The sequence below is a fragment of the Ranitomeya imitator genome, chromosome 1 (assembly GCF_032444005.1).
Source record: "Ranitomeya imitator isolate aRanImi1 chromosome 1, aRanImi1.pri, whole genome shotgun sequence".
NCBI classification, from domain to species: Eukaryota; Metazoa; Chordata; class Amphibia; order Anura; family Dendrobatidae; genus Ranitomeya; species Ranitomeya imitator.
Genome location: NC_091282.1, coordinates 1,177,383,604 through 1,177,527,782, shown reverse-complemented (window position 1 = coordinate 1,177,527,782; position 144,179 = coordinate 1,177,383,604). Strand labels below are relative to the sequence as shown.

Here is a 144,179-nt window from a genome sequence, read left to right as displayed (position 1 = left end):
AACCCTTTAAAGCCTACTGCAGACATGCAAATAACATACGCTCTTCTTCTGTTTCATTTTTGAGGAGCACTAGTTATTTGTCACAACTCTACATTGTTACAAGCGATTGTCGTCACGTTGCGAGTGCGGCCCACAAACCACCACAACACACAAGTTGCCAAAGATGCCAAAAAAATTTGCCGTATCCTAAGGGCTCATTCAGACGTCCGTTATTCTCGTACGAGAGCCATCTGCGTCTTTCATGGATAGCGTTTGTACCTATGATCGTGAATGGGGTCATTCACATGTCCATGATTTTTCACAGACCGGGTGATCTGGGCAAAATTTCTGAGACGTGTCGGATTAAAATAATCATTTCAAGTCTATGGATCCGTGAAAAAATCTTCACACGCTGTTAAAGAGAAGACAGTAGGGAAACTTTTTTTCAGCTACGAGAAAAAAAAAGAAACTTGATGAACTTCTGACTGTAGTTGGTGTTGAAGCTCGGTCAGTTTTTGTCGTGCATGAAAAAAAAACCTGATGTACAAATGAGGCCTAATGCTAAGTTCCCACACAGCGTTTTTGCTGCATAATTTCTGCGGCCAAAATATGGCAGTAAGAACATCCCTTTTTTAAAATATTTTTGCAGCTTTTTTATGCAAATTAAAGCTGCTTTTTAAGGCAACAGCAAAAGCTATGAGATTTCAACGATCTCATGCACACAGTTGTTTTTATTTTCCTGACTGATTCGGTAAACGGTAGCATTTTTTAAAAATCTACAGCATGTTAATACTTTCAGTATTTTTGCAGCGGGACTCCAACATATTTTTCGAGCACGCCAAAGACACTTAGTTAGCACTCGAGCATGTTCAGATAACACCGTATCCAAGCACGTTCACTCATCACTAATACTAGTCCATGTGTACTAGATTCTTCCCAACTACTATGTCACCAGAAATCTCTGACAAGTGAACCCAGCAGACTTTTGTCATTTTGGAAACTTTGGCCCCAAATCATCATTGCCATTGCACCTATTTTTTATGTCTAGTTTTGTGTCCTCTTTTTGTTTACACCCAATTCATTATTCTATATGTGCCTTTTTTAAGTCTATTTTATAAGTGTTGGTGTGATTTTTTTTTTTGTTTGCTGTAAAAAGATGCAAAAATTAGTTCAACACAGAAAATAGACAATTTTTTTATTTGTGCCAAATTCAATGATTAATTTCGCCACTTGGAAAATTTTGGCACAAAAAAAGGCAACTAATACCACAAGGCAAAAAAGGAAAGTAACTAAAAAATGTGCAAATGATAAATCGGGGCCCATGAGATCATTGGAGGGATGAAGGCAAAACCTTCCCTTTCTTGGCTATAGAGTAGATGGAGAGTATAGGCCGGTGTCACACTTGCGAGTTCACCACCACTCCTTATGGGTCATTTGCATCAAAGCTGTTCCATCCAGCATGTCCACATGGATATCCCCACTCTGAACCCTGCTTATACAGGTACTATACAGATGATCAGGTTTTTAAATACATCAGATAGGGATTATATACATCAGTTAGGACTGCTCTATATGGGCATACCTTATGGTTGAGCAGCTTAGTATACATTTTTTTGCAAAAAACGTATCAACTAAATACCCTGTTTTTTTCCATCTTTTGACTAGCACTTGCTTATTACTGTGATTTTTTTTTTACAACAGAGTATTTTTGACCTCACTGTGCTCTTTTGTCTCTTCAGGTTTCTTGGTGGTGTGTGAACAGGTTCCTACAGACTTGTTCAATGTGCAAGTAGCCCATGTGTTTCTGGTTCTACATTTGATGACATTGTGGCACATCTGATCCCATAAGTGGGAAGTGTGGTTAACTATCAAGACTTGTTCAGAGGAGCGTGTTATACATGTGTGCTATACTTGATAAAATCTGATTGCATACCTACAACACACTGCACTGACCAATGTTATTGAATAGATCTGTCCAGATGACAATTTTACTCCCACAGACCGAGAGAGAAAGAACATCCTTAGCACATCTGATTTTCCTGGATACATTGCCATTACAGATGAGCAAACCCAAACTTAAAAGGACTTATCCCGGAATTTCGGAGTTCCAGGGAAAGAGAGAGAGATCGGGTCCTCATTGTTTTCAATGGGGTTCTGGTTTAAATTCGGGTACAGTTCTGCTACCAGAACCGAACTTTGGAGTAAAGTTTGGGTAGGGTACCAGAACCCAAAGTTCCACAGGTCCACTCATCCCTAATTGCAATTATTACGGTAATAGAGAACTGTAATTGGTTTTGTAAATTTGATCCACTGCTGATGTATAAATTCAGATATCATACAGATTTAAAAATGGACGTACAGATGACGCACGGATGGAATAAGGATGAAACTCATCCTTTTTGACTAGATGAAAATCAGATGATTTTTCATAGATTCATCTGAGCCTTATACCCAGCATATGACATTTGTAAAAAAAATGGTTGCTTATTCGGCACACACATCGGATAATAGATCAGAGGGGATGTTAAGAAAATGGGTTCTTGTTCAAAAAACAAGAATAGAAGATGGTCTGAAATAACCTGCTAGGGGTCTGCAACCTCTTTATTGCCCATTCTCCATTCCGAAGACTTTCGACAAAGCACAACAGTTTGTTTTTCTAGGTGTCGATTACAACTTCTGACTCATTTCTATGACTTGTCAGATAAGGCCAAGGTCCCTAGTGATGGGAAAAGATTATCATTCTATGTATGTATAGAACTCAGGATTATATAATTGTGTGTATTTATACCTTTGTATACAAGGGTTATCACTTATCTTACTGACCTTACTTAAGTTTGACCTTTAAGTTTGACTTAAAATTAATAGGCACTGTTTTTTGGCCTTTTAAACCCATTTTCCACCTGTGACATATGTCTGGTGCGTCTAGCCCGGATACTCAATGACATACATCTATCATTCTGCAATTATGGCAGCCCAATTTCCTACATGAAAGAAGGAGTAAATCTTATTGACACTAGGGTTGAGTAGACCCTTGGAAGTTCGGGTTCTGGTACCTAACCCAAACTTTATTCCAAAGTTTGGTTTGAGTAACAGAACTGTACTCAACTTGAACCAGATCCTGAACTCCATTCAAAAGAATAGGGACCGAGATGTTTGCGCTGGAAAATTCTCTCTCTCTGCAACAGACTTCTCCCGATACTCCGATCTTTGCAACAGACTTCAGGGGAAAGCACTTTTTCAGCGTTTAGCACCAGACACTAACTGTCCAGTACGAACCCTGAACATAAGGTTCGGGTTCCCTCAACTCTAATTGACAGTCACAACACTACAATGACACTCTCAGAAGCACCCTGGACCAAGTAGCATCCCTCACCCTCAGAACCTCCAAGGACAGAGTAAAACAGCCCTGCATTTTCCCTGGCTCACTCTCCACATTTGATCTCATCACAGAAGAAGAAGTCTCCAGGCTCCTCTCTTCTTCTCGTCCGACTACATGCACAACCAACCCTATTCCCTCACATCTCCTCCAGTCGCTTTCTCCAGTTATCTCAACTCACCTAACTACAATCTCCAATCTCTCCCTCTCCTCAGGTATCTTCCCATCCTCCTTCAAGCACTCTATCATTACTCCATTATTAAAGAAATCCTCTCTCAAACCATCCTGCACAAATAATTAAAGACCAGTCTCCAACCTCCCCCTCATCTCTAAACTCTTGGAGCGCCTGGTCTACTCTTGCCTTACCCATTACCTCTCCACTCACTCGCTCCTAGACCCTTCACTGTTCGGCTTCCGCCCCGTACATTCAACAGAAGCTGCACTCATCAAGGTGACCAATGACCTTCTAACAGCAAAGTGTAATGGTGACCACTCTCTGCTCATTCTTCTCAACCTCTCTGCAGCTTTTGACACTGTTGACCACCCTCTCCTACTCTCTAGGCTCCAGTCACTAGGCATTAAGGACACTGCCCTCTCCTGGTTCTCTTCCTATCTTTCTGACCGCTCCTTCAGTGTTTTGTTTGTTGGCTCCACTTCGTTCCCTCTTCCTCTCACTGTCGGAGTACCTCAGGGCTCAGTCCTTGGCCCACTTCTCTTCTCTCTCTACACGGCCCCAATTGGACAGACCATCAGCAGATTTGGCTTTCAGTACCATCTTTATGCCAATGACACACAACTATACATGTCGTCCCCTGACCTTACCCCCACTGAACTACAGAACGCCAGTGACTGTCTGTCCGCAGTCTCCACCACCCTCTATCTGAAACTCAACCTCTCCAAAACTGAACTTTCTTTTGCTCCCACCGTATACTACCCTCCCTAAATCTGACATTTCCCTCTCCATGGGTGGCACCATAATAACACCCTGGCAGTAGGTGCGCTGTCTGGGTGTTACGTTTGACACCGATCTCTCCTTCACCTCCCATATACAATCTCTTTCCCACTCGTGCCGCTTACACCTAAAGAACATCTCTGGAATCCACTCTTTTCTCACCATGGAAACAACAAAAATCCTCACTGTCGCCCTGATCCACTCCCACCTGGACTACTATAACGCTCTATTAATTGGCCTCCCCCGCAAATGACTTTCCCCTCCCCAGTCCATCCTTAATGCAGCAGCCAGGGTCCTCCATCTAGCTAATCGGTATTCAGACGTGTCCGCTCTTCGCCAGTCATTACACTGGCTGCCCATTCATTACAGGATACAATTCAAAGTACTTTTTCTCACCCACAAAACTCTCCACAGTGCGGCCCCCCATATATCTCCTCACTCATTTCTGTCTATCGGCCTAACCAACCACTGCGCTCTGCAATGACTTTCAACTAACCTCTGCACTAATCCGTACCTCCCACTCCCGACTCCAAGACTTCTTCCGCATTGTGCCAATCCTCTGGAATTTCACAAGAAATTATGACCATCCACAATTTGCATTGTTTTAGGTGCACACTCAAAACATATTTGTTCAGAGCGGCCTATGACATTCCCTAATAAAAGTCATTTTATGTGTAAGGGTGCGTGTGTAGCCCAATTCACTAACTCCATCTACTCCCCACCTCCTGAAGATGGCTGGACCATCATTGTAAATACATCATTGTAAATACAAAGTACAGGTGTGTATCTCCCCCACCTCATTGTAGATTGTAAGCTCTCACGAGCAGGGTCGTCTTATTTTGCTTTATTACTGTATTGTTAACATTGTTACTTATGACTTGCGTTTGAAACTGTTAAACTGTAAAGCGCTGCGGAATATGTTGGCGCTATATAAATAAAGATTATTATTATTATTATTATTACAACTCTATGGGCAAGACCAGAGAAAAGTATCATCCTAAACAAACATAGGAGACTCTCTTTGTAACATGATCAATATACCCCCAGCCTGTTTTCACCTTGCTTAAAAAACTTTTTAAAATCAGACCAGTGTCACTTTATGTGGTAATAACTCTGTAACGCTTCAACATGTCCCAGTGATTGAGATTATTTTTCGTGACACATTGTACTTTATGTTAGTAGTAAATTTAAGTTAATATAATTTGCATTTATTTATGAAAAGATTGAAACTTTAACACAAAATTTGAGACCACAAATTGAAAGAAATATTCCCAGATCTACCACTTCTCTCCCATAAACAGCCCCCTAACTTAAGGAATCTCCATGTCAGAAGTGTCCTCTCATCATCAGTGACGGGCACTTTGCCATGTAACAATAAAAAATGTAAAACTTGTACCCACATATTACCCACAAATACAGTCTGCGTACCAAACACGAATCAGGACTATAAGGTCATGGATTTCTTTTCATGTACATCCTCCAATGTGGTGTACATGATACAATGTACGAGGTGCCCTGGAGATAACTATATTGGGGAAACCATGCAAAAACTACAAAGAAGGATGAATCTACACAGACACACAATCAGGAATGAAATGGACACGCCTGTGGGAAAACATTTCTCTGGACGTGGACACTGTACGACAGACCTAAAAGTCTTAATACTAAAAGGTTGTTTTAAGGACGACAGAGAGAGAAAAATTGGAGAATTCAAACTGATAAAGATGTTCAATTCGTTGACACTAGGACTCAATTTAACACCTGGATTTATGACCCACTACACGGATATAATTCGCACCCCCACCAGACGCACTCCAGATAATTAAGAACATCATTCCCACTGCCTCTCCATTTGGAAGAAAATAGAGCTGAAAAGGGGCAGCACCGCTTACCTGCCCAGGTCTCTGAACAAATGTACTACAGGATGCAGCCAGCCCATAAAGCAAAGGTGCAAAATACTTAATAGACAACCACTCAGCACCTACCAGGTCATGGAGGGGGTGACTGCTTAGTATACATTTGCACAATAGAGGCCTGTATAGGGCGCTGTTCACATGTAGGTAATGCATAGTGTCTGGTTCTCAGCCTATTAGCCATACTATTCGATTAGGCGGGCTGTCCAGCACTCTCTCAATGTATCCCATGTGAACACTCCTGTATACAAGACCCAACGTGATGGGCCTGACTGCACCCTGAAAAATAAAGAGCACAAAATATATATAAATTTATGAGGTATTAGTCGATATTTTGGCAAAGATATGCAAACTCACAACCTAACGTCAAGGGTCCTCACACTTGCGAGTCCTATCACTAAACTAAGTAGCAAAGCCACAGAAGAGGACTAAAAATCCTCCAAAAATACAGCAGAAAAAAAAAGGCAGCACCGCTTACCTGCCCAGGTAGTACGGGTGTGACATGAACTGGTAGGTGATGAGTGGCTGTCTATTTGGTATTTTGCACCTTTGCTATATGAGCCGGCTGCATCCTGTAGTACATTTGTTCAGAGACCTGGGCAGATAAGCGGTGCTGCCCCTTTTTCAGCTGTATTTTTGCATTTTTGGAGGATTTTAGTCCTCTTTTGTGGCTTTCATGCTAAATTTGTAAGAAAATGCCTACTTTGATTTTCTTGGCTTATCTTTAGGAGGCAACAGCCCTCCCACCTCATGAACAAATGTCCTGCTGTAATATCCCTTAAATGTTGTGCCTTTTTCTTATTAATTTATTTGTAATCTTGGCTGTTCTCAGAAAGCTTGCAAGCATATATTATTTTCTGGTTAGTCAATAAAGGTATCACTCCGAGAGTACATTTGTCATCATTGGGCAGAAAAGTATTTACAAAAAAATTGACAAATTCACAATTTTCTAGCTTTTTTTATGCCCTTAAACCACAATGTCATACCAGACAAAATAATTAATAAATAACAATTACTACATGTCTACTTTACATACTTTTTCATTCTTGAAACTACTTTTTAAGTTTAGCAGCAATTTTTAATTTTTTTTTAATGAAAATTTACAAAACCTATATTTTAAGGATCACTTCGCTTTGGAACTGACCTTGAGAAGCCTATATGTCAGCAGACCCACAAACAAGACCCCATTTTAAAAAAACTGCACTCCTCAACATATTCAAAACCATATTCAGAAAGTATGTTAACTAAAATGTTGTTTAGCTCCTTATTTTTAATTTTCACAAACATAGAGGAAGATAATGGACCCTATAATTTGTTTCGTTTGCAGAGCCCCCAAGGTGCTAAAACGCCTCACAAATCAGCCCATTTTGGAAACTATCTGTTAACCCTTGAGTTGATTCCCTGGAATTAATCCAATTTGGAAGAAAGAATTTAAAAATTACATTTTTATTTTCTAAAATGTTGCTTTAGCTCCTTTTATTTTCCCCAACATAAAGGGAGATAATGGACCACACAAATTGTTGTGCAATTTCTTCTGAGTACACGGATGCCCTATATGAGGTTGAAATCTACAGTTTTCTACAGCCGTACACGGTAGGGCTAGGAAGGAAAGGAGCAATATTTGACTTTTGGAGAGCAAATTAGTCTGGAATAGATTGCAGACTCAATGCTGCATTTGCTGAGACCCCGAGTTGCCAAAATGACAGAAACCCCTCGCAGAGCAACCCATTTTGGAAATTAAACCCCTCAAGGAATTTATCTAGGGGTATGATGAGCATCTTGTTCTTAATTTTATAATAATCGCTGCAAAAATGAAATATTTTTTTCCCCCATGAAAATGTTGCTTTAGCCCCAAATTTCTAATTTCACAAGGGTGAGGCTATGTGCCCAAATTGCAGAATTTTCCTGATCAAATCCGGACTCCTTTGGCAGGAAATCCACTTGCGTTTTTTTTTTTGCGCTTTTATGGCGTATTTGTCACTTTTTTTAGAGTTTTTTTTCCCAATGGTCCAAATACAATTTTATAGCGGTAAAACCGCTGATTATTTTCCGCAAAAATTTATGAACATGCTGCATTTTTTTTCCGTAATGCTTTTCTGCTGTGGAAAAAAAAACACAGCATGGGCACAAAAATTGCGGAATGCATTAAAACTATGGGATGCTTTATGTAAGCGGTTTTTAAGCGTTTCCGCAGCGAAAACAGCCGCAAAAAATGTTTCAAAAACGCGAAAAATCCCCAACGTGGGCACATAGCCTAAAAGGAGAATATGATCCCAAAATTTGTTGCGTCATTTCTCCTGACTATTCCGATACTCCATGTGAGGCGAAAATGTACTATTTAGGAACATGGAAGGGCTTGAAAGTGAAGGAGCGCCATTTGACTTTGAGAGCACAATTTTTGCTAGAATAGATTGTAGACTCCATGTCACATTAGGAGAACCTCTGAGAGGCCAAAACAGCAGAAACCCCCCAAAAGTGACCATCTGCGGAAATTAGAAAATGGACAACGTCATTTGTAATGCAATTTCTCCTGATTGTTCCAATACGCCAAATCAGGTCGGAAATTACTTTTCAGCCACAGTGCAAAGTTCAGAAGGGAAGAAGTGTCATATTGTAGTGTAGATCTACTGGAATGGTTTGAGGGTGCTATGTCACAGTGGCAGTGCCCCCGAGGTGCCAGACCAACAGAATTCCCATATGTGGTGCTAGTTTACAAACTACACTTCTCAATTAATTCATCTAGGTGTGCAGTGATCAAATTGACACCACGGGTGTGTCAGAGTTTTCTTTTATCATTGTGTGTGGAAGATAGAAAAATTTACATTTTTACCACTAAAATGTTGTTTTAGCCCAAGATTTTACATTCACAAGGGGAAATAGCTAAAAATTTTCCCTGTAACTCGTTACTCAATTTCTCCTGAGAGTGGCAATCCCCCATATGTACTTGTACAGTACTGTTTGGCCAGGGGTTGCAAGGGAAAGACTACAATTTGACCGTTTATGAGCTCAGATTTTCCTTTAATAGTTTCTGACTCCATTTGTAGAGCCCCTACGTAGCAGAACTGCGGAAACACTCCTCAAGTGACCATATTTTGGAAATTGCACCCCCCTGTGGGAATTCATCTAGAAGCGTAGTGACAATTTTGACTCCATGGATGATTTCCAGAAACAAGTACACAAAGGATGTTGCATAGTGAAAATGTCATTGTAGTGCCCATACATTGTATTGCTAAGTATGTAGTAGTGCACATACATTACCAAATATGTAGTAGGGCCTGTACATTGTAGTGCCCGTACATTGTAGTGCCAAGTATGTAGTAGGGCACATACATTGTACCTAGCTTGTGCTTCTGGAGACATGGAGGAGGGATTTCACCTGCGAGACTCGACCGTATCACGCGTATGTGTGATCCCGGCCTAAGGCACACTGTGGGGCAGGAATTTGGGAGCTTAAATTTTGCTGGAATTCCTTTTTTTTGGAGGGGAGCCATTTTGCTTTTCCAGAGCCTCACAATGTAAGTGCTCAGCAGGATAAATGTAACCCATCCCCAGATCACGAAAAATGGAGATGCTACGGGTATTGGAAAATTGCGCTTTTTTTTTTAGCAAACTTTGGAAATTTTTTTCATTCTTAGATGAAAAAGAAGCTAGACATGTTTGGTGTCTATGAACTCAAAATGACCTGGAGAATCATAATGACAGGTCAGTTTTATTTAGCATTTAGTGAACCTATCAAAAAAGCCAATCAAAAAACAAGTGTGGGATTGTGCTTTTTTTGCAACTTCATGGCACTTGGAATTTTTTTCCCGTTTTCTGTTACACGAGATGCTAAAACCAATGGTGTGATTCAAAACTACAACTCGTTTTGCAAAAAAAAAGCCCTCAAATTGCCAAATGGATGGAAAAATTAAAACGTTATAGCTCTGGAAAGAAGAGGAGAGAAAAGCGCAAAACCGAAAAAAAGCTCCGGTCATGAAGGGGTTAAGGTATCTTACCTTTGGGCCAGTGGCAGTGGAGCGAGGTCTCAGGAGGCATGGTCCCTTGCTCAGGATACCGACGGCGGCAGAGGTGGGGCAATGCTGCAAGTCCTGGGTAGAAGGAGGGGGTTTCCCAGTGATGCAATGCTGCGGGCCCGGTGTCGGTGGTAATGCAGAGCAGAGTGATGCATGGAGCAGCGCCCCTTCCTCAGGAAGCCTGCGGCAGAAGGGTGTCAATGCTGTGGCCCGCTGTCGGTGGTGAGCAGAGTGCATAATTGGTTACCTGGTGGCCATTTTTCTGAAGCCGTGGACTGCCAGAGGCGGGACGTGTGCAGACTGGGATCTCGGCCAGGCTATTTCCCTGAAGCCCACAGCTGTGTTGAGATCCTAATCTGTGCACATGCTGCTGGAGGCGGCCAATAGCTTCAGGAAAATGGCCACTGGGAAACCAATGATGCACCCCGCTCTGCTCACTGTCGACACCGGGCCTGCAGCATCGCCACAATTCTGCTACCGCTGGCTTCCTGCTCCATCACTGCCGCAACCCCCATTTTACTCCAAAATTTTTTGGGAAAAAAGTCTTATAGTTCAAAAATTACAGTACTTAAAAATGCGCATTGGAATAATATTTGCTGTGCTTTTTTTGTTTTTTGTGTTTTTTAATGTTTCTACATTTTCTTTTTTTTTAATATACTTAGTCCCTCTATCAACTTTTATTTGTCTGATTATCATGTTATGCATTGCAATAGGAATGCATGGCAATGCATTAGACCTGTCAGTGTGAGGGCTTGTGTGCACGACAGTATTTTCGGTCCGAGTGCTATCCTTTACAAAAAAGGACAACGCTCAGACCAAAGTTATTCAATGGGGCAGTGCAGATGAACAATTTTTTTTACTGACTTTATCTGATTGCTTATGGATAACAAGTGAGAATGAAACCTTTACACTTTTCTGAAAGAAACTCTGATGATTTTTTAATATGTTGTGAACCTAACCTAACAGCATGTCCGTAGCTGGCAGACTTGGTGGTCATTATTTGACCTCCGGTTGTCATGATTACCATTAGCTCCCCGCGATTGTGTAGCAGGGGTGCCAATGGTTTGATATAGGGAGCTACTTCTCACAGCCTTTTTAATGCTTTGATAGCTATGGATTGCTGCACTTGGAGGCTTATACAGCCAGGGTGGGTGCAGACACCGGGCATGGCTCTTACACCTATCAGCTATGCAAATCTACTGGCAGGGATTGTGCGGGCACAGCTCCTGTGCCCGCATAATCACCATGACAAACTGGTACGTACATATGCAAAATATTGGGTTATTCCCATCTTCATAGGTGGCAATTATATTATAGTCAATAAGTATATTGACTATAATATAATTGCCACCTATGAAGATGGGAATAACCCAATATTTTGTATAGAATGTGAAGATATCGATATGTTAATGGATATATATAATTTTTTTTTGTATAACGAATGAGGTTGTAGTGATTAATGGAGGGGTAGTAGTAGTATAAGAAAACCCCGAAGCCATGACATAAAACAATCTCCAGCGCAGTGGAAACAACAATGGTTGCATTTTGATGTTGTTGGTATCTCGGACGCCTGGGTCTACAGTATATATTACAATGGGGGAGCTTTGTAGCTATTGATGTGTTTTCATAGCAACATACTGTGCAACAGAAACATGTCACCCGGTCTGCGTTCATCTCCTTCATGTACTACAGCCGTCATGTGCACAAATCTACAGTGAATGCTAATATAATCTGTGTGTACGGTGTCCTCGTCACCGCGGATGTAGAGCATGAGGATCATATCACGGCACAGAGTAGTATATACAGTATACAAGCAAAACACAGATACACAGAAATAGGCATGTATGACACACGTATTCAGGCTTTATCAAAAGGTATATACCCAAATAATGCAAAATAATATGTCTATACATTGCCCACACAATTCATGCCATTTACTTATTAAAGGGGTTGTCCACCTTTGAGGCCATTTTTTTTCTATTTAAATGAATGTATTTGGGGCTAAAAATCATTTTTGCAGTTGGGTCACATTAAAAAGTTTTCAGCATTTTGCTTTTACAGGTTCTTTGTTACCCTGCATATTCAACATTAGAAGGGTGGTCCGGAGATATTTAATAAATCGCAGTTTACGATCCGGAAGAACCTGCTCTTTTTGGTGGGTGAAACTGTGACTCATACACAGCGGAGTTTAAAGGGAACCTGTCACGCAAAAAAACGCTATTAACCTTTCAATGTGGAGTTATTTTGCAGGTTAATAGCATTCTGAACCTGCCCGGTGCCTGCATTTAGAGCCCCACTGCAGGGAGGAAATTAACTTTATTTTCTCCCGGCAGTATTTAGCATTCAGTTACAGGGGTGGTGCTGGCGTGGGTTCAGTCACCACTTTGTGTATAGAGAGCGGTTGCTGTAACCACAACCCCGGCACTGACTGACAGCCGGCCCTATGGCATTCAGTCACAATGGTGGTGCTGGCGTGGGTTCAGTCACCACTTTGTGTATAGAGAGCGGTTGCTGTAACCACAACCCCGGCACTGACTGACAGCCGGCCCTATTGGCATTCAGTCACAATGGTGGTGCTGGCGTGGGTTCAGTCACCACTTTGTGTATAGAGAGCGGTTGCTGTAACCACAACCCCGGCACTGACTGACAGCCGGCCCTATTGGCATTCAGTCACAATGGTGGTGCTGGCGTGGGTTCAGTCACCACTTTGTGTATAGAGAGCGGTTGCTGTAACCACAACCCCGGCACTGACTGACAGCCGGCCCTATTGGCATTCAGTCACAATGGTGGTGCTGGCATGGGTTCAGTCACCACTTTGTGTATAGAGAACGGTGGCTGTAACCGCGCCCCCGGCACTTATAGCCGGCCCTAATACTGATCCTGCTGTCAGTCACTGCCGGGGACTCGGTTCCAGCCTCCGCTCTCTACGCACAGAGCTGTGATCCTGCGCTGACGCCACCCCCATAAAGTTCACTTCTCCCATAAAGTTAATTTCCTCCTGACAGCAGGGCTCTAAATGCCCAACAATGGCGCTATTAACCTGCTATGCAGATTAACCCCATATCTAAGTGCCTTCAGTGGCTGCCATTAACCTACAGATTAGCCCCATATCTGCAGGTTAATAGCATTTTTTTCACATGACAGGTTCCCTTAAAGTTCAAGGCAAGTGAACGCTCTCAATCACCATAGGTGGAGGGGCTGGAATTATAGGTATAAAATTTATAGAGAGTCTAAACGCCTGATTCATCAAAGCTTTTATGCCAATAAGCTGATGTAAAATGCTTTGAAAAGTTGCAAAAAAATGTTTGTGACTTTTTGCAGTCTTCTTGCCAGTTTGAAGCAGCTCCACCAAAATGGCCAGAGCTGGGGAGAAGCCAGGGTGAGGCTATGTCCATCCATCAGATTCAGCAAAAGTGCTGGCATTTTTTTACACCAGAAATCTACTCTAGTCCGCGATTGAAGTAAGATTTCTGGTGAGACACATGGAGGAGCCCACCATCGAGAAGATGTGTCACATTCATTAAGTGACGCACTGTACTCCAGCGAGCCCTTCAGCACGTCAGTCTTAATGAATCGGACCCCAAGTCCTCTGAATGACTATCTGATTAGTGAGCGTGTTCGGGGGGACAGCCGACAGACCCCCTGTAACGGTTAGATCGGGGTCACTTGAGCGTACATTCTCGCATCTGAGAGAATCGAATCGATCATGGTAATGACTCTTGGCTCAAACTCTGATTAGAGTATTAGCTTCACAGGCGTGGAGAAGACGGAGAACTTGATTTCTCCATCTCCTCCATTGTCTAAGTCTGCGAATGTCTAAACTGTGAATTTTTCTACAGACAGATTCGATCTGTCAAAAAAAACAGCTAATCTGACAGTGGCTCAGTGGTTAGCACTGTTTCTTAGCAGCGATGGGGTCCTGGGTTTAAATCCCACGATGGACAACATCTGCAAGGAGTTTGTATGTTCTTCTCGTGTTTGCGTGGGTTTCCTCCGGGTTTCCTCCAACACTCCAAAGACATACAGATATGGAATTTAGATTGTGAGCCCCAATAGGGACAGTGATGATGAAGTGGAATTAATGGTGCTATAGAAGTGAGCAAAATAAATAAATCTACTCCTTTATGTAACATTGGTCCTTGTGCTATCGGATGATAGAACCTCGAAGAGCACTTGTCCGATGTATACGGATGCCGTGAGAGCCCTTAAAAATGTGATCATTTACCTAATTCTCAGTGTTATTACACCATCACTGTCCCTGTTGTTCCTGATGTCCTCTGACCCCATAAAGATAACACATTGGTGATCTCTTATCTGTTGTGTACAACCACTGGATTACTTAAGGCCTAATCTGCGTTACACCCTTTTTTCGCCAGAGGAGCTGCAGATGGGTTAGTTATTTGCGTTGGGCCCAGACAGCTCTGTGTTCTCGCTAGGGAAAAATCCCATGTCTCAGCAAGTCTTTGAAAGTAGCACTTTCTCCTGTTACTGCGGCTGTTCCCTCCCATAGCTGTAGGCATCTTGCATAGTCCAAAACACAAGCTCATGTCATACAAAAAGAAAAAACAAGGGTGACCATGACAGGGAAGAATTCTGGAAGTTAAAGGGAAGGACACCATGCTGCCTGGTTTGCAGCATTTTAAGTCTTAGCACCTTTTAAATGACAATTTGTCCTGTGGTGGAGCAATGAATGACACCTCCCCGGCCCTCAGAAATGCTCATCAATTCTCTGCACGCTGAGCGTGGCTAAATGGTGCATAAACAGCACAAGAGGAGGGGAAGTGCAGAGTCAGGGTTTTCGGCATTAGTCAGCTTTCACACCCTAAGTACACAGCTTGAGCTGACAAGGACTGCTTCAGGGATATGTAGAGATAAGTGAATCATTTGGCAGGACCCTGGCCCAGCAGCTGGGTGAGAGCCCTACAAAATTCCTACCCGCCACCTCTTCTTTTGACTAGCCGGCCGGGCATGACGTCATCGTTGCGGCGTACCGGGCCGGCTTACCAAATGGATGCCGGCAAGTAGAAAAAGATTCTCAGGGTTCCCATCTAGTGGCCATGGAATTCTCACCTAGCCGGTGGACCAGGGTCCGGCAAAATTATTTGCTCATCTCTAATTTACTTGTCCATGTGACCTACTGAAGGAATATGGATATTCCAGAGGGGGCACTGCCCTGCTCAACCTTTATCAGCCATAACGAGAATGGGGCCTGACCCTGTATTACACGATCACCCACTGACTACTAACATGGCCCCCTCAGCAGCTGATCACAGGGGCTCTCAACAGGACATCTGCAATGAATCCATTATTGGGACAGCTGTCTCAGAAAAGGTCTCTACTGTACGTCAAAAATATGTGTACAACAGACTCCACATGGACCACACACAAAATCAATGTGGCAGCACACATGGTCGAATTTCCATATGGACTGATGGTCGTGCAGAAATAGTCATCGTATGCACTAGTCTCACTTCTGTTGCCGACAAGATAGTAGTAGTGTAAATGGCACTTAAATACATATACTATGTACGAGAGCACAGGGCTGCAAACGGACTCAGTCATGTCTGTAATTTGCCAACATGACTGACCCATGAATTATCACTTTAGGCTGAACGTAGCCTAAGGTGACAGTTTTACTCACTTTTTTCAAAACTAGGCCTTATTCACTTTTGTTCCTCAAGGATAAGACATATTCCTATTATAATCTATAGGGCTGTTCACATGTCCGGGATTTTGTGCAGACTGAGTGTCAACAAAAACAGAGATATTATTTTTCAGTAGAGTCAAACTTAAAAGTGATTTTCCCACGAACAAAGTACATTTTTATCAATAGACCTTGGAATAATAATCATTTCCACAATTGGATGTGTTAAGGTACCGTCACACTAAACGACGCTGCAGCGATCCAGACAACGATCCGGATCGCTGCAGCGTCGCTGTTTGGTCGCTGGAGAGCTGTCACACAGACCGCTCTCCAGCGACCAACGATGCCGGTAACCAGGGTAAACATCGGGTAACTAAGCGCAGGGCCGCGCTTAGTAACCCGATGTTTACCCTGGTTACCATCCTAAAAGTAAAAAAAACAAACACTTCATACTTACCTTCCGCTGTCTGTCCCCGGCGCTCTGCTTCTCTGTACTGACTGTGAGCACAGCGGCCGTAAAGCAGAGCAGTGACGTCACCGCTGTGCTTTCCGGCCGCTGTGCTCACAGTGAGTGCAGGAAAGCACAGCGCCGGGGACAGACAGCGGTAGGTAAGTATGTAGCGTTTGTTTTTTTTACTTTTAGGATGGTAACCAGGGTAAACATCGGGTTACTAAGCGCGGCCCTGCGCTTAGTAACCCGATGTTTACCCTGGTTACCAGCGAAGACATCGCTGGATCGGTGTCACACACGCCGATTCAGCAATGTCAGCGGGAGAGCCAGCGACCAAATAAAGTTCTGGCCTTCTAGCCCCGACCAACGACATCACAGCAGGATTCTGATCGCTGCTGTGTGTCAAACTGAACGATATCGCTAGCCAGGACGCTGCAACGTCACGGATCGCTAGCGATATCGTTTAGTGTGAAGGTACCTTTAAATAAAATGTTCCTGTGCTGAGATAATCTTATAAATGTGCCCCTGCTGTGTAATGGCCGTGTCTAACCGTACAGGAACATGGTCTGATCATACCACAGCTCCTGGGCAGGGGGGGACACAAAAGAGAGTATGCAGACAGGACAGCACGGGATCACAGCTGATTCTTTCTGTGAGGTAAAACATTGCTTAAAACCAGGCAGCAAAATGTTTTACCTCACAAAAAGAATATTTTGCAGTCCCATGCTGTAATGTCTGGGGAAAATCCCTTTAACTATTCAAAACAATGAGTCCGGGGTAAAAAAAAAAAATAGAACAGCACATGGATTCCATCCATATGTTGTCTCTGTGCTGTCGCAGGTGGAATCCGCACAAAAAAGCAGTAAATCCGCGGTAATTCCGCAGGTAATCCGCAGTGCGGTTTACCTGCAGATTTATCAAGATCAGTCCGGAAAAATCTGCAGGACTTTCCGCATCGTGTGCACGTAGCCTAAGAGCTTGTATAGACAACCGTATTCACAGTCCGAGTGCCATCCATCAAAACATCGCATCACACTCAGACCAATGTAATTCAATGAAATCGTGCACATCTCGATTTTTTTCCTCATTCAAGTCTGTGGGTCTGTGAAAAAAAATCATATGACACTTGGTTGACAGAATGGAGAAACTTGAGGTTTTTTTTTATTCTCCACATCCCCCAAAAAACAGTATTTCACATTGATCATACCCTTATCAGAGTCGGATTTGCATTTTCGGTCCGTTTTTCTCAGATGGAGAACATACGGTTGTGTGACCCTAGTGGGTTGGAAAAGCTTGGAACACTGATGATAAAAATGAATAGTTCGGCCGAAAATGGATGAAAATCAGATCCAGCACACTGCTGAAAACAGTCAATTTTTTCTTGTATGCAGAAAAAAAAGTGTCTGAATGAGGCCTTGGGCTCAGTGCCTCTTAGCTCTACATTTAATATATACACTGGGGAAAGCTGATGGTGTACACCACAAGCAAGTCACCATTTATTCTCTGCCTCCGGAATTAGTATGAATGGGGGTCGGGAGACCTACATATATTAGACATTTATGACATGTTTGCATGACAGGAAGTTTGGGACAAAGAAAGGCAGGGAACTTGAATTTGTGCCATTTTTTATGAATAAGAGGAAAAAAATTGTTTGCACATGAGTAAAAAAATTATATATTTTTTAGCTGTATTAATATGAGTATATGGCTTTCCAGGTTTTTTCTCTACAACCGCCGCCCCGGGTCATTTGGCTCACATGCCAGATGGCTGCATATGTCCAATTAAACTGCCAGCACAAGTAGCCAGATTAGCAATGCATCCTGTCACTTTCTGGGATTGAGCGCTTGTCCTGGGCAACGTGGCAATTTCTCCAGTGCAATGTATGTCTCAAAGGAGTTCTGGGACTCGATAAGAATGATGGATGCGATTCCAAAAGTTTGATTTTCCTCAGAATCTGTCCTCTTAATGAAGTCAAATGGAAATGAAGCTACTGCCGCTGTGTGATGAGAGGTGCGATACGGAGAGCTGCATTCTGGAAATGTATCACTACGTGGTGCGACTACACGGTGTGTGCCGGATGGTGCCGCTCAGTGCACGGCTATAAGGGCCCACCAGTAACATTGACTTTGGGGGGGCACTTTTTACCTGCATACAAATATTACACTACCCTGTACACAAATGTACCTATATCTCTATATAATAATACACTGGATAGTTTGGTTACTGAATGATGAGATGCTGCTTTTGTCTGTACTCGTGTATTATGCCAAGTACTGTGGGGTTGGGGGCCCACCGGGGATTCTCCTGTTATCCTATTGGCCAGTCCGATCCTGTGTGACATTGTGGATCAGAATTCTCATTGATGCCCAGACTTTAGGATGAGCCAATGTGAGGGTTAAAACAGATTATCCCATCTATGCAATATAAATATATATATGCAGTATATGTGTGTGCCACTGTCATCGATATATCTATGTATTCTATGTGTATATATCTATTCTATTCTAACCTGTCAGTATGATTTTACTGTACCAGGCACATTAATGGCCGTCTTTTCAAAAGTCACCGATGCGTAAAAATCGGACAGCACTTGCATGGTCCGAGTGCTGTGTGATTTTTTTTTTTTTCTCGCACCCATAGGCTTGCATTGGCGAATCTCGGTGACAATCGCAGTACGCTGAATACGTCTGAGAAAATAAACGGTGATGCGAGCTGCCCCATAGATTACACTGGTCCGAGGGCTATGCGATGCTTTCTCGCATAGCACTCGCCCCTATTCTACGGCAGTGTGACGCCGGCCTAAAATAAGTGTTGCCCCCATGATGGATTCTCCACAACTGCAAGATATTTGTACAGCGTGTAACTAGTTAAATGGAATTAAATATGTTTTGACTGCAGATTTTTTTAATGTTTCTTTAACGAGATAAGAATAGACTGGTATTATAGAATCAAGAGAAAAAGGACAAGGTCACCGGGGCTGGAGTCGCTGTAATGCGATATCACAAGGCCAGGCCCAACCATTGCGTGCAGTCTGGTTTTAACCCATTGATACTCCATCTATTTGGTGAGAACGAACCATACAGAAGAATTAAAAGGAATTGTGTTTAGATGCAGCCGGGAAGTACAGGATTGTCACTGTGAGCAATTTACTGACATTGACTTCTTTAACCCCTTGATGGACCACTGAACTATCTGTACGTTGTAGTTTGCCTTACATAGAGCCACGGTGTCATACAGTTACGTCAGGGTGACGTGAGTGCAAGAATTGCTGAAATGGCAGGGATCAGAGAAAACTCCGACTCTGGTTAACGTCTTCTGAAACACCCACGGAATTTAAGGCCTCATTCTCACATTTCATTTTCTCGTGTACGAGAAATAGGGAATGATTATTGTGATCAGACTCTAATCAGAGGTTAATTAGAGTGTGGTCCAAGTGTCATCAGTCCATGAAAAGTGGACCGCACTCAGGAAACATCTATGTTATGGGTCCCTGAAAATACTGGACCGCACTCAGATGACATCTATGGGTCCCTGAAAAAACTGGACCGCACTCAGATGACATCTATCGGTCCCTGAAAATAATGGACCGCACTCAGATGATATCTATGGATCCCTGAAAAAACTGGACCGCACTCACATGACATCTATAGGTCCCTGAAAAAACTGGATCGCACTCAGATGACATCTATGGGTCCCTGAAAAAACTGGACGGCACTCAGATGACATCTATGGATCCCTGAAAAAACTGGATCGCACTCAGATGACATCTACAGGTCCCTGAAAAAACTGGACTGCACTCAGATGACATCTGTGGATCTCTGAAATAACTGGACTGCACTCAGATAACATCTATGGGTCCTTGAAAAAACTGGACCGCAGTCAGATGACATCTATGGATCCCTGAAAAAACTGGACCGCACTCAGATGACATGTATGGGTCCCTGAAAAAACTGGACCGCACTCAGATGACATCTATGGGTCCCTGAAAATAATGGACCGCACTCAGATGACATCTATGGATCCCTGAAAAAACTGGACCGCACTCACATGACATCTATAGGTCCCTGAAAAAACTGGATCGCACTCAGATGACATTTATGGGTCCCTGAAAAAACTTGATCGCACTCAGATGACATCTACAGGTCCCTGAAAAAACTGGACGGCACTCAGATAACATCTATGGGTCCCTAAAATAACTGGACTGCACTCAGATGACATCTATGGGTCTCTGAAAAAACTGGATCGCACTCAGATGACATTTATGGGTCCCTGAAAAAACGTGATCGCACTTAGATGACATCTATGGGTCCCTGAAAAAACGTGATCGCACTTAGATGACATCTATGGGTCCCTGAAAAAACTGGACGGCACTCAGATGACATCTATGGATCCCTGAAAAAACTGGATCGCACTCAGATGACATCTACAGGTCCCTGAAAAAACTGGACTGCACTCAGATGACATCTGTGGATCTCTGAAATAACTGGACTGCACTCAGATAACATCTATGGGTCCTTGAAAAAACTGGACCGCAGTCAGATGACATCTATGGGTCCCTGAAAAAACTGGACCGCACTCAGATGACATCTATGGGTCCCTGAAAATAATGGACCGCACTCAGATGACATCTATGGATCCCTGAAAAAACTGGACCGCACTCAGATGACATCTATAGGTCCCTGAAAAAACTGGATCGCACTCAGATGACATTTATGGGTCCCTGAAAAAACTTGATCGCACTCAGATGACATCTACAGGTCCCTGAAAAAACTGGACGGCACTCAGATAACATCTATGGGTCCCTAAAATAACTGGACTGCACTCAGATGACATCTATGGGTCTCTGAAAAAACTGGTCCGCACTCAGATGACTTCTATGGGTCCCTGAAAAAACTGGACAGCACTCAGATGACATCTATGGGTCTCTGAAAAAACTGGTCCGCACTCAGATGACTTCTATGGGTCCCTGAAAAAACTGGACCGCACTCAGATGACATATATGGGTCTCTGAAAATACTGGACAGCACTCAGATGACATCTATGGGTCCTTGAAAAAATAGGACCGCACTCAGATGACATCTATGGGTCCCTGAAAAAACTGGACAGCACTCAGATGACATCTATAGGTCCCTGAAAAAACTGGACTGCACTCAGATGACATCTATGGGTCACTGAAAAAACTGGACCGCACTCAGATGACATCTATGGGTCCTTGAAAAAACTGGACTGCACTCAGATGACATCTATGGGTCCCTGAAAAAACTGGACTGCACTCAGATGACATCTATGGGTCCCTGAAAAAACTGGACTGCACTCAGATGACATCTATGGGTCTCTGAAAATACTGGACCGCACTCAGATGACATCTATGGGTCCCTGAAAAAACTGGACTGCACTCAGATGACATCTATGGGTCCTTGAAAAAATAGGACCGCACTCAGATGACATCTATGGGTCCCTGAAAAAACTGGACTGCACTCAGATGACATCTATGGGTCTCTGAAAAAACTGGACCGCACTCAGATGACATCTATGGGTCTCTGAAAATACTGGACAGCACTCAGATGACATCTGTGGGTCCCTGAAAAAACTGGACCGCACTCAGATGAAATCTTTGGATTCCTGAAAATACTGGACCGCACTCAGATAACATCTATAGATCCCTGAAAATACTGGACTGCACTCGGATAACATCTATGGGTTCGTGAAAAAAAATGGACCGCACTCAGATGACATCTATGGGTCAATGAAAAACTAGACCGCACTCGGATATATCTATGGGTTCGTGAAAAAAAAATGGACAGCACTCAGATGACATAATAATAATAATAATCTTTATTTATATAGCGCCAACATATTCCGCAGCGCTTTACAGTTTAACAGTTTCAAACACAAAAGTCATAAGTAACAACGTTAACAATACGACATCTATGGGTCCAGTTTTTTTACGGACCCTTAGACTTGCAATGCCGATTTTAATCTGACCTTCCCATCAAAATTCCATGGGGTTGTGCACATGTCTGAAAAATCTTTGTCATGTCGTATTTTGATCTGAGCAATCGGCAATGTAACTTTATGGGTGCATCGAAAACATTGGACCGCACTCGGATGACATCCAATTTTCAAGTAGAAACTTTTTTTTCTTCTTTTTTCACTACCTCTGAGAAAAACACGGATCTCACTCAGATAAAATCCTGATCAAACTCTGATCAGAGTGTGATTAGAATAATTGGACCATTTTTCTCTGATGGAGAGAAAACTGTTGTGTGACCTTAGCCTTAGGATAATGGAGCACCCCCGTGGGCAGTGGGGTACTCGGTACCGGGTCCTTCGGTTCTCAAGGGGGATGTCACGGTGGCTGACCCGGTCCGTGGCCCTTGGGATGTCCGTTGGAAAAAGGGGGAAAGGCCTTTTAAGGGGAAATGTTCGTGACGCCACCTGGGGTATTCGGTCGGGGTGACCGACGCTGCTTTAAGGGGTCCGCTGGGGTGATGTTATGGCAGCTACATGGTATACCTTCCCACAGGTGAAGTATGTCCCCAGGGCTTCCCAGTGTGTAGATGGTGGATGGTGTGAGGCACAGTGAAGAACGAGGACATAAGGTTGCAGTCTCTTTACCTTTACTGAAGGCTTCAGCATCCACAGTCCAGAGCACCAGATCACAAGGTAGATAAGCATATCGGAACCTAAAATATAAAAGGACCATATTTATGGGGAATACTCTTCACAGAACCATATAGAAAACATACGAAAAAGACAAGAGTCTAAATTCCCAAATATGACTGGAACATATATAAATAATCACTGATGCCATGTGGTTCGTTTTTTGAAAAAGTATAAATACAATTTTATTCATATAACATCATAACAAAACAACACAGGCCATGACTTCGTGCAAGAATAAAAACAAAATCACTGGACAAGTATGACAGAGATGACGCATGCTAGTGGTGACCGATTATCCATATAACTCAGGCTATGTTAAGTGGTACCAGAAAATGAACTCACTGACAGAAGTGGAAAGCCCGAGTAACCACATAAAAAATGGGCAAGCAAACCATAAAATGCCCCCTCCCACAGGAATGCCCCCTGAAGAAGAAGCAGCGAAACGCGCGTTGGGGTAACTTGTGGTGACTGGCATTATCCTATGGGTAAGCAATACTTTGGCCACATATGCATAGTACTTTAGCCCTTTTTTTTTCCCCATGGGTGTCCATACCTAGTTATGCTACACTTATGCTATTTTTGCTATTATAGTACATCCTGTGGGAGGGGGCATTTTATACTTTTTCAAAAAACGAACCACATGGCATCAGTGATTAATTATATATGTTCCAGTCATATTTGGGAATTTAGACTCTTGTCTTTTTCGTATGTTTTCTATACAGATCACAAGGTAGGCAGAGTCCGGCCGGTTTGGAGGCAAATCCAGAGTCCCCTTATCCAGGTGGAAATCAGTAGCCTTCCTCTAGCACCTGGGTATTGTAGTACCTTACTGCTGAGCCTCTCATAAGGTCCTCAAAGATGTTGTAGATGTTATCGATGTTATATCTCTCTCTGTCCCCCAGATGGATAGGACAAACCCGTATGACCAGTGGCTTGAGGCTTTTTACAAGGACTCTATCATGCCCCGGCCTCTCGTGGGTGCCACCTTGCCTCCTAGGTATGTGGCGGATCAGTAACTTGCAATTAGCAGTCCTGCCAGTCTCTGGAGCAAGGCATAAGGGACTGTTGCTCCCTCGGTGTTCCGGCTACCGGGATCCTGCGCCTCAGAAGGAGGCAGCCTGTGCAGGGCAGAACTCCTTCTGGTATCCACTCCTTTGCTATGACTTCTTCACCCTCTCTACAATACAATTCTCTTTTCGTGTCCTTTCTTAGGAACTACCGCACTTAGGGCAGGCGCAGCTCCGTGACCCTCTGTCTAGGCCTCTGACAGGCTCCCACCCCTGTCAGGGACCAAATACCTGAGCAAAGCTCAGACAGCAACTGCCTCACTTCCTCTCCAGGCCACCAGTTTTACCTAAGTGTGAAGAGTGCCCCAATAAATAGGAGCATAGCTCCCCCTTGTGGACTGGAGTATGAAATGTGTTGTATGTTTGTGATACCTGGTAAAGAGATCTCCTTTATTGCCTCCAAACATAACATCACTCCCCCTAGAGGAAAATGACATTATTGCAACGACCAGGACCCTGGGGTGCTGCAATAACTCAACATTAGGTCGGTAGGGGGCCAGCTAATTTTGCCCCATCTGATCTGCTGTTTGAGGAGGCTGTGCAGCGCCCCAGGGTCCTGGTCGTTGCAGTAATGTCATTCTCCTCTAGGGGAGAGTGATATTTCGTTTGGAGGCAAAGAAGGAGAGCTGCATCCAGGTATCACGAACATGCAACACATTTCACACTCCAGGCCACCAGGGGGAGCTCTGCTCCTATTTATTAGGTCACTCCCCACACTTAGGTAAAACTGGTGACCTGTAGGGAAAGTTAGAGAGTTGCTGGCTAGTTGGTCCCTGACAGGGGTGGGATCCTGTCAGAGATCGAGGAAGAAGGACACGGAGCTGTGCATGCCCTGAGAGCTGCAGCTTCCAGAAAGAGACACTGAAAGAGAACTGTATTGCAGAGAGGGTGAAAGAAGTTGTAGCAAAGGAGTGGATACCAGAAGGGGATCAGCCCTACACAGGCTGCCTCTTTCTGAGGCGCAGGTGTTACGCCGCCTAATACTTACCTTTCCGGCCGGTTCACTTCTGACGCTTCTCCTCGCTCCTCTCCGTCTGGATTCCCTGGTGCTCGTCCCTTCGAGGGTCCGCACATGCGCAGACGAGCTCCTCTCACCGCTGGGGCTTCTGGGAGGTCGTGACCTGCTGGCTCCGCCCCCAATATGGCAGCGCCCGTTGGTTATTTCTCTCCTGCATCCATCCAGGTAAGACGCCTTTGCGTCTATTGTGTTCGCCGGATTCTAGCTGGCGTCTCTTTAGCTTCTTTGGCTCCACTATCATTTACCCTGTCTAGGCTCGTGTCTCATTCTCATCTTCTGCCTTCCCTGCCAGTCCTGTGTTCCTGCCGTCCTTGTCAGTCCTGTATGCCAGTCATCCCTGCAAGTCTTGTGTTCCTGCCGTCTCAGCCAGTCCTGTGTTCCTGCCGTCCTTGCCAGTCCTGTGTTCCTGCCGTCTCAGCCAGTCCTGTGTTCCTGCCGTCTCAGCCAGTCCTGTGTTCCTGCCGTTTCAGCCAGTCCTGTGTTCCTGCCGTCTCAGCCAGTCCTGTGTTCCTGCCGTCCCTGCCAGTCCTGTGTGCCAGTCTTCCCTGCCTGTCCTGTGTTCCTGCCGTCCCGTGTTCCTGTCGTTCCCCATTTATCGTGTGTCTCCTCCATACCGGTCAGTACATAGTTTCAGCAGTCTCTGCCCATCTGGAGTCTCTTCCGTTCTGTTTGCTTCAGTGACTCCATCTCTTTCCTGTCCTCTGACCCATCTTTGGTCCTATCTTCAGTCGTCCCTTTGGCTCCGGCAGTTGTGGCTTCACCCTCCTTGGGCCTGTCCCAAACACTCCCTGTACAGGGGGTGGTCCCATCTGGTCCGCTCACCTTCGGGGGCTCTGAAGCCGCGACCCAGAGAGTCCACTTCTCGGGTTCTAATAGCAGGCAGGTGTGTACTTACATGTTCTGCACTTTTTACAGCGGTCATACAGGTATGGCAGCCGTGTCCTATTCCCTTCAATGGAGCAAAGCTGCAATATCCAGCAGAGCCACTAAGAAAACTGCAACGCCGGCAAGTACGGAGCAGCCTGTAAGCTGCTGTATATCCCGCTGATCACACGCATGCTGCTGTATATCCCGCTGATCAGACGGAGGCTGCTGTATATCCCGCTGACCAGACGGAGGCTGCTGTATATCCCGCTGATCATACGCAGGCTGCTGTATATCCCGCTGATCAGAAGTAGGCTGCTGTACATCCCGCTGATCAGACGCAGACTGCTGTTTATCCCCCTGACCAGACGCAGGCTGCTGTATATCCCGCTGACCAGACTCAGGCTGCTGTATATCCCGCTGATCAGACGCAGGCTGCTGTATATCCCGCTGATCAGACGCAGGCTGCTGTATATCCCGTTGATCAGACGGAGGCTGCTGTATATCCCGCTGATCATACGCAGGCTGCGGCATATCCCGCTGACCAGACGCAGGCTGCTGCATATCCCGCTGACCAGATGCAGGCTGCTGTATATCCCGCTGACCAGACGGAGGCTGCTGTATATCCCGCTGATCAGACGCAGGCTGCTGCATATCCCGCTGATCAGAATCAGGCTGCTGTATATCCCGCTGATCATACGGAGGCTGTGGCATATCCCGCTGACCAGACGCAGGCTCCTGCATATCCCGCTGACCAGACTCAGGCTGCGGCATATCCCGCTGACCAGACGCAGGCTCCTGCATATCCCGCTGACCAGACGCAGGCTGCTGTATATCCCGCTGACCAGACGGAGGCTGCTGTATATCCCGCTGATCATACGCAGGCTGCGGCATATCCCGCTGATCAGACGGAGGCTGATGTATATCCCGCTGATCAGACGGAGGCTGCTGTATATCCCGCTGATCAGATGCAGGCTGCTGTATATCCCGCTGATCAGACGGAGGCTGCTGTATATCCCGCTGATCATACGCAGGCTGCTGTATATCACGCTGATCAGACGCAGGCTGCTGTATATCCCGCTGATCATACACAGGCTGCTGTATATCCCGCTGATCAGACAGAAGCTGTTGTATATCCTGCCGATCAGACGGAGGCTGCTGTATATCCCGCTGATCAGACGGAGGCTGCTGTATATCCCGCTGATCAGACACAGGCTGCTGTATATCTCGCTGACCAGACGCAGGCTGCTGTATATCCCGCTGATCAGATGCAGGCTGCTGTATATCCCGCTGATCAGATGCAGGCTGCTGTATATCCCGCTGATCAGACGCAGGCTGCTGTATATCCCGCTGATCAGACGGAGGCTGCTGTATATCCCGCTGATCATACGCAGGCTGCTGTATATCCCGCTGATCAGACGGAGGCTGCTGTATATCCCGCTGATCAGACGGAGGCTGCTGTATATCTCGCTGACCAGACGCAGGTTGCTGTATATCCCGCTGATCAGACGGAGGCTGCTGTATATCCCGCTGATCAGACGGAGGCTGCTGTATATCCCGCTGATCAGACGGAGGCTGCTGTATATCTCGCTGACCAGACGCAGGCTGCTGTATATCTCGCTGATCATACGCAGGCTGCTGTATATCCCGCTGATCAGATGCAGGCTGCTGTATATCCCGCTGATCAGATGCAGGCTGCTGTATATCCCGCTGATCATACGCAGGCTGCTGTATATCCCGCTGATCATACGCAGGCTGCTGTATATCCCGCTGATCATGCGCAGGCTGCTGTATATCTCGCTGATCATACGCAGGCTGCTGTATATCCCGCTGATCATACGCAGGCTGCTGTATATCTCGCTGATCATACGCAGGCTGCTGTATATCCCGCTGATCATGCGCAGGCTGCTGTATATCTCGCTGTATCATACGCAGGCTGCTGTATATCCCGCTGATCAGATGCAGGCTGCTGTATATCCCGCTGATCAGATGCAGGCTGCTGTATATCCCGCTGATCATACGCAGGCTGCTGTATATCCCGCTGATCAGATGCAGGCTGCTGTATATCCCGCTGATCAGATGCAGGCTGCTGTATATCCCGCTGATCATGCGCAGGCTGCTGTATATCCCGCTGATCAGACGGAGGCTGCTGTATATCCCGCTGATCAGACGGAGGCTGCTGTATATCCCGCTGATCAGACGGAGGCTGCTGTATATCCCGCTGATCAGATGCAGGCTGCTGTATATCCCGCTGATCATACGCAGGCTGCTGTATATCCCGCTGATCAGATGCAGGCTGCTGTATATCTCGCTGATCATACGCAGGCTGCTGTATATCCCGCTGATCAGATGCAGGCTGCTGTATATCTCGCTGATCAGACGGAGGCTGCTGTATATCCCGCTGATCAGATGCAGGCTGCTGTATATCCCGCTGATCATACGCAGGCTGCTGTATATCCCGCTGATCAGATGCAGGCTGCTGTATATCTCGCTGATCATACGCAGGCTGCTGTATATCCCGCTGATCAGATGCAGGCTGCTGTATATCTCGCTGATCATACGCAGGCTGCTGTATATCCCGCTGATCAGACGCAGGCTGCTGTATATCCCGCTGATCAGATGCAGGCTGCTGTATATCCCGCTGATCAGATGCAGGCTGCTGTATATCCCGCTGATCAGATGCAGGCTGCTGTATATCCCGCTGATCAGATGCAGGCTGCTGTATATCCCGCTGATCAGATGCAGGCTGCTGTATATCCCGCTGATCAGATGCAGGCTGCTGTATATCCCGCTGATCAGACGCAGGCTGCTGTATATCCCGCTGATCAGATGCAGGCTGCTGTATATCCCGCTGATCAGATGCAGGCTGCTGTATATCCCGCTGATCAGACGCAGGCTGCTGTATATCCCGCTGATCAGATGCAGGCTGCTGTATATCTCGCTGATCATACGCAGGCTGCTGTATATCCCGCTGATCAGATGCAGGCTGCTGTATATCTCGCTGATCATACGCAGGCTGCTGTATATCCCGCTGATCATACGCAGGCTGCTGTATATCCCGCTGATCAGATGCAGGCTGCTGTATATCCCGCTGATCAGACGGAGGCTGCTGTATATCCCGCTGATCAGACGGAGGCTGCTGTATATCCCGCTGATCAGACGGAGGCTGCTGTATATCCCGCTGATCAGATGCAGGCTGCTGTATATCCCGCTGATCATACGCAGGCTGCTGTATATCCCGCTGATCAGATGCAGGCTGCTGTATATCTCGCTGATCATACGCAGGCTGCTGTATATCCCGCTGATCAGATGCAGGCTGCTGTATATCTCGCTGATCATACGCAGGCTGCTGTATATCCCGCTGATCATACGCAGGCTGCTGTATATCCCGCTGATCAGATGCAGGCTGCTGTATATCCCGCTGATCAGATGCAGGCTGCTGTATATCTCGCTGATCATACGCAGGCTGCTGTATATCCCGCTGATCAGATGCAGGCTGCTGTATATCCCGCTGATCAGACGCCTGCATTAGGTGGATTCCTATTGCTCCAATATTGATGACTTGTATAGGGGCGCACGACGTATGCGTTCATATGCGTCGACAATGCTGCGGCGAAAGACGCAAATGTGAACGTAGCCTAAGAGTATGTGCACACATGGTCATTTTCAGGAAGATGCACCCAGAAAATGCACAAAAGAAACATTTTTATGAAAAAACGACTTGCTGTTCATATGTTCAGTCATTGTAGCTTCTTTTAACCACTTCAGGTTTCCAAAGATGCCCAAAGGCTAAAAACTGATCTGACTAGAGATGAGTGGATCGATTCGTGGAACTCCGGCCCGATGTCCAGGTCAGTGATATGTGGCGACTGGACCAGTGTACCGTAAATCTTTTACCCTCCTGCGTCCCCAGGGCGGCATTTGATGTGTCAGGGTTGGCATAACGTCATCGGAGCGACGTAACCCACAGATAACGCTGTGCCAGTCCAGGCTAATGAAGAGCTGCGCCGAGGATGCCGGAGGGTAAGAGATTTGCGTTACTCCTGTCCAGCAGCCGCCACATATCACTGACCTGGATGCTGAGACGTTGCCTTCTTTTCCACTATGTGCAACACAGGGTGACTGGTTTCCCATTGAAATGAATAGGATTATTTCGAGCAGTGTCTGATACAGATCGCCATATGGATTTTGGACCACGTGACTAAGACAAGGGACAGTAACGTGTATAATATGTATGCTGATCTATTCCTCTGCGTTTTAAGGATTTTTATTTGCACAAGTTCCTGATCCTCTAAAGAAAGTTTAGAGATGGTTCATTTTCTGTCAAAAAATCCGATCGGATTTTTTACTCTAAACACAACTGCTACTAGTGTTCCCTCTAAACTGAGTGATCTGGAAAAGAAAGAGTTAAAATAGCCTAATAATGAGAGTGAGAGGCTCCTGATAATCTGCATAGATATAGACAAATATGACTAAAAAAATCTACCATAGCCATAGGCACAGACAAATATGACACATAGGGTTTTAGTATTTTCCGATAATCTGGGTGTCACACTACTAGAGCTGACAGCTCGTCTCCAGGAGTGAAAGGGTTACGTGTGAGCGACCTGCCTGCGATTTCCCACAGCTGACTCCGCCCACACTCTGCATTGTGACGTTGCCAGGGCTGGAGGGAGGCAGCAGCCCATAGTCTCATCTGACAGGACTGGCTCTAGTACGCCTGCGCAGCCCGACCTACGCTGCAGCAACACAGGGAGCGCGTCACTTAGCTCTGCTGCAGCAGTGAGATAAAGGCTGGAGGCTCTGCAGTGTGCTCTACTAACGCTATACATCATGTATACAGCCTGGGCATACATATATACACACAGGATGCTCTGCAGTGTTCTCTGCTACCTCTATACATCATGTATACAGCCTGGGCATACATATATACACACACAGGAGGCTCTGCAGTGTGCTCTGCTAACGCTATACATCATGTATACAGCCTGGGCATACATATATACACACAGGATGCTCTGCAGTGTTCTCTGCTAACGCTATACATCATGTATACAGCCTGGGCATACATATATACACACAGGATGCTCTGCAGTGTGCTCTGCTAACGCTATACATCATGTATACAGCCTGGGCATACATATATACACACAGGAGGCTCTGCAGTGTGCTCTGCTAACGCTATACATCATGTATACAGCCTGGGCATACATATATACACACACAGGATGCTCTGCAGTGTGCTCTGCTAACGCTATACATCATGTATACAGCCTGGGCATACATATATACACACAGGATGCTCTGCAGTGTTCTCTGCTAACGCTATACATCATGTATACAGCCTGGGCATACATATATACACACACAGGAGGCTCTGCAGTGTGCTCTGCTACCTCTATACCTCGAATATACAGAGCATATATACACAGGAGGCTCTGCAGTGTGCTCTTCTACCGCTATACATCATGTATACAGCCTGGGCATACATATATACACACAGGATGCTCTGTAGTGTGCTCTGCTAACGCTATACATCATGTATACAGCCTGGGCATACATATATACACACAGGAGGCTCTGCAGTGTGCTCTGCTAACGCTATACATCATGTATACAGCCTGGGCATACATATATACACACAGGAGGCTCTGCAGTGTGCTCTGCTAACGCTATACATCATGTATACAGCCTGGGCATACATATATACACACAGGATGCTCTGCAGTGTGCTCTGCTAACGCTATACAACATGTATACAGCCTGGGCATACATATATACACACAGGATGCTCTGCAGTGTGCTCTGCTAACGCTATACATCATGTATACAGCCTGGGCATACATATATACACACACAGGAGGCTGCAGTGTGCTCTGCTACCTCTATACCTCGAATATACAGAGCATATATACACAGGAGGCTCTGCAGTGTGCTCTTCTACCGCTATACATCATGTATACAGCCTGGGCATACATATATACACACAGGATGCTCTGTAGTGTGCTCTGCTAACGCTATACATCATGTATACAGCCTGGGCATACATATATACACACAGGAGGCTCTGCAGTGTGCTCTGCTAACGCTATACATCATGTATACAGCCTGGGCATACATATATACACACAGGAGGCTCTGCAGTGTGCTCTGCTAACGCTATACATCATGTATACAGCCTGGGCATACATATATACACACAGGATGCTCTGCAGTGTGCTCTGCTAACTCTATACATCATGTATACAACCTGGGCATACATATATACACACAGGAGGCTCTGCAGTGTGCTCTGCTAACTCTATACATCATTTATACAGAGCATACATATATACACACAGGAGGCTCTGCAGTGTGCTCTGCTACCTCTATACCTCGTCTAGTCAGAGCATACATATATATATATATATATATAGGAGGCTCTGCAGTGTCCTCTGCTACCTCTACAAATCATATATACAGAGCATACATATATACACAGGAGGCTCTGCAGTGTGCTCTCCTACCTCTACACATCATATATACAGAGCATACATATATGCACACGCAAGAAGCTCTGCAGTGTGATCTGCTACCTCTACACATCATATACACAGAGCATATATATTTATATATATATATATATATATATATATATACACGAGACTCTGCAGTGTGTGCTGCAACCTCCTATACATATGTACAGAGCATACATATATACACACACACAGGAGGCTCTGCAGTGTGCTCTGCTACCTCTACACATCATATATACAGAGCATATATATACAGTGGGGCAAAAAAGTATTTAGTCAGTCAGCAATAGTGCAAGTTCCACCACTTAAAAAGATGAGAGGCGTCTCTAATTTACATCATAGGTAGACCTCAACTATGGGAGACAAACTGAGAAAAAAAAATCCAGAAAATCACATTGTCTGTTTTTTTATAATTTTTTTTGCATTTTATGGTGGAAAATAAGTATTTGGTCAGAAACAAACAATCAAGATTTCTGGCTCTCACAGACCTGTAACTTCTTCTTTAAGAGTCTCCTCTTTCCTCCACTCATTACCTGTAGTAATGGCACCTGTTTAAACTTGTTATCAGTATAAAAAGACACCTGTGCACACCCTCAAACAGTCTGACTCCAAACTCCACTATGGTGAAGACCAAAGAGCTGTCAAAGGACACCAGAAACAAAATTGTAGCCCTGCACCAGGCTGGGAAGACTGAATCTGCAATAGCCAACCAGCTTGGAGTGAAGAAATCAACAGTGGGAGCAATAATTAGAAAATGGAAGACATACAAGACCACTGATAATCTCCCTAGATCTGGGGCTCCACGCAAAATCCCACCCCGTGGGGTCAGAATGATCACAAGAACGGTGAGCAAAAATCCCAGAACCACGCGGGGGGACCTAGTGAATGAACTGCAGAGAGCTGGGACCAATGTAACAAGGCCTACCATAAGTAACACACTACGCCACCATGGACTCAGATCCTGCAGTGCCAGACGTGTCCCACTGCTTAAGCCAGTACATGTCCGGGCCCGTCTGAAGTTTGCTAGAGAGCATTTGGATGATCCAGAGGAGTTTTGGGAGAATGTCCTATGGTCTGATGAAACCAAACTGGAACTGTTTGGTAGAAACACAACTTGTCGTGTTTGGAGGAAAAAGAATACTGAATTGCATCCATCAAACACCATACCTACTGTACAGCATGGTGGTGGAAACATCATGCTTTGGGGCTGTTTCTCTGCAAAGGGGCCAGGACGACTGATCCGGGTACATGAAAGAATGAATGGGGCCATGTATCGTGAGATTTTGAGTGCAAACCTCCTTCCATCAGCAAGGGCATTGAAGATGAAACGTGGCTGGGTCTTTCAACATGACAATGATCCAAAGCACACCGCCAGGGCAACGAAGGAGTGGCTTCGTAAGAAGCATTTCAAGGTCCTGGAGTGGCCTAGCCAGTCTCCAGATCTCAACCCTATAGAAAACCTTTGGAGGGAGTTGAAAGTCCGTGTTGCCAAGCGAAAAGCCAAAAACATCACTGCTCTAGAGGAGATCTGCATGGAGGAATGGGCCAACATACCAACAACAGTGTGTGGCAACCTTGTGAAGGCTTACAGAAAACGTTTGACCTCTGTCATTGCCAACAAAGGATATATTACAAAGTATTGAGATGAAATTTTGTTTCTGACCAAATACTTATTTTCCACCATAATATGCAAATAAATTGTTAAAAAAACAGACAATGTGATTTTCTGGATTTTTTTTTCTCAGTTTGTCTCCCATAGTTGAGGTCTACCTATGATGTAAATTACAGACGCCTCTCATCTTTTTAAGTGGTGGAACTTGCACTATTGCTGACTGACTAAATACTCTTTTGCCCCACTGTATATATATATACATGAGGCTCTGCGGTGTGCTCTGCTACCTCTACACATATATACAGAGCATGCATATATACACACGCAGGAGGCTCTGCAGTGTGCTCTGCTACTTCTACACATCATATATACAGAGCATACATACTGTATCTATAATATAAGCCTTTATAGACTGCACAAGCGCGACGCGCCTGCGCAGTCTGGACCCCACAGTGTGACGCAGCCCAGGAGCTCGCCGTAGGCGTAAACACTGAACACATACCGCGATCTCTCCGGCGCCCGCAGCTCTTTCTGCGTTCAGCGGTCACGTGGTACCGCTCATTAAAGGGAACCTGTCACCCCCAAAATGAAATGTGAACTAAGGCCACCGGCATCAGGGGCTTATCTACAGCATAAAGGGAACCTGTCACCCCCAAAATGAAAGGTGAACTAAGCCCACCGGCATCAGGGGCTTATCTACAGCATTACAGAATGCTGTAGATAAGCCCCTGATGCCGGTGGGCTTAGTTCACCTTTCATTTTGGGGGTGACAGGTTCCCTTTAATGAGCAGTACCACGTGACCACTGAACGCAGGAAGAGCTGTGGGCGCCGGAGAGATCGCGGTATGTGTTCAGTGTTTACGCCTATGGTGAGCTCCTGGGCTGCGTCACACTGTGGGGTCCAGACTGCGCAGGCGCGTCGCGCTTGTGCAGTCTATAAAGGCTTATATTATAGATACAGTATGTATGCTCTGTATATATGATGTGTAGAAGTAGCAGAGCACACTGCAGAGCCTCCTGTGTGTGTATATATGCATGCTGTAGATAAGCCCCCAATGTAACCTGAAAAATGAGAAAAAGGTTAGATTATACTCACCCAGGGGTGGTCCCGGTTCGATGGGTGTCGCGGTCCGGTCCGGCGCCTCCCATCTTCTTACGATGTCGTCCTCTTCTTGTCTTCATGCTGCAGCTCCGGCGCAGGCGTACTGATTTGCTCTGTTGAGGGCAGAGCAAAGTACTGCAGTGCACAGGCGCCGGGAAAGGTCAGAGAAGCTCAGCGCCTGCGCACTGCAGTACCTTACTCTGCCCTCAACAGGGCAGACAAAGTACGCCTGCGCCAGAGCCGCAGCGTGAAGACAAGAGGACGACATCATAAGAAGATGGGAGGCCCCGGCCCGCGACATCCATCATACCGGGACTGCCCCTGGGTGAGTATAATCTAACCTCTTTTTCTCATCTTTTAGGATACATCGGGGGCTTATCTACAGCATTTTGGAATAAGCCCCTGATGCTGGTGGGCTTAGCTCACCTTCGATTTTGGGGATGACAGGTTCCCTTTAAAGTAATGAATATGGACGCATATTCATAACTTTAATAAGCGGTACCATGTGACTGCTCAGCACTGGAAGGCGCTGCTGGCCCAGGACGACTGAGAAGCAGGGGCGTGCCAGGATGGGATGAGTATGACGGGGGAGGGTGAGCCATGCTATATTCACCTGTCCCCGTTCCATCGCCGCGCTCTGTCTTCTGCATCATCTGCTGTGACGTTCAGGTCAGAGGGCGCGATGACGTGGTTATTGCGTGCCCTCTGACACAACAGTCACAGCGAGAGGTCCCGGAAGACACAGCGGCGCACAGCGGTGGAACGTGGACAGGTGAATATCTCAAGTGTCGGGGGCCTGAGTCAGTGGCGACACTGGCACCTGGTCACCCATAGCACCCCGGTGTCCCCTCCTGCTCAGGCTCCCGGCATCTCTCCCCCAGCGATGAGAGGTGAGTATGTCAATTTTTTTTTTAATCGCACCAGCAGCAGCATACGGGCATATTATGCTATGAAGCATCTTATGGGGCCATCAACCTTTATGGAGCAGCATATGGGGCATATTATGCTATGGAGCACCTTATGGGGCCACATTAACCTTTGTGCAGCATTATATGGGGCATATTTTAATATGGAGCATCTTATGGGGCCATTACTAACCTTTGTGCAGCATTACATGGGGCATACTTTTGTATGGAGCATCTTAGGGGGCCCATCATCAACTATATGGAGCAGCACATGACAGAATGGGGATGCAAAATGGATGCAGCACATGACAGAATGGGGGTACAAGAAGAGAGTAGCACATGACAAGATGGAGGCGCACAAAACAGGATGAGGGCGCAGGATGGGGGCTGCACATGACAGGAAGGGGGTGCAGAATGGGAGCAGCACATGACAGGATGGAGACCATATACCAATATAAATGCTCGCTACCAGGGCGTAGAACGGGTTCAATAGCTAGTGTATATTTATATATATAGAGAGAGTGAGTGAGAGAGAGAAAAAACAAAAAAAACAAAACAAAAAAAAAAACAACCAGCACTCCTAATGTGAACACGTGCAAACTGCAATATAGATAGAAAAGGACACAGCACATGTACATGAATCTAGGCCATGTGAAAACACAGACAAATATTCAAAATGAATTCTACTTCTCAAAAATATTTTTTTCACAAATTTTTTTATTCATAAAACTTACAGTAATAGATGAAATGAAGATTCTTAGCGCATAAATTGGCCAATTCATGTGTGCCCATCAACCATGGCAAGGTGATCTCATGATGGGTCCTACTCTACCATACATGCCACTCTTGGGCCACCAGCCTACAACTATGGACAAAACATGTCACTCTGGGCTAAACCTACAATATATGGGCACACATGAATTGGTCAATTTGGTCTATAATTGTCTAAGGGTCACTTCCGTCTGTCCTTCTGTCACGGTTATTCGTTCGCTGATTGGTCTCGGCAGCTGCCTGTCATGGCTGCCGCGACCAATCAGCGACGGTCACAGTCCGATTAGTCCCTCCCCTACACTCACTGCCTGGCGCCTGCTCCGTAATCCCCTCCACTCACCGCTCACACAGGGTTAATGGCAGCGGTAACGGCCCGAGGTGTAACGCGCTCCGTTACCGCTGCTATTAACCCTGTGTGTCCCCAACTATTTACTATTGATGCTGCCTATGCGGCATCAATAGTAAAAATGTCATGTTAAAAATAATTTAAAAAAACAATAAACCTGCTATACTCACCCTCTGCCTCCTTTTTCGCTCCTCTCCACGCTCCCGGGACCGCTCCATTGCAAGCGGAAGCTTCAGGTCCCAGGGCTGGTGTGCGACAAGGACCTGCCGTGACGTCATCATAGGTCCTGCTCACACCAGCCCTGGGACGGGACAGCAAGCTGCCGCTTGCAATGGAGCGGTCCCGGGAGCGTGGAGAGGAGCGAGAAAGGCGGCGAAGGGTAAGTATAGCAGGACTTCAACGGGTTATAGGTGAGTATATGTTTATTTTTTTTTTTAAGTCTCTATACTACGTGGCTCTGTGCTGGGCAATATACTACATGGCTGGCCAATATACTACGTCGCTGGGCAATATACTACGTGACTGGCCAATATACTACGTGACTGGGCAATATACTACGTGACTGGGCAATATACTACGTGACTGGGCAATATACTACGTCGCTGGGCAATATACTACATGGCTGGGCAATATACTACGTGACTGGGCAATATACTACGTGGCTCTGCTGTATACTATGTGGCTGGGCAATATACCGTACTACATGGGCTGTGTTATATACTATTTTGCTGGGCAATACGTCACTGGGCAATATACTATGTGGCTGGGCAATATACTACGTGGCTGGGCAATATGCTACGTGGCTGGGCAATATACTACGTGGCTGGGCAATATACTACGTGGCTGGGCAATATGCTACGTGGCTGGGCAATATGCTACGTGGCTGGGCAATATGCTACGTGGCTGGGCAATATACTACGTGGCTGGGCAATATACTACGTGGCTGGGCAATATACTACGTGGCTGGGCAATATACTACATGGCTGGGCAATATACTACATGGCTGGGCAATATACTACGTGACTGGGCAATATACTACGTGGCTGGGCAATATACTACGTGGCTGGGCAATATACTACGTGGCTGGGCAATATACTACATGGCTGGGCAATATACTACGTGGACATGCATATTCTAGAATACCCGATGCGTTAGAATCGGGCCACCTTCTAGTATATATATATACTCTCCTTTAGGCTATGTTCACACTTTGCGGATTCCACTGCGGATTTTTCCGCAGCAGAATTCCAAAATCCGCAGTGAAAACCCATTGCGGTTTTTACTGCGGATTTATCGCGGTTTTTACTGCGGTTTCTTCTGCGGATTTTCATCTGCAGTTTCCTATTGGAGCAGGTGAAAATCCGCAGAAAAGAAGTGACATGCTGCGGAATGTAATCCGCAGCGTTTCCGCGCGGATTTTTCCTCAGCATGTGCACAGCGTTTTTTGTTTCCCATAGGTTTACATTGTACTGTAAACTCATGGGAAACTGCTGCGGATTCGCAGCGGTCAAATCTGCTGCGCATCCGCAGCAAAATCCGCAAAGTGTGAACATAGCCTTACATGTACCCAAGGATGAGCTTGTGCAAATCCACAATTCTCTTCCTGATATCTTGGCTGATTTCTTGAGACTTTCCCATGATGCTACACAAAGAAGCAGTGTGTTTCAGGTGTGCATTAAAATACATCCACAGGTGAGTCTCTAACTCAGATGTTCCCCAAAAAACCTATCAGAAGCTTCCAAACACATGACATCATCCTATGGGCAGTCCAGAATTGTGTAAAGGCAGAGTAATCTTAGTGTATGTAAACATTTGACTTTGCAGTAAGGAATAAAAATAATTTTACATTTTCTCTCTCATTATTCTGGCATTTGGCAAATATTAATATTTATGGTAATCCTAATTGACCTAAAATGGGAAAGGTTTATTCTGATTTCATGTCAGATATTGAGAAAAACCTGCAGATGTGTCTTTATATAGTGGATGGAAACTTCTGGGTTCAACTGTATATACTCTCCTGTACAAGTGTACGCTGGGGGTCCCTGTGGCAGTAACCCCTTCCCTGCTGCGCCCTCCCCCATGTCCCCCGGTGCAGGTTTCGCACTGGGGGTCTCTCTGGCAGTAACCCCTTCCCTGCTGTGCCCTCCCCCATGTCCCCTGGTGCAGGTGTCACACTGGGGGTCTCTCTGGCAGTAACCCCTTCCCTGCTGTGCCCTCCCCCATGTCCCCCGGTGCAGGTGTCACCCTGGGGGTCCCTCTGGCAGTAACCCCTTCCCTCCTGTGCCCTCCCCCCATGTCTCCCGGTGCAGGTGTCACCCTGGGGGTCCCTCTGGCAGTAACCCCTTCCCTGCTGTGCCCTCCCCCATGTCCCCCGGTGCAGGTGTCACCCTGGGGGTCCCTCTGGCAGTAACCCCTTCCCTCCTGTGCCCTCCCCCCATGTCTCCCGGTGCAGGTGTCACCCTGGGGGTCCCTCTGGCAGTAACCCCTTCCCTGCTGTGCCCTCCCCCATGTCCCCCGGTGCAGGTGTCACCCTGGGGGTCCCTCTGGCAGTAACCCCTTCCCTCCTGTGCCCTCCCCCCATGTCTCCCAGTGCAGGTGTCACCCTGGGGGTCCCTCTGGCAGTAACCCCTTCCCTCCTGTGCCCTCCCCCATGTCCCCCGGTGCAGGTGTCACCCTGGGGGTCCCTCTGGCAGTAACCCCTTCCCTCCTGTGCCCTCCCCCCATGTCTCCCGGTGCAGGTGTCACCCTGGGGGTCCCTCTGGCACTAACCCCTTCCCTCCTGTGCCCTCCCCCATGTCCCTCAGTGCAGGTGTCACCCTGGGGGTCCCTCTGGCTCTAACCCCTTCCCTCCTGTGCCCTCCCCCCATGTCTCCCAGTGCAGGTGTCACCCTGGGGGTCCCTCTGGCAGTAACCCCTTCCCTCCTGTGCCCTCCCCCCATGTCCCTCAGTGCAGGTGTCACCCTGGGGGTCCCTCTGGCACTAACCCCTTCCCTCCTGTGCCCTCCCCCCACGTCTCCCTTGAATCTCGGTGCAGGTGTCACCCTGGGGGTCTCTCTGGCAGTAACCCCTTCCCTCCTGTGCCCTCCCCCCACGTCTCCCGGTGCAGGTGTCACCCTGGGGGTCCCTCTGGCACTAACCCCTTCCCTCCTGTGCCCACCCCCCACTTCTCCCTTGTATCTCGGTGCAGGTGTCACCCTGGGGGTCTCTCTGGCAGTAACCCCTTCCCTCCTGTGCCCTCCCCCCATGTCTCCCGATGCAGGTGTCACCCTGGGGGTCCCTCTGGCAGTAACCCCTTCCGTGCTGTGCCCTCCCCCATGCCCCCCGGTGCAGGTGTCACCCTGGGGGTCCCTCTGGCAGTAACCCCTTCCCTCCTGTGCCCTCCCCCCACGTCTCCTGGTGCAGGTGTCACCCTGGGGGTCCCTCTGGCAGTAACCCCTTCCCTCCTGTGCCCTCCCCCCATGTCTCCCAGTGCAGGTGTCACCCTGGGGGTCCCTCTGGCAGTAACCCCTTCCCTCCTGTGCCCTACCCCATGTCCCTCAGTGCAGGTGTCACCCTGGGGGTCCCTCTGGCAGTAACCCCTTCCCTCCTGTGCCCTCCCCCCATGTCTCCCGGTGCAGGTGTCACCCTGGGGGTCCCTCTGGCACTAACCCCTTCCCTCCTGTGCCCTCCCCCCACGTCTCCCTTGTATCTCGGTGCAGGTGTCACCCTGGGGGTCCCTCTGGCAGTAACCCCTTCCCTCCTGTGCCCTCCCCCCATGTCTCCTGGTGCAGGTGTCGCACTGGGGGTCCCTCTGGCAGTAACCCCTTCCCTCCTGTGCCCTCCCCCCATGTCTCCCGGTGCAGGTGTCACCCTGGGGGTCCCTCTGGCAGTAACCCCTTCCCTCCTGTGCCCTCCCCCCATGTCTCCTGGTGCAGGTGTCACCCTGGGGGTCCCTCTGGCAGTAACCCCTTCCCTCCTGTGCCCTCCCCCATGTCTCCCAGTGCAGGTGTCACAGTGGGGGTCTCTCTGGCAGTAACCCCTTCCCTCCTGTGCCCTCCCCCCATGTCTCCTGGTGCAGGTGTCGCACTGGGGGTCCCTCTGGCAGTAACCCCTTCCCTCCTGTGCCCTCCCCCCATGTCTCCTGGTGCAGGTGTCGCACTGGGGGTCCCTCTGGCAGTAACCCCTTCCCTCCTGTGCCCTCCCCCCATGTCCCCCGATGCAGGTGTCGCACTGGGGGTCCCTCTGGCAGTAACCCCTTCCCTGCTGTGCCCTCCCCCCACGTCTCCCGATGCAGGTGTCGCACTGGGGGTCTCTCTGGCAGTAACCCCTTCCCTCCTGTGCCCTCCCCCCACGTCTCCCGGTGCAGGTGTCGCACTGTGGGTCCCTCTGGCAGTAACCCCTTCCCCGCCGTGCCCTCCCCCCATGTCTCCCGGTGCAGGTGTCACCCTGGGGGTCCCTCTGGCAGTAACCCCTTCCCTCCTGTGCCCTCCCCCCACGTCTCCCGGTGCAGGTGTCGCACTGGGGGTCCCTCTGGCAGTAACCCCTTCCCTCCTGTGCCCTCCCCCCACGTCTCCTGGTGCAGGTGTCGCACTGGGGGTCTCTCTGGCAGTAACCCCTTCCCTGCTGTGCCCTCCCCCCATGTCCCCCGGTGCAGGTGTCGCACTGGGGGTCTCTCTGGCAGTAACCCCTTCCCTCCTGTGCCCTCCCCCCACGTCTCCCGGTGCAGGTGTCACCCTGGGGGTCCCTCTGGCAGTAACCCCTTCCCTCCTGTGCCCTCCCCCCACGTCTCCCGGTGCAGGTGTCACCCTGGGGGTCCCTCTGGCAGTAACCCCTTCCCTCCTGTGCCCTCCCCCCACGTCTCCCGGTGCAGGTGTCGCACTGGGGGTCCCTCTGGCAGTAACCCCTTCCCCGCCATGCCCTTCCTCCCCGGCCCAGCCCCCCAGTGCCGGCAGGATGTCCCTGTACATAGTAATGAGGCCGCCCGTCACACTGACGTGTCTTCCTGCCTTTATAGCGCAGCGCTGCAGTCGGTGAGCCGGCATACGGAGGAGAGGTGGGGGGTGGTACCGGACACACAGGGGACACCGGGCAGCACCCAGGCTACATGTGCCCCCCAGTGCGGAGGACAGTGACACATGCCGGCTCCCCTGCAGTAACGCCGCTGCCATCTGTCGCTGCTTAGCTGCTGTGTCCTCAGACGTGTAATGGGGGATTACGGGTTCGGGTTACTGCAGACGGCCGGTAGCGGTGCCGGCAGCGGAGGGGGCGCCGGCTTGTTCGGCGGGGGAGCGTTCAGGAGCAGCCAGCAGTTCGGCTCGCCCGCCGGCAGCGCCCTGTTCCTGCCCGGCTACCCGCAGGTCCTGCAGGACGAGCTGCTGCTCGGGGTGAGCTGTGCCCCCGGTAAGCCCGGTAAGGGCGGCGGGCACCAGCAGCTCTCCTCCCCGCCGCCGGCCCTGCTGCTGCAGCACGGAGCCCAGGACCAGCAGCTGGGGCACAAGAGGAAGGACTTCAGCCCCCAGGAGAGCTCCGCGGCGTTCAGGGAGGAGCTGAAGAAGCCCGGGGAGGCTCATCATCGCCAGGGCTCTCCCAAGGCGGAGGATCTGGGTGTGGAGGGTCCTGACAAGCTGCTGCCAGCCTCCCCGTCCTCCTCGTCCTCCTCCAGCTCGTGTTCTGCGGAGGAGGCTGCTGCTGCTGCTGCTGCCGGGGACCCCCATGTGCCGGGATCGCCTCCATCTCTGGGCGCTCATCAGCTGGCAGCCAAGAACAAGCTGCAGATGGACGGGCAGAGCGGGCACCTACTGAGCGGGGGCAGCAACCTGCTGGGCAGCCCCTTCCCCGGATCCCCGGACCTCGCCAGCAGCCAGAGCCCCGGAGGGTCCAGGGCTTCTCCCTCATTGGCCGCCTTTGGTACCCCCTGGTCTGTGCAGACCTCGTCCCCTCCGCCAGCCCCACCATCCCAGCTCCCCCAGCAGCCGCCATCTGCGCCCCACCCTGCTGGGCACAACCTGAACGCCCTGCACAGCCCGGAGGCTGCAGACAGCTTCTACCCTGGCATCCCCTCCTCCATCAACCCGGCCTTCTTCCACAGCTTCTCGCCCGTGTCTGCCAGCCCGTGCCCCGGCATGAACGTCCCTGGATTCAGCAGCCCCTTCTCGGCTCAGATCAGTATCAGCCAGCAGCAGAGCCGGAGGTCCCCTGTGAGCCCCCAAGTGAACCCCCAGCACCACCAGGCTGCAGCCTTCCTCCAGCAGAGGAACAACTACAACCACCACCAGGTAACCGGACTGAGAAGACCCTTACTGCTTTGTTCCTATTATATTATATGATGAAATAAGGGTCCAATCTGCCATATTCCACCCCAAATGCCCGCTCTTTCCCCTTCCGGCAATCCACTGTGCCAGTGGGCACCATTCCTGCTGTCGTGGCATCATACCAGAATGATGGGTACTGTATTGAACATGTATCCCCCCCCCCCCCCCTTTATTAGAAAAAACCCATCCCCGGTCTTCCTAATCTAGAAAATGGGGGTTGTCATGTTCTCCGCCGTCCCTGGCCCCTTGTCTGCTCGGTGACATCTGAGGAGAAGTGACAAATTAGACTGGTCACGGGCATCTAATATTTCCTCAGGTAACCTGTGTGCCAGGCTGAGCGGCCATGGCAGCCAATGTGGTGTTACATGGGACTGCAGGTGCAGGGAATGTAGCAGAGCTGAGCGGCCATGGCAGCCAATGTGGTGTTACATGGGACTGCAGGTGCAGGGAATGTAGCAGAGCTGAGCGGCCATGGCAGCCAATGTGGTGTTACATGGGACTGCAGGTGCAGGGAATGTAGCAGAGCTGAGTGGCCATGGCAGCCAATGTGGTGTTACATGGGACTGCAGGTGCAGGGAATGTAGCAGAGCTGAGTGGCCATGGCAGCCAATGTGGTGTTACATGGGACTGCAGGTGCAGGGAATGTAGCAGAGCTGAGTGGCCATGGCAGCCAATGTGGTGTTACATGGGACTGCAGGTGCACCCGATACGACATCTGCTAAGCGATGGCTCCTTGAGCTCTGCTACATCGGTGTCCATATTGGAGCCGTGTAGTTGGGCAGAATAGGCTTGTGTCTGTCATGGGAGATGAACCCCACTGGTCGGGCTGATGCCCTAGGCCCTAATGACAATGCCTACAATGACTAGTAGTGGTGTAGCCCTGCGTGCCTCGTATAACCCCCATTATAGCACACGAGAGTCCTTCTTCCTCCCATCCTTTGTGGCCATTTTCTGTGCTCGGTGTATATATGGCGGGGCTATTCTGTCCATGTCGCCTGTAGTAAATAGGATGCTTGTTCGGCTCATACAGGAGCCGCTGTGTGTTCTGCACGGTAAATATGCTGTGTCCAGTGCGGCCATTAATAACTGTATATAGTGGGTGCTGTTATATACATTCATCATCTCCTCTGAGGGACATTTCTACTCTGTAAGGTCAAATATGGGAATGACACAAAGACCATCTTGTATCTGTAGTGCTGTGCGTATATCGGATGTAGCAGAGCTCTGTATGTATGCGTGTGTATATACTGTGTATATATAATATAATATAATACCACAGAGCAGAATGACAGCTCCGCTACATCTGTCACATCCCCTACTAATTAGTGTAAAGTGCCTCAATGAGGTTCCGGGGTCAGGCCTGTGACTATTGTTCACACCCAGTAATGGTCTGACACATATCAGTCATGGCGGGCAGATTTATGTGCGGCCACTTATCTTCTAGGCCTCAGTGGAGGAAAAAATCCATTAGAGAAGTCAAATTGGCTCCTGGACCCATCTGGCTGAACCTGGAGCCCATAAATACATGAAGATATAAAATGGATATATAGATGGGGCAGATATTAGCTAGGTATGCTGTATGATGGATAGATTGATAGGGATAGATGATGGATAGATAGATATGGGATAGATAGATAGATAAGAGGTTGATAGGTAATAGATAGATAATAGATAGATATGAGATAATAGAGAATAGATAGATATGAGATAATAGAGAATAGATAAATATAATCGATAGGAGATAGATGATAGATAATAGATAGATGATAGATAATAGATAGATAGATAAGAGGTTGATAGGTAATAGATAGATAATAGATAAATATAATCGATAGGAGATAGATAATAGATAGATGACAGATAATAGATAAATAGATGATAGATAGATAGATAATAGATGATAGATGATGATAGATGATGATAGATAGATAGATGATAGATAGATAGATAATAGATAGATGATAGATAGATAGATAATAGATAGATAATAGATAGATGATAGATAGATAGATAATAGATAGATAGATGATAGATAGATGATGATAGATGATGATAGATAGATGATGATAGATAGATAATAGATAGATAGATGATAGATAGATGACAGATAGATGACAGATGACAGATAGATGACAGATAGATGATAGATAGATAGATGATAGATAGATGATAGATAGATGATTGATAGATAGATAGATGATAGATAGATGATAGATAGATAGATGATAGATAGATGATAGATAGATAGATAATAGATAGATAGATAGATGATAGATAGATAGATAATAGATAGATAGATAGATGATAGATAGATGATAGATAGATGGATAATAGATAGATAAATGACAAATAGATGACAGATAGATGACAGATAGATAGATAGATGATAGATAGATGATAGATAGATAGATAATAGATAGATAGATGATAGATAGATAGATAGATAGATGATAGATAGATGATAGATAGATAGATGATAGATAGATGATAGATAATAGATAGATAGATGACAGATAGATGACAGATAGATAGATAGATGATAGATAGATAGATGATAGATAGATAGATGATAGATAGATAATACATAGATAGATGATAGATAGATAATAGATAGATGATAGATAGATGATAGATAGATAGATGATAGATAGATGATAGATAGATGATAGATAGATAATAGATAGATAGATGACAGATAGATGACAGATAGATGACAGATAGATGACAGATAGATAGATAGATGATAGATAGATGATAGATAGATGATAGATAGATAATAGATAGATAGATAGATGATAGATAGATGATAGATGGATATGAGATAATACATATAATCGATAAGAGATAGATAATAGATGGATATGAGATAATAGATAGATATAATTGATATGAGACAGATATTGGATGATATTAGATACAGTGAGATATTGGACTGCTCGGTGTGAGATGTGACCGTACGCCTCGGCTTTGTCCCCACAGTTGAGGGTCTCTGACACGGCGGGCCGTCCCCCACATCGGCAGTGAGGTGCCCGCTCTTTTGTCTGCGGCTCACTTATTAATAGCTGTGTACAGCTTTGATAGCAGAGGGGATTTGCAGGACATCACAGCGGTGCTCGCAGTCCTCCGTCAGCACAGGGATTAGATGGCATTCACCATCTGAAACTGAACAAGGCAGGGTAAAGCCTTTAATTCCCCAATTGTTTTCCCTTTTTTCCCCATGTTTTGCTGAGGTATTTCTTACAGGGCAGAAAACCCGACATGACGATCTGCTGATGTTCACACACAGTTACTGGCTCGGAAATATCTCCTCTTGTTTACTGGGACCTGTGTATCTGCAATGGTCGGGGTAATGGATGCTTCCCAAATTATTATAAAATACATTTACATAGGACAGATTACAGTAAAGTTATTGGTCACCGATCCCCTCTGAAGAACAGAGGTACAGCAGAGCCGAATTAGTCACAGGTACAATTCACTGGGATTTTACAGATCGCACAGTGATCTCTGCTTCATATTTACTACTAGTAATCTATACGAGAAATCTCATGTCGTGTGCGACTATCGTAGAGGCCACTACTTCACACCACAGCCATAGTATCTGTCTATCTATCTATCTATCTATCTATCTATCTATCTATCTATCTATCTATCTATCTATCTATCTATCTATCTATCATCTATCTATCTTTTATCTTTCTATTATTTATTTCTCTTTCTATTATCTATCTGTCTATTATCTGTCTGTCTATTATCTAACTTATCTATTATCTATCTATTTATCTGTTATTTATCGATTTGTCTATTATCTCTCTGTTATCTATCGTGGCAAAGGGAGTTATTATTGGTCCATAATGGAGCTATAAACACACTGTGTTGAACCCTACAGGACATCTATGTGAGACACCATATTCTTCGTAACTACAGTATATGCCCCCAGAAGAAGCTGGGCGAAACGTGCACACACAGGGCCTGATACTTCTCTATAGCAGCAGTTTCACCTTACAAGTTTTTATTACCTCTGCACCAATGTGATTGCTAAGGACACGTTTGTGTTGACTAGCATAGGCCCTCGTCAGCCTTTAGATGGATCCGCAGTCTAGTCCTGTACATGGACCCTTATGATGAGTTCAGCTGTGTACGCTCTCATTAATGCTAACCTTATCTACCGCAGATCATCTCATGTCTGTCTCTGTTTGTGATCATTGCTGCCATGATGCTAACCCCCATCATCATACTGGGCCCTACTGTAGGGTCATCCGGGGGATGTTTGCTGACTACAAGGCTGTGAAAGGGTTGCTTCCATTTCTTTGTTGCCTATCAGTGGCTGTGAATAGATAAGGGTTCATTATACCACTATAACCCTGGTATAGTGCAGTATTTCCACTCACTTTAGGCTTTTTATATGGTCACTTGCCAGTATGGATGGAAATGTAATCCAGCTCCATAGGATTGATCACTGGGTGGCCCTGGTGGGCTGTGGCTAGAAGACAAGGGCTGACAGCACATTCCTGCCCAGTATCAGTGCTGGTCATATGATGGGTTGGGACTGGTGTTTTCTAAGCCTAGGACTTGACTCATCCATGCAGTGCAGATCATTACAGTGTTTTTTTGGGCTGTTTTTTTTGGCGCAGAACTAGCCAAAAAAGCACAACAAAGTCATTGCCAGGCCACAGGTTTACCCTTTGTATTTTAGAGTCCACATTGAAATGAATGGGTTAAATCTGCACCAGAAAGGTGCTTTTTTCACAAACTGGAATTGACCTGCAGAATCCAAAAAGCACAGCATGGGGATAAGATCTGCAGCTTGTTCTTGGCTGTCCAGCCATTAGACTACAAGTCTGCAGCCTCTCTGGGTGACCGCAGACTTGTGAATCCTCACGGTGAGGATTCCCCCGGTGCCAACATTGCGAGCAAGTGGTCATGTGACCTCAAGTAAATGATTTGGTCACATTCCGACTAGACGTCCTCTCTCAGTACACCTGCATTGAGCGAGGCTGCACACGTCTAGTCTGCATGTGTACACAAATCACAGGTCACAAGCAGATTTTTTTTTTCTCTGGATGCAGTGAATTCCCAAGGTGGAATTATTGTTGCAGAATTTCCTAACGCTGTTCTGTTATCAGCCATTTCCTCCCGATACGGAGGCCTCGACCTCCTTCGTTCCTAATGAATGGATGAAGAAGCTGCCGCCTCATGTCTATTGGCACGGCCCCAAAGTGGCTGCTTCCATGGCAGGAAGATTATTTTGAGGTTTGAGCACCTTCAGATGTTCTCCGGGGCTATTAATGGCCGCTTTCGGGTTTTTAATATATCCGTTTGGCCGAGCTAAACCTTTACAGCCAGCAAAAATGATCCTGGGGCAACTGGGCCGGCGAAAAAAAAACCTGATGATGGCTTAGGCTACTTTCACACTGGCGTTTTTTTTTTAAATGCATCGCAATGCGTCGTTTATGGGAATAAACACATCCTGCAAAGTTGTTTGCAGGATGCGTTTTTGCCCCATAGAGTAACATTACCGACGCATTGCGACGTATTGACACACGTTGAAACCGTCGTGCGACGGTTGCACCGTGTTGTGGCGGACCGCCGGGAGCAAAAAACGTTAAATGTAACGTTTTTTTGCTGCCGACGGACCGCTTTTTCCGACCGCGCATGCGCGGCTGGAACTCCGCCCCCACCTCCCCGCACCTCACAATGGGGCAGCGGATGCGCCGGAGAAATGCATCCGCTGCACCCGTTGTGCGGCGCATCAAACGCTAGCGTCGGAATCTCGGCCCGACGCACTGCGACGGGCCGAATCCGACGCTAGTGTGAAAGTAGCCTTAATCCTTCGCATTAGTTTTAGTTACTGTAGGAATCTACGGTAATCGCCGTCCCGTCATGTCGGACATGGGGCGACGTCCACTTGGGCCAGAGAAGTTTAGTCTTCGGCAAGTCCTTTTCGTTGGCAGTGCACCCTCACTGGGGAATAGTCTGAAGGTTCAGCAATTCAGAGGATTAATTTTTTACTTTTTTTTGGGTGCGGAGGGGGAAGAATAGATCTAATTTAATGCATGTTTTTGAGAGGCAACAAGTGTTTGTTTGTTTGTTTTTTACCCAATTTTTCATTTCGTTTTTTCGGTTAAATTTTGTTTTTGATGGGGTTTTTTTTTTTTTTTTTTATTTGCACTAAATTCTTCAAGATGGCGCCCATTAATGAATTTTGTGTAAAATCGAAAAAATGCTTTTTATCTTTGTCTTCAACCTGTTTTACGACTTTTCAACTCCAAAAAAAAAAAAGTTGCACGTTCTGCTACAATGTAGCAGATTTTACACAAAAAATTTGCATCTCCGTTCATTTCAATTTGGGTTCTGGTTCAAGTTCGGATACAGTTCCACTCATCCCTAGTTACAAAGGACCACTCCTTTATAAACCAGAGCCAGTCGATTGCAGCAGGTCACCCCCCCAGGGGTGAGAAGGGCCCTCTCCGAGGCTGGCCGGTGTAATGTGACATGGCGGCTATGTCCGTCCATGTAATGCATGGGAGCGCGAGGTTCCCTGCCTGCGACGCTCATTGACCCAAGTACTGCTTGTAGACAGGGGTGAAACAATTCCTTTCCTTTCTGCCTTGTATAGTATGAGTGGCGTAACTTGAAGCCACTGGGTCCCGATGTAAAATCTCTAACTGGGCCCCCCCCCCCCCAAAAAAAAAAAAATGATGGGTCCACAATAGCATTGGTCTTTTAATGGGGTCCAAAGATGTTGTTTGGGCTTCTAAGACCCCAGGACCCATGTGTCATAAGTTTTTTTTTTTTGTTGTTGTTTTCATTCCACTTTTTCTAATTTTGCCAATCCCGTGAAGAAATCCACACAAAATATAGGGACAATCCTTATACAGAAGCCTAACTCTAGTGGGTGCAGGGGTCCCAGCGTAGACCAGTACTGTTAAAGACCCGTGATAAATGGGGGTTCCTGTTGGTTTATAGAAAGTAAAGCTCATGGACACCAAAGCAAAAATTTCCATGTCTGTAAATTAGAAGAAACTAGGAGCAAAAAAAAAAGCGCAAATAGGGTGTTATCCGAGTAAAGGAAATAAATAATTAAATAAGGTAATGGTAACCTGATGAAGCTGTGTCCTCACAACCATGTAACGGGTGAGCTGCTGCAGATCCATGGGTCTTCCCACCAGTATTGCAAGAAAAAGCAGCAAAATGGTGTTTTCCACCGCTGATCTGTTACAAGGATCCAAAATAGAATATAAGGGTTTTTCCATTGGTCGCAGTCGACGCGTTTTGAAGTTATCCAACCTCATATGGTTAAGTCCTGAATAACTTCGAAACGCGTTGACTAAGATCAATAAAAAACGTCCTCTATTTTGGATCCTTATTGATCATCAGCGCGGAAAACCTACAACTTTGCTCCTTTTTCTTCATGTATGTAAATTTGTTTTCCGCTCACCCCATTCACATATATAACGGATAATTTCTGTCCCAGTTGTTTTTTTTTATAATGTGTCCGGGGGCTTTTTATAGTTGGTGTGAATCCGTTTGAAGAACATCGGCCACATCGGTAATCTGTGGAGGTCCTGTAAACCGCCTCTTGCCGCTCTCTTCTTTTGATTAGCCGGCCTGGCACGACATAGTCTTTGCAGCACATGTGACGGCGAGCCAGGCCGGCTAATCAAAAGTAGAGTCGCGGATGCTGAGAGGTCGGAGGTTGTTCTTAGGGCTCCTGTCCAGGGACCTGGCCGAAGGACCGCGGCTCTGGCAGGTCGATTCGCACCAACTCTACTAAGTGTTTATAATACTGCAGAAATGCGTTTTCTGTGCACTATATACTATATATAATGACAGTCCGTCACAAGCTAATTGTTCAGCATTCCTTTTCTTCCAGTGTTGCTTTGTATAGCCCTTCTCGCGTTGCGCTGCTATATGAGCTGTGTCTGACATCTTGTACATGACGAGGCGTACTGACATGTGCAGCCTCGATGGGGTCACCAGTCCACCCTGAAGTGATAGCCCCCGTGTAAATTTTGGCTCTAGAAATAAAATGGCTGTGTATTTGAAAAGCAGAATATAAAGATAGCCGTCCGCTAACGTAGCACAGAGCACTCGCTATACACAGGTATTGAGAACATTTTCGAAAGCAAAAATATAATCCAGTCTTTTGTGGAGGAGAAAAAAAGGCTCTGTGTGTATCAGAAGCGTTCTGTCACATTGTGGAAGGAGGCATTTTTAGTTACTGTTTCATTTTAAGGGGACCTGTCACTTGACATGAATATGTATTTTTTATATCTGGTGTAAATGCCGCTTTTCTCCGGAATCCGACACTGTTTTTCTTTTGTTTCTGCGCCTGTCCGTTCCTGAGATGTGACCACTTCTTTGTAGTATATTAATCTAATCTGTTTAGTCATGTGGGAGTGGTCTTCAACTCTTCTCTATGGGAAAGACCACACCCATTTAGAAAACAAGACTAGATTTATATACTTGTGAAGAGGGGGTCGTATCTCGGGAATGGAGAGGCGCAGGAACAAAAGAAAAACATCGCCGGATTCAGGAGAACAACGGCAATTACGACGGGTAAAAATTTGCATAGTGATAGATCTTCTTTAATTTAGGATTTTCTTTTTAATTATACCCTTGAACTGGCCCCTTATGGAGGAAACTCATCATAGTCCCTTTTTCTTTTTTTTTAAGCACAAGTCCTTTTTTGAAGCCTAAATAAATTGAATTTGTAGTTACCGTATTTATTTTCTGCCAAAGCCCTATGACCGAGGTAGGTTCGCTTGTTGGCACTCAACCTTCCATCAAGCTTTTAGAATTACATGCCCTGTAGGCAGGGCTGTGGAGTCAGTAAGCCAAACCATTGACTCCTCAGTTTCCATGACTCCGACTCCACCAAAATGGGCTCCCGACTCCGACTCCACAGCCCTGGCAGGGCTGTGGAGATGGTAAGCCAAACCTCCGACTCCTCAATTTCCATGACTCTGACTCCACCAAAATGGGCTCTGACTCAGACTCCACAGCCTGCCCGTAGGACTGTAGGACATCGCTTGAGGCCTGATATTGTGCCGACCCTATAGGCTTCCTCCTCTGACGATTACGGTGATATTTCCATTCACCACCCCCCACGTGTCCTATTTGTAAGGATATGGACTATACGGTTACTGTTTTTTAACCTTTTGTCCATTTTCCTGCATACACAGCTGAGATCGGCGTGGGGACGGAGTCACAAGGAAGTCACATGCCCTCCACACCATCACTTTTCTTAAACTATACCCACGCTGGGGACCCGAGGCTGTCTGCATCTGATAGCGCACTGAGGAGCTACAGATAATAATAATAATAATAATAAGAGCTACAGATATGATATCACTGATTTAGGGTGAAGCGTGTGACTGTTACACCTCTTCGGCCATATCCCCCCCCCCCCCACATGTGAACTTGCTGCAGTTTTTTCCACAATGTTTTTTTTTTCTGAAAGTGACTGAACTAAAATATGTATCTTCCATTTTTTGTTGGTTTTTGGTGTCCTTTTAGGGTAGAAGCTCTGGGATTCTGCAGTTACAATGCTATAGCGATCTTACATGCATTTTTCAAGCTCCACGGAGATGTCTATAGGGAAAAAAAAGCACCAAAAAATGCAGAAAGCTATAGTATAACAGGAAGAATGATGTTAAGTCCTGAAATGGTGGGTGCTTGTGGGACTATTATACATTGTGGGCTGTATAGTGAAAGCATATGCTGGCATTTCTACATGGGCACTTTAGGTTATCCTGGACCCTCATATCTGTATATCCTGGACCTCGTATCTGTACATCCTGGACCTCTGATATCTGTATATCCTAGACCTCTGATATCTGTATATCCTGGACCTCGTATCTGTACATCCTGGACCTCTGATATCTGTATATCCTGGACCTCGTATCTGTACATCCTGGACCTCTGATATCTGTATATCCTAGACCTCTGATATCTGTATATCCTGGACCTCGTATCTGTACATCCTGGACCTCTGATATCTGTATATCCTGGACCTCTGATATCTGTATATCCTGGACCTCTGATATCTGTATATCCTGGACCTCTGATATCTGTATATCCTGGAACTCTGATATCTGTATATCCTGGACCTCTGATATCTGTATATCCTGGACCTCGTATCTGTATATCCTGGACCTCTGATATCTGTATATCCTGGAACTCTGATATCTGTATATCCTGGACCTCTGATATCTGTATATCCTGGACCTCGTATCTGTATATCCTGGACCTCTGATATCTGTATATCCTGGACCTCGTATCTGTACATCCTGGACCTCGTATCTGTATATCCTGGACCTCATATCTATATATCCTGGACCTCGTATCTGTATATCCTGGACCTCTGATATCTGTATATCCTGGACCTCTGATATCTGTATATCCTGGACCTCTGATATCTGTATATCCTGGACCTCTGATATCTGTATATCCTGGACCTCGTATCTGTACATCCTGGACCTCGTATCTGTATATCCTGGACCTCATATCTATATATCCTGAACCTCGTATCTGTATATCCTGGACCTCTGATATCTGTATATCCTGAACCTCGTATCTGTATATCCTGGACCTCTGATATCTGTATATCCTGGACCTCTGATATCTGTATATCCTGGACCTCTGATATCTGTATATCCTGGACCTCTGATATCTGTATATCCTGGGCCTCTGATATCTGTATATCCTGGGCCTCTGATATCTGTATATCCTGGGCCTCTGATATCTGTATATCCTGGACCTCTGATATCTGTATATCCTGGACCTCTGATATCTGTATATCCTGGACCTCTGATATCTGTATATCCTGGGCCTCTGATATCTGTATATCCTGGACCTCTGATATCTGTATATCCTGGACCTCGTATCTGTACATCCTGGACCTCGTATCTGTATATCCTGGACCTCATATCTATATATCCTGAACCTCGTATCTGTATATCCTGGACCTCTGATATCTGTATATCCTGGACCTCTGATATCTGTATATCCTGGACCTCTGATATCTGTATATCCTGGACCTCTGATATCTGTATATCCTGGGCCTCTGATATCTGTATATCCTGGACCTCTGATATCTGTATATCCTGGACCTCTGATAGCTGTATATCCTGGACCTCTGATAGCTGTATATCCTGGGCCTCTGATATCTGTATATCCTGGGCCTCTGATATCTGTATATCCTGGACCTCTGATATCTGTATATCCTGGACCTCTGATATCTGTATATCCTGGACCTCTGATATCTGTATACAGCTTTCCTGGACCTCTGATATCTGTATATCCTGGGCCTCTGATATCTGTATATCCTGGGCCTCTGATATCTGTATACAGCTTTCCTGGACCTCTGATATCTGTATATCCTGGGCCTCTGATATCTGTATATCCTGGGCCTCTGATATCTGTATACAGCTTTCCTGGACCTCTGATATCTGTATATCCTGGGCCTCTGATATCTGTATATCCTGGACCTCTGATATCTGTATATCCTGGGCCTCTGATATCTGTATATCCTGGACCTCTGATATCTGTATATCCTGGACCTCTGATATCTGTATATCCTGGGCCTCTGATATCTGTATATCCTGGACCTCTGATATCTGTATATCCTGGACCTCTGATATCTGTATATCCTGGACCTCTGATATCTGTATATCCTGGACCTCTGATAGCTGTATATCCTGGGCCTCTGATATCTGTATATCCTGGGCCTCTGATATCTGTATATCCTGGGCCTCTGATATCTGTATATCCTGGACCTCTGATATCTGTATATCCTGGACCTCTGATATCTGTATACAGCTTTCCTGAACCTCTTGATATCTGTATATCCTGGACCTCTGATATCTGTATATCCTGGACCTCTGATATCTGTATACAGCTTTCCTGGACCTCTGATATCTGTATATCCTGGGCCTCTGATATCTGTATATCCTGGGCCTCTGATATCTGTATACAGCTTTCCTGGACCTCTGATATCTGTATATCCTGGGCCTCTGATATCTGTATACAGCTTTCCTGGACCTCTGATATCTGTATATCCTGGGCCTCTGATATCTGTATATCCTGGACCTCTGATATCTGTATATCCTGGACCTCTGATATCTGTATATCCTGGACCTCTGATATCTGTATATCCTGGACCTCTGATATCTGTATATCCTGGACCTCTGATATCTGTATATCCTGGACCTCTGATATCTGTATATCCTGGGCCTCTGATATCTGTATATCCTGGACCTCGTATCTGTATATCCTGGGCCTCTGATATCTGTATATCCTGGGCCTCTGATATCTGTATATCCTGGGCCTCTGATATCTGTATATCCTGGACCTCTGATATCTGTATATCCTGGACCTCTGATATCTGTATATCTTGGGCCTCTGATATCTGTATATCCTGGACCTCTGATATCTGTATATCCTGGACCTCTGATATCTATATATCCTGGGCCTCTGATATCTGTATACAGCTATCCTGGACCTCTGATATCTGTATATCCTGGGCCTCTGATATCTGTATAGCCTGGGCCTCTGATATCTGTATATCCTGGACTTCATACTGTATCTGTATATCCTGGACCTCTGATATCTGTATATCCTGGACCTCTGATATCTGTATAGCCTGGACCTCTGATATCTGTATATCCTGGGCCTCTGATATCTGTATATCCTGGACCTCTGATATCTGTATATCCTGGGCCTCTGATATCTGTATAGCCTGGACCTCTGATATCTGTATAACCTGGGCCTCTGATATCTGTATATCCTGGACCTCTGATATCTGTATAGCCTGGACCTCTGATATCTGTATATCCTGGGCCTCTGATATCTGTATAGCCTGGACCTCTGATATCTGTATATCCTGGACCTCTGATATCTGTATAGCCTGGACCTCTGATATCTGTATAGCCTGGACCTCTGATATCTGTATACAGCTTTCCTGGACCTCTGATATCTGTATACAGCTTTCCTGGGCATCTTCGTGATCTCCTGCACCTACTTTTTCTCCGTCATCACTGGAAGCATCCACATTTCTCCAGTACAATATGACACCCACAAAAACACCCTGATCAATTACTCATTCATTCTGAAGAAATGTGTCCTGGTGCCAAGGGTTGAGTCTTCTGTGTGTTCATATTCTCTATTTATGGAGCCCTGATACACCCATCACATGCTTGGCACCAGCTTGCTGTGTTTCTATATAGATCTGCCACCTAAATGTAATGCAATATACGCCCGGGTGCCCTGTACTCAAATAAACCCCACACTTGTTCTGTCTGGAAATCAAATAGGGGCTTATTATAGGGGGGATGTAAAGGACCTCCATCTAGTAGCCAAATCATATTGGGTTTTTGTAAAGAGTGTCTGTCTGTCGGGAGGACTTGGCACATCCATGTATTATATGGAAAAACCATTGATTCCATTGGGAATTGTGTAACGGTGCATTTCATTTCTGGTGACAAGTACAGTAAAGGTACCGTCACACCGACAGCGTCGCTGTTTGGTCTGGTTACCATCCTAAAAGTAAAAAAAAACAAACACTACATACTTACCTACCGCCGTCTGTCCTCCAGCGCTGTGCTCTGCACTCCTCCAGTACTGGCTGTGAGCACAGCGGCCGGAAAGCAGAGCGGTGACGTTACCGCTCTGCTTTCCGGCTGACCGACGCTCACAGCCAGTACAGGAGGAGTGCAGAGCACAGCGCTGGAGGACAGACGGCTGTAGGTAAGTATGTAGTGTTTTTTTTTTTTTTACTTTTAGGATGGTAACCAGGGTAAACATCGGGTTACTAAGCGCGGCCCTGCGCTTAGTTACCCGATGTTTACCCTGGTTACCGGCATCGTTGGTCGCTGGAGAGCTGTCTGTGTGACAGCTCTCCAGCGACCAAACAGCGACGCTGCAGCGATCCGGATCGTTGTCGGTATCGCTGCAGCGTCGCTAAGTGTGACGGTACCTTAAGAACGGGGGTCCCAACAACTGAACAATGCCTTTACATGGCGGTATTTCACTTCCCAAGATACTCTGTTATGGGCCTGGCATGAGTATACCGTAGTTGGTTATCCGGCCACATTGAACTGAGGTCCTGCAGACAGGGTGGTCCATAAAGACCCATATGAGGAGCATTGGTTGGGGGATCTCTGTTACAGATTGTTCTTCAGGGGCTTGGACCTTCAGTCATGACTTTAGATCCTGGCTTGTTCACAGGGTAATTTTCAGTCCTATATTACTAGGGCAGGTCCTGAGTGATGACCTCTGATGGTGCTGTCCTGGTAGCCGTAATGGTGGTCACACATCGTCATGAAGGACAGGCTAACTAGACTCAGTGGTTGATTTGAGCACTTAATGTTGGAGAAACTTGACTTGATGGCTACATTGGGTGCGTCGTGGTTTGGGATCTTTGTAGTATTCCCTGTCTGTAACTCCTGCTGTCCCACCCAGACTCCTGACACAAAACCTTTTATTGGCAGCCCTATTATCGCTAATGAGTGTTTATAGCTCGGTGCCTGAAATAGTAGTGTGTCCTCTCATTATGACTACGCTGTCATTAGCCGTTCCCTCTTGGTTTGGCCGGTTCAGTCACATTATTGCAGGTGATCGTGCTTTTGTTTGTGTTGTCGTGTTTGGTGGTAAGCGGAGCCTTGGTAGCTGGAAAACACTTTTTTTCTTGTTGGTGTTTCCCGGCAGAACAATGGAGGAAATTCTTCGCTGGTGAATAAGATCTGTGACTGTGAAAAGCCGTGCGTTGTTGTGTTAGGGTGACGTATGCAAACAATCTGCTGTACGGAAAGGTGAAGGAAAGTCGTGATCTTCTATTGAGCGACCATGGTGGCACACGGACCCCTTCCATCTCTGAGTTTGTTTCCCATAGAGTTGTCCTTAAAGGTCCCAGAGTGATGTAAAAAAAAAAGTATGCCCCCCCCCCCCCCCCGTTTATATCTGTATCAGAAAAAACGCTGCAACCAGTCACTGACCACTGATTGGCTGAAGCCTTCACATTCTATCCAAATAGGAATAGAGGCGCCGGTCAGGGAGGTAAGAATAGCTTTTTTTTAAAAATTTATTACACCCCTCATGTTCTTTTAAAGTAACGATGACCCCAAGTCTATGATCATACCCAGTTGGGCACAGCACGGGTTATGGCAAGGGGCATGGCATGTCCCCCGAAGACTTGCATGAAAGGGATCTGACTACTGAGCAGAAAAGATGTCCGATTCTTCATAGCTTCCTATCAGATATAGTTATATACTTAATAAATTACCGCGTAGCTTTATAACATAGAAGCCGAGGTTTGGCATGCTGTTATGGGGTATAGTGCAGTCATATCGGGGTCTGCAGGCGTAGTAGCAGCTATGATTTTGGGTGGAACTTGTTTGCTTTTGGTTACCACACCCAATATTTTCCGGTGTGGTCGCTCGCACTTTTTATTTCTGTAGTACCGCTATTGCTGCAGTCAGTGGTTCAGCCTTATGCCCAGCAGCACGCTTTGGGTTTTCGATAAATAAGGTGATGCCGTGATTTGGGAGGCCCTTTGGATTCATATACAGTCGGTTCTTTCACACTACACTTCTGTAAATTCCCACTCACATGATGGAGAATTCCAGCTGCATTCCTGAGCAGTCTGCAATATACATAATGTATGTAGTCTGCAGACATATTATGTATATATATGAATAGGGCTGGCCGGGTATCGGGTGTATCTGTGGGACACTTGCTTATCTTATGCTTCTCATACAACTGACCTATTGTGATTCTGCCCACTAAATGCCCACATGTATACAGTACTTAGTGAGTACTGATAAATCTCTTAGATCAGGGGTATATAGCGTAACAGTGTTATTTTCAAGTATCCTGGTGTGAAAGGCTTTTATTTTTTAACAAGGTCCCTCATTTGCCCTACTCTGACCCTGTCTTAACTAGGACCTGTCATTTGCCCCAAATAATTGAGATACAGTGCCTTGCGAAAGTATTCGGCTCCCTGGAACTTTTCAACCTTTCCCCACATATCATGCTTCAAACATAAAGATACCAAATGTAAATTTTTGGTGAAGAATCAACAACAAGTGGAACACAATTGTGAAGTTGAACGAAATTTATTGGTTATTTTAAATTTTTGTGGAAATTCAAAAACTGAAAAGTGGGGTGTGCAATATTATTCGTCCCCTTTACTTTCAGTGCAGCAAACTCCCTCCAGAAGTTCATTGTGGATCTCTGAATGATCCAATGTTGTCCTAAATGCCTAATGATGATAAATATAATCCACCTGTGTGTAATCAAATCTCTGTATATGCTCCGTATATGCTATGCGATAGTCTCAGGGTTCTGTTTGAAGCACAGAGAGCATCATGAAGACCAAGGAACACAACAGGCAGGTCCGTGATACTGTTGTGGAGAAGTTTAAAGCCGGATTTGGATACAAAATGATTTCCAAAACCTTTAAACATCCCAAGGAGCACTGTGCAAGCGATCATATTGAAATGGAAGGAGTATCCTACCACTGCAAATCTACCAAGACCCGGCCGTCCCTCTAAACTTTCATCTCAAACAAGAAGAAGACTGATCAGAGATGCAGCCAAGAGGCCCATGATCACTCTGGATGAACTGCAGAGATCTACAGCTGAGGTGGGACAGTCTGTCCATAGGACAACAATCAGTCATACATTGTACAAATCTGGCCTTTATGGAAGAGTGGCAAGAAGAAAGCCATTTCTAAAAGATATCCATAAAAAGTGTTGTTTAAAGTTTGCAACAAGCCACCTGGGAGACACGCCAAACATGTGGAAGAAGGTGCTCTGGTCAGATGAAACCAAAATTAAACTTTTTGGCAACAATGCCAAACGATATGTTTGGTGTTAAAGCAACACAGCTCATCACCCTGAACACACCATCCCCACTGTCAAACATGTTGGTTGAAGCATCATGGTTTGGGCCTGCTTTTCTTCAGCAGGGACAGGGAAGATGGATAAAATTGATGGGAAGATGGATGGATCCAAATACAGGACCATTCATGAAGAAAACCTGTTGGAGTCTGCAAAAGACCTGAGACTGGGACGGAGATTTGTCTTCCAACAAGACAATGATCCCAAACATAAAGCAAAATCTACAATGGAATGGTTCACAAACTAATGTATCCAGGTGTTAGAATGGCCAAGTCAGAGTCCAGACCTCAATCCTATCGAGAATCTGTGGAAAGAGCTGAAAACTGCTGTTCACAAACGATCTCCATCAAACCTCACTGAGCTCGAGCTGTTTGCCAAGGAAGAATGGGCAAGAATTTCAGTCTCTCGATGTAGAAAACTGATAGAGACATACCCCAAGCGACTTGCAGCTGTAATCGCAGCAAAAGGTGGTGCAACAAAGTATTAAGTAAAAGGGGCCGAATAATATTGATCGTAGCGCTACTACTCACTTAGTCAATCGGACATCGGTCCAGGAGACATTCTTCAATCTTAGTGTGGGGATACCTTGTCCCTGGCCAAGTTGCAAACTGTCCCGATTTACCCAGCTACATGTTTTTAGAGTTGTCCATCAGAAGTAGACTCTGTTCACACCTGGTAAACCTGCACCAAGCTTCTTGTAAAAAGATCTCAAGGAGGCCTTGTAAGCTTCAATTACAAGGATCTCAAGGTGGCCTTATTACATTTCTAGCCTCCAATGTGTAATTTAATTTAAGGCTGGCTTAAAAAACAATCGCGTTCTTGGAAAAAATTATAGCCTGTGTATACGGTCCAACAATGTTATAGATATGGCTCACAATGGTTCTCTATACCCATGATATAAGATAATACTGGAGCTCATGCTTCCTCAAGACCATCAAATAAAGTTGGGGATCATTGTGTCTTATATTTAGGTCTCCTATATACCATTGATATAAACAGAATCTTAAGATAATTCTGATCTAGTCTTCTTAGTGTAGATATTTCTATATCACATGGAAGTTTCCAGCGAAACATAGTCCTAATTTTGTCTTTGTTTCTTTTGCAGCCTATGGTCAAGCAGTCTCCATGGAGTAGCCACCAAGGCAGCGGCTGGAGCACGGGCAGCATGTCATGGGGAGGGATGCATGGCAGAGATCGCCGCACCGCTAATATGGGAATGCCTGGCACCATGAACCAAATCTCCCCTCTAAAGAAGCCCTTCTCTGGGAACGTCATCGCCCCACCTAAATTCACACGATCCAACCCATCGCTTACTCCCAAGTCTTGGATTGATGACAACGTGTTCAGGACAGACAACAACAGCAACTCTCTCTTACCCTTACAGGTAAGAATGGTATGTAACTGCACTTTACCCTTATGAATGCCTATTATATATATACTGTCTGTCTAAAATCCCTGCCTACTCCACTCAGAAAAGACCCAAGGCAACCCAACGTACTTACTGACCGGTTACCCCCTCCTCCTAGAGGTGCCCAACTTCTTCATTTCCTTCTCAACATGGCAAAACAAATGATTGTTTTTTTCAACTATTATGGCGTTTCCTCTATTTTTTTTACCTAAAAGGGTCATTCTAAAAATTGTGTGACTCCCAGCAAGTCATTTTGTGAACATTGACTCAGCAGTTATGACTAGAGAGCATATTAATAAAGTCAATTTTCAGCCATAGAAAGTGTCATAAGGCATGGTCAGGATATGCCATTACTTAGGCTGGGGTCACCTTGCGTTTTAGCCTACAAAGTTTATCTGTCGCTGCTTATGTCCGAAGCCTTGGAAAACGAGATTCAGAGGTCTGCGCTTACGGGCAAATTGACTGTAACGATGCCACTGGGTGCTCTGTTGGACATCATTTTTGGCCATATCCACCTACTTGAGGTGGGATCCAAGACCTAGTCGACTGCGTAAATGCAATGTGAACACTGCCTTACTTTTAAGGCAAGTAAAGACCCCTATCACATAATATGGATGTAGAGAAGTGGGTCCTCAGACTCGTAACTTTTTAGCACTTCCAGAAAAACAGTCCGTGTTAAGAAGTGGGAAAACAGTGCCGACGCAATATTACTTCTAAAATACATTTTAATTCTGGAACTAAATGGGTTAATAATGAAGGAAACTTTCTAAACGTTCCAAAAGTATTTTGGGGGAATTAAAAAAAAATGTTTTTCAGTCATCAAATAACACCTATAATAAAGAACGTTTTTGCCACAAAAGATCCTAAAGTTGGGTTCAGAAGACCTAATTTCACCGTTCATATATGGACTGCAATGCCCGTGGGTTCTGACCAAACTTACAACCTTGGACGATATGAGTCCGGATCTGGAGATACCATGTGAATTACGGCAGACTGAACCTTTCCTTAGGGTACGTTCACACAAACGTATTTTCTGGAGAAAGGAAGACCAATGATTTTTCACGCAGACCTAATGGAAAAAAAATTGGAGAATGCACGATTTATGGTCCAGACTAGTGCATATAAATAGTAGGCAACTCCATCCTTTATATGGACGAGTATAACCAAATCTGTACATTTCACATCATGTGCAGACTCATAGGTTACTCAGGTCTGCTATATAGAGGAAATAATCTCCAGAGCTCAGGATTCGAGACCACGGGGGCGATACACATGTCTGCCTGCTAGTGAAGCAGGTGTGTTTAGTGACAGTCGCTCTCCTCCTCTGGCAGGAGGCCATGTTCCCCACGCACTCCAATGCCTTACAAGGCTGTTCTGCTGTGAAGGGCGACCGTGTTTATCTGCTTTGTTTTCATGAGGGCAGTAAGAATGGCTTTGGGATAATTACTGAGGCCTTAAACTGGGTGAAGCCAGCTATGGTCAGCCGGAATGATCTTCCTCAGGACCGTAATGTGGTGTGAGAACACATCTGTGTGTGCGTATAAATAGTTATTATTGCTCATCAGCGGAGCCCCTATTTATTACCCCAGATTGGTAGTATTATTATGTTATTGTATATGGGCCCAGGGCAAGGAATAAAAAGAAAGCGTAGTCACCATCCCGACTGGTGTTCCTACGCCATCCCCCGCCGGTCAATTGGCCGCTGATTGGCTGCAGGACTCACGTGACATTAGAGACCGGTGAGGGTCAATGTGACCAAGACATCAAGATCCGGTGACTGCAGTTTTTTTTTCTTAATTCCCCACATCCTGGGCCCATACACATCATTTTTAACCTATCTTTGTCCTTCAAGGGTCATTCCAATCACGTTCTTTGATAGCTGATGGGAATAACTCCATCGAGCTGCCGACCCCGAGAGGTGAAGCTACAGATATGGTCGGCAGCGCCTGATCTACGCCGTTTCCGTTACTCCTATTGATAAAGCGTTTCTTGTGGCTTTCACTTTTTTGTTAATTTTTCTTCTAGTACTCAAAATGCATTTTGGTTTATGGTCTTTATGTGGCTTTTTTTCTTGGGCAGTGGTGTTTTTTTTTTTGTGTGTGTGTTTTTCTTGCACTTTTACCATTTACTTAATTATTGGATATGAAAAAGATCAGGAAAATATTGTACTAAGTGGAAATCTATTTAAAAGGTTAACAAAGATGACAAAAAGTGAGTGAAGGAGGCTCTAGGGCTATGTTCACATGGAGTTTTTTGAAACATTTAAAAAAACTTTTGAGTTTTTTTTTTTTTTTTTTTTTTTTACTATAAAACCGCTTCAGAAAACTCTCCTTTTCTGAGGAGTTTTTAGAAAAGTCGTTATTTTCCTGAAGAATTTTCAATGAGTTTTCTTGTTCCTAAACTGTTTGTATTGCGGCCTTTTTATTGGTCAGTGCCTAGTTTGGAGATGTTTCCTTCAAGCTCCGTTTTTAGAAAAAAATGACATGCATTTTCTTTTTCCACCAAGCAATTTTCAAAAAACCACCTTAAATACTCAGAGTGGATTTCCTATAGAAATGAATAGGAAGAGTTTTGCAAATGCCTTTGAAACTGATTTTGGGGAGGATCCTCTCCAAAACACTCCTCCAAATCTCAGTGTGAACATAGCATGAGTTTTTAAAGGGGCTCTTTCATCATAAATCTGCAGTTCAATCTTCAGGCACCATTTTATTGAGCAGCGGAAGCTGAGAAGATTGATATATAGTTTGGGGAGAAAAGATTTAGGATAACCTGTGTTTTCATCATTTTAACCTCTGCTCATCAGTGACAGCTACAGGTCCTTCTCAAAAAATTAGCATATAGTGTTAAATTTCATTATTTACCATAATGTAATGATTACAATTAAACTTTCATATATTATAGATTCATTATCCACCAACTGAAATTTGTCAGGTCTTTTATTGTTTTAATACTGATGATTTTGGCATACAACTCCTGATAACCCAAAAAACCTGTCTCAATAAATTAGCATATCAAGAAAAGGTTCTCTAAACGACCTATTACCCTAATCTTCTGAATCAACTAATTAACTCTAAACACATGCAAAAGATACCTGAGGCTTTTATAAACTCCCTGCCGGGTTCATTACTCAAAACCCCCATCATGGGTAAGACTAGCGACCTGACAGATGTCAAGAAGGCCATCATTGACACCCTCAAGCAAGAGGGTAAGACCCAGAAAGAAATTTCTCAACAAATAGGCTGTTCCCAGAGTGCTGTATCAAGGCACCTCAATGGTAAGTCTGTTGGAAGGAAACAATGTGGCAGAAAACGCTGTACAACGAGAAGAGGAGACCGGACCCTGAGGAAGATTGTGGAGAAGGACCGATTCCAGACCTTGGGGAACCTGAGGAAGCAGTGGACTGAGTCTGGTGTGGAAACATCCAGAGCCACCGTGCACAGGCGTGTGCAGGAAATGGGCTACAGGTGCCGCATTCCCCAGGTAAAGCCACTTTTGAACCATTAACAGCGGCAGAAGCGCCTGACCTGGGCTACAGAGAAGCAGCACTGGACTGTTGCTAAGTGGTCCCAAGTACTTTTTTCTGATGAAAGCAAATTTTGCATGTCATTCGGAAATCAAGGTGCCAGAGTCTGGAGGAAGACTGGGGGGAAGGAAATGCCAAAATGCCTGAAGTCCAGTGTCAAGTACCCACAGTCAGTGATGGTGTGGGGTGCCATGTCAGCTGCTGGTGTTGGTCCACTGTGTTTCATCAAGGACAGGGTCAATGCTTTATGGAGATGAAGATTTCATTTTTTCAGCACGACCTGGCACCTGCTCACAGTGCCAAAACCACTGGTAAATGGTTTACTGACCATGGTATTACTGTGCTCAATTGGCCTGCCAACTCTCCTGACCTGAACCCCATAGAGAATATGTGGGATATTGTGAAGAGAAAGTTGAGAGACGCAAGACCCAACACTCTGGATGAGCTTAAGGCCGCTATTGAAGCATCCTGGGCCTCCATAACATCTCAGCAGTGTCACAGGCTGATTGCCTCCATGCCACGCCGCATTGAAGCAGTCATTTCTGCCAAAGGATTCCCGACCAAGTATTGAGTGCATAACTGAACATTATTATTTGATGGTTTTTTTGTTTGTTATTAAAAAACACTTTTATTTGATTGGATGGGTGAAATATGCTAATTTATTGAGACAGGTTTTTTGGGTTATCAGGAGTTGTATGCCAAAATCATCAGTATTAAAACAATAAAAGACCTGACAAATTTCAGTTGGTGGATAATGAATCTATAATATATGAAAGTTTAATTGTAATCATTACATTATGGTAAATAATGAAATTTAACACTATATGCTAATTTTTTGAGAAGGACCTGTATATGGACACACTGATAGGACCGCCGCCCACTGGACTGAAAATCACAGAAAGTAGAGAGGTTTAAATGATAAAAACACAGGTTCTCTTGAATCTTTTCTCACAAAACTATATATCATTTTGCTCAGCTCCTCGTGCTCTATAACATGGGGCCTTCAGACTGCACTGCATTTTCTTTGTGACAAGATCCCTTTAAATACATCTGAGCATGACAGAGCTGGGTCAGTACTGTATCACATCTACAGCATACAGCTCAGCGGTCGGTGCCGTCAGCGTCCGAGGCCATATTGTTGGCCCGTCATGCAGTGATTCTCACAGATTGTGTCTTTGTCGGGGGTAGGAGTGAGGTGACTGTAGACATGGCAGATTTGGGCTGATAAACGCCTGTCGCCTGTAGTCCTTCTTCTCTTCTACACTTTGCTCTTTTTTCCTTACAAGGTCTGGTATTTCGAGGGAATCTTCCTTCCTTGCATTTTTAGCTCGTGTGACTTAGCAATGGAACATTGTTTTGTGTGAAGTCTGTGGCCATGAAATATTCATGGTGTCTACCTCATAGCCCAGGGCCCTCAAGCATCCATGGTGTCTCCTCAGCCTGTGCACAGAAAAATACCATTTTTTTTTTTTTTTTTTTTTAATTTTATCCTTCGCCTGGCTAACTTTATAGATCGTGAGCTCATTTTGTCACCCCACCATTTACCTATTTATGGCAGGAGTTCCTTTTACAATGACTGGCAGTTCTGTCATTTCTTCATATCAAAAACACTACCTGACATTGTACCGAGGGCAAAATGTCGTCTATGTTTTTGCGTCAGATTGTGAAGGTGTCTGATAGTCGCCCTCACGATCTGTAAGAAATCGGTGCAATCGCTATGATCAACCTGATTGTTGGAGAAAGGGCATAAAAGAATAAACTGTCCTGGTTACCCAGAGCAACCTATTACCGAGCAGCTTTCATATCTTGTAGTACACTTGGAAAATTAAAGCTGCCCTGCCATTGGTTGCTATATAAATACTGTTTTGTTTTTTTTTAGTCAGTTTTCATAAAGTCGTCCCATCTAGCCAGTGGTCACACAAAAAAAACAGTCATCTAAGGGCTCGTTCACACTACCGTATTTTACGTCCAGGTGCATGATAGTGTACGGGCATCGTACGGACCAATGCTAATCAGTAGTGTAGTTCGCTTGAGATTTTTTTTTTTTTTTTTTTTTTTTACACAGCATGTAAAATATCATATAAAATCAATATAAAGGTCATGGCAACTATTTTTTTTTTCTACAAAATTTATTGTAATAATTAACAGCCAACTGTACTTGCCCTTTTTGTTGTTGTTTTTTAAAATTTGTGGCTGTATAAAATGGATGCCATACAGATCTGAGGAACACACTGAGGATAATACAGGTGAAAAATGGACAATTTTTCGCTCGTCTGAACCTGGCCTAAAACAGATTTATCCAAATGGTCTAAAAAAAAAAAAAAAAAGAACAAAAAATCACGGCGCAGGTTTTATTTTACCACAGCTAATTCACTGAACTCTGGTTGCTATGGACAGTAAAGATGGTTTTTCTTTAGACCATTTTGATAATTGAGGACCCAATATTGGGGACCCTTCGGCCATTTTGTGTGGCAAAGGGCAGGAGAGGAAGTTTTGATGACCATGTTGGACCATAGAAAGAGGACCTGCCACCATACCAAAGGCCCCGATTCATCAAGACCAGTCAATTTCACGCCGGTCTTGATAAGGGGTACAACGTGTCTGACGAGTGCTGTGGGCCTCTGTGCGCGCCTTGCCACAAATCATGTAGCGAATGCCGCCGTTCATCAGATTCATGCCACACCCCGTCCAGCCCCCAATTCCGCCACTTTGCTGGAGGTGGGTGAAAATTGTGTGAGACTTCAAACATTTTTGTGATCTTTTAAAGCTTTTTACACCAGAATATATAAAATCTTTGAAGAATTGGACCCAAGATGTCTAGGTTTTGCTCTTATTTGATTACAGCTGCTCCCCAGAGTATTCTGTGTTTTTATGTTTTTTAAGTTCACCATACGTTTCCAGAGAAATGAACCTTTTTTGATTGAGGGCTAATTTTTATGGTCTTTACCAAAAGGGGCGATGGTCACAGGATTCATTGGCCACTTTTGACCTACTGTAAGTTCCTCTTAAAATGGTTTCTAGATAGTTCCCAATCCCGTCAGACCCTACCACGCTAGTAAAGCCTGTTCATTAAGATTTCTGAACATTAGACCGGTTTCTCATATACGGTATATGTTTCACAGTCCAGGTTCGGACCACGATGTACAGACTGTCCGCCATTCTCCTGACCCAAATTCAACGGTCTCATAGGCATGTATAACGCTGCTGAGATAGCATCAGAAGTCCTGCCGTCAGTCCCTACATCTGAGTCTGGACTTGGACCATAAAACATGAATGTGTGAAACCAATCTTAAGGCCTTATACAAATAAGATAAGTCTGCCAAACCTGCCCATTTCAGCGGGATTGGGTGACCAACTAATGTGTATGGTGGCCTCCTGACTCTCCCCACAGATGAAATCGGAGACGAGAATGATTGGGTTGTTGGATCTTCAACAGCCGATCCCTTTGTTTGGCCGCGAGATAGGCCTCTCAAAGGGGAGTCTGAAGATCGTGTAAAGGCGGCTTTTAGGCTCACAACTATCTCACCCTCGTATGTATATGTTTATTGCTATAGGGAGGCAGATGCTTAAAGCACTTGGAAGGACTCATGCACCATTTTCCCCTAATAATTGATGACTGGACAGTTCGGCTGCCAGATGTGTATACTCACAGCTCCAAGTATCATGGTAATAACATGGTTTGTAATATCTTGGCTAAACTGAGTCTTAGAATTGTTTTTTGGATGATTTTTTTCCTTTCTACATTAGGCACAGTGGCTTCATACATACACCCCCATTGACTTCACGTCATTGCACCATTTCCCTCTTGGTTGAGTTGCGACTCTCCTACACAACCCCCGTAGTGTTCCTGTGAGACAATGAATGGCCACATTTGGTCCTCTGCTCTGTTTCAGCCCAGGAGCTGGGATGAATAGACCCTTTGAGTCCACACTTTGGCTACTGCGGGAATACCCTAAATCTAGACTGAAATGCACCAGATTGAGCCCTCCTGCCGGGCCACAAAGCAGGTGTACGTGCTGTCTGCTCCGGTGTTTTTCCACTGGTGATTGACAAAAGTGAACAGTGTGAATAATGCATTGTGTGTGGGGACTATGAGCCATAACTACGCACATCTTTCCTTTACGTTATTGTACATACTTAGCTGCCTCTAAAGTCTCCGGCCCCCCATGTAACACACCACCTCGTCCCCGTATAACTCGGCGACCAGTGTTTGTAGACTCTGCGCTCATGAGTGTCTGTCGTCCCCTTTATTGTCGGCTCTGTAGTATGTTATATAACAGCTGTTTTATGGAGGGATTCCCTGCAACAAGCCCGAGCCGCACTGACAGTGCCCCCATAATATTCATAAATTATAGAGCTGGGATGGTCAGACTGTTAGAGGAGGCAAGGACTGCTGACGGACATTTTCTTACTATCCATCATATTGTGACTATTTGTGGCAAAAAAATATGGATTTACTTTTTACACAGAGCAAATATGGGTGACAGATAAGGCTATGTTCACACGCAACAATTTTCTGCGTGGATTACATGTGTACTTTGTCTACGGTACATGTTTCATAAACGTAATTTTCTTGACCAAAAATGTTTGTGTCTTTTGCAACGGTCTTTCACTTTCTTATTGCTTTTTATGGGTGGAAAACTTCTGCAAAAGTGCTGAAGGAATTGACACGCTGCGATTCTCAAATTAAAGACAGGAAAAAAAAATCAAGCGTGTGCGCGGGGTTTCTGAAATCTCATGGCCATTGCTGTTACTGTAAAACCAGCTTTAATTTGCATAAAAAATACTGCAAAAACTCTGCCCCTGGCCCCTTGACACATGCGCAGAATTACGCGTCCTTGTGGGATGTTTCGTTTTGACCATACGCGTCCCTTTTTTGAACATCTGTGTACATTTTTTAAATCGGCGTGCTATCCATGTGTATGTGTGCACGATCCGTGTGCTACCATGTGTATGTGTGCGTCATCCGTGTGTATTATCCGTGTGCTACCCATGTGTACGTGTGCGTTATCTGTGTGCTACTGTGTATGTGTCATCTGGGTGCTACCTGTGTGCTATGTGTGTGTGTGTGTACATGTGCGTCATACGTATGCGTGTGTGCATCATACGTGTGCTACTCTTGTGTATGTGTTCGTTATCCGTGTGCTATCTGTGTATGTGTGCGTCATCCATGTGCCACCCGTGTGCATGTGCATCATCCGCATGCTATCCATGTGTGTGTGCATCATCCGTGTGTATGTGTGCGTCATCCGTGTGCTACCCGTGTGTGTGTGTCATTGGTGTGCTATCCGTGTGTGTGTGCGTCATCTTACCCGTGTGTATGTGTGTGTCATCGGTGTTCTATCTGTCTGTATGTGTGCATCCTCCGTGTGCTATCCGTGTGTATGTGTGCATTATCCGTATGCTATTCGTGTGTGTGTCATCCATGTGCTATCTGTGGGCTATTCGTATGTATGTGTGCGTCATTTGTGTGCTATCCATGTGTCATCCGTATGCGAACTGTGTGATATCCATGTGTCTGTGTGTGTCATCCGTGTGTATGTGTACATCATCCGTTTGTATGTGTGCGTCATCCATGTGCTATCCGTGTGAATGTGTGCGTTATCCGTGTGCTATCCGTGTGTGTGTCATTCATGTGCTACCTGTGTGCTATCCGTGTGTATGTGGACGTCATCCTTTTGTATGTGTGCGTCATCCATGTGCTATCCCTGTATGTATGTCATCCGAGTGCCGTCCCGTGTGTGTGTGAATCATCCATGTGCTACCTGTATGTGTGTCATTCGTGTGCTACCTGTATATGTGTGTCATCCGAGTGCCGTCCCGTGTGTGTGTGCGTCATCCGTGAGCTACCTGTATATGTGTATGTCATCCGTGTGCTACCTGTATATGTGTGCGTCATCCGTGTGCTACCTGTATATGTGTATGTCATCCGTGTGCTACCTGTATATGTGTGCGTCATCCGTGTGCTACCTGTATATGTGTATGTCATCCGTGTGCTACCTGTATATGTGTGCGTCATCCGTGTGCTACCTGTATATGTGTATGTCATCCGTGTGCTACCTGTATATGTGTGCGTCATCCGTGTGTATGTGCAAAAAATGCAGAAAGAATTGACATGTTCCTGATGTGAAACTGCTTCAAATCTGCAAGGAAAAAATAATCATTGTGTGCACGAAACCTCAGGAATCTTTCAGTTTGCTGGGACAGTAAGGGTATGTGCACACGTTGCGGATTCCATTCCGGATTTTTCCGCGTGGATTCTGAAAAAATCCGCAGGTAAAACGCCCTGCATTTTACCTTCGGATTTACCACGGATTTTGTGTGGAATTCACCTGTGTTTTTACACCTGTGGATTCCTATAAAGGAACAGGTGTAAAACGCTGCGGAATCGGCACAAAGAATTGACATGCTGCGGAAAATAAACCGCAGCATTTCCGCGCTGAATTTTCCGCATCATGTGCACTGCGGATTTGGATTTCCATAGGTTTACATGGTACTGTATGCATGGAAAACTGCTGCGAATCCGCAGGGCCAAATCCGCAACGTGTGCACAGACCCTAAAATTCTGCATTTTTCACACAAAAAAAACGCAGGAATAAAGTGCGGCACAAGCACAGCGTGTGAACATGTCCTTTGGGTATAAAGCCAGAAGAAGCTGCTGAGCCGTTGTTTGAAACTGCATTAAAAGAATGATAATAGAGGAGACCCAAGTGGTAATGACCCTGGAAAAAAAACATGAAGTCAACCATATGTTTTTGGCTGCGGCACGACTGCACCTTCAGGCCTATTTCAGCAGAGAGCACCAGAATATGGACACCTTCGCTTCATTTGAGAAAGTTATTCCACTCTTATTTTGCATGTGATTTTAGTGTCGAAAGTTCTGACTATTTTGGCCTTTAAAGACCAAATTCATTATCACTATTTTTTTTTTCTCAATTATTTATTTTTTTTTTTTTTTTGGGGGGGGGGGATGTTTGAGTCTCTGATGCTGGCGTCATGATCGGGTCATGTAACCGCATTCCTACTAGACGTGTCCAGCCTTGCTCCACTTGTACTGAGCAGGACTTCACAAGTCTAGTCGGCATGTGACCACATCATGTATGCAAATTGCACATTTGTGGTCAAACACTGAAGAAAGCAGACTTGAGCCCCAAGCCTGGACAATCCCTTTACATGCCAGCTACTGATGAGCTATCCGCCATCTCCTGGAGCACAATGGGCTAATAGATTCATCTATGACTCTTTAATTTGCTCCCCTCAAATTTGGGAAACTTATTTGTCCAATGCATCTTAATGTCAGATGAATTGGGGAAAATGTAAATCAGCAGATCCAAAGCTGAAGCTGCCGTGGGCGCAGAGGCGGCAGTCGTGCCCAATCCTCGGCACCGGGAGATGAGTCAGTGAAGGGCATGCTGCCGCCTCTGCTCACTTCACTTGTTTCTGGATTATTTGCCTGGGTAGTTTTGCAGAATTTCATCTGTTTGCTTCTTGCTTGGTTGCTTTAAATGTGCAATAAAAACAGTTTGTTTCCAGAGGGACAGAGAGATGAATATTTCATGGCGGGATGATCGGCGCTGTGAATCTGCTGGGGGATGGAAGTCACCATCTTTGGTTAGGAGAGGCGTTGGGTTGGACAGTACCAGTGGCCGGAGGCTCAGTAACACCGGTGGATGCCAGTGTGTGGAAATGAGCTCAAGTTTTATTACCAAAAAAGATATCTGGGAGCGAGAATTCTGAGTTCTGCCCCATTAACCTTCTGGCTGCCACACTGGACAGCTGGCTGGTGTTGGCAGAAGCTCTGAAGGTAGCAGGTGGGCCATTAATGGTGGCATCAGCCCTGGTAGAACTGTTCATGCGCAATCCCAGAGAGTTACGGGCTTTTCTTGGCGCAGCTTTTTGTTTGCTCACTTTATTGCCATAAAACTTATTATGATGGTGGAAATAGACCCTGATGATTACTCTGACTTACTGTACCTGCCCCCCCCAGATGACGATGTGCAGCAGGTACAGTTACTAGTCAATAAGCCATAATCCAACCATAGGATGTACATTAGTAGAACTATTTAGACGATAAAGATTTTTAGATCTGTCCAGAAGATGGATGCCCCTTGGTGACCCTTTTTGTACCTTCTGGTTATCCCCCACCTATCCACCAGTCTGGTCATTTTGAAAAGCCAGCCTTGGGAAGGAATATTAAAAGAAACAAAGAAGCCGTGCTTACCCCCATAATTTGTCCTCCCATCTAGCTGCGACACTCCGACCTTCACCACTGGACTGGAGCAGATGACATCTCAACCACCAGTCCCCAAACTCTGCAACCCATCAGTGGCTTCAGCGGTAAGGAGACTGGTGATCGTCATCTCCTCTGTACACCCTTGAGTGGCAGTGACGGCGCGGACGCAGATTCCGGTGGTGCAAGCACCCCTTCTTTGTTTCTTTTTATCAGCATCCCTGATGTAAAAACAAATGGCAATAAAAAGAGGTTTTTGATGATTTATCCCACTGAAGTGAATGGGAACTGAGCTGCAGAACCCGAGCGTGACCATTACACAGTGTATGGAGCTGAGCCGTCTCTGTTCTGGTAGGTGGGAGTGCCGAGTGTCCGACCCCCCCCCCCATATTCTGCTATTAATGGCCTTTCCTATGGATAGGTTATCTATATAAAAGTCCTGGACTGACTCTGTAATTGAGTTATCTCGGATAAGAAGGAGTCAATTGTGGATATTTGAAGTGATAGCAAAATTGCACGATACTGTGTTATAGAAATGAAGGCCAGTGTCATGTCCGTATAGGATTCATCGGCGTGTTTTATACTAGGGCATGCTTAGCTTGGTGCTTGTGAGTTGCGGTGCACAGGCTATTTTGGTCCCGGTAAGTAAATATGGATGCTTGTGCTTCTGTGGCCATTCACCTTGAGCTGTCCTTCTGCCATGGTTGGCTCATCGGCAGCGCTCCTCCCTCCGCTGTCGCTCTGCAGCTGGCACTGCTCCACCGCTGCTGCTGGTACGTGGACCTGTGCTCTGTATGGAAGCAGCTCCTCCATTGTGCATCATGGCGTCCGCACACAATACAGAGGTTCCTCTAATCTGGCGCCCAGTAATCCAGAAAAAAGACAATGACAGTAGAATTTCACAGCATTATGTGGGACGGCACAGGCAAAATTATACAGCCTGCAAGCAAAAAGGGACCAGAAAACCATTGCTGCTTGCCGTGAGTACAGCGCCACACTTACTCAAAGGTTATGTATGGTACTGCAGGTCAGATTCATTCACTCCAGTGGTGCCGAGCTGCAGTACCAGGCACAACCTTAGGACAAGTGTGGTGCTGATTTTGGCCATGTATTATGATCCCGAACATCCCCCTGCTTTTTTCAGAAAATTATGTTTTTTGCAGGCATTTGTTCTATTATTTTTGATGCAGTAGTCTGATGTAAATTGGAAAAGTATCAAAACGGACTCAGGCTGCAAATAGTGATTGTTTCTTTTTTAACCCTTTTTTTATGTCGTCAGTGATTGATCAGTGTCGTCAGTGATTGATCAGTGTCGTCAGTGATTGATCAGTGTCATCATTGATCAGTGTCATCAGTGATTGATCAGTGTCATCATTGATCAGTGTGTCATCCGTGATTGATCAGTGTCATCAGTGATTGATCAGTGTCGTCAGTGATTGATCAGTGTCGTCAGTGATTGATCAGTGTCATTGATCAGTGTCATCAGTGATTGATCAGTGTCGTCATTGATCAGTGTGTCATCAGTGATTGATCAGTGTGTCGTCAGTGATTGATCAGTGTCGTCATTGATCAGTGTGTCATCAGTGATTGATCAGTGTCGTCATTGATCAGTGTGTCATCAGTGATTGATCAGTGTCGTCATTGATCAGTGTGTCATCAGTGATTGATCAGTGTCGTCATTGATCAGTGTGTCATCAGTGATTGATCAATGTCGTCATTGATCAGTGTGTCATCAGTGATTGATCAGTGTGTCATCAGTGATTGATCAGTGTCATCATTGATCAGTGTGTCATCAGTGATTGATCAGTGTCGTCATTGATCAGTGTGTCATCAGTGATTGATCAGTGTCGTCATTGATCAGTGTGTCATCAGTGATCAGTGTCGTCATTGATCAGTGTGTCATCAGTGATTGATCAATGTCGTCATTGATCAGTGTGTCATCAGTGATTGATCAGTGTGTCATCAGTGATTGATCAGTGTCATCATTGATCAGTGTCATCAGTGATTGATCAGTGTGTCGTCAGTGATTGATCAGTGTCGTCATTGATCAGTGTGTCATCAGTGATTGATCAGTGTCGTCATTGATCAGTGTGTCATCAGTGATCAGTGTCGTCATTGATCAGTGTGTCATCAGTGATTGATCAGTGTCGTCATTGATCAGTGTGTCATCAGTGATCAGTGTCGTCATTGATCAGTGTGTCATCAGTGATTGATCAGTGTCGTCATTGATCAGTGTGTCATCAGTGATTGATCAGTGTCGTCATTGATCAGTGTGTCATCAGTGATTGATCAGTGTGTCGTCAGTGATTGATCAGTGTCGTCATTGATCAGTGTGTCATCAGTGATCAGTGTCGTCATTGATCAGTGTGTCATCAGTGATTGATCAGTGTCGTCATTGATCAGTGTGTCATCAGTGATTGATCAGTGTCGTCATTGATCAGTGTGTCATCAGTCATTGATCAGTGTGTCGTCAGTGATTGATCAGTGTCGTCATTGATCAGTGTGTCATCAGTGATCAGTGTCGTCATTGATCAGTGTGTCATCAGTGATTGATCAGTGTCGTCATTGATCAGTGTGTCATCAGTGATTGATCAGTGTCGTCATTGATCAGTGTGTCATCAGTGATTGATCAGTGTCGTCATTGATCAGTGTGTCATCAGTGATTGATCAGTGTCGTCATTGATCAGTGTGTCATCAGTGATTGATCAGTGTCGTCATTGATCAGTGTGTCGTCAGTGATTGATCAGTGTGTCGTCAGTTTTTATTATCAGTTTCTTACATTTTTATTTTGCATATAAAAAGATTTCCGAACCATCTCTTATCAAACAAACACGAAACATCATCCGAGTGCTGTCGGATTTTTTGCCCGGCCCACTATATTTTCATTGGCGAGGTTGAACCGTGACTAATGTGACATTAAATTAAAGCCCTTGTTCTCCTCCTTTTCATATAAACATAATTGAAGGGGTCCCCACTCTATACATGCTCCCCACCTCCACTCTCCCGATACAAAGACTGCCTTGTAAGAGCGGCTCTTCTTCTGAAAAGTTGTAAGTTTTTACCCATCTGTAGGATAAAAGAAAACCTTCCAAATCACTGGGGAAGTCCGAGCGCCGGGACTCTCACAATCGCTAGGACGGACCGCCCATGCTTCATTATCGAGGGGACTGGCAGCGATAGTGATGTTTTGGGGGATCTGTCCGAGCAGTCGTGTCCAGAGATCGGATAGTTATGCCTTATCCATAGGATGGGGAAAAACTCGGCGCAAGTTTATTCTTTTCTTGAAAAATAAATATACAGACAAAAATAATGTCTCCAAAACTCACGGGTTAGATGTGATCAGTAGCATGTGTGATCAGTAGAAAAAAATGCTAATATATAAAACCGTATCACCGAAACAGAATATCTAAATAATATGTAAAATCAAATCATAATGTAAAGTACGGTCAAAGAGCATCCAATACAATAAGTATGTGGTCCACTTGTTACGTATGAAACACCAGTCATGGAAGAATATCACGAATGTCTCCATCTAGTGCGCAGCCGCCATGATCATAGATCAAATGTGCAATGATCCGAGCGATGGAGTATGTAAAGCCCACCACACAGTGAGTGACGCCCAATAAACCTAAGTAGGAAAGGGGCAGCAATGTTCTGGATCAAAAGATGGTGAAAAAAGACCACAGGGTAAGGTTCGCAATGTGTTTCGCCACACAAAGTGGCTTCTTCAGGGACCTGTGATGTGTTGTCGCTTATATTACAACTCTTTAATATATGGTGTTCAGCCATGACATAATATATGTATGCTTAAAGGGAATCTCTTAACAAGCGTTTGGTATAGGGGCTAAGACTCTGATTCCAGCAATGTGTCACTTACTAGGCTGTGTGTTGCTGTTTTAATAAAATATTTGCTTTATCAGTAGGAGATTATCACCGTAGGTGTCGTGTGCCTTGTAGTCCATTGCTCTTTGTAACCCTGCCCCTGTCACAGATTGGTAGCTTTGTGCCTAAGAACAGTGTACAAAGAATCCTACCAATCGGGCGGAGTTATGCAGAGCTCAGCATTCAGAGAACATAAAGCAGTGATTTTATCAAACTTTCAGCAAGCAGCGCAGTAAGTGACACTTCACTGGAATCAGGGTCTCTGTGTCTACATCAGGTTGATTGGCAAAAATCTGCCGACAGATTTCCTTTAATACCTTGCATAGTAAATAGAAGCCATTATACAGAGAGGGGGGAAATTTGATTGACTGCTGGTGGGAGTAGGGAGCATTATTAATCTCTGTACAGCGCTGCGGCTTATGTTGCCGCCAGCCCCGTTATCTTCTTACTATCTCGTATGTCACAGCACTGTGTTATTATATTGACCTTCAATTCGAAACGACTCATTAATGGCTTCTAATTAGAGGGCTGTGATTGCTCAGGGGCTGATGCGGGCACTGCCCGTCCGGGCTCTGGGTGCACAGTATATGGAGCTCTGACTTTTAATCTTCCACTACAATGCCCCTCTGTACTACGTGCAGCCGAGTGGCGCTCACAGCAGACTTAATAAGGATAATCTGATTATCTTTCTTTGAAATTCGATTCCAGCTCAGAAATTGTTGCCTTCAAGTTCGATTTTAACGTTTCCACTCAGCGGCAGCTCCTTTAATGAGGCTTTTGGGCTTTATATAGTGCACGTCTTTTACGCTCACACCATATACTGTCCCCTGGGAAGCACAGCTATGGCGCGGAATATATCTGCGTCATCACTCTGCGCCGGATCCATTCCAAAACAGATTCCGTTCATTCCATTCCATTCAGATTTCTGCCTGTTTTTTTCACATGGACGCTTATCTGAACTGCCCTGGACCCAGCAGACGTATGTGAAATGCGCTGGTGTGAACTCTGCCTAAGATAACAAGCGCATAAAAAATCATCTGTACTTCGCCCTCAAAAAATGGATGATTTATGGTCGTCTGTTTCTCATCTATATCTGTTTTTGAGATCCATTTGTTCCATCTATATGAGATCTGATTTATTTTTTTACATCCAAAATTAAAAAAAATAATAAAGGCCTAGTACTGATTCCTATGTAATCTTTGCAATGAATCTATTAAAAACAAATGCTATAGAGATGGTGTCTTTATGGCATCTGTTTTCTGCAAGTCCTTTAACTCATTAGATGGCTGTTGGCCGAACGATGGTTTGGTTGATCGCTCATCCGACAGCCATCTCGGCCAACTCTTCCCTACACAGGTACGCTCACCACTTGACCAGTGCTTATGGGTTCTCTATGAAAAAGCAGTCAGCTGACATTTCAGCCCCCGGTTTATCTCTGAGAGAAAAATATGATTTGGTAGTCCGAAATATTATATATTTTAATTATAAACATATGCGCGATCACAGTCTTCTCCGACAATCAAACACTTCCAGATCTCATGTCATGGTAGTCAGTGTGGAATAGGGTGGCAGCTAAGAGCACTGTGAAAAAAGATCTGGAAGATTTTATAATGATGCATAACTCTGCTGTATCTCTGCACAGTAGCTGCAGAGATCAGTGAGAAGAGGAGGGCGTGTTCTTTTCTCCTCTGCATGATGCCGCCTGCTTATGATTGGTCAACCTCATGCAGGGGAAGAAGTACACGCCCCCAAAGACAATTCTCTCGTAATGCCCAGAGCTATAACCTAAATTATAACCAAACCTTTACAAGCTAATATATTCGCAACAGAGAGGAGAAATGTAAAAATAAAAACTACCTTTTATTCAGCTCTGATGCCACTATTTCAAGATGTGGCCAATTTAATATGTGCAAGCTGATGAAGGGCCCCTTCAAGGTTAAACAAAACACTTTTAAGTGCTTGAAACAGCTCTATCCCTTATTAATACACTTCAGTTATCACAGTTTCTTCACTTCCAGTCTTTTGCTTGAGTTTCCTATGTCGGCACATAATCAGCGTGTAAAATGAAGCTGTTAAATCTGGGGCATATCTGACAATCATGGCACATGTAATAATAATTAGTATTCTAAGGCCAGTTTGGCTAATGTCCAACCTTTACACTGCGACAAACTCAGAACCGGCCACGGGTCTCCTGACTTGGACTCAACAGGCTCGTTAACATATATGAGACTGTTAAATGTGCGGTCAGTCCGGACATGGACTCAGACTATGAATGTCAGATGTGTGAAACCGGTTCAACAAGTACTATTTTTAATCCCATTTTAATGGTGTAATCTAATCTTGGACGTTTGACATTGATTACTGTAAATGCTTGATGCCAAATTACCTGGAAAAAGTGGACTTTACCTGCGCTGCTAGATTGCCAAAATTATGGATCCGAAGACCAGAGGTTAATGAAAGTGGATTACTGTCAATGCATTTCAAAGTCAAACCGATTCCTTCTTCAGGACGACCACATGTAAGTTTTTTTTTTTATGTCGGTTTGACTTGGACATTGACAATAAACCACTTTCATTAACCTCTGGCATTCTGATCCATGCTTTTGGCAATCGAGCAGTTAAAGTCCACTTCTTCCCGGTAATTTGGCCAGTTGTGGATAGTGTAGCTGCTGCTATTTTCACACTATGCAGTGGTTGTGTCTACACACAGCCCCACCAGGTGAGCATACAACTACATGTTTACCTACTCTGCATGATCTGGATCAGATCCTATTTGCTCTTTATGTTCTCCTAATGCTTGATAAGTTGCCAGTCCCACCATGGGGAACCCACCCAGTGCCGTGGCCACTGCAAGGGAATAAAAATGGCTGCGTATTCTTGGCTGTGAGAATTTTGAAAACAGCCGACAATATCCACAAGTCAAGCTTATCGTTTTTTGTTTTAGAATATTTTTGTTATTTTTAATTTTAACCATTTTTTTAATATAAAACTATGTGTGGTTTAGAAAAGTGCTAGACAACAAGATCGTCGGGGACAGACCTGTCAAGTGAACCAAATCATCCAATTCTTTTATTAGGACTCAGTAGGATCATGAATGGGTACAACGCCATCCTATTTTCCCCTTTCCTCTATGTCCCCCTAAGAACTAAGAAACCTGAATCCAATATCCGACATCTCCATATTAAATTAAAGGAAATACCAAATTCTCCAGAAATCTAGCAGGAAGCCATACAGCAAGTATTCATTGGTATTTTTCAGCCTATAGTAATGAGATCCTGACATGGTGCTTCCTCCCCGGTATAAATAGCCGTTCGTACATAGGCCATATGTTTAAGGGAGGATTTATTTCGCTGTATGTATATTTTAACCAGTCTGACACTTTATTTTCTGGCAGTCAGAGGCCTGCTGTCTGCATTGAAACCTCGCTATAAAGTAGATTTTTTTTTTTTCATAATTCTTACCTACTAGATAGGAAGAAAAGATGTCTGCGTTATTTATATTCTCTACTGTAAAACATTGATGGCTTTATCAGCTGCTGACTGGCATTGTACTACATGCCACCAGTCCGAAATACCACATTACATGTGATCTAAATTATACTTGGAGCTGGCAAAATATTAATACAGATCTGCTGTTCTCTTGTAGGATCGTAGCCGAATGTACGACAGCTTGAATATGCACTCGTTGGAAAACTCCCTCATTGAAATAATGAGAGCCGAACATGATCCCTTAAAAGGTGAGTAGACGCGGCGTCAATTGTGGCATGGTGTTGTTGTCCGCGGCTCACATGTTAATATGTTGTCACGGTTCTTATCGATTACACACACTCAGACTCCTCTAAATGGGGATCATGATATAAGGTCCTGGGCAGGAGAAATCGTGGAAAAATAGCACAGAGTTGGTTCCATATTGTGCCTCCTAATGAACCGCATGGACGGGGAAACGCGTCGAGGCTGGAAGCTAAGTCTTGGGATAAGACCCTTTTAATTATCCATCAATGTCCATTAATTCTATATCTGTGTCCCTAGAGGATGGACCTCTGGACGGTTGATTTCTGTTTGAACCCGGTTACTTCACTGGCTATGTGACCCCTCTCATTTGGTGTACTGATCTTGTTTAGATGTGAAGGTACCATAATAGACATCTAGGATATATGGGCCTTCTAGGATTTTTTTGAGAAACCAGTACTCTGTGGATGGGGGTCAAAAATTTTACAATGACCTATTTCTCATAATAAGCACTATCCCTTCATATCTTTATACTGCTTATTGTTTTCCCACCTATAGAAAAGTAGGACTTATCAGGGCTAGTCGGGGACAGCCGCCGTGGAGTGGGGACGCCAAATAATGGTATCTAATAGTGTGCCAACCTCCACTGCCAGGTAGGGACAGCAGATAAGTATAGGGAATTGCTAGGTTATTGTTTTAAGACCTTCTATATTTGTTATTTGGTATTGTCTGCACTGGGAAGGGTATTTTTAAACCAAGTTATTGACTTTTAAAAGGATTACCTGTTACACAGATCTAATGTACGACCCTACATTGTGGCTTCTGCTGTATATGGAAACCACTACAAAGGTAGACATTGCCTAACAATAATGCGACCCTTGTAATATTATTGTGCTAAGTTCATAAACGTCATTAATATTCATTAACCGCAAGATCAATATTCCACCTCCAGGTGTGTAGAGGTCTAAGATGCTTTATAGGGAACCTGACGGCTGATACATGCTGCTCGATCCACGGGCAGCATGTATCAGACAATGGCTGTATGATTTCAGCCATGTCTATTTGACAAAGAAATGCTGCAGCATTTCAGAAAAAAAGCATACTTTATAAGTGGCTTCTCTCCACCCTCTTCCCTTGAGTGACAGGTCTCTCCCTGTGTACTTGACCAACTCCTCTCCTGTGCAATTTAATTTCCAGCCGCTTTTACCACCTTCCCGACATTAGACGTATCTATACGTCCTAGTTTGGAAGAACTTCCCGACCTTGGACATATTGATACATCCTGCCGATGTATCGCTGCAGGGGCATTCAGCAAATCTGATAGCTGACACCCGTCTCTAAAGCTCCCGTCACACTAAGCGACGCTGCAGCGATCCAGACAACGATCCCGATCGCTGCAGTGTCGCTGTTTGGTCGCTGGAGAGCTGTCACACAGACCGCTCTCCAGCGACCAACGATGCCGGTTCCCTGGTAACCAGGGTAAACATCGGGTTACTAAGCGCAGGGCCGCGCTTAGTAACCCGATGTTTACCATGGTTACCAGCGTAAAAGTAAAAAAACAAACACTACATACTTACCTTCCGCTGTCTGTCCTCCGGCGCTGTGTTTCTCTGCACTGTGTAAGCATAGCGGCCGGGAAAGCACAGCGGTGACGTCACCGCTGTGCTCTGCTTTCCGGCTGGCCGGCGCTCACAGTGCAGAGAAGCAGAGCGCCGGGGACAGACAGCGGAAGGTAAGTATGTAGTGTTTGTTTTTTTACTTTTACGCTGGTAACCATGGTAAACATCGGGTTACTAAGCGCGGCCCTGCCCTTAGTAACCTAATATTTACCCTGGTTACCAGTGAAGACATCGCTGGATCGGCGTCACACACGCCGATTCAGCGATGTCTGCGGGGAGTCCAGCGACGAAATAAAGTTCTGGACTTTCTGCAGCGACCAACGATGGCACAGCAGGATCCTGATCGCTGCTGCCTGTCAAACTGAACGATATCGCTAGCCAGGACGCTGCAACGTCACGGATCGCTAGCGATATCGTTCAGTGTGACGGTACCTTAACTGCATTGCTATGCTTTAGAACAGTGATCAGACTGCAAACAGTGAAAGTCCCATAAAGGGATTAAGTAGTAAAGCTAAAAAAAAATTGGTGTCCCTGCATCCATAACGACCCGACCTATAAAACTGTCACACTAGTTAACACTGTAAAAAAAAAAAAAAGAGGCAAAGAACAATACTTTTTTATGATACAGCTGAATAAAAAGTGGAATAAAGGGGCATCAGAAAGACAAATGTAAGTACAAATTGTATCTCTGAAAACGTCATCTTGTCCCTCAAAAGAAAGCTGCCATACAGCTCCATCAGCGGAAAAATAAAAAAGTTATAGCTCTCAGATTATAGCGATACAAAAGTAATTATTTTTGCTATAAAATATTTTTATTGTGCAAAAGCGCCTAAACATATAAAAAATATAAATGTGAGATCGCTGTAATCGTATTTACTCAATGAATAAAACTTCCTTATTAATTTTACCATTCACGGAATTGCTGTTTTTTGTTCATTCTGCCTCCCAAAAAATCAGAATAGAAAGCGATTGGAAAAAAAAATGTCATGTGCCCAAAAATGGTACCAATAAAATTGTCAACTCGTCCCGCAAAAAACAAGCGAATTCTTCACTCTCAAATCCAAATTCCTCTCATTTAGTGTCCACATGTTTAGCTTTTCTTTAGCGATGAGAGCCTGCCTAATTTACGGGCTCTGTGTCTCCAGAAGCTCAAGCTGGGCATTGTCTACTTAACACTACAACATACTTCGCACTACAATAGTAGATTTGCAATTTTCACACAGCAACTACTACTTTTTTCTGGAAAATACCCATGGAGTCAAAATCATCTTTAAACGTGTAGACAAATTCCCAAAGGGGTATAATTTCCAAAATGACTTGAGGAGGGATTCTGCTCTTCTAGCACTTAGGGGCTCTGTATATGGAGTCCGCAAACTATTCTTGAAAAATCTGCACTCCAGGATGCAACCTATCAGGTTCCCTTTAAAGGGAGTCTGTTAGCACAAAATGGCTGTTCAGAACAAGCACAGGCACTCCGTGTACATTTGGCGTGGCCAAACAGTTCAGTGCACGATCCCATCTGCTTGTTTTCCATCTATCTTCTTATCTTCTGGCTCCTGTAAAGCCAGAGCATGTAAGAGGAAGGTAGAAATAGATGGAAAACAAGTACCAAATTCTTCGGACTATAAGACGAACAATTTTCCCACCACCGCCAAAGGCTGAACTCGCACTGTAAGACGGATCCACATTTGACACATTACATTTTTTTTCCCTATTTTCCTCTAGAACATCTGGGGTGCGTCTTATAGTCTGGAAAAATAGGGTAAATGTGAAGATGGACTGAACTGCTTGACTACGCCAACGGACCACTGAACGTCTGTACTTGGGTTTAACAGACATTTTGCGCTGACGGAGTCCCTATTATGAATTGAGTACATATAATACTCATTCTTCATCTTGGGTATGATTGGGTGTTGGGGTCTTAGATTAAGGGTATCCACGCTGCATGCGCCTAAAACTACACCAACATGCTCTGCCCAGTGGCAGCATGATTTTGCCGGTAAAACCGGAGCATCACCTTCATACCGCCGTTGACCATATGGGTGTTGTTTTGGCCCCATGTTTCTGTGGTAGCCTTCTACATGAGTAAATGTACAATGCATGCCACTTTAATGCCCCTCCATGTACGACATCTAGCCTCAGGTTCAGTGCCTTCCTTTCGTTACTGGAAAGGCATGGCTTGCTCTTGGTTGGTGATGTGGGTACCCCACCATTGAATAGTCCGCTAGTTTTGGAGAATCTGAGGAGAAGCATTTTCATAAATGCTAACATTTACATGCCGCTGGCCAGCACTGTATTTCTGGGAATGTGTATATGTGTATACTCCGAGGCACATTCTTCTGCTGGAAGAAAGCAAGCCTTTGTGTTTAGTAATAACTCTCCTCTCCTCGGAATAATCAAAATAAGCTTGGACAGTGCATCTTGTGTGCTGTGGCGCAGCAGAACCGGGGAGAAAGTGCCTGGAATGTGAGGCACGTGGTTCACAGGGCGCTCCTATGACTAAGCATCTTGTCTATGTGTATGTCTTGGCACACACAGAAAACGCTTGTATTTTAGTACACCCTGTGCCCTCCCCCGTCCACGCTAGCGTATCATTGGATGTATACACTAATTTCATTCACACCATCTAGAATCGAAGGAACGTTTTATCATATTCAGGAAATATCTACCATTATGTACAGTGCGCAAATATAACACAGACTGAGGTCACGTACATTTATATTGTATAGAAGGCTCGATTGTCTACGCCTTCAGAAAGCAATACGGGTAACCTCATATTGAAAAACGTTTTTCATCTTTTGTTTCAAATGTTTTGGCGAAACTGATTTACTAAATGCATTTATCATTGCATTTGTGCCATTTTGGCCCAAATTACAACGTTCCATTGTTGTAAATGTCTAATCCAAATTTGTCAATGTTTTATCCCAATTTTTACACTAATTTTTTAGGACCTTCGACAAAACTTGAGCATGATTAGAAATGGGGGCTCAGTTAACGTGTTGGCGTGAAGCACAATGTGTTTCTGATTGCATTTCTACTAGTGATGAGCGAACGTGTTCATATAAGGTGTTACTGGAGCATGGTCGTGTGCCTAACAGAGTGTCTTCAGCGTGCTCGAAAAATATGTTCGAGTCCCTCACTGTTCGACAGCCGCAACACATGTAGGAATTGCCTGCCTGTTTGTTATCCTGTGGGCAATATGAAAATCACACCCGAAACCAGATAAAAATGGGAGATGACTCGATCTTTGCATTGTGTGTCTGCGTGTGCCACAGTGGAGAACCGTAAGAGGAGAAGAGAACTGTCTGAGGACTTGAGAACCAAAATTGTATATGTTGCTTATGAAAAAGCAATTTCTCTCAGAGGAAACCCCCCAAAGTTATACTTGATCAGGAGATCCAAAGGAGTCATGACGGTGGCCCCTTTTTCTTCTAGAGAGTTCTACAAAGGAGGAAGCTGGGTGACATTCAATATGGCCACCATTACAGCTCTCACAAGGATTGTCACTGTGCTTTTCCTGACCCACCCTCAATGGTAGTCTGCCTTGTTTGGAAAATTCAGACAATAATTGCAATGATATTCATCATCCATCTTTCCTAGAAGCAGATATAATCAGACACCGGAATAGAACAGGACCACTCAAAGACCTGAATATTTTTTTTTTTTTATTTTAGGACAGAAATGCGTCTTAATATTCCACACACACACTTTAGCTCAGCGTCTCGCTGGCTGCCATCTCTCTGGAGATCTGCTTTCTTTTCTAATGAGGGACATATTCTTGGAAAAGCTGTTTCAGGCCTATTTTACATAGGCCTCGTGCTCTGCCTCACATTTATACAGCTCCCTGTGGACATGGTGTGAATATTTTACACAAAATATGACAGAAATAAATCTTATATAAGTTCATTTGAGGGAAAGTCTCCCTTAATTCCTATATTGAAGACACAAGGCCCCATGTATAAGGCATTGGGCTAAGAAACACGTGAGCAGCACCATGGCAACCAATCAGATTCTAGCTTTCATTTTTGCAGTTCAGGATAGAAAATAAAAGATGTTCTCTAATTGGTGGTTTTCAGTGCACTGGTCAAGCCCCTGTATGGCTGCCATTTTATAGTAGCCCAAAATGGATGTTTCACTTTGCACATTCACTAATGATCTAGTTTTGTTTTGTTTGTTTTTTCCTGGTCACATTTTATTTTCTTTGCCTGAACCATTTTTGTATTAATTTCAATTGAGAAAACACACCAAAGGAAAATTGCATGATTACCTTATTAAGGTCAATTACTTCAGACCCTTATTGAAGTACAGAATGAGAATATGGCTCAATATATAAAGTAATATTAGACTTCTCTTAAAAAAAACTTTCCATACTCCACATGTGAAAATATGGTATTATGTCTGTATCACATATCACATACGACCTAACACAGGAGGGCTGCACATATAGCGGTGTGAGGTGCTCATACGTGGAGGAAACCTAAAGCCGTAGCCTCAGATTTTTCTACCTACCATTTACCACCCTTGCGGCTAGTTGTTGTTTTGGTTTTTACAGCTGCGGAGTTGAATACGTAAATGAACTATTGTCCTTATTCTTACATTATTGTTTATTTTAAGACCCTTCTGGCCGCACGGCACAGTGGGGGGATTATGTCAATGTTAGTGTAATTCTAAAATCACCTGGAGCACAAGCACATTTCCTGAACGGATAATTATATATTTTTTACTAAAATGTAACGCAATCAATACGCTTTTAAGTGGATCTCCATTTGTCAAACATTTAATTTCCACATTAGAATACCATTCAAGCCTTTAGAAACTATAGAGGCCTGATATACCCAACTAACAGTCGAAGAGGTACAGTTTTTTTCCATGTACCGTACATTATATACAGGGGTGTAGCGCAGCGATAGGAGGTGTAGATACAGCAGTCACGCCTGAGTCGTGGTGCAATATTATATACAGGGGTGTAGCGCAGCGATAGGAGGTGTAGATACAGCAGTCACGCCTGAGTCGTGGTGTAATATTATATACAGGGGTGTAGTGCAGCGATAGGAGGTGTAGATACAGCAGTCACGCCTGAGTCGTGGTGCAATATTATATACAGGGGTGTAGTGCAGCGATAGGAGGTGTAGATACAGCAGTCACGCCTGAGTCGTGGTGTAATATTATATACCGGGGTGTAGTGCAGCGATAGGAGGTGTAGATACAGCAGTCACACCTGAGTCGTGGTGTAATATTATATACAGGGGTGTAGTGCAGCGATAGGAGGTGTAGATACAGCAGTCACGCCTGAGTCGTGGTGTAATATTATATACAGGGGTGTAGTGCAGCGATAGGAGGTGTAGATACAGCAGTCACGCCTGAGTCGTGGTGTAATATTATATACAGGGGTGTAGTGCAGCGATAGGAGGTGTAGATACAGCAGTCACGCCTGAGTCGTGGTGTAATATTATATACAGGGGTGTAGTGCAGCGATAGGAGGTGTAGATACAGCAGTCACGCCTGAGTCGTGGTGTAATATTATATACAGGGGTGTAGCGCAGCGATAGGAGGTGTAGATACAGCAGTCACGCCTGAGTCGTGGTGTAATATTATATACAGGGGTGTAGTGCAGCGATAGGAGGTGTAGATACAGCAGTCACGCCTGAGTCGTGGTGCACAGATAGAGGTCCCACCCTATTCCAACAGGGTGGCCAAGTAGGGAATAAAGATGAGTGGACCTGTTGAAGTTCAGGTTCTGGTACCCAACTGAACTTTAGTCCAAAGTTCGGTTTGGGTGCCAGAACTGTACCCAAACTTCAACCAGAACCTGAACCCCATAGAAAACAACGGGAACCCAAACTTTGAGCTGGAAATCATCTCTTTCTCTCTCTCTCTTCACCCTGGACTCCCAAACTGTAAAGCAGACTTCCAGGAGAAATCTGTGTTTGAAGTTCAGCGCTGGACACTAGGTGTGTGATATGAACCCTGGAATTTTAGTTTGGGTTCGCTCACCTCTATTGCCAACTTGATTTTTTACTTTAGTTTCCTGGCAGCTAATAAAAATTAAAAAAAAGAATCAGACATGCAATATTTTTTATGGGCGCATTGGAAAAACATAACAAATCATTAAGATTAAAGTGATAGTGTCTACAGCCCATAATTCTGAGAAGACATTAGCTGCATTCACCGTAACCCGATGATAAATGCAGTCATAATAATCTATACGTTTCTTCAGCTTCAAAAAAATTCACGGACACCTTAATTTTTTTTGTCGACAAGGCAAAAAGTGACCACTTTTCACTGACAATCTTGGACCTTTTGGACAATTGGCAACCCTGTCGTGTGAACGGCACAGGCAGGGTCCTGTCGAAAGATTTCTGTCGGAAATGGAAGCATCTGTTGTGTATGGAGGTCTCCTCCTGACTCTCCACCGACGGATGATGAGGGGATGAGGGAGGATACAAGGATCGGGTCTTGGAATTTCGATTCTTTTACTAGATAGAAATATGATGAAGGCTCAATAATTTACTATTATAGTTATTGCTGACTTTTGATGGAAATGTCCTGTCATTTTGAGATGTTAAGCCTGGTTCACAATGTCTAGGGCGTTTTGTAGCGCAGGACGGGGCCAGGAATGTTCTCTTCAGGACAGGAAGACACAAGAGACTGTTCTGGGAATGTTTATAATGTCACAACATGAAGAAATGATTGTTCTGTGTGGATTATGCTTCTGCCTGATGGTTTATTGGTTACATGAGAAATCCGCCTGCTGCTCGGGCTATAGGGGGTATGGAGGCCAGAGACAGATCTCCGGAGGTCAGCAAATTGCTGGACTGCAGGAGAAGACACGCGTCCTATTGGATCACATGCAGAGGTGTAACGCTGAACATTACTCAACCCCGTCACTTATTTTTGCTTGCGTAATTCGTATTACATAACCTTTTTTTTTTTCCTCTTTTTCTCCAGGTCGCTTGAACTACCCCCATCCCGGAACAGACAGTCTTCTCATGCTGAACGGTAAATAATTTAGTTGCTTGATTAAATATTAGCTCAGCAAACACATGGTGCTGTCTAGTTACACTCCGTATTCCTGGTTTAATGCAACAAGCTATAGCAGCCCTGAAAGAAAACAAAAATAATTGACACTTTCTTCAAAATAATTGATTTAATTAATTCATTTCTTCTTGTCAAATGATAGTGCTACTTTTTGGGCCAAGTCCCAGTTGCCGTTTCGTAGCATGCACTGTCGACAGGCGCACTGATCAGCAGTATGACACCAGTTAAGGGCTCATTCAGACGTCACATTGTCTTGTCCAGATGCAATCTCATTTTCACGGATAGCACTCATACCTATGATAATCTGTGGGGTAATTCACGTGTCCGATTTTTTTTATTTTTTTTTACCTCAGACCGAGTAATCCGTGCAAAAGCGTGGAGACTTGTTCGATATTGATCCAAGTGTCAGATCAAACCCCCCCCAATGCAAGTCAATAAATCCATGACAAAAATCGGAGAGCACTCCGATGCCATATTGACCAAACTTTGACTAAACTCACACTCCGATGCCATCTTTTGGCTGTCTGTCTGATAGGAGAAGCTTTTTTTCTCATCTGTGAGAAGCCTTTGAAACTCTGACCAAACTTTGATTGACTAAACTCTGATACTCCGATCAAAAAATACTGATGAAATTCCAACAATTGTTTTGCATGTGAGAAAAGTCACTGACATCCGAATAAACCGTTAGTCTGTCTGCAGTATACAGAAGCAAGAGTGGTAGTACACAGGTGAAATCTGTTCTGTCAGATTCAAGATGGATCCTAATGAATGAATTATAAGGGATCCCTCAAAATAGATGATTTTATTACGTCAGTTCCCCACAACTTTGGCAGAATCGGGCTAATGTATGTTAGGGCCTTGATAGAAACAAAACCCCATTTTTTTTTTTTGTCAAGGAAAAAATAGATCTGTCAGAAAATCAGACTTTTTTTGCAGGGGCACATTTAACAGAAAAGTTGCATGTTAATGGAGGAAATCCCGGATGAAGGAGTTGTCCAGGACTGAACTATTCTTAAATGTTTTTTCCAGGTTTGGCACGAAAGTCTGTAGTCACTCTGTGCCTGCAGACTTGTGACTACTCACAATCGCGCACAGGGCGCTTTTTCAGGATTCTCCAGTGTCGGCAGCGAGACCGGACGGTCACATGACTGAAAGTATGGTATATACTGTACATACTTCCAGCCACATTCCAACTAGATGTGCGCGTCCTCACGCACTTCACTCGTAATAATTGGGGCCACGCATGTCTAGTTGGGATGTGTCTTGGAATATATCGCATATGACCGCCTGCTCAAAGAACCGGAAAAACCTGACCGCATGCGATCTGATTCCCAAGTCTGCAGCCACCTAGAGTGAGTGAGTTCCACCCGGTAAATCGCTTAGTTTCTGCCCCTGCTGGTGTTGATTTCAGCCGATTGAAGGGGTTGCTGAGTGTCGGACCCCCACCGATAGCCTATTGATGATCTATCTCATAGATAGGTCAGTATAGTCCAGTGCTGTAAAGAAAAGTCAAACACATAGATTTGTTGAGGAGCAAGTAGGGGCAGGGGTATCAGGACACTTCCGTGACAGAAAATTTCTCGAACGTAGAGGAAAAAATGTCCAATCCTTTGTTCTTACAGCATATAAGCAGCTGGCAGAGAAATCTGTGGAGGTCTTAATTCTCCATTCCCCTCATCTGCGTGTGTATGGGGGGGGACTCGATTAGGATGGCTGACGGCTGAGGTATACGGGCACTAAAACCCATTATCAACAAATATTGCCATCACTGGAAAAAAAAACAGGACAACTGAAGGGGATTTTTGCGTTTTCGTAGAACCAGCTGAACCTGCCCTGCTCCTCAGCGCACTGTAGATCCGACCTGTTTGTCTTTAAGGTTGGCTTTTACTTTTTACACCAAACACCAATGCTCTGTGAGGGCTGTTCATTCTGACCTTTGGCTCCAGGGGTTAATAAACAGAGGGCAATGAAAGCGGTGACCTTTAGTCCCTGCTGGAATAATGATCTGCGTGTATCGCTATTGATCTAGTGACTGATTACATGGCGCGTGAGAATGAATCTTTCCACGCTAAAGTCCCCTCAATTTATTTGGTGCTTAATCTAAAACATGAGGGCTGCTCCGATGATCTTGTCATCTGGAGCCACCATAAACATGCTTTATAGCTGCGTGCTGAAGCATCCGGATCCATGTCTGAGAAATATGTCTTTTTTTATGACGGCGTAAGAATAATTGCTGATAATACAAGTGACTCCTAGTTCCATGCCTCTTCTCATCTACATAAATGTCTGGGTGGGTGGTTGGCAGAATGGCTGGCACTGCACTGAGTCATGGGAAAATTATTATTTTAGTGGTTTTAAGCCACCTTAAATCCTCCATCTTGGCATTCTGATGATTTTTTTTTCTTTTCTGCATTGATCCTATGAATTAAAAAAAACATTTCTAGTGATATATCAAACTTTCACAGATGCATCGATACTGAATGTTTTATTTATAATTTTCTTTATTTTTGGAACGGGAAAAGACTGGGGTTATTCTAACTTTTTTTTTAATATATATATTTTATAAGACTTTTTTTTTATATATTACATTTCACTATATTTTTCGAGTCCCTTTAGGGGACTTGAACCTACGATCAATTGATCACCCGTACTACAGTAGATAGGACATTTACTTATTTTCTGGAATTGGGCTTTACAGGAGCATCAAGATATCGGCAACAATAGCCTTCAACAGGCCCACAGCTGTGTGTGTATAGAGTGGTTAATGGGGACGAGTAAGGCTGTGTGCTATAAAACCGCAACAAAAAAAAACGCATACAATAAGCATCCCATCATTTAGAATGAATTCCGCATGTTTTGTGCACATGATGCATTTTTTTCCGCGAAAAAAACGCATTGCGGTAAAAACCGCAGCATGTTCATTAATTTTGCGGATTTCCCACTACAAAATGCATTGGGAAGTGTCCGGAAAAAACCACGGCAAAAACGTGGCAAAAACGCATATGGTTTTCTTGCAGAAAATGTCCAGGATTTCTCGCAGAAAATTCCTGAGAAAAACCGAACGTGTGCACATAGCCTAAAGCTGCAGTGTAGAGCATGGTGAAGCGGCAGGAATGTAGCTTGAAGAGACTTGAGTAAGACTCCAGCTGGGCAATAAATTATTAGAAAAGAGCAGAGTTTTAATTAGGTTTTTCCTTAATTTATAGCAAAGATTCCGTTTTCTGTCCTGTCTCTGACAGATACCATGGCCAAAGCAAAATTGCTTGTAGATGCCAAACACATTAGCCTCCTACCCAGAGAGTTAGCAAGTATATATAAATATAGGAGTTGATCAAAACGATTCAGAAGACCCTGGTCCGGCGGCCATGTCAGCCCTCTGTGGCTATCAGTGGCGGATTAAATCCTTGGGGTCCCTTAAGGAAATTATGTCCTAATCTGTTTTTACATTTACTATCAACAATTTTAATCCACTAATTATATTTTATTGAGCAGAAAAAAAGTGAAGAAATTTAAAATCTTCATTATAACCCAGAAAAGGAACTTACATGGTGGACTCTGGTGAAGAGCTTTATATACTCATCTGTGTTCCCAAACCTAGTCATGGATGTTCTGCTATCACCTCGGGTCGGCGAGAGCTCGCTGCCAACTCACCTCTCCTCCACTCTCTGTCCCGCCCAGTTACCACGTCCAATCACATAGATGCCCCTCCTCTGCTACTGGTGAATTCTCGAATATACCCAACAAGTCAAAACACCATGTCACTGCCGCTTGCCATATGTTCGGAGCTCCTTTGCTCCAGCTGGCCACCAATGTCATCCAGCCACGCTGGCACATTGATTGCAAATTTCTTTCAATATCAAATCAATATTTTGACTGCCATGGAGGACCAACATGGCTGCTGCATCATAATATCACTTTGCTACTAATTAGAAGAGGGATCCAGGATACTGGCGGGTGGTAGGAAGGCTGTAAACCAACTCCCATGAAAGACCAACATGGCTGCTGGGTCATGATGACACAGGGCTTACTAATTAGAAGAGGGATCCAGGATGCTGGCGGGTGGTAGGAAGGCTGTGGTCCAACTGCCATGAAAGACCAACATGGCTACTGGGTCATGATGACACAGGGCCTACTAATTAGAAGAGGGATCCATGATGCTGGCAGGTGGTAAGAATTTACAGAAGCTTTGGTCCAACTCCCGTGGAGGATCAACATGGCTGCTGGGTCATGATGTTCCAGGGCCTACTAATTAGAACAGGCTTTCACGATGTTGGCCGGTGGCAGGAAGTTCTCAAGGCTGTGGTCCGACTGCCATGAAGGACCAACATTGCTGCTGGGTCATGATGTCACAGGGCCTACTAATTAGAAGAGGCATCCAGAATGCTGGCCGGTGGTAGGAATTTCTCAAGGTTGTGGTCCAACGGCCATGGAGTGCCAACATGGCTGCTGGTGCTTTAGACTAGTCCAACTAGTGGAAGTATGTAGCAAGTTTATATTGTGCCAATCATATCTACATAACATTATGTAAGGTTGCGTTCCTTACAATATCAGGAACCATGAAGGCTGTTTTTCTTTGGTTCTGGAGAAAATTGGCTGATATACTAATCCCCTCCACCTTTACTAAAGCCCCAGTTGCTGAAAAACAGCCCCAAAGTATAATGCTGCTTCCACCATACTTCACTGTGGGTATGGTGTTAGCTGGCTTGTCAGCAGTTTTATGGACCATGAATTTTGCCGTAAACTGCCACTAACAAACTGTCAGGAAAATCCTCCTAGAACAGTTATAGTTTACATCGGTTTAATCAGAATCACTATAAATGATGGCAGCCGTGGACCGACTACTATTTACCGTGAGGTTTTATACGTTTGGCTAACACTAACCTCATCCCCAATTATAAGAGGGTGTTCACATTTATGTAACCACATTATTTTAGTTGATATTTTAATTCCCCCCCCCCCCCCTCAAAGTAATTTCAGTTTGTTTCTGAATGCATTTGTACAGATTATGGTTGACATTAAAGGTGCAAAGAGTTCTGAAATTATTCTTCTTGATGATTTTTTTTTTTTACATGACAAAAACATTTTAACGGGTGTGTAGACTTTATATCCACTTTACAAAGATACATGCATACATTTTACCTCTCTCTGTGGTTAGATAGATATTATATAGATATTAGATAGATAGAAATTAGATAGATAGATAATAGATATTATTCAGATCGGTGATAAATTTTAGATAGATAATAGATAGATATTAGATGTGGAATAGATAGATATATTAGATACAGTGCCTACAAGTAGTATTCAACCATCCCATGGATGCGGACCAGATGGCCAGGCCCCTTGGCTGAGAAACAGCCCCACAGCATGATGCTGCCACCACCATGCTTGACTGTAGGGATGGTATTCTTGGGGTCGTATGCAGTGCCATCCAGTCTCCAAACGTCAAGTGTGTGGTTGGCACCAAAGATCTCGATCTTGGTCTCATCAGACCAGAGAACCTTGAACCAGTCAGTCTCAGAGTCCTCCAAGTGATCATGAGCAAACTGTAGACGAGCCTTGACATGACGCTTTGAAAGTAAAGGTACCTTACGGGCTCGTCTGGAACGGAGACCATTGCGGTGGAGTACGTTACTTATGGTATTGACTGAAACAAATGTCCCCACTGCCATGAGATCTTCCCGGAGCTCCTTCCTTGTTGTCCTTGGGTTAGCCTTGACTTTTCGGACAAGCCTGGCCTCGGCACGGGAGGAAACTTTCAAAGGCTGTCCAGGCCGTGGAAGGCTAACAGTAGTTCCATAAGCCTTCCACTTCCGGATGATGCTCCCAACAGTGGAGACAGGTAGGCCCAACTCCTTGGAAAGGGTTTTGTACCCCTTGCCAGCCTTGTGACCCTCCACGATCTTGTCTCTGATGGCCTTGGAATGCTCCTTTGTCTTTCCCATGTTGACCATGTATGAGTGCTGTTCACAAGTTTGGGGAGGGTCTTAAATAGTCAGAAAAGGCTGGAAAAAGAGATAATTAATCCAAACATGTGAAGCTCATTGTTCTTTGTGCCTGAACTACTTCTTAATACTTTAGGGGAACCAAACAGAATTCTGGTGGGTTGAGGGGTTGAATAATAAATGACCCTCTGAAAAGACTTTTCACAATTTACAAAAAAAATAAACAAAGAAATAACATTCTTTTTTGCTGCAGTGCATTTCACACTTCCAGGCTGATCTACAGTCCAAATGTCACAATGCCAAGTTAATTTCAAATGTGTAAACCTGCTAAATCTGCAGGGGGTTGAATACTACTTGTAGGCACTGTGTATATATATATATATATATATATATATATATATATATATATATATATATATATATATATATATATATATATATAAATAGTGGATAATAGATAATAGATGGATAATAGATAAAAGATGGATAGATACTGTAGATAATAGAGGGCTAGATAAATAATAGATAGGTAGATAGACAGAATACATAGATCGATAGAGGGGAGATAGATAGATAATAGATCAATATTTCATAGATGGATAGACACTGTAGATAGATAGTATTGTGACTATATATGTTACCTGACGTTCTACCGTACAGTCATACAATAGCAGTCATGTACCTAATACCTAATATCACCATTTTAGTGACCAAATAACTGTTCGGAGTATTATCAGCTCTCCGCCATGAAGAGGGTGTAGACATAGAGCATGATGTATGTTATGGAGGCCATAAAACTTCTCCCTGTGCACATACGTTGGTATTTTGCAGCTACTGGCGGTATATTACTATCGTTCTGTATAGATGGCGGCAGTCCTGGTGTTTGTCCATTGACTTCCTGTGAACAGATTCGGTCTCGACCATCTGACCTTCCAATTTTATCACCATCCACCCTTATTTTGTCTGGGCCAGAGATGGAGGCATCTGCACACACATTCTTCTTCCGTGGGGTCTTGTGATTTTGGCAGGAAATGGTAGGAAAGATACTGCACATCATGCTGAATATAAAGCTGTCCTGTGACGGCCAGGGTGCGGCCCCGGCTTCAGCCCTGTACACACTCACATCTCACTTACACTTTCCAGATGTGAGGAGCACAATAGAATATTACATAGAACATACGATTTTATCCTCTTAACACTCCGGACGGCTTTGGAAAATGATGTAAAAATTTGTCCATATGTCTGAAAATAACAAAAATACAAAGTTCTGCTACTACATTATTATTATTTAATAAGTCTAGTAATATTCCTAAATTTACTGCGGCAAAACCAGAAGAGTCAGATTATCACAATGGGCAGAAATTAGATGTCAGATTATTATTTGTAATGTTATCTATATATATGAGGCATCGTGATTACTCGCTAATCCCGCCCTCTGCACAGTAGCTCCGCCCCACCACATCACCACACATAATCCCGCCCCCACCCCATTACCACACATAATCCCGTCCCCACACATTAACACACGATGCTCCGTCCCCACACATTACCACACGAGGCTCCGTCCCCACACATTACCACACGAGGCTCCGTCCTCATACATTACCACACGAGGCTCCTCCCCCCACACATTACCACACGAGGCTGCGTCCCCACACATTACCACACGAGGCTCCGTCCTCACACATTACCACACGAGGCTTCATCCCCACCCATTACCACACAAGGCTCCGCCCCCCCACATTACCACACATAATCCCATCCCCACACATTACCACACGATGCTCCGTCCCCACACATTACCACACGAGGCTCCTCCCCCCACACATTACCACACGAGGCTTCATCCCCACCCATTACCACACAAGGCTCCGCCCCCCCACATTACCACACATAATCCCATCCCCACACATTACCACACGATGCTCCGTCCCCACACATTACCACACGAGGCTCCGTCCCCACACATTACCACACGAGGCTCCGTCCCCACACATTACCACACGAGGCTCCGTCCCCACACATTACCACACGAGGCTCCGTCCCCACACATTACCACACGAGGCTCCGTCCCCACACATTACCACACGAGGCGCCGTCCCCACACATTACCACACGAGGCTCCTCCCCCCACACATTACCACACGAGGCTGCGTCCCCACACATTACCACACGAGGCTCCGTCCCCACACATTACCACACGAGGCTCCGTCCCCACACATTACCACACGAGGCTCCTCCCCCCACACATTACCACATGAGGCTCCGCCCCCCCACATTACCACACGCAGCACTTCCTTTCTATGTAATTCAACCACTTCAGCCAAGGTAAACGTACATTTAATTGCATAATCAACAGCAGCGTTAATTAGATATCAATGAGTGTGCCGAGCGTTAGCTGGCTGGAAACAGCTAGTTTTTCCATAAATGCACACAGTGCTGTGCAAAAGTTTTAGGCAGGCGCGGAACACAACGCTGCAAAATACAAAAAAGCTTCCAAAACTAGGAATGTTAATAGTTTTATTTTTTATCAACAAGCAAACAAAGCAAAAGAGAAATGTAATTCCCATCAATATTTGGTGTGACCGCTCGTTGCCTTCAACAAGCTGCTGTTCGACAGCCGCAACACATGGAGGGATTTTCTGTTTGTTCGCCAATCCCCGCATGTGTTGTGGCTGTTGAACAGCCGCGAGACATGCAGCCGCGGAGACTCGGAACATATTTTTCAAGCATGCCAAAGACACTCGGTTAGAACCCAAGCATGCTCAGATAACACCTTATCCGAGCACATTCGCTCATCACTATTGGGAAGTGCTTTGTCTTTTTTTTTTTTTTTTTTTTTTTTAAGATTATCAGAATTTCCAGACATTTTGGTGTCATTTTGCTGTAATTGTTTGTTTTTTGTTTTTTTGGGAGGGTTTAATTTTTTTTGGCCAATATTTCAACGTCACAAAAATAAATACAGAAAATATTTCTATAGAGCAGTAGAGAAACTACTTTCACCATTTTGGCCCCAAAAAAAAGAAAAAGGGGAAAAAAAATATGCAAATGACTCAAGCGGTAGGAATCGTAAAATGCTGTGAGGAGATTCTTTCCAAAACCTGACGTGTCTGTGTCTACGCCAAGCCTAGTGGTTGCATAAATGAGCATTTTCTTTTGCTTTATCCTCTTTGGCACAATGAGAATTCTTATGATTTGTTTATGGCTACAAGGGGCTTTTGTTGAGCAGACAATGGGCGAGAGGGTGAAAAAAAAAAAAAAAAAAAAAAATCCGGTCGCGTTGGGCAGATGAAGGTCAAACATTACAACTATTATATTGTATGTGGCAAATGTACAAAATGTTCTTTGGAGCTTGTGATGTTTCTTTTTTTTTTGTATGAACCCTTCCTTGTTCTTCTGGAAGAATGGGAGACGGGTCATGTGATGTGTGCTCGGGGGTCTCGGAGTACAGCATGCAATAGCGGAACTAAAAAAGGCTCCGCAAAGTCCCATTTTTTTTTTTGTGATATAATTTTGAAGTTAGCGACTAACTTTGATCCAAGTGTAATACGATGTTTTGTTGGGTAACACAACGCTCGTTTACACCTGCCCTTAGGAAAAGGCCTTCAATATGCTCTATGGTTAATCATTCATCCGCCAATCTTAAATATTCCAAATTTGGAATATTGAAGCTCCACCCCCGAGGAACAATAGGTAAAACCCCTGAGCATCAACTTTTGAGCATGATTTCGTAAAACCCCCATACCAGTACAATCTGGCCTGAAATCCTTTTGGTTAAGCATCCATAAGGCCTTTAGCCACCTGCAGAAGGCTAAGGGAGCGGTCACACTCTCAGGATTTGGTCAGGAGTGGGGGAGAAATACAGAAGTGTTATACTCTTATACTTCTCAGATTGTTCCACTCCTGGTTTTGGCTACAAATACTGATGTAAAATACTGACCAAATACTAAAGGTGTGAACATGGCCTAACTCACCGTGGCTGGGTGCTACCGATAGTGACGCCATGTGCCACAGTATGGTGTTCCATGGTCCCTTGGCTTACATACGTGTGGAATAGTTGGTATGCTTTATGGTGTCTAGAAATATAGACAGGAATATATAGGAATATGGAATATGGCACTTTATCTCTTGGATCTAGTGTAAAGTTTGAGATATATGACAGTAGGGCCCTATTAAAGGACGATGCACAGAGCTGTAGGAGGCTCAATAAGTAAGTACTCCTCCTAAGTGCTTTATTCTTCAGGAGTTGGTAGACTACATGGGCATTGCCTAATGAAGTGCTGCCCCCAGAGGCAAACTGGTGCATAACTTAACCCAGTTCTGCCGGAACCATAAAGATTTGCACTTTTTCTTCCACTTATTTTTAATTTTAAGTTAAAGCATTGAAGGCCTAAATGTGAAAGAGCTCAGATTATGTGTATTTCTGGTTGGGCATCTTAAATTAAAGGGGTTTGAGCAAAAAAAGTTATTTATTTTGCATTGACAAAAATTGCAGTTTCCCAGTGCTAATGTCAGTTAAGACCTCTGCTGTTTTACCTGGTCCTGGTCGTATGATGTTCACGGTCCGTCCCACAGCCCATCTCTGATAACTCCATCCTACCACACCAGTATATCTGTGCTCTCTTTCACTGACAAGAAGCAGAGATCTGATTGTATCAGAAAGCATGTACAAAAACTGAATGAACTACACAACGATAACCTTCATTTCCAACACTGTAATGCCCCTTTAAATGGGGTTAGGTTATAAAAAACACAATTTTTTTCTTACTTATCCATATTATGATAAATGGGCGATCACTGCGGTCCCCACTAGAGATGAGCAAATTGATATGGGACTGATTGAATACCAGCTCTATTGCCGGAAGGGGTTAAAAAAAATACAGTGGGTCCGGAAAGTATTCAGACCACTTTACATTTTCACTCTTTGTTTCATTGCAGCCATTTGGTAAATTCAAAAAAGTTCATTTTTTTCTCATTAATGTACTCTCTACACAACATCTTGACTGAAAGAAAACAGAAATGTAGAAATTTTTGCAAATTTATTAAAAAGGAAAAAACTGAAATATGACATGGTCATACAGTAAGTATTCAGCCCCTTTGCTCAGCATTGAGTAGAAGCCGCCTTTTGAGCTAGTACAGCCATGAGTCTTCTTGGGAATGAGGCAACAAGTTTTTGACACCTGGATTTGGGGATCCTCTGCCATTCTTCCTTGCAGATCCTCTCCAGTTCCGTCAGGTTGGATGGTGAACGTTGGTGGACAGCCATTTTCAGGTCTCTCCAGTGATGCTCAATTGGGTTTAGGTCAGGGCTCTGGCTGGGCCAGTCAAGAATGGTCACAGAGTTGTTCTGAATCCATTCCTTTGCTATTTTAGCTGTGTGCTTAGGGGTCATTGTCTTGTTGGAAGTTGAACTTTCGGCCAAGTCTGAGGTCCAGAGCACTCCGGAAGAGGTTTTCATCCAGGATATCTCTGTACTTGGCCGCATTCATGTTTCCTTCAATGACAACCAGTCGTCCTGTCCCTGCAGCTGAAAAACACCCCCATAGCACGATGCTGTCACCTCCATGTTTCACTGTTGGGATTGTATTGGGCAGGTGATAAGCAGTGCCTGGTTTTCTCCACACATACCGCTTAGAATTATCACCAAAAAGGTCTCTTCATCTCATCAGACCAGAGAATCTTTTTTTATCCTAGTCCTTAGTAGTTCTTCATGTGTTTTTTAGCTAACTCTATGCGGGCTTTTATCTGTCTTGCACCGAGGAGAGTCTTCTGCAGTGATAGTTGACTTTGTGGAACATTCTCCCATCTTCCCACTGCATCTCTGGAGCTCAGCCACAGTGATCTTGGGGTTCTTCTTTACCTCTTCTCCCACGATTGCTCAGTTTGGCTGGACGGCCAGGTCTAGAAAGACTTCTGGTGGTCCCAAACTTCTTCCATTTCAGGATTTTGGAGGCCACTGTGCTCTTAGGAACCTTGAGTACTGCAGAAATTCTGTTGAATCCATGGCCAGATCTGTGCCTTGCCACAATTCTGTCTCTGAGCTCCTTGGCCAGTTCCTTTGACCTCATGATTCTCATTTGGTCTGACATGCACTGTGAGCTGTGAGGTCTTATATAGACAGGTTTGTGCCTTTCCAAATCAAGTCCTATCAGTTTAATTAAACACAGCTCCAATGTAGGAGTAGAACCATCTCAAGGAGGATCACAAGGAAATGGACAGCATGTGACTTAAATATGAGTGTCTGAGCAAAGGGTCTGAATACTTATGACCATGTGATATTTCAGTTTTTCTTTTTTATTAAATTTGCAAAAATTTCTACATTTCTGTTTTTTCAGTCAAGATGGGGTGCAGAGTGTACATTACTGAGGAAAAAAATGAACTTTTTTGAATTTACCAAATGGCTGCAATGAAAGAGAGTGAAAAATGTGAAGTGGTCTTGGCCCACCGCGCACTTGTCCTGCTAAAGCTTCCCAACTGATCCTCCGACCTTCTTCACATCTTCTGATCTTCCCTTCAGATCTTCTGATCTTCCCTTCAGATCTACCGATCTTTGGATTTTCCGGCCTCTGGTATTGCGGTCTTTTGGTGGTGACTCTGCCTCACCTGTCCACGTGGACCGCCACGCACGTCACAGGGTGAGGCCTTGTCAGCGCCAGGAGGCCAGATTGGGCAAAGCAGAGACCGGACAGCTTTCTTGGGAGCTGCAGCGACAAGACTAGTGAGGGCCAGGCCTAGGACTGGTGACAATGTAACGCTTATTATTTTTGAACCTCTCCCATGATTGTATTTTCGGGCCACTTTCGATTCATGACGAAGCAAATTTTCCAGATGATTCGAACCCGAAACAATTTTTAACAAATTTGCTCATCTCTAGACACCACTGATCATACCAATGAAGTGTATGAATGGAGTGGTGGTGTAATGTGTGCGCCACTCCATTCATTGCCTATGGGGCTGTCAAAAAGATCTGCCCTCGTTCTCATAGACATTGAATACAGCAGCAGGGCACAAGTGCCATTCAGACACCTGTGGTTAGGTTCTGTATGTTTTTCCACCTTTTGAGGAGATTTTTTTTTTTTCCGAACTAAATACATGTATTTGGGGCTAAAACTCATTTTTGCAATTGGGTTTCATTAAAAGTTTAAGACCATTTGGCTTTTACAGGCTTTGTTTTCCTGTGCTCATAAATCGGCTCAGAAAGACACAGATAACCGCTAGTAACTCCCCATCAGTGTAAGCTCACTGCCCGATTCTCAGTTAACTCATTCTGCATCCAGCAATAGACAATGCAACCTAAAGGGCGAACGCTGAAACATTTGTTAAACACAATTGCGAAAATTCTTATTTTTAGCCAAAAATATGCAAAAGATAATTATACCCAAAAGGAGCACAACCCCTTTTAAGTCATGTTGTCTGGTATTGGGTCTTAGTTTTATTAGGACTCTTAATAAAATGGTGATATGAAACATTGACGATGTTGTCCTTTGTTTACATGCAGCAAGGAGTTATGGGCGAAGACGAGGTAATTCATCTATTTTTTACTAAAGCTGAATTAACCATTATTTTGCCTGATTACCCCTCATCCCATCCCCCATCAGACCTTTTCGATATCTCGTGTATATAGTTATGATATGCTTAGATTAACTCACATATTGGACACTAATAAAACGCTCCCTATAAACTCTGATCATTTCATTAATATCATCAGTAACACAATATAAGGGCAGTGACTGCATTGGAGGCAAATGTACCGCTTTGTGACTCATAGCAACCAATCACAGTGCAGCTTTTATTTCTCATGTTGCTTTTGATAAATGAAAGCTGTGCTGTGACTGGTTGCTATGACTTTTAGACCGTTTAATAAATGTATGTCCTTCGCTTTCTGATGAAATGCAGTGTATGTCCTTCCCGTCATCAGTGCTGATTTACCCATGTTACAGCACTAAAGGTCAGCCTATCTGCACACTGAATGTGTTTTCTGCACAAGTCTATGATCTTGAGATCAAAATTGCACGTCATAGCTGGGTGTGTAACGTAAAGGGGTTGTCCGGTCTTAAGCTACAAGTCTGCAGTCACTGTATGTAGCTGCAGACTTGTGAATTCTCGTATCGCGTGCACTGCACACTGTGAGGATTGTCCAACACACACACATATATATATATATATATATATATATATCTCTCATCGTGATTATTCGCGAATCCCGCCCCCTCCCCATTACCACACACAATCCCGCCCCACCATATTACCACACACAATCCCGCCCCCCACCACATCACCACACACAATCCCGCCCCACCACATCACCACACACAATCCCGCCCCCACCACATCACCACCCACAATCCCGCCCCACCACATCACCACACACAATCCCGCCCCCACATCCACACACAGTCCCGCCCCCACCACATCACCACCCACAATCCCGCCCCACCACATCACCACACACAATCCTGCCCCACCACATTACAACACATAATCATGCCCCCCAACACATTACCACACACAATCCCGCCCCCACCACATCACCACACATAATCCCGCCCCCCCACCACATCACCACAGATGATCCGGCCCCCACCACATCACCACACATAATCCTAACCCCCACCACATCACCACACATAATCCTGCATCCTACCACACAATCCCGCCCCCCCACCACATTACCACACACAATCCCGCCCCCCACCACATTACCACACACAATCCCGCCTCCCCACCACATCACCACACATAATCCTGCATCCTACCACACAATCCCGCCCCCTCACCATTTCACCACACATAATCCCGCCCCCCACCACATTACCACACATAATCCCGCCTCCCCACCACATCACCACACATAATCCCACTCCCCCACCACATCACCACACATAATCCCACCCCCCACCACATCACCACACATAATCCCACCCCCCACCACATCACCACACATAATCCCGCTCCCCCAGTACATCACCACACATAATCCCGCCCCCACCACATCACCACACATAATCCCGCCCTCCCACCACATCACCACACATATTCCCGCCCCCCACCACATCACCACAGATAATCCCCCCACCACATTACCACACATAATCCCGCCTCCCCACCACATTACCACACACAATCCCGCCCTCCCACCACATCACCACACATAATCCCGCTCCCCCACCACATCACCACACATAATCCCGCCCCCCCACCACATCACCACACATAATCCCGCCCCTCCACATCACCACACATAATCCTGCCCCCCACCACTTTACCAGAGATAATCCCACCCCCACTACATTACCACACATAATCCCCCCCAACCACCACATTACCACACATAATCCCCCCCCACCAACCACATTACCACACATAATCCCGCCCCCCCACCACATCACCACACATAATCCCAATCCTGCCCCCCACCACTTTACCAGAGATAATCCCGCCCCCACTACATTACCACACATAATCCCCCCCAACCACCACATTACCACACATAATCCCACCCCCCACATTACCACATGAGGCTCCGTCCCCCCACATTACCACATGAAGCTCCGTCCCCCCACATTACCACACGAGGCTCCGTCCCCACACATTACCACACGAGGCTCTGTCCCCACACATTACCACACGAGGCTCTGTCCCCACACATTACCACACGAGGCTCCGTCCCGACACATTACCACACGAGGCTCCGTCCCCACACATTACCACACGAGGCTCTGTCCCCACACTGTTATTAACTTCATTTTAAGTTAATTTACCACCTGCGTAAGCGCTATTGAATGTTGTCATTATTTACTTTACTTTAATCACCAGCAGCGTTAATTAGATAGCAATGAGCGTGCCGAGCGTTAGCTGGCTGGAAAAAGCTAGTGTTATATATACACTCCTGGCCACAGACCGACTAGACTGTTTACAGCCTCTCTCTATACACTTGCATTGAGCGAGGCTGTGCATGTCTAGTCGGACTGTAACATAAGACCGTACATCCCCTTTAAAGGGCAGGCTCTAATGATCTACTAACTGCTAAATCCAATAGCCACTACTCCCTGGTGATTCTCCTGGATCTCTCGGCAGCATTTGACACTGTGGATCATCAGCTCCTCCTCACTATGCTCTGCTACTTCGGCCTCGGGGACACCGTTCTCTCCTGGTCCTCCTCCTACCTCTCTGTGTCTTTTACTGGTTCCTCCTCCTCTCATCTTCTCCTTACTGTCGTGGTTCCTCGCGGTTTAGTCCTAGGCCCTCTCCTTTTCTCCTTGTACACATCCCTATTGGACAAACAATCAATAGATTGGGTTTTCGGTACCACTTCTATACTGATGACACCCAATGATACGCCTCCTCATCTCCTGACATCACCCCGCATGATTACAAAATACCAGTGATTCTTACCGCTGTCTCTAACATTATAGATAGATATAACTTCGCAATCAGGCAGGGTGAATGAAAGGGTGTGCGGCTTGAGATAGTGCTAATGAATGCAACGCTCATTGCTGCGGAATGGCTCCTTCTGTTTCCTCCTTCTACTAACCTACCAATGCCTGACATCGCCATTCCCGTGTGTGGTTCTGCCATTACTCCCCAGCAACATCCCACTGTCGTGGTGTCATCTTTGATTCAGATCTTCCCTTCTCTTCACACATCCGATCACTAGCCTGCTCATGTCACTTTGTCACTTACACCTCAAAAACATCTCTAGAATTAGATCTTTTCTTACCTTAGACTCGGCTAGAATTCTTACTGTAGCTCTTATTCTATCTCGTCTGGACTATTGCAACTCTTTACTAATCGGTCACCCTCTTACTAATCTCTCCCCTCGCCAATCCTCCTAAATGCAGCAGTCAGGATCATACTCTTCACCAACCGTTACACCGATGCCGCTACCCTGTGCCAGTCATTGCACCGGTTACTAGTGATGAGCGAATATGCTCGTTACTCGAGATTTCTCGAGCACGCTCAGGGGTCCTCCGAGTATTTTTTAGTGCTCGGAGATTTTGTTTTTCTTGCCGCAGCTGAATGATTTATATCTGCTAGCCAGCATAAGTACATGTGGGGACTCCCTAGCAACCAGGCAACCCCCACATGCACTTATGCTGGCTAATAGATGTAAATCATTCGAGCACTAAAAAATACTCGGAGGACCCCGAGTATGCTTGAGAATCTCGAGTAACGAGTCTATTCGCTCATCACTACTGGTTACCCATCCAATATAGAATTCAATATAAATGTATCACTCTCACCCACATAGCTCTCCACGGTTCAGCACCACCCTACACCTCCTCTCTCGTTTCAATCTACCACCCTACCCATTCCCTCCGTTCTGCTAATGACTTAAAACTAAAATCCACAATAATCCGAACTCCCAGGCCCGTCTCCGAGACTTCTCGCGAGCTTCACCAGTTGTCTGGAATGCACTACCCAGGGCAGTTAGATTAATTTCCAATCAATACCCACAGTGTGGCCTAAAGACATATTTCTTTAGACTGGCCTATCCCCTCACCTCGATTATGAAACTATCATTATTTGGCCTATACAAAATTTTCTTCAAACTCATGATCCACGTAACATCTGTTCATACACTTAATAGCCCTTTGTGTCTGTACTGTACATATACTGGCCGGTGACGCTATGTGCAGACCCTATTTAGTATATAATGGCTGTATCATACAATATCAGCACATTTAATAATTTACGGTACCTTTTGTGTCCCCCCTATTTCCTCATAGATTGTAATCTCGCGAGCAGCAGGGTCCTCACTCCGTTAGATATGAGTTACGCTTATTCTGTAATGTCATTGTTGTCTGTACAAGTCCCCTCTAAAATTAAGTGCTGCCGAATATGTTGGTGGTATAAAAATAAAATTTTTATGTCATCAGAAAATGGCCTTTCGTTTAATTGTGTTTTTTATGCGGACCATAAGGCTGTGTGCACATGTTGCTGATTTTTCGCGGTTTTTTTCGCATTTTTTCACTATAAAAACGCTGTAAAACCGCAAAAAAACAGCATACATTATGCATCCCATCATTTAGAATGAATTCTGCAATTTTTGTGCACATGATGCGTTTTTTTTCCGTGAAAAAAAGCATCGCGGTAAAAAGCGCAGCATGTTCATTAATTTTGCGGATTTCCCACTAAATAATGCATTGGGAAATGTCCAGAAAAAATCTGCCAAAAAACACGCAAAAAACGCATGCAGATTTCTTGCAGAAAATTTCGTTTTTTCTCAGGAAATTTTTGCTAGAAATCCTGAACGTGTGCACACAGCCTAAGGCTATGTGCACACGTTCAGGATTTCTTGCAGAAAATTCCTGAGAATTCCAGACATTTTCTGCAAAAAATCCGCAAGAAAACCGCATGCGTTTTTGCCGCGATTTTGCCGTGGTTTTGACGCGTTTTTGCCGCGGTTTTTTCCGGACACTTCCCAATGCATTTTGGAGTGGGAAATCCGCAAAAAAAACGGAAAATTAATGAACATGCTGCGTTTTTTGCTGCGATGCGTTTTTTTCGCGGAAAAAAAACGCATCATGTGCACAAAACATGCGGAATTCATTCTAAATGATGGGATGCTTATTGTATGTGTTTTTTTTGCGGTTTTATAGCGTTTTTATCGGGGAAAAACCGTGAAAAAACCGCAACATGTGAACACAGCCTAAAAGCTGCTCCCCCAAAAAAATGCAATTAAAAAGCAACTCTGCCAGAGGCTAGACAGTTCAGCGCAGATTGTCAATGTAATACACAGCAATGCTAAAGGGTTACAATTGTATAGGGGTTCAAGGCCTCTGAGGGAACTAATGAAAAGTGTCAAAAACATTTAAACACATTTTTATAAAAGATAAAATACGTGTAAATCACCCCCTTTTCTTGAAACGGAATTATTTGTTTACTGTATTTATTGATTATGCATTGCGTATATAGCGCTATCTTATTCCGCAGCGCTTTACAGACATCATCACTGACCCCGATGGGGCTCACAATCTAGATTCCCTATCAGTATGTGTTTGGAATGTGGGAGGAAACCGGAGAACCCGGAGGAAACCCACACAAACACGGAGAGAACATACAAACTCCTTGCTGATGTTGTCCAAGGTGGAATTTGAACCCAGGATCCCAGGGTTGAAAAACTATAGTGCTAACCACTGAGCCACCGTGTAATTAGTGAAATGTTGCATGTTCTCCAAATTGGTATCCATGAAAACTACAGCTTGACGCACAAATAGCAAGCCCTCAAACTGCTCCATTAACGGAAGCAAAAAGTTACAGGTCTCAGAAAATGGAGACTCAAACCAAATAAACATATATTTTTAACAAAGTGAATTTATTTCTTTTACCCACTTTTATAGCACCATTCATTCCACAATACTTTACAGTCATCATCATCACTGTCCCCATTGGAGCTCACAATCTAGATTACCTATCAGTATGTCTATGGAGTGTGGGAGGAAACCTGAGCACTGCAAGGCTACTGTGCTAACCACTGAGCCATTACGCTGCCCATGTCTGCATTTTTTTTTTTTTAACACGATCTAAAAAAAATAAATAAATAAAATATACAAGTGTGCAATCGCTGTAATTGCACTAATCTAAAGCATCACTCACGTCCAATGAATGCCATATAGACTAAAACTAAAACACAATGGCGGAATTGTGGGGGAGGGGTTTTCACCAGTTAACTGCAGTTGAATCTCCGGTTTCTCAGTACGTTATAAAGTATATAGTAAGTTATAAAGTTATATAGTAAAGTGAACAGTGTCACGCAGAACTATCTATCGTCCCCTAAAAAAATCAAACAAAAAAATGTCTTGTTACAACTAAGTAGATGGAAAAATGAAAAAGCTGTGAATCTTGGAAGCAGGGAAGGAAAAAGCTAAACATACATTTATTTTATCATTTTAATCACTGTTTAAAAAAAAAAAAAAGAACTCTGGCCACTAACTCAAATTGGCAAAGCCAAAGATAAAAACAAAAATGAGCTAATACCCTGCATTAAATAAATAAGTACTTAGTTGACATAATTTTGATTAAAAAAAAAGGAAAAGCCATCCCACCATGTCACGGTGACCCTATTCGGGTCAGTCCTAGCCTCTGGTATTAAAACCTTAGCATATGTCAAATGACGTAAATGTGAATGAGGGCCGAGCAGGAGTGAAGCTCGGACTATGTAAATGCCGCTGTCGGTCACTGATAGGGTTTCCTTCTTGGTGCTCATTAGTGGAAAATGAACGTACTCAGATAAGGTGTTATTCGAGTGTGCTGAGTGTCTGCGGCGTGCTTGAAAATTATGTTCGAGTCCCCGCGGATGGATGTCTCGTGGCTGTTCGTCAGCCGTAAGACATGCAGGGATTTGCCTGTTTGTTAGACAATCCCTGCAGGTGTTGCGTCTGCCTAATAGCATGTAGCCGCGGGGACTCGAACATATTATTCGAGCACGCCGAAGACACTCAGCACACTCGAATAACGCCTTAGCCGAGCACATTCGCTCCTCACTAGTGCTCATACTAGACCATGATACTGTGGTATAGAGTACAAGCAAACGATTGCAGTTCAAGTCTCCTAGGAGAACTAAACAATAAAACTTGGAACTTTAACATATTTTAAGATATTGAAAAGTAAAAAGATCAATAAAAACGTCAGATCGCCGAGCAATAAGCAGGCCTTCACACATTTCTGTCGACAGAACAATAACAAAAAATTTAAGGCTCTCGGAAAATGGAGACACAAAACAATTTTTTTTTTTTAACAAAGTTCTAAATTTTTGTAACAACTAAAACTGTAAAAAAAAACAATACAAGTTTGGTGTAAATGTAATCATACCGACCTGAAGAATTATGTCGACAAGTCAATGAATGTTGTAAATGTGATACCCAAGAAAATGGTGGAATTGTGTGGTTTTTTTTCACTATTTCCCTCCAACTGGAATTTCTTTTTCCTGCCTGTTAGTGATTGGCATCACAAAAATAATCAAGTCTGTATTACGGCTACGTGGATAAAAGAAAGTGAGATAGCTATGGCTCTGGCAAGAAGAGGAAATAAACTGAAGCACAAAAGAGGAAATTGGCCATGGCAGGAAGGGGTTAAATGTGTGTTCCTTTTTAAAAAAAAAAAATTAGAATTTTTCTAACTCTGAAATAACGTATGTAACAAAGGAAGTCTTGGAATTTGCCAGTACATTGACGGTGCTGGACCTCTAGGATTGCAGTCCCATTGGGATGGAATAAAAGGGAGTCTGAAGTCTAATTGGTTTGCATGGAGCAAAAAGCAGCTGGAGCAAATGTCACCCCCCCATGCCCCGTCTGGGGTGCGGACCACACATGCTAATGTCTGGTGTATGTTTCGGACAGTCACAGCCCAGAGACATTGTATGGAAGTATCCTTATAAGACATGATGACGTTCCTCACCCTCGCTACATAATGGAGCCAGTTCATGGGCAGGGCTCTCTGGTGGTATCAGACCACAAGAACCACAGTTCCGGATGCCTTCACGCTCTGGGGGTGCAGTCCTAGCCATCACTTGCCCTCCGCATGGTTACGGTTCCCTGTGGGTTATAAATTTAGCAGAACATGTTTTCCAAGCATTAGACACTTGCTATGGATGGGATTCTTCTCCTACAGCTGGTAACTCGTTCACAGTCAGAATGTGCATTGGGGGGCAGGTCTCTGAAATTCTAGCCCCATCTGTTTCCTCCAAAGCTTCCAGACAAATGGCCAGAATTAAAACTTATTTCAGGTTTTAAGCTGTGGGCAGCGCTTCAGATTCCAACCAAAAGGTAAGGTCCTGTTAAAGATTAGGACTGGCTACACAATGACCTGCCTTGTCATCCAACGGACAAATAGTTTACGTTGTTTGGCCCCTTAAAGGGAATCTGTCATCAGGTTTTTGCTAGCCCATTTGAGAGCAGCATAATGTAGGGACAGAGATCCTGATTCCAGCGATGTGTCACTTACTGGGCTGCTTGCTGCAGTTTTGATGAAATCCCTGTTTTATCTTCTGTACATCTACCAGTGCTCTTGAATGCTGAGCTCTGTATAACCCCGCCCACAGCACTGATTGGCCGTTTTTGTGTGTGCAGCCAATCAGTGGTGGGGGCGTGGTTGTACAGAGGACTCCATAGCAGCAGGTTTACTAGTTCTCTAGTAATCATCTCCTGCTAAGTGATTTTAGCAAAACTACAGCTAGCAGCCCAGTAAGTCATACATCGCTGGAATTGGGGTCTCCTGTCTCTACATCATGTCGCTCTCAGATTAGATCCCAAAAACCTTGTGACAGATTCCCTTTTAAAGGGCTCGTCCGGCAGAAGAAAAATATTTGTGTGAAATAAGATATAATGTAATATATATAATAGAATCGAAACTTATTAATATACTTCATTGTTTAAAAATGACAGCCAACGTTGGCGTCGGTACCCCTCTCTAAGTTTTGTTTCGGTATCAACACATTAAAGCAATTCTTTCCAACTCCTGTGACCCGAGATGGGATAAAGGAGGCCATCTGTCTGTCTCGGCTCAAGAGCTAAGCCACCCCTCGTTCTCGTTATGGCTGACGCAGAGGAGTGGCGTAGCTATTCATTTATGTTCTTTACTTACACAGCACTTTACAGACATCATCGCTGTCCTCATTGGGGCTCACAATATAAATTCCCTATCAGTATGTCTTTGGGGTGTGTGAGAATCCGGAGAACCCGGAGGAAACCCCCGCAAACATGGGGAGAACATACAAACTCGTACACTTATTATTTTGTGAAATTTGGTGACTTCCATATGTCTCGAGCAGGTTGACGTATCATGATATTCTGCAGCAGTGCTTTTTCCATGACATAAAATGCCTGCTGTATAATTGATGGCAGTGTATGGTAATTCATCATCCAGTCCGGCTACCTACATGTCCGCTTACAATGCGATGGCGGCATTTATTCTGCGGCTACAGCTCGGCACCATTCCGACGCTGTGATAAATGGCGTCCTTTGAACTATACGGGTCCCTCCTGATTTAATGTAATGAAGCTTCCTGGTAGAATGTAATTGAGTGTTGTAAAAGTGGGGGCCGTCATGGCGTTTTCATTATTGGTTCGTTAACCTTTATACGGATCGACCTGCAATGTTTTGCTCACCTCAGCACCATATTGTAGAACGTGAAAACCCATCTATCTGCTTAGTTCTATTACCTCTGTCGGTGCTAAGATTGCTCTTATTTTATGGTATTTATATGGTGCCCACATATTGATCCATGGGGGCCGAAATATATTTACCCTTTATGAATCATAAATCCAAAATCATACGATGAAGCATATTACAGGCTTAAAACGACTGTGCTGACCTCTAGATCACGGTGCCGCACAATCCTCTAGATCACGGTGCCGCACAATCCTCTAGATCACGGTGCCGCACAATCCTCTAGATCACGGTGCCGCACAATCCTCTAGATCACGGTGCCGCACAATCCTCTAGATCACGGTGCCGCACAATCCTCTAGATCACGGTGCCGCACAATCCTCTAGATCACGGTGCCGCACAATCCTCTAGATCACGGTGCCGCACAATCCTCTAGATCACGGTGCCGCACAATCCTCTAGATCACGGTGCCGCACAATCCTCTAGATCACGGTGCCGCACAATCCTCTAGATCACGGTGCCGCACAATCCTCTAGATCACGGTGCCGCACAATCCTCTAGATCACGGTGCCGCACAATCCTCTAGATCACGGTGCCGCACAATCCTCTAGATCACGGTGCCGCACAATCCTCTAGATCACGGTGCCCCACAATCCTCTAGATCACGGTGCCGCACAATCCTCTAGATCACGGTGCCGCACAATCCTCTAGATCACGGTGCCGCACAATCCTCTAGATCACGGTGCCGCACAATCCTCTAGATCACGGTGCCGCACAATCCTCTAGATCACGGTGCCGCACAATCCTCTAGATCACGGTGCCGCACAATCCTCTAGATCACGGTGCCGCACAATCCTCTAGATCACGGTGCCGCACAATCCTCTAGATCACGGTGCCGCACAATCCTCTAGATCACGGTGCCGCACAATCCTCTAGATCACGGTGCCGCACAATCCTCTAGATCACGGTGCCGCACAATCCTCTAGATCACGGTGCCGCACAATCCTCTAGATCACGGTGCCGCACAATCCTCTAGATCACGGTGCCGCACAATCCTCTAGATCACGGTGCCGCACAATCCTCTAGATCACGGTGCCGCACAATCCTCTAGATCACGGTGCCGCACAATCCTCTAGATCACGGTGCCGCACAATCCTCTAGATCACGGTGCCCCACAATCCTCTAGATCACGGTGCCGCACAATCCTCTAGATCACGGTGCCGCACAATCCTCTAGATCACGGTGCCGCACAATCCTCTAGATCACGGTGCCGCACAATCCTCTAGATCACGGTGCCGCACAATCCTCTAGATCACGGTGCCGCACAATCCTCTAGATCACGGTGCCGCACAATCCTCTAGATCACGGTGCCGCACAATCCTCTAGATCACGGTGCCGCACAATCCTCTAGATCACGGTGCCGCACAATCCTCTAGATCACGGTGCCGCACAATCCTCTAGATCACGGTGCCGCACAATCCTCTAGATCACGGTGCTGCACAATCCTCTAGATCACGGTGCCGCACAATCCTCTAGATCACGGTGCCGCACAATCCTCTAGATCACGGTGCCGCACAATCCATACCGCATTACTTTTAGTCCCATACTGAAAAGTTGCAAAAATATTGAACTTTATTGTTCTAATCCATTATTCTTATCCTAAAACTGGTTGACTAAACTATGTTCAAATACCCTATGAGAGATTTTTGTTTACTAAAGAGGGTCTCGTATTCAAAGATTGTCCCTCATTGATTTTAGCGGGAACCGATTAATACTTCATTTCCCTCGTAGTGACGCTGCAGGGGACTTGAACACTTGCTGCTGAGTTCTGCTAAAGCCTAGGATAAAAACAAGGAGCAAATAATCTATTAATAATAGTAATACATGTTTCTGTGATTCTATAAGCAACAGAATGAAAGAGAAAGGGAGAAGATATAGATTAGATATTAGAAAAAACTTTTTGACAGTGAGGATGATCAATGAGAGGAACAGGCTGCCATGAGAGGGGGCGAGTTCTCCTCCAATGGAAGTCTTCAAACAGAGGCCGGACATGTTACGGATCTGCATCTCAGGACTAGGGTAGAAGGGGAGTAAAGCTGACCCTGTACTAGGACTAGGCTGAAACCCTACGATGGAGTGGGCGACCTATTCCTTGTGACTATACCCACTGACGTTTCCTAGGGTAGACTGAAACGAAGACCTACAGGTAGGAGGAAGGGGGTCCCTGAAAGATCTAGGGACTGGGAACAAAAACAGGTAACCTCCTAGTAGGAAAATAGAGGCAGCCGCAGAAACGGATGGAAAACCAAAAACCAAAACTGGCAGAACTAGAGATCCCAGAACTGCACAAAATCAAACACAGAACGCTAACAAGGAACCAAGCCAGGACACTAGCGGATAAACACTGTTGTCCAGCAAGGACTGGGAGGCAGGTGCTGGGTAATAAAGGGTGATGCAATCACCTGACCTAGGACAAACCCAGTACCAGAGGAAAAAGACCAGCAGCCTGAAGATGGCAGATGGTCAAAACGAAATAGATTCTGACAGGACAGACATCTCTGAATCCTGCATTGAGCAGGGGCTTGGACACGATGACCCTGGAGGACCTTCCAACTCTGACATTCTATGATTCCATATAAATAACATAGGGTACTTAGTTGACACTATTTTGATCGAAAAAGCATAAAAGCCCTCCCGCCGCGACAAGGTGTACCAAGTCAGGATGGTCCTATCTCTTGTATTTCACCTCCCTATGGAGAAAGGCTCAATAGACTGGGGCAGAGGAGGACCCAGGTGTGACGGTTTTGAACCTGCCCGTGAAAAGCTATATAGACAAAAGATGCACATCCCAAAAATGGGCGGACCTCCCCTATATGTAGGAGGAACTAAAGCTGATGCAAATAAATGGGCTGGCACACATGTTGGGGTTCTGTTAATGGCCACAGTCTGAATGTGCACCTAGACATTGACCTTATACCAACAGGTGTGCCGGCCATTTCTTTGGTTTTGGTTTCATTTCTCTAACGAAGATGTCCCAAACCGTTTACACCCATAATTTTGTGTGAGCTTTAGGTTAAAAATCATGTCATTTTAAACATTTTAGTATGAAATTTGATGCATTGGTATCAAGTAGAGATGAGTTAACCCGAACTTTAAAGTTCGGGGTTTGTATCGGACAGCTAGTGTCTGGTGCTGAATTCCGAACACCGACTTCTCTGGAAGTTCGGGTAGAGTTCTGTACCAGAACCAAATTTTGGGCTAAAATTCGGTGAAACCTGATGAATCTGAACTTCCCCTGTCCGCTAATGCATAGTATCATGCATTCCATACATTGTAGGCGCCAGCTGTGTTATACAGCCAGCACCTGTCTCTAATAGCAGTACCCGGAGCTATCGCTGATGTTATTTAGATGCTTCATTGTGTCACTTGGTTACTGAAGACCCCATCGCCGCAATCTTTGTAGGGTGACTAAAAAGAAAACTAAGTGATGGTTAATCCGAGAACTGGAAAAGTTTTGCTATCCTCCTTTTTTTCTAATCCCACCCAAAAAAAAAATAGAAATATGGGATAGCGCCAGGTCTGAAAAAGGCCAATTTATGAGAATACAAAATTAATTGCTCCATAAAGTAAATGTTATAAACAAATTAATTGACATGCCTGGATTGGCATTCTTCAGTCATCCCACATTCTCAAAGATGGAAAGAAAAAAATGCGAGACCAAAACATTATATGTCCCTCAAAATGATGCCAATAAAAACTGCAGCTCGCCACGCAAAAAACAAGCCCTCCTACACCTCCATCAACAGAAAAATAAGTCATGGATCTCAGAAAATAATAACACAAAAACTATTTTTTTTTTGCAAAGTACACAACCATTTTAACCATTAAAATATTATAAAAAAACAATCTATAAAAAGTTGGTATCTCCATAATCATACTGATCTGTAGAATTATATTACCAGGTCAGTTTTTTTTACCGAGCAACGAAAATGTCGTTTAAACAAAACCCAAAAAGCAATGGCAGAATTGCAATTTTTTTTTTATTGGATTTTTTCCCCTATTTCATAACATCATATGCTAAAATGAATGATGCCTTGCAAAACTACAGCTCATCCCACAAATAAGTCAATGTCAAATGTCAGTGGAACAATAACAAAAAGTTATTGTTTTTTGGAAGAGAAAACAAAAGCAAAAAAAAAAAAAATGTCCAAAAAGGACGACCTATTATAATAGTGCTGAAGAAGCGAAGAATTTCCAAATCCTAGATTTCGGAATGATGCTGAAAAGTGACAACTTCTCCACTCAACATATCGGTATTGGAAAAAAGTTGTCACTTTCCTGATTGGAGAAATAGATTGGCCCTATATGTAGAAAAGCTGATTCTAGCTACGATACATGGCCGCCGATGAGGTCAACACGTAACTCCCCTCGTTGTTTCCTGCAGGTCGTTCCTCCCTCTTCCCGATAGATGACGGTTTGCTTGATGACGGCCATAACGACCAAGTCGGCGTTCTGAATTCCCCCAATTGCTACACTGGACATCAGAATGGAGAACGGATTGAGCGTTTTTCAAGAAAGGTGTTTGTCGGAGGACTGCCGCCCGATATAGATGAAGGTGGGATGTTAGTGTATTTGTCGTGTTTCTTTACCACTTTTTATCTATTTTCTAGACTAGCCTCTTATTAATGTCATTATTTTGCGCAGTGGATTATGCATTGTGCCCTTTTCTGACTCTGCTAATTACATTATTTAGTAGTTTTTAAATGTTGTCTCTTTTCAGACGAGATCACTGCCAGTTTCCGTCGGTTTGGTCCCCTGGTGGTTGATTGGCCACACAAGGCAGAAAGCAAATCGTACTTTCCACCAAAAGGTAATTTGATGATTTTTCCCTATAAACATAGATAATTGACAAAAAAAAAACACCTGTCAAAACTAAAATTGCTACCACGGACAGGCTTAGCCCAAGCCAATCTGTTTTCTCCGAGGTTGCCCTAGCCTTCACCCTCTATCTCCTGCATAGGGATCTGGACTTGGGTCACGTTCAAACGTTCAGTATTTGTAAGCCGAACTCAGGAGTGGATGATAAATGCAGAAGTGGTGACGTGTTTATATTATACTTTTCCTCAGATTGTTCCTCTCCTGATTATGGTGATGATTATGATTATGACCACCAAGATTATGGGTATGTTTCCACATTCAGGAAACGCTGCGTAGAGCCGCAGCGTCAAACATGCAGCGTCCAGATGTTACAGCATAGTGGAGGGGATTTCATGAAATCCCGTCTCCACTATGCGGTAAAACACGCAGACGGCAGACCCGCGTAAACGGACATGCGGCGCGTCTTTTCAGAACGCAGCATGTCTGTTTACGCTCCGTTACCGCGCCGTAAATGTATCATAGACTATCATTAGAGGCGGTAAAACCGCCTCTAATGATTAGTCACATGCGTACAAACTGTGTATACGCAGCTTACTACGCATGTCTGCCGGCTCACCTGTCCCGCCGCCGGAAGTCCCTCATCCACTGCAGTTCTCGCGATAACTTATCGCGAGAACTGTCATGCACGTGACCGGGAGTTATCTCCGGTCACTAGTCTGGTTCTCACAAACAGCTGATCAGCTGATTGTGAGAACGCTGCAGTGTAGGTGATCGCTGGAGAGTTATCTCCGGCAATCATCTACAGGCTCTGCTACTTCTGGATGTCAGGCATGTGTGCACATACACCACACAACATACACCACACAACATACACCACACAACATACACCACACAACATACACCACACAACATACACCACACAACATACACCACACAACACACACCACACAACACACACCACACAACATACAACATACACCACACAACATACACCACACAACATACACCACACAACATTCACCACACAACATACACCACACAACATACACCACACAACATACACCACACAACATACACCACACCACACAACATACACCATACACCACACACATACACCATACACCACAACATACACCACACAACATGCTGCTTGCGACATGCGACATACATGTGACGTGCAACATGCGACGTGCTGTATACGACGTGCGACATACAACATGTGACGTGCAACATGCGACATGCTGCATGCGACATGCTGCATGCGACATGGCACATACGAAATGCAACATACGACATGCAACATACTGTACATACATACTGAACATGCAACATTCATAACATACATACATATAGACATACAGTACATTAAACATAAAATACATACTCACCATCACCTTGTCACCTTGTTCCCCGAAGCCATTGTCACCTGTAACAAATAATAAAATAATAAACAAACAATATACTCCCTAGTCCGCAGATATCCAATTAAAACGAGTGTCCCACGACGATCTCCCGTGGAGAGCAGCCACATCAGCTGATGCGACCGCTCTCCAGGGGCTCCAGGAATACAATGATGAAAGGTATCCTTCCACAATGTATTCCCCACAATGTATTCCTCCGCCCCTGTGAGAAAATAGTCCCTAGTCTCACTTGTGGTACTGGTGTGGGACTCTGAACTAAGGTAACCTCAGTGATGCACTGCAGGAGCCATTGTCTCCTGTCAGTGTGTCACTGAGGGTCCTATAGAGCAGCGACATCACCCGATGTCGCTGTTCTATAGGGAAGATCGTCGTGGGACATTCGTTATTAATTGGACTACGGTGGAAAGTACGGCTGGTTTATTATTTTTACTTTTTTTGCAGGCGCTCAAGTATGGCAAGTATGGTGAAATTAAGAATAATAAAATACTTTTTTTCTGGCTGTGTCTTTATTTTTTTTTTTTACACTTTCACTACAATAGGATTAGTAGTGGATAGGCGTCTTATTGATGCCTCGCCATTATTAATCGGGCTTAATGTCGCCCTTATATTAGCCTAGTAGCCATAATAGGCCTTGATTATTAGGACCTTATTTTTGATCCTTTAATTAAAAAAAAGACAACACTCGGACCCATGTGATTAAAAGATTTGAGCGTGCACTAGTTTCTTCCATAAATCAGATGAGACTCGCCCATTAAAGCCTGTGGATGTGTAAAAAAAAAAAAAAAAAAAAAAGTGATATCCCATGAAGCCACAGTATAGTAACCGTCTTTTTCGGATACATTACAATTCTGTAACGCAGGAAACCAAATGATTAATAACTGCACCTTATCCCAGCACGTTCGCTCATCACTAATCTCCAATAATGAAGAAATATTTGTCTGATCAAAAAGACATAAATAACGATTTTTAATAACACTTATAAAATTGTCCATTATCATATTAAAAAAAAAAAACAATGCCCCCGATAAGGCAGCAAAAGGGGCTACCGCTTTCTAGGACCCGTGACAAGCTCGCATATCTTTTGTATCTGTTTCATATGTGATGTTTAGTGTTCTGTTATCTGCATTTCTTTATTATTTATTATGTTTTTTTGCTCTTTGTTTTCTATACTGTTTTTCTTGCGTCGTGGCACGATCCTTAGAATTGGCTGGGATTTGTCCTGTGCTTTAAACTATGATATTCACTTGCATTATGATGTGACTATTTCGGCCTGTGCCGACAGGGACGTTTCTTATGTGTTTTATATTATTGGGATATTTTAGTGGAAAATCTGGCAGGTGATTTGCCTTTATCACGGCCTCACCCTGCGTTGTCATTTTTTTGGGATATGCCAATTGGTATTTTTAAGTGCTTTCTTTTTATGGTCCATGATCGGAGATCCGTACTTTGGTAAATGTTGTCATCGGCAGCATTCTAATGATGTCACATCTGGACACTCGTTCTGATACATTAGTGCGGGTCTTTTTCTTTTTCTAAAGGCAAATATTTAAGCAGGAGGAGCGCGGCGGTCGGAGCCAGCCATTGTCTCCGGTTTCACTCTGGAAGGCAAACTTGTGTTTTGCATCCAGGAAAAGCCGACTGGGGCAATTGTGTGACACTATTTGACTAATCCCGGACAACCTGGAGGTGACTGACTTACGGGTTATTTTAAACATTTCAGTTTATTTATAACAGATCCTTGTGGCCTTTTCAGGCTGGGGGACAGCTGCCGGATCTGCAGCGTGGAGACTTGTAAAAGCATCAGGATTTAATTCTCACGCCATGGCCTGAATTTACAATACACAGACAGTTCCTTCTCTGTCAGGTAGAGCCAGTGTAATTAGCTTTTTATGCTACGCTGTCCTGGATGTGGTAATTATGGGGCACTTTTTTTTGTCTATTTTAATTGCAATTAAAATATACAACATGAAAAAACCACCGCGGGGTGATCGACTAACGGGAGATATCTCATGACAATGGCAGCTGTCGAGGCGCTCTGTTTTTCAAGTTGGCCATTTTTCCTGCTACAAAATCATCAAGTGTAGGGATCTTAAGACCCCCAATTGAGTCACTGAACCCACCATCTGATGTGTATGGGGTCCACCAACTATCTCCTACGGGTGCTTTCACCTTGCATCAAGGCACCCGTTCAGTGGCCCTGTTGGAGTTTACGTTCAAACCTCCTGCAAAACTGGATTTGGACATATGTGCCGACTGGGGCCATAGACCATAACGGTGACAGCAGAGCGTACGTGCACTTTGAGTAATTGTCGGAAGGGTACAGAGTCTACTACATCTGAGTGTCCACCTCCAGTAGGTGTACACTTTCGAAAATGAGGCACAACAGAGCAGACGTTGGCACCATTACAGTCTATGACCTCTTTGGTGCATACGTCCGAATCCCATTTTGCGGAGGGTTTGGACACAAGCTCCAGTGGGGCCAAGGAACTCTATGTGAAAGAACCCTAACAGATGATGTCGGGGGAGAGCAGGATTGGACTGTTACATTTCCATGCCCCATCCTTTTGTTTTCAGGTCAGTAAGGTTCCTCTGGGAGCAGCATTCTTCTCTCTACCCTTTGAAAATGCACAAGCGCTCGGCCTAGTTAAGTGCTCCTGTGTGTTGGGGGAGTCAGGAGATATAGTTTTCCCCTGAAAGAACATTAGGCCGACAGTTATTTTATGTGTATACCACCTTAAGACAAGATCCAGATTGTGATGACTAGGCTTGGTCAGAGTATCTCCAAAATGGCGGTCTTGTGGGGTGTTTACAGCATAAAGTAATCTGCAAATACCAAAAGTAGTCCAAGGAAGGAATCTAATGGTCATCATGTTGGTCCCGCTATTCAGGAATAGGATCATGACAAAGAGTTTGAGGTGTTGACTTGGCCTCCAACTTCCCCAGATCTCAATCTGATTACGACGGAAAAACAAGTCCGTTCTGTGGAGGCCGCACCTCGCAAATCTTGGGATTTCAAGGAATTGCTGATTTGCTGCATGGTAGTAGACACCATCAGAGGTCTTTTGAAGTCTTCCTCTATGGGTCAGAGTTTTTTCGAGGGCATTAGTGGATGCATGAATTGGGGATTTATATTTGACTCTGAGATGCTGTGAGGAGCCGGGAACAGAGACATCTGGGCAGGTCCCCTCTCGCTTCACCCCGGCCGGCTCTACTAGATCGACAAGTCTCTGTTTGTTTGTATATAAGGAGTAACCTGTCACCTGTCCGCCGCCTGTCCATGATCCAGGCTATCCGTGGTTTAGGCAGGATGAGTAATCCAACAGGTTCCCTTTATTTGAGTGACTTTGTAAAAACCCTACAGGACTGCGTACAATATACCGGTACATATGTATTATAGGAAATTCACATGTGTTTGTGTAAATGTTAGTCATTTTTTTGTGTTAATTCCCATTTTTTTGTCTTTTTTGCCACAGGTTATGCATTTCTTCTCTTCCAAGAAGAAAGCTCAGTCCAGGCCCTCATTGAAGCCTGCATTGAAGAAGACTCCAAACTTTATCTGTGCGTTTCTAGCCCCACCATCAAGGACAAGCCGGTAAGTGACCAGGCACCAAATCCAGTACAGTTTCCACAAGATGGTGGAACCGAGACGCTTCATTATGTCACGCCTCCGTTCTGTCGTTGTAGAAGTCACACATGCCTTAGCTAGTCCGATGGGGGCCGTATTTTCCCCGTCTGTGCTGAGTCATAGCCCAGGTGTATTAATGGCAGTGATACCGATGTATTTTATATATGACCCTCTACTGTATCTCCTGGGTTGTCATCAGTACATGTCAGGAGAATATATTCCATTTCTAAGAGAGCCAGAACAAGGGCGAAAACTTAAAAATAAGTTATATTTAAAGGGAATGTGCCACCAGACAGCAGCATAATGTAGAGACCCAGACCCTGATTCCAGACATGTATCACTTGCTGTTTTATCAGCAGGAGATTATCATTAGAGGACTAGTAAACCTGCTGCCCCCACAACTGATTGGCAGCTTTCTGTGTACACTGTGCATAGGCAGAATACTGACAATCAGTGATATGGACGGGGTTTTTACGGAGCTCCGCTTTCAGGGTATGTGCACACGTCAGGATTTTTAGCGTTTTTTTTGCAGATTTTCGCCATAAAAACGCTATAAATCCGGTAAAAAAAACGCTAACATTATGCATCCTATCATTTAGAATGCATTCCGCATTTTTTGTGCAGATGTTATCGTTTTTTCCGCAAAAAAAAACGCATCCCGCAAAAAATCCGTACATGCTCATTCTTTTTCCGGATTTTTTGCGGATTTGCTATCAAAAAGGTCATTCAGGGGAAAAAAAAACAAAACGCAAAAATTCCGCAAAAAACGCGCAAAATCCGCGAGAAATCCGCGCGAAAAAAGGCGGATTTCTGGCAGAATTCTCAGGATTTTGTAAGGAAATAATCCTGACGTGTGCACATACCCTCAGAACTGCTAGATCTGCCGCAGATAAAACAGGGATTGTATACAAAATATAGCAAGCAGTTCAGTAAGGGACACCGCTGGAATCAGGGTCTCTGTCCCTGCAACAAAACCTGATGATAGATTCCCTTTAAACATTAGGGGAGAAAAATACCGTACATACATATTTACCATCAGAATCCATCGGGAAATAATTGCATCTGGTCCAGTGGCGAGTGTTAGAGCTTTTGCAGGGGTTAAGTATTTTTTCTTTAGCTCCGAGAAAGACATAAAAATCCTTTGAATGAATGCCCGCTCTCTTTGAGATTGTTTGTCTGCAGTAGGAGGCAATAGATTTGTCGCGTGACTGCCTGCAGTGGATTTCACATTGATGGTGCACGCTGGGACATTATCATTAGTGGGGTTCGGATTCTGTTCTCCAGAATCTGTTGGTACAGTAATTATTTTTTGTTCCAGCAACTCTCTATTCCTGAGAAATGGTCCACTGTTCTGTGTGTGTAATATAGTCTTTTTTATCAAACTGGGCGTGACCTCCCCCGAGCATAGCGTTGATGACCACACCCACTTGGACAAAGACTAGATTTACATTTTAAAGGGCATTTCCATCCTCAAGATCCTATTCTAATATGTAGTAGATGTAACAATAATGATGTTAGCAAATACCTCCAATTAGAAATGTTGTATAGTTCTACTTATTAGCTATGTCACTTACCCTATGAGAAGGGCATTCTGGTAGCTTAGATATCCATGGTTACGACCACTCGTATAGTGACAGTTACTTAGTTGTTAGTGGTTGTAACCATGGATACCTAAGCTATTGCATTGCTCTGCACATGGGGTAAGCGACATAGCGAATCAGAAGAACTATACTACATTTCTAATTGGAAATATTTGTTATTATTATTATTATTACATCTACTACAATTTGAAATAGAATCTTGGAGATGGGAAAAACCCTTTAAGGAATCTCAGGAATGGAGAGGCCCAGGAGCAAAGGAAACAAGCAGCAGATTCAGGAGAACAGAAGCATTTATACCAAGTAAAAAAAATAATAATATTTAAATATTTCTTTACTGATTAATCCAAGTGACAGGCCCTGTTTAAGGCACTGTATATGTTATGGCAATGTATAAATTGTGCATCTATATTTTTTACTATATTTAGGCTGCACTTAAGGGACATGACCCAGATATTGGGAGATATTTCTTAGATACAGCAAATGCTTCTAGGAATAGGAAAAGGTCACAGGATTATTTCATTGGACTAACTCATTTTTTCCCCCATTGAATAGGTTCAGATTCGTCCCTGGAACTTGAGTGATAGCGACTTTGTGATGGACGGGTCACAGCCTCTCGATCCCCGGAAAACAATATTTGTAGGAGGAGTCCCAAGACCATTGAGAGCAGGTAAAGGGTTAAATATATTACAAGGCCAGCTATATGGCTGCATTTTTGCAATATTTCCACTGTATTTCAGCAATAAGTTCCGGATTTTGTTGTAAATTTCTCTCTATTAAGAGTGAGGACCGCAATAAAATCCGCACGGAGAATTGACATGCTGCTGATTGTAAAATTCGCCCAGAGACTTGACATGCTGCTGATTGTAAATCCGCACAGACAGTTGACCTGCTGCTGATTGCAAATCCGCACAGAGTTGACATGCTGCTGATTGTAAAATCCGCACAGAGTTGACATGCTGCTGATTGTAAAATCCGCACAGAGTTGACCTGCTGCTGATTGTAAAATCCGCACAAAGACTTGACCTGCTGCTGATTGTAAAATCCGCACAAAGACTTGACATGCTGCTGATTGTAAAATCCGCACAAAGACTTGACATGCTGCTGATTGTAAATCCGCACAGACAGTTGACCTGCTGCTGATTGCAAATCCGCACAGAGTTGACATGCTGCTGATTGTAAAATCCGCACAGAGTTGACATGCTGCTGATTGTAAAATCCGCACAGAGTTGACCTGCTGCTGATTGTAAAATCCGCACAAAGACTTGACCTGCTGCTGATTGTAAAATCCGCACAAAGACTTGACCTGCTGCTGATTGTAAAATCCGCACAGAGACTTGACATGCTGCTGATTGTAAAATCCGCACAGAGACTTGACATGCTGCTGGTTGTATAATCCGCACAAAGACTTGACATGCTGCTGATTGTAAAATCTGCACAGAGAATCAATTTCTGTGTGGGTAGTGTGCACAGTGTGTAGATATAGCTGTACAGTATTAGACGAGGGAGCTTTGTAGCTTCCGGTGAGCCGTGACTTCTGACCTTCCTCTGTGTAGTATGCATATCATATGCTAATAACCCTGCGCGGTGTGTGACTTGTAGTGCATTATTTGCTTACTACACACATGCCGTAGTTTTTCTTTTTTCTGTTGGTGTCAGAGCCTGCGGTTCCTGGTTTGCATAGGCCTATATATTTCCATGTCATTGTTCTCTCTGTATAGAGAGGTTGTACGTTGGCAGCAGTGGATGTAGTAGTGCTCCGCCTGCTTCCGCCCACTCGCTCGCTACACAGAGGCATTATTCATGGTGACTATTAGTAAATTATATGCTAAGCAGCGTGCTAAGGCGCTCCGCAGACACCTACGCGGCTGTACGTCGTGCAGCGGTGTCCCACAGTAAAAACCCTGTTATGGATTTCAGAATTTTTTATTTTTTTTTTGGCAGAGGAGTTGAAGGAATTGAGAGCATGTCTCCCACTCTGGAGGACCCAACGGATCCTGATGTTTTATGGCTTTCAATAAGGATAGCGCTACGCTTTCATTCACCTGTGTTATCGAACACTTAAAGAGAACCTGTCCCCAGGATCATCCATGTTAAACTGAAGGTCTGGGCAGAACGGCGCTGTCATGCTGATCTAATACATAGCTTTAGTGTAAAAATCTGCAGCCTGGTTTTCGTTAAATCATCTTGATCATTTTCAGTTTCCTCTGTGCTATGGGGCAGGACTGTGTGCAGGGTCTTTGTCCCAAAGGGGTTATCTACAACCGTCCGCTGCCTCTGTTGCATTCATCATCATGCATTCATTTAAGTTTTGGGCTGGCGCTGTCTTAGATGTGCACATCACTCTTGCTGGTGCAGTCTTCACGAAAATGGCACATGCGCAGATCGACCTCCGGCTGTCTTCAAGAAAATGGCGTCAGATGTGGAATGCCACCCACAGTCCCGCCACAAAAGCACAGAGGAAAACAAAATTTATCATAATGATTTAATGAAACCCAGACTGAAGATTTTTTGCACTAAAGCTATGTATTAGATCAGTATGAAAGCGCCATTCTGACCATACCTTCAGTGTAACATGGATGATCCTGATAACTGGTTCTCTTTAACTCCCGATAAATCGTTCTTATTGCCCCTTTTTTGGGGGATATGCAAATTGCCTCTTCAAATAGGAAGAGGACTAGAACTCTAGCGCCACCTTTTGGAAGTAACAATTCTAAAAGTCAGTGTCGACCCTTTAACGAGCCTTGTCATATGATTTTGTAACCAAACCAGAATCTCAATTTGTCGACACATGTTTATTGGTATTGCCCCTCATCAGTGAAAGGTATGAGATCTGATTTGGCTAGGTGAGAGGCTAAGACTGGGATCTAAGAAGTATCATTTGTCTTTGAGGTGAGTGACAAGCCAGACCTGGCATGTCAGAGTGAGGAGACTTATAAGCCATGCAATGCTCCTCTGGGAAATGATTAAACATGCAAGTTTCCTCTTCAGAGATGAAGAGGACTAAAACTCTAGCGACTCCTATAGGAAGGAGGAATCCTAAAAGTCAATATTGACCCTTTAACAAGCCTTGTCACGTGACTTAGGATAAAAGCCAAACCGGTATCTCTATTTGCATGGCGTACAAGTCTCCTCACTCTGAGATGCTAGGCCTAGCTTGTTACTTTCCACAATTAGAAACCATTTTTTTTGGGGGGGGGGGTAGTAACCCCTTGAATTTTAGGGGCCCACTTCATCAAACATTTCTCTTCAGAATTCTGGCATAAAACGATTTGATTTTTGTGCAACTCATAATTGTGTAAACATGTTGCCACTTTTTACCCCATCCTGGCCAGCTCCAACAACAAAGGGGACATAGCCAGCAAATTCCGCATAGTTTGCGCCACCAAAAAAGGCATAATTTTGTCAAAAATGTACTTTATGCATGAATGTAGAACGATGCACCAAAGTCATTAAAGAGAATCTGTCACCAGTTTTTTGCTACCCCATCTGAGAGAAGCATAATGTAGGGGCAGAGACCCGGATTCCAGCAATGTTTCACTTACTGGGCTGCTTGCTATAGGATTGATAAAATCAGTGATTCATCTGCTTTACATTTTCCAGTTCTCTGAATGCTCAGCTCTGTATAACCCTGCTAACATCACTGATTGGCAGTTTTTCTGTGTGCACTGTGCATAGACAGAAAGCTGCTAATCAGTGATGGGGGCGGGGTATGAAAGCAGGCAGGAGGCGAAGCAGTCCTCTAGTGATAATCTTCTGCTGATAAAACAATGCTTTTATACAAAGTACAATGAGTAGAACAGCAAGTGACACATCTAAGGGTCTTTGCCCCTGCATCATGCAGCTCACAGATTATGTAGCAAAAATCTGGTGACAGATTCCCATTAAGGGACATTCACCTCTATGAATTTTGCGTATCTTACTCCAGCAAAAAAGCAAAAATTATATATACACTGCCCCAAAAAATAAAGGGAACACTAAAGTACAACATCCTAGATATCTCTGAATGAAATATTCCAGTTGCAAATTTTTTTTCATTGCATAGTGGAATGTGTTCAGAACAATAAAACATAACAATTATCGATGTAAATCAAAATAAATATCCCATGGAGGTCTGGATTTGGAATGATGCTCAAAATCAAAGTGAAAGTCAAATTAGAGGCTGATCCAACTTCAGTGGAAATGCCTTATGACAAGGAAAAGATGCTCAGTAGTGTGTGTGTGGCCTCCACGTACCTGTATAACCTCCCTATTGTACAACGCCTGGGCATGCTCCTGATGAGGCGGCGGATGGTCTCCTGAGGGATCTCCTCCCAGACCCAGACTAAAGCATCCGCCAACTCCTGGACAGTCTGTGGTGCAACGTGACGTTGGTGGATGGAGCAAGACATGATGTCCCAGATGTGCTCAATCGGATTCAGGTCTGGGGAACGGTCAGGCCAGTCCATCGCTTCAATGCCTTCCTCTTACAGGAACTGCTGACACACACCAGCCACATGAGGACTGGCATTGTCCTGCATTAGGAGGAACCCAGGGCCAACCGCACCAGCATGTGGTCTCACAAGGTGTCTGGGGATCTCATCTCGGTACCTAATGGCAGTCAGACTACCTCTGGCGAGAACATGGAGAGCTGTGCAGCCCTCTAAAGAAATGCCACCCCACACCATTACTGACCCACTGCCAAACCGGTCAACCTGGAGGATGTTGCAGGCAGCAGATCGCTCTTCACGGTGTCTCCAGACTCTGTCACGTCTGTCACATGTGCTCAGTGTGAACGTGCTTTCATCTGTGAAGAGCACAGGGCGCCAGTGGCGAATTTGCCAATCCTGGTGTTCTGTGGCAAATGCCAAGCGTCCTGCACGGTGTTGGGCTGTGAGCACAACCCCCTTCTGTGGATGTCGGGCACTCAGACCATCCTCATGGATTCGGTTTCTAACCATTTGTGCAGACACATGCACGTTTGTTGCCTGCTAGAGGTCATTTTGCAGGGCTCTGGCAGTGCTCCTCCTGTTCCTCCTTGCACAAAGGCGGAGATAGCCGTCCTGCTGCTGGGTTGTTGCCCTCCTACGACCCCTTCCATGTCTCCTGGTGTACTAGCCTATCTCCTGATAGCGCCTCCAGCCTCTGGACACTACGCTGACACACAGCAAACCTTCTTGCCACAGCTCGCATTGATGTGTCATCCTGGATGAGCTGCACTATCTGAGCCACTTGTGTGGGTTGTAGAGGCCGTCTCATGCTACCATGAGTGTGAAAGCACAACCAACTTTCAAAAGTGACAAAAACATCAGCCACAAAGCATTGGTACCGAGATGTGGTATGTGGTCCCCACCTGCAGAACCACTCCTTTATTGGGGGTGTCTTGATAATTGCCAATCATTTCCATCTGTTGTCTATTCCATTTGCACAACAGCATGTGAAATTGATTGTCAATCAGTGCTGCTTCCCAAGTTGATTTCACAGAAGTTTGATTTACTTGGAGTTAGATTCTGCCGTTTGTGTTCCCTTTATTTGTTTGAGCAGTGTATATTAATTTGTGCCAAGTTCATTCAATTTGATGAATTTTGGTGCAAAATCGAACTGTGAAAAGCATAAAACCGAGACAGAAAAATAACCAATTAATTTATCAGGGCCTTAATGCCAGGTTCCTTGTAGATTGCTGATCGCTGGAGGTCCAGGTCGTTAGACCCCTTCGACAAAAAAGGGCAGAATGGGATTGTAAACAGTTGGGGAATCCAGGAGGGGTACGGCATCCTTTCCATCCAACCTATTAATAATTTCATTCTCCTTGCTACAGTGGAACTGGCTATGATAATGGATCGTCTCTACGGGGGAGTTTGCTACGCAGGAATCGATACAGATCCAGAACTGAAGTATCCGAAAGGTGCTGGACGCGTTGCATTCTCCAATCAGCAGAGCTACATTGCGGCCATCAGCGCTCGATTTGTGCAGCTTCAGCATGGCGACATTGATAAAAGGGTAAGCGGTGGATCAGGGCCCCACAGTCAGTCCTGTCATAGATCCTGTAAACCCTGCCAGTAATATCTGTAGTCTGTGAACCATTACAGACTTGTCATTTCTTACCTTTACGTGATTGTGGATAAAGATATCATTTTACAGTTTAAAGGTATTAAAAATAATTTGTGTGCAGTGAGGTTGGTGATAGTAAAGGCGCATCTAGATTTTGCCTGAACAGGCCACTGTGCACTACTTCCCCCTCCCGGCCAGGATTAGGCCGAGTAAATTACATATTCTAATTTTCTTTTCTTCTTTTAAATGAACCCAATAACATTTTTTATATATGTATATAAATTAGATTTTCTATATTAAAACCACAGCGTGTTTCGCTGTACCCGGCCTTCCTCAGGTGTCTATGCTCAGAAAGTGCTACTTTCTCGCCATTTTTCACTAAGTGAACTTCACACATTGTTATGACTTTTTTATGTTGCTGAGGACAAGCAGAACATTCTCCGCTTGTCGTCGAGGGGGCAAATAAAACTACATATGCTCCACTTTCCCTCTGACGCGTAGAGAAGAATCTGTGAAATACATTTCCTCATCGTGACCAGCGACAAACAAAAAACTCAAATTATTTACAAAATATTAGGAGCTTATAGAATCCTTCCCTTTTTCTGCAAGAATGAAGGGAGAATGGGAGAAAACTCCATTGTGGGCTGGTGAAACCTTTGACAGTCGACAGGCGATCGTTCAAAGCAGGGCTGTGGAGTCGGTAAGCCAAGCATCCAACTCCGACTCCTCAATTTCCATGACTCCGACTCCACCAAAATGGGCTCCGACTCCACAACTCGGGGGCTGTGGAGTTGGTAAGCCAAGCCTCCAACTCCGACTCCTCAATTTCCATGACTCCGACTCCACCAAATTGGGCTCCGACTCCACGACTCAGATGCCACAGCCCTGCGAGGGCTGTGGAGTCGGTAAGCCAAGCCTCCAACTCCGACTCCTCAATTTCCATGACTCCGACTCCACCAAAATGGGCTCTGACTCCACGACTCGGGTGCCACAGCCCTGGCAGGGCTGTGGAGTTGGTAAGCCAAATCTCCAACTCCACCAAAATGGGCTCCGACTCCATGACTCGGACGCCATAGCCCTGACAGGGCTGTGGACTTGGTAACCCAACCCTCCGACTCCTCAATTTCCATTACACCGACTCCACCAAAATTGGCTCTTGTCTCGACGACTCAGACGCCACCAAAATGGGCTCCGGCTCCACTGCCCTACCAGGGCTGTGGAGTTGGTAAGCCAGATCTCCGACTCCTCAATTTCCATGACTTCGATTCCGACTCCACCAAAATGGGATCCGACTCTCCGACTCCACCTCCCTGGTTCAAAGCCACGGAGAGCTCACACATGGACAAATATAGCATAAACCTCTCCCAACATAGTATCACAAATTGTTGGTAGGGGTTGTTGTGTTTTTTTTTTTTTTTTTTTTTTTTAGGCAAATGTGAAGAGGAACCTGAAGAAGGGCACTATTGTAAAATTCCATAGATAAAGAGGAATTTTGGGTTTTGGATCATGGACTAAACGGAAGCTCGTCTGTTCTCTGCTTGCAGGTGGAGGTGAAGCCATACGTGTTGGACGACCAGATGTGCGATGAATGCCAGGGAGCCCGCTGCAGTGGGAAATTTGCTCCGTTTTTCTGTGCCAATGTCACATGCCTGCAGTATTACTGTGAGTTTTGTTGGGCAAATATCCACTCCCGCGCCGGGCGTGAATTCCACAAGCCACTGGTGAAGGAAGGAGCCGACCGGCCTCGTCAGATCCACTTCCGCTGGAACTAAACATGGCTTCTCTACCACTCCCCGAGAGAAGGGTGCATGCGGCTTACTGTGTTTTAAGATACCGACCTGCAGGAGAAATAAGTGCATTCTTCTGCTTTTCACCCCAGTCCTCTACACATGCATCTGTATCAGCAGCCAAAACACTAACAAGCCTCTTATTTTATTTTATTTTTTTTTCCACCAAAACCCCACATCTCAGGCTTACTAATTCTTTGTGATATCTTCATGTTAAGTTGTTTTTTTTTTCTTTTTTATATATATATTTTTTTCCAAGTTCTTTTATAATGGAATGCTGAAATTAGTTATGGGAATGTTCTGCATAGGGGCAACACAGTCTGCTGCTATATAAATATATATATCTATATAGATGAAGTGTGCACTTATTTCTAGACATGGATTTTTAACTTAAAAATCAGCCCCAGTTATTTACCAAAGGTAGCAATTAATAGAAAAAAAAAAAGAAAAATGTCTGCTACTAAAAGATTATTTTTATTGTTGATATTTTAAGTGTGTATGTAAATTTAAAAATAATATAGGGTTGATTTTTTTGCTCTCCATTTTGACTTGCAAGAAATAATACCTCAGATAATCTGATTTTTATTAGCTATTTTTAAACATTTTTAATCATAAGCTGTATTAGCTTTGCTGCTACATAGGTGTTCTGTGTAATGCCACCTATTTATACAGGATTGAAAGGTTTCTCGAAATCTGCACTGCAAAAATAAAAAACACAAAAAACAAGGCAGGCAGCACAATATGGCCGAAAATTGCCATAGTTTTAGAATGTGAAATATGCATGTTTACCTACCTGTCTACACCATATGCATGCACTGGAACTATTACCTAACCACACGTAAAACGGTATTGCAGATAGAAAAAAAGATATATACAAAAAAAATAAATAAAAAAAAAAAGCTCTTTTGAAACTAGGTACAGTAGCATGAGCAAAATTACAAAATTTTGTAAGGAAAAAAAAAAAGCATACTTGCATGAATCGTGACTCAAGTAAAACAGATGTCCTTAAATGTGTACAATATAAAAACAAAATTAAAATTTGTTTTAGAATAGTAAGTGCAGCCATTCTGTGTCCTGGTCAGTAGTGGACTTCAATTTACAAGGATTTGGGTGTAATATTGTTATCCCCGTGCAATAGTCGTGGTGTGTCTGAATCTTGTGACGTGAAGTAGCATAGAGGAAAAAAAAAAAATTAAAATTGTATTACAAAAAAAAAAACAAACCTAATTTTAAATTTTATTAGAAAAACAATTACCTAATTTTTCCTGCCCAATTTTTCAAATTTTATGAAATTAAAAAATGTAATTAATGGGGTTGTTCACTACTAGGATAACCCCTTCTTGAACTACCTGTTCGGTCCTAATAAAATAAAAAAGCCTATACTCTCCTCCCTTGCTGGCGCCGTTCCAGCACTCATGGTCCCGGAACTCTCGTGTGGTGTTGTGACACGTGACTCCAACGCCCAATCAGTGCTGGCCTCACTGTCCCCGCCTTCGTAGTGGGTTGGACATGAAGAGGAAGTCAGGGATCAGCTGCAGCCCTGACTTCCTCTTCATGTCCAATCCTTATGAAGGCGGAGACAATGACGCCACTGCTGATTGGGCGCTGAGGTCACGTGTCACAACACGGCATGAGAGTTCCGGGACCGTGAGTGCTGACACAGCTAGAATGTCGCCGGCATGGGAGGCGGGTATAGGCTTTTTTATTTTATCGGAGCCAAACATTTAGTTTAAGAAGGGGTTATCCTAGAAGTGGACAGCCCCTTTAAAATAAAAAAAAGACCAAAGATGGCCAGCACACTTATAATCAGCCACCAAATATATAACCCACAATCTATTTATTAACGCCTACCTGTTACAAATAATAATTACTAGTAATAATAAAAAAAATAATAAACGCTTTGACGCTTTCGATTACTAAAGTCAAAATGGAGACGGTATAAAAGCAGATGGCTAGTTGCATAACTAAGCCCCTTCAAGACAACAGTGACGCTTGGCTAAAACAAAAATGTTGTAATTGGTTTCCCTGTACATTTTTTTTTTATTTTATTTTTATTTTTTTTATACATATTTTATTAAGGCTGCTATTTTTTTATTTTTCATAAAAAATATATCTATTTATTTACAAAAAAAATGTAAAAAAAAAAGAAAAGGAATTTTTTTTTTTCTTTTTTGGCTAATTACGATATTTTAAATTTAAGCCATGGGGATAAATGCAACTAGACCGAGTAATAAAGAAAAATCAGTACGATAAAAAATAACGATATATATACAGATAAGATATTCACTAAGCAAAAATAACAATTTGAACACAGAAAGAATCAGAAAGTTAAAAAAAACAAACATTGTTCTGAGTTAAAACCCATGGGACAATCTTCTGTGTATGAGAAAAAAACGAAATGTGTTCTTACCGGTTGTCGACAGCGTGTTTTTTTTTTTTTTTGTTGTTTTTTTGTACTGTATAATATGTGACTCGTCTGACTTTTGCTGTTAATATGTGGTTGTAGTTCACGTTTTAAATGTTTGACAATTGTTGCTGTTCTCGAAGAAGTACTTCTTTCTAATTTATTTATGTACCCTTAATCGTAACTTAATATGATCTGTCATGTTCCCCACGCTCTTAATAGTATTTAATCAATCTTCACCCTTCTTTCCGCCTAAACACCACCCATTCCCCCCTCCCGAAAAAAAAAAAAACAATCCCAACTTTTATTATGCACTATATTTTATATTTTCGAAAAGAAAACCTTTCGACAGTCAGCTGTTTTTTTTTTTTTTTAATGGAACACGCTTCTTTTAATTAACATCTATTTTGCAATACCTGAATTATTTACATTTATAAGAAGAAGAAGAAGAAAAAAAAAGAATTTTTCCATCAATTTTATTTATTTAATTTTAAGAAAAAAAAAAATATTAAAGAGGTGCAACTGCTGAAAAACTAAACAAAAAAATAATAATAAAACTGTTGGGAAATTACCATTTATTTTATTTAAAAAATAAATAAATATTTGAAATGAGAAAAATTGTTTAAAAGGAGAAGATTTGGCAAGAAAAGTCCTTTCCTATTAATTGTCATTTCACTTCCGTGCGAGGCAGTCGTCGCTGCTTCCAGTTTCCAATCCTGCTTTTTTTTTTTTTTTTTCTTCGTGTGTGTACTTTTGTGTATTAGTAAAAAATCTTATTTTCTAATTGTTGGAACACTGTATTGGATTTTTTATAAATCATATTTATTTTACTATTTTTGTAGAAGAATGCTAGTTTGATTTTGATTGTATTTTTATATTTTTTTAAAGCTTCTCTTTCGTTTTCCCCAATGTGCATATTGCTGCCCAAAGTGTATGACCATGGAGGAAAAATAAAAAAAAAACAAAAAACTTTAAAATCCACACTTTTTGTTAAGAAGGAAACATTTAGCATTTATATATTTGTGTATGGACAACACTTGATATTATATCCCTGTTGCATCTGGCTGCACAAAGCCTCTCCTCAAAGATGCTCGAAAACTTGAATATAACACATTTTGGAAGGCTGACTAACCTCGATTCTGTGTTGTGATGTGCAATACTGTTTCTAATATTTGTATAAAAAAATAAAAAAAAACAGTGTAAACCTTTTTAATGCAAATTTATTTTTTTCATTGCATATTTTGCAGATTTTATCCACAGTGTCATTTTTTACTGTCAGAAAAGATAACCCCTTTTGTCATTGCAACTATTTTTTAAAAATCCAGAAAATCTTTGTACTGATGTAAATGATTGTAGTTATTTTGGATAGTGTTTTGCTAACAAAAGGAGAGACTTTTTCATGCATATTTCTATTTTGTTTTTTTTTTTGTTTTTTTTGTTTTTTTTTTAATTTAATTTTATTTTTTTTTAGAAGTAATAATCTTGTCATTAATATCATTTTGTATTTTTATGTGGGAAAAAATATATATAATTTTATGACGCTAATTGCTAAAGTTTTATTTTATTTTGAATTTATTTTTGGAGCTGAAATCTTTGTACTATTAAAGCAACTAGTTTCTAATTCAGAGTTTCTGTATAGAATGGCACAAGTGGCTTACGGAGTGTTTGGATTGTAATTATTAAAGGTTCTTTGATATGCAAATTTAGTTGAAATTTTTTTTTTTTTTTTTGGGTATTCTATATAATTGAGAGCCCATGCTTAAGGACACTAGGTGATTGCTTTCAGCTTGAAATTTTTTTTTTTTTTTTTAAAGATATTTTAGTTAAAATTTTACTGTTATCTTCCAGGTGTCTAAATCTCCAGTCTGTCTGTTGTACTGGTAATTTAACTCTGTAATGAAATAGTTTGCTGCCAACTATTTATATTAAGTAATTTTTAAATATTTGTAATATTGTTGACTGACTAATAAACTAAGTTATTGGCACGTTCTCTGTTATTGTCTCCTTATTGCTGGTTGTTATGTTTTTAGCTTTCATATTACAGATATATGGTATTAGAAAGAAAAAAAAAACATACTGCCTAAGCAGCACAACGCTTGTCCATGGGCAACATCTGGTATTTCAGTTCATCCCCATTTATATTAATAGAGCTAAGCTGCAATACCACATTCAGTCTGTGGATAAGAGTGGCACTGTTTAAGGGTAGGGGAGAAAAACTGTTTGTATCAACAGACCATCCTTTTAGGGTATGTGCACACGTAGAAAGGAGCTCTGCGGATTTTTCCACAGCGGATTTTAGAAATCCACAAGTAAAAGGCACTGCGTTTTACCTGCGGATTTACCGCGGATTTCATGCAGAATTTGTGCGGATTCCACTTGCGGATTCCTATAGAGGAGCAGGTGTAAAGCGCAGCGGAATCCGCACAAAGAATTAACATGCTGCGGAATGTAACCCGCAGCGTTTCCGCACGTTTTTTTCCGCAGCATGGGCACTGCGGATTGCGTTTTCCCTGGGTTTACATTGTACTGTAAACGCATGGAAAGCTGCTGCTGTTTCACTAAGATCAGTGTTTTATCAGCACGAGATTATCACTACCGGACTAGATGACTCATGCCTCCTAGTCCGACCACGCCCCCACCACCTCTGGCAGCTTTTTGTCAATATACAGTGTACACAACTGCCAATCAGCGGTGTGGGTGGGGTTACACAGCCCAGCCATCAGAGCACTGCTAGATCTGCAGCAGAGAAAACTTTGCATCAAAATGACAACATGTTGACCAGTGAATGACACATTGCTTGTCATCTTTTGCCCCTACTTCATGCTGCTCTCAGATTAGATAGGGAAAAAAATGTTATCAGATTCCTAATAATCTAGCTTATATTTTGATTTACACTTGTTGGTATTAAATGGTCACTGTATTTTCAGACAACTGGATCATATTTGATAGATTACATACATAGTAACATAGTAACATAGTTAGTAAGGCCGAAAAAAGACTTTTGTCCATCCAGTTCAGCCTATATTCCATCATAATAAATCCCCAGATCTACGTCCTACAGAACCTAATAATTGTATGATACAATATTGTTCTGCTCCAGGAAGACATCCAGGCCTCTCTTGAACCCCTCGACTGAGTTCGCCATCACCACCTCCTCAGGCAAGCAATTCCAGATTCTCACTGCCCTAACAGTAAAGAATCCTCTTCTATGTTGGTGGAAAAACCTTCTCTCCTCCAGACGCAAAGAATGCCCCCTTGTGCCCGTCACCTTCCTTGGTATAAACAGATCCTCAGCGAGATATTTGTATTGTCCCCTTATATACTTATACATGGTTATTAGATCGCCCCTCAGTCGTCTTTTTTCTAGACTAAATAATCCTAATTTCACTAATCTATCTGGGTATTGTAGTTCTCCCATCCCCTTTATTAATTTTGTTGCCCTCCTTTGTACTCTCTCTAGTTCCATTATATCCTTCATGAGCACCGGTGCCCAAAACTGGACACAGTACTCCATGTGCGGTCTAACTAGGGATTTGTACAGAGGCAGTATAATGCTCTCATCATGTGTATCCAGACCTCTTTTAATGCACCCTATGATCCTGTTTGCCTTGGCAGCTGCTGCCTGGCACTGGCTGCTCCAGGTAAGTTTATCATTAACTAGGATCCCCAAGTCCTTCTCCCTGTCAGATTTACCCAGTGGTTTCCCATTCAGTGTGTAATGGTGATATTGATTCCTTCTTCCCATGTGTATAACCTTACATTTATCATTGTTAAACCTCATCTGCCACCTTTCAGCCCAAGTTTCCAACTTATCCAGATCCATCTGTAGCAGAATACTATCTTCTCTTGTATTAACTGCTTTACATAGTTTTGTGTCATCTGCAAATATCGATATTTTACTGTGTAAACCTTCTACCAGATCATTAATGAATATGTTGGAGAACAGGTCCCAATACTGACCCCTGCGGTACCCCACTGGTCACAGCGACCCAGTTAGAGACTATACCATTTATAACCACCCTCTGCTTTCTATCACTAAGCCAGTTACTAACCCATTTACACACATTTTCCCCCAGACCAAGCATTCTCATTTTGTGTACCAACCTCTTGTGCGGCACGGTATCAAACGCTTTGGAAAAATCGAGATATACAACGTCCAATGACTCACCGTGGTCCAGCCTATAGCTTACCTCTTCATAAAAACTGATTAGATTGGTTTGACAGGAGCGATTTCTCATAAACTCATGCTGATATGGAGTTAAACAGTTATTCTCATTGAGATAATCCAGAATAACATCCCTCAGAAACCCTTCAAATATTTTACCAACAATAGAGGTTAGACTTACTGGCCTATAATTTCCAGGTTCACTTTTAGAGCCCTTTTTGAATATTGGCACCACATTTGCTATGCGCCAGTCCTGCGGAACAGATCCTGTCGCTATAGAGTCCCTAAAAATAAGAAATAATGGTTTATCTATTACATTACTTAGTTCCCTTAGTACTCGTGGGTGTATGCCATCCGGACCCGGAGATTTATCTATTTTAATCTTATTTAGCCGATTTCGCACCTCTTCTTGGGTTAGATTGGTGACCCTTAATATAGGGTTTTCATTGTTTCTTGGGATTTCACCTAGCATTTCATTTTCCACCGTGAATACCGTGGAGAAGAAGGTGTTTAATATGTTAGCTTTTTCCTCGTCATCCACAACCATTCTTTCCTCACTATTTTTTAAGGGGCCTACATTTTCAGTTTTTATTCTTTTACTATATATTGATATAGTTGAAGAACAGTTTGGGATTAGTTTTACTCTCCTTAGCAATGTGCTTCTCTGTTTCCTTTTTGGCAGCTTTAATTAGTTTTTTAGATAAAGTATTTTTCTCCCTATAGTTTTTTAGAGCTTCAATGGTGCCATCCTGCTTTAGTAGTGCAAATGCTTTCTTTTTACTGTTAATTGCCTGTCTTACTTCTTTGTTTAGCCACATTGGGTTTTTCCTATTTCTAGTCCTTTTATTCCCACAAGGTATAAACCGCTTACACTGCCTATTTAGGATGTTCTTAAACATTTCCCATTTATTATCTGTATTCTTATTTCTGAGGATATTGTCCCAGTCTACCAGATTAAGGGCATCTCTAAGCTGGTCAAACTTTGCCTTCCTAAAGTTCAGTGTTTTTGTGACTCCCTGACAAGTCCCCCTAGTGAAAGACAGGTGAAACTGTACAATATTGTGGTCGCTATTTCCTAGATGCCCAACCACCTGCAGATTTGTTATTCTGTCAGGTCTATTAGATAGTATTAGGTCTAAAAGTGCTGCTCCTCTGGTTGGATTCTGCACCAATTGTGAAAGATAATTTTTCTTGGTTATTAGCAGAAACCTGTTGCCTTTATGGGTTTCACAGGTTTCACTTTCCCAGTTAATATCCGGGTAGTTAAAGTCCCCCATAACCAGGACCTCATTATGGGTTGCAGCTTCATCTATCTGCTTTAGAAGTAGACTTTCCATGGTTTCTGTTATATTTGGGGGTTTGTAACAGACCCCAATGAGAATTTTGTTACCATTTTTCCCTCCATGAATTTCGACCCATATGGACTCGACATCCTCATTTCCTTCGCTAATATCCTCCCTTAAAGTGGACTTTAGACAAGACTTTACATAGAGACAAACCCCTCCTCCTCTCCGATTTTTACGATCCTTTCTAAACAGACTGTAACCCTGTAAGTTAACTGCCCAGTCATAGCTTTCATCTAACCATGTCTCGGTTATTCCCACTATGTCAAAGTTACCTGTAGATATTTCTGCTTCTAGTTCTTCCATCTTGTTTGTCAGGCTTCTGGCGTTTGCGAGCATGCAGTTTAGAGGATTTTGTTTTGTTCCAATCTCCTCGCTGTGGATTGTTTTAGAAATGTTCTTACCTCCCATCTGAGTATGTTTTCCTGGGTCTTCTTTGTTCAAGTCTAATGTTTTTCTTCCCGATTAGATTGTCCAGCGGCCATGTTAGTAGTCTATGGATACCAGGCTAGAGTACTATAAACCTCCTAATTCTCACGGACGGTAGTAGGACCCCTCCTGATGAGTAGGCCTGGCACACCCCTGACATGCTGCAATATAATGATGTCATGCTGGGCCAACTAATCAGTAAAGGCATCGGGGATGATGGTAGGCAGTAGGAGGTTTGCAAAGCTCTGGTCTCTGTCCTGCTACTTTTGCTCACCTTTCTGACAAACTGCATACAGACATTACAGAGAGAGGCCTTCAGTTCAAGGCAGTTAAGCCAATAGGTATTGCCAGAATCAGTGCATGCTGGGAAGTGAGGGAAAAGAAGTTCCAGCTCTTAGGCCGGTTTCGCACATCCGTTTATTTCCGGTACCGGAAAAAAAAACTGTACCAGAGATACCGTGTCCGTGTGTGTACTATATGTGGCAACTGTATGCCGCATCAGTACACGGTTGCCCACCGGGGAAGAAGCGTTACAGTAAGCGCTGTTCCCCGGCAGGAGGTGCTGAAGCCGGCTCTCATCATTCTCCCCTGCTCTGCCGGCGAGCAGAAGAGAATAATGAGCTTTAGGACTTTACGACAGCAGGTTGGGGCTTTTGGGACTCTTACCTCTATCATCCGACACCTGCTGCCGCTAGTAACAGTGACAGTAGGTGCGGATGATCAAGGTACTCCACAGCTGCCGGCTGCGATATAAGGAAATGAATGAATGAAAAAACGTGGGTTCCCCCCTATTTTCTTAACCAACCAGACAAAACTCACAGCTGGGGGCTGCAACTCTCAGCTGTCAGCTTCTGCAAGGTTGGTTATAAAGAATAGAGGGGTCCACACGCTGTTTTTTAAAATTATTCAAACAAATAATTGGGGTCACCCCATTTTTTGACAACCAGCCTTGCTAAAGGTCACAGCTGAGGGCTGCTATTCTCAGGCTGGTAAGGGGCCATTGATATAGGCCACCAGCCTAAAAACCGCAGCCCACAGCTGCCCAGAAAAGGCGCATTTATTAGAAGCGCCTTTTCCAGCACTTTGCGCGGCTCATCCCACTTGCACTGTAGTGGTGGCAAGTGGGGTAATAGTTGTGGAGTTGATGTCATCTTTCAGGTGACATCAATCCCACGGCTTAGTAATGGAGAGGCATCTATAAGACACCTATCCATTTCTAATCCTGTAGTTGTATTGTTCTCCAGTAATAAAAGTAAAATAATAAACCAACAATATACCATACCTGTCCGTCATTGTGTACCACACAGTAATCCATGTCTGGGGGCTAAATAGTTTTTAAACCTGGACGGTGCCAAGATGCGACCACCCCGGGTGAAAACCACTGGTGAATGAGCTGCTGAGAGCGCAGCATCATTCACCAGCAGTGATATCATCACCGGCATTTTCCCACGGTCCTGAGGTCACCGCAGTTCAGCCCGGCCTCGATGATGTCCCCGCTGGTGAATGATGCTGCTCTCTCAGCATCTCATTCACCAGTGGTTTTCAGCCGGGGTGGTCGCATCTTGGCACCGTCCAGGTTGAAAACTATGTAGCCCCAAGACATGGGTTACAGCGTGGGACACAACGACGGACAGGTATGGTATATTGTTGGTTTATTATTTTACTTTTATTACAGGAAATCGATTGGGGGTGTCGAGGAATTAGGTGTTGCAGTAAGTATGGTTTAATTTACAATAATAAAGGAGCCTGTGTAATTTTTTCAAGTAAAGGACTATATTTCGGCCGTGTCCTTATTTCGCATTACAACTATCAACTATAGGATTAGTAATTGATGGGTGTCTTATTGATGCCTCTCCATTACTAAGCCGTGGGCTTGATGTCACCTGAAAGATGACATCAACCCCACAAATATTACCCCACTTGCCACCGCTACAGAGCAAGTGGGAAGAGCAGGGCAAAGCACCAGAAAAGGCCCCTTACCAGCCTGAGTATAGCAGCCCCCAGCTGTGAGCTTTAGCAAGGCTGGATGTCAAAAGTGGGGGGACCCCTCACCAATTTTTTTTAAATTATTTAAATAATTTAAACAGCGTCGGTGCCCCTCTATTCTTGATAACCAACCTTGCAGAAGCTGACAGCTGAGGGTTGCAGCCCCAGCTGTGAGTTTGGTCTGGTTGGTTAACCCCTTCATGACCGTGGGATTTTTCGTTTTTCCGTGTTCGTTTTTCACTCCCCTCCTTCCCAGAGCCATAACTTTTTTATTTTTCCGTCAATTTGGCCATGTGAGGGCTTATTTTTTGCGGGACGAGTTGTACTTTTGAACGACATCATTGGTTTTACCATGTCGTGTACTAGAAAACGGGGAAAAAAATTCCAAGTGCGGTGAAATTGCAAAAAAAGTGCAATCCCACACTTGTTTTTTGCTTGGCTTTTTTGCTAGGTTCACTAAATGCTAAAACTGACCTGCCATTATGATTCTCCAGGTCATTACGAGTTCATAGACACCTAACATGACTATGTTATTTTTTACCTAAGTGGTGAAAAAAAATTCCAAACTTTGCTAAAAAAAAAAAAAAAAATTGCGCCATTTTCCGATACTCGTAGCGTCTCCATTTTTCATGATCTGGGGTCGGTTGAGGGCTTATATTTTGCGTGCCGAGCTGGCGTTTTTAATGATTCCAATTCGGTGCAGATACGTGCTTTTGATCGCCCGTTATTGCATTTTAATGCAATGTCGCGGCGAACAAAAAAACCTAATTCTGGCGTTTTGATTTTTTTTCTCATTACGCCGTTTAGCGATCAGGTTAATGCTTTTTTTTTATTGATAGATCGGGCGATTCTGAACATGGCGATACCAAATATGTGTAGGTTTGATTTTTTTTTTTATTGATTTATTTTGATTGGGGCGAAAGGGGGGTGATTTAAACTTTTATATTTTTTTTTATTTTTTTCACATTTTTTTTTACTTTTTTTTTTTACTTTTGCCATGCTTCAATAGCCTCCATGGGAGGCTAGAAGCAGGCACAACTCGATCGCCTCTGCTACATAGCAGCGATCTGCTGTTCGCTGCTATGTAGTAGAAAATCAGGTGTGCTGTGAGCGCCGACCACAGAGTGGCGCTCACAGCTACCGGCGATCAGTAACCATAGAGGTCCCAAGGACCTCTATGGTTACAATGGAGAAGCATCGCCGACCCCCGATCATTTGACGGGGGTCGGCGATGACGTCATTTCCGGCCGCCCGGCCGGATGCAGTAGTTAAATGCCGCTGTCTGCGTTTGACAGCGGCATTTAACTAGCTAATAGCGGCGGGTGAATCGCGATTTCACCCGCCGCTATTGCGGGCACATGTCAGCTGTTCAAAACAGCTGACATGTCCCGGCTTTGATGCGGGCTCACCGCGGAGCCCTGCATCAAAGCAGGGGAGCCGACATCAGACGGTATAGTACGTCCAATGTCGGTAAGGGGTTAAGAAAATAGGGGGGAACCCACATCGGGTTTTTCATTAATTTATTTCCTTAGATCGCAGCCAGCAGCTATGGAATACCCCGATCATCTGTACCTACTGTCACTGTTATTAGCGGCAGCAGGGGTCTGATGATGGGGCTAAGAGTCCCAAAAGCCCCCACCTGCTGTCG

General features: G+C 44.3%; 1 protein-coding gene across 4 annotated transcripts; it reads left to right on the top strand.

Annotated features, from left to right (window-relative positions):
* The first annotated feature begins 42,210 nt into the window (after positions 1 to 42,210).
* CPEB2 (cytoplasmic polyadenylation element binding protein 2) lies at positions 42,211 to 133,422 on the top strand. 4 transcript variants are annotated; one of them, XM_069744726.1, is made up of 11 exons: positions 42,211 to 43,448; positions 61,491 to 61,778; positions 81,073 to 81,163; positions 89,723 to 89,773; positions 103,256 to 103,279; positions 117,310 to 117,480; positions 117,646 to 117,735; positions 122,638 to 122,756; positions 124,943 to 125,057; positions 130,185 to 130,366; positions 131,962 to 133,063. In XM_069744726.1, exons 1-11 carry the CDS (start codon positions 42,378 to 42,380, stop codon positions 132,187 to 132,189), a joined length of 2,430 nt encoding a protein of 809 aa, XP_069600827.1. In that variant the 5' UTR covers positions 42,211 to 42,377; the 3' UTR covers positions 132,190 to 133,063. The 4 variants fall into 4 exon arrangements, with proteins under 4 accessions (XP_069600827.1, XP_069600830.1, XP_069600828.1 ...); XM_069744727.1 differs by having other exon boundaries at positions 42,230 to 43,448; positions 61,491 to 61,769; positions 131,962 to 133,422; XM_069744729.1 differs by lacking the exon at positions 103,256 to 103,279 and having other exon boundaries at positions 61,491 to 61,769.
* The last annotated feature ends 10,757 nt before the right edge of the window (positions 133,423 to 144,179 follow it).

Coding starts and splice junctions, on each gene's coding strand:
- CPEB2 (XM_069744726.1), top strand. CDS start 42,378: ATGGGGGATTACGGGTTCGGGTTACTGCAGACGGCCGGTAGCGGTGCC. Junction 81,164..89,722: donor CGAACATGATCCCTTAAAAG/GTGAGTAGACGC, acceptor CTTTTTCTCCAG/GTCGCTTGAACTACCCCCAT. Junction 117,481..117,645: donor GCCGCCCGATATAGATGAAG/GTGGGATGTTAG, acceptor GTCTCTTTTCAG/ACGAGATCACTGCCAGTTTC.